This window comes from Palaemon carinicauda, chromosome 19 (assembly GCF_036898095.1).
Source record: "Palaemon carinicauda isolate YSFRI2023 chromosome 19, ASM3689809v2, whole genome shotgun sequence".
Taxonomy (NCBI): Eukaryota; Metazoa; Arthropoda; class Malacostraca; order Decapoda; family Palaemonidae; genus Palaemon; species Palaemon carinicauda.
The window spans coordinates 16,972,381-17,094,286 of record NC_090743.1 but is presented as its reverse complement, the minus strand read 5'-3'; the positions used below and the strand labels follow the sequence as shown (position 1 = coordinate 17,094,286).

The window sequence follows — 121,906 nt, the reverse complement described above, 5'->3', positions numbered from 1 at the left end:
CCCATAACTCTCCAGGGAATATCTTAATAGTAAGAATCCAATGTAGTAGTACTGTCTGACCAGTCAAAGGACCCCATAACTCTCCAGGGAATATCTTAATAGTAAGAATCCAATGTAGTAGTACTGTCTGACCAGTCAAAGGACCCCATAACTCTCCAGGGAATATCTTAATAGTAAGAATCCAATGTAGTAGTACTGTCTGACCAGTCAAAGGACCCCATAACTCTCCAGGGAATATCTTAATAGTAAGAATCCAATGTAGTAGTACTGTCTGACCAGTCAAAGGACCCCATAACTCTCCAGGGAATATCTTAATAGTAAGAATCCAATGTAGTAGTACTGTCTGACCAGTCAAAGGACCCCATAACTCTCTAGGGAATATCTTAATAGTTATGTTTATAAACTTTACGTATATTTGTTGTTGGTTTCTTTCGTCTTGGTCGTTGTTGCGACCTACAACAATCACGCCAACGATTTTGGGTCACCATCGGATTTGATTTAAAAAAAAAGAAAAGAAAAGGGCGATAGTAATCAGGCTCATTCATTCATCGTATTTGATGTCTTTCTTGTGTATGTGTGTGTTTATATACATTTTGTTTATACATGACTTTATTTTAAAGCTGGTACTGATTTTGAAATATTTTAGATCTTTTATTCATTACTTTATATTTATATACAATATATATATTTATATATATATGTTATGTATATATATATATATATATATATCTTATACACACATGTATATAAATGTATATATACAGTATCATATATATGTATGTATATATACACTATCATATATATACATATATATATATATATATATATCTGTATATATGTGTATTTATATGTATGTGTATGTGTTTATATATGTGTATATATACATGTATATATATGTGTATATTGTATATTTATATATATATATATATATATGTGTGTGTGTGTGTGTGTATGTATGTATATACATATGTATATCTGTATGTATATGTATATCTATATATATATATATATATATGTGTGTATATATACATATATATATATATATACACAGTATATATAGGCATATATTTATTTGCTATTTCCTCTCTTCTCTGGGGTGATTTTTCTGCTGGAGCCATTAGGCTTGTAGTATTTGCGTTTTCATCCAGGGTTTTAGCTCGGATTGAAAATATATATATTCACCCTTAAATATATTTTAATTGTTTTTGTGTTTTTTATGTATGTTTAAAAATAAGAGACCATAATGCCGTTAATTGAACAATCCAATGCCATTGCAGCAGTTCTGTGTTACCTGTTTGTGCTGGTGATCACGTGAGAATTACCTTCCCCGTCGTGATGTTCGCTTGTTTCACTTGGTGATTCTGGGGGAAATGCTTAGAAGGCGATGGGATGTTCGCTTGTTTCACTTGGTGATTCTGGGGGAAATGCTTCGAAGGCGATGGGATGTTCGCTTGTTTCACTTGGTGATTCTGGGGGAAATGCTTCGAAGGCGATGGGATGTTCGCTTGTTTCACTTGGTGATTCTGGGGGAAATGCTTCGAAGGCGATGGGATGTTCGCTTGTTTCACTTGGTGATTCTGGGGGAAATGCTTCGAAGGCGATGGGATGTTCGCTTGTTTCACTTGGTGATTCTGGGGGAAATGCTTCGAAGGCGATGGGATGTTCGCTTGTTTCACTTGGTGATTCTGGGGGAAATGCTTCGAAGGCGATGGGATGTTCGCTTGTTTCACTTGGTGATTCTGGGGGAAATGCTTCGAAGGCGATGGGATGTTCGCTTGTTTCACTTGGTGATTCTGGGGGAAATGCTTCGAAGGCGATGGGATGTTCGCTTGTTTCACTTGGTGATTCTGGGGGAAATGCTTAGAAGGCGATGGGATGTTCGCTTGTTTCACTTGGTGATTCTGGGGGAAATGCTTAGAAGGCGATGGGATGTTCGCTTGTTTCACTTGGTGATTCTGGGGGAAATGCTTAGAAGGCGATGGGATGTTCGCTTGTTTCACTTGGTGATTCTGGGGGAAATGCTTAGAAGGCGATGGGATGTTCGCTTGTTTCACTTGGTGATTCTGGGGGAAAAGCTTAGAAGGCGATGGGATGTTCGCTTGTTTCACTTGGTGATTCTGGGGGAAATGCTTCGAAGGCGATGGGATGTTCGCTTGTTTCACTTGGTGATTCTGGGGGAAATGCTTCGAAGGCGATGGGATGTTCGCTTGTTTCACTTGGTGATTCTGGGGGAAATGCTTCGAAGGCGATGGGATGTTCGCTTGTTTCACTTGGTGATTCTGGGGGAAATGCTTCGAAGGCGATGGGATGTTCGCTTGTTTCACTTGGTGATTCTGGGGGAAATGCTTCGAAGGCGATGGGATGTTCGCTTGTTTCACTTGGTGATTCTGGGGGAAATGCTTCGAAGGCGATGGGATGTTCGCTTGTTTCACTTGGTGATTCTGGGGGAAATGCTTCGAAGGCGATGGGATGTTCGCTTGTTTCACTTGGTGATTCTGGGGGAAATGCTTCGAAGGCGATGGGATGTTCGCTTGTTTCACTTGGTGATTCTGGGGGAAATGCTTCGAAGGCGATGGGATGTTCGCTTGTTTCACTTGGTGATTCTGGGGGAAATGCTTAGAAGGCGATGGGATGTTCGCTTGTTTCACTTGGTGATTCTGGGGGAAATGCTTCGAAGGCGATGGGATGTTCGCTTCTTCACCAAGTTTGTTATTTGATGAAACTACCTTTTGGTTTATTTCATCGTCTGATTTCCATAAAGGGGCGTTTCCCTACAGAGAAAGAAGACGTCGTCATTTTTCGTTTAATTACTAAATTTGTATATTGTTCGTTTTCCTGGATGTTAGATGTGACGCACGAACGACAAAAGATTGAAGTAGTTTAGAGAAAATGCACAGTATACCAATCCAAAAATGTGAAAATAGATAGAGGGGGTTAAAAGGTTATGTAAGTGTAAGGAATGATCAAAATATGTTTGAGTTTTTTGGTCATGTGGAGAGAATGGTGACAATAGGCTAAAAAAAGAGGCACGATTCGAAGGTGCTAGGCAGTAGTATGATAGGTAGAACTACACTAGAAGAGGTTTGATAGGTAATATCTTCTTGATATTCAGGAAGCGCAGAAGGGCTTTAAAGACGAATGAATGATGCTGTTTTTTATTAATAGGTGAGATTGGCCAGGGCTCCACCCACCCGTTGAGATACTACCGCTAGAAAGTTACTGGGTCCTTCGACTGGCCATACAGTTCTACATAGGATAATTCTCTCTGATTACGGCTCATTTTCATTTTGCGTACACATACATCGAATAGTCTGGCCTATTTTTTACATATTCATCTCTGTCTTGCACCTGACAACACTGAGAATACCAAACAATTCTTCGTTCAAGGGGTTACTACTTCACTGTAATTGTTCAATAGTTAGTAAGGGTAGAAGAGACTCTTTAGCTATGGTAAGCAGAGCTTATAGGAGGACACATCAAAATCAAACCATTGTTCTCTATTATTGGATATTGCCTTAGCCTCTGTACCATGGTCTTCCACTGTCTCGGGTTAGAGTTCTCTTGTTGGAGGGTACACTCGGGCACAATATTCTATCTTATTTCACTTCCTCTTTTTTAACGGTTTTATAGTTTATATAGGAAAGACTTACTTCTAATGTTATTGTACTTGAAATATTTTATTTATTTCGTAATTTCTTTTCTTCACTGGGTTATTTTCCCTGTTGGAGCCAAGGTTGTAGCTGAGCAAGTAATAATAATAATAATAATAATAATAATAATAATAATAATAATAATAATAATAATAATAATAATAATAATTATTATTATTATTATAATTTAGTTAATTTTGCTTATAAGGAGACAGGGCCGCATGTCACACCGGCTTAAATACAGGAGGTTGAGTTAACACAGAAAGCTACCTCCTGGGAGATGTTGTGTATAGGGTGTCGAAAACGAAAAGGAGACAATGGAAGAGATTTATTCGAGTTTTTTTCCTGTCCTACCGAGCTGGGCGAAGTAAAAGATTATCCTTAATGCTATAGATTTCCTTCTTCTTCTTCGTCTTCTTCTTCTTCTTCTTCTTCTTCTTCTTCTTCTTCTTCTTCTTCTTCTTCTTCTTTGTTGTTATTATTATTATTATTATTATTATTATTATTATTATTATTATTATTATTAAATAAAGGTACTTATACCATCCAGATATGCTTTATTAATAAAAAAGAAGTAATATAAATTCAAGTATTGGCTCATTGCAGTTTTGTTTTGTTGAAATAACAAAAACATGGTTTTGTCTCTCTTTCTCTTTTGCTTCAATGGAAAGTGTTGCATTGGAACTTATTGCCACATATCTTGATAAGGGAAAAGGTCCAGTTTGTAGTGTCTATTATGCACTTTCTCCGTAAGTCATTTTATCCCCTACAGAATAATACTGAATACTGAGTTAGCGAACGATTATTTTTGCGTAACATATTTGAAGTATGAATAAATCTTTTGTTTTCCTATTTTATTGGGTAAATTAGTGAGAGAGAGAGAGAGAGAGAGAGAGAGAGAGAGAGAGAGAGAGAGAGAGAGAGAGAGAGAGAATCACATTTTATTTTAACATTGATGTTATGACAGGTTTTATTTTTAAGACGAAGAATCATATTTTATGGTATATAAACTTAAGTCTGGTAGAAGAGCCAATCTTGTAAGAGCTGCTATTTACATATATAAATCTCCCCTCCCTCGCCCCCTTCTCCATCCTTTCCCCTCCTCCCTCCCTCCCCCCCTTCTCCATCCTTTCCCCTCCTCCCTCTCTCTCTCCCTCTAAATAATGCAGTTCAGAAGGGAAAGGAGGAACCTGTGTCTTGAATTTCAGGTTCTATGGTGCCAAGAGGTCGGCAGGTAGACACACTCCACTCTCTCTCTCTCTCTCTCTCTCTCTCTCTCTCTCTCTCTCTGTTTTTCCTATATACAATGCAATTGTTCCTTTTCTGACCCTGAGCCTTGGTGTTGTCTTTATTTTCTCTTATAATTAAAATTTGTCTTCCCTGAAGTATTCTCTACAAGAGTCTTCTCTTCTTATGCTGCAGCAATCTTACCCTATTTTTCTCTCTCTCTCTCTCTCTCTCTCTCTCTCTCTCTCTCTCATCTATTCTAAGAAATTATACGATTAAAATATAATCCCTAAGACAGAGTAAATGGCTTCTTTCATGAATTTTAAGTTTATTTTTAAGGTAATTCGTGTATATTTTAAGGTTACTACTACTACTACTACTACTACTACTACTACTTTTAATGCATTGAAACTCCAATTGGTTCTAACCATTTTTATGGAGATATCTTCGTTTGAATTTATTTTGAAGATAATTCGTGTATAATATTTTTAATGTTACTACTACTACTACTACTACTACTACTACTACTACTACTACTACTACTACTTTTAATCCATTGAAACTCCAATTGGCTCTAACCATTTTTATGGAAATATCCACGTTTAAATTTATTTTTAAGGTAATCCGTGTATATTATTTTCTACTACTACTACTACTACTACTACTACTACTACTACTACTACTACTTCTACTTTTAATCCATCGAAACTCCAATTGGCCTTAACCGTTTTGATGGAAATATCCTCTTTTTATTTGAGAACGTTATCTTCATCCATGATGTTGAGCCTCTTTCATCACCACCACCTTAAACTCCGGGGGTCAGAATACATGTCACGTTCGGGAACCGGGTCCTGTTGTTGTTGAGAGCATCATAATTATAACTTTTTAATGCAGATGATGGGTTACGAAGATAACCCCCCCCCCCTCCATCCACCACCCCACCCATCTTGCCCCTCCCCCCCCCCTCATTTCTTTGTGGAGAATGATGGTTATTCGTAAATATATTCCCTTGATAAATCTTTCATGTTTGACGTAACAGTTCATTTTTTGGTCATGGAAATTAATAAAACGAAAGTCTTCGATGTTTAGAAGATTTAAGTTTTGTAAGAATATTACGTCATTTAATACTCAATTAAAAATGATTGATTTTATAATCATTTGAGATTGATAGATAATTCAAGTGATTTGAAATTATTTAAATGTGCAGAAAAACATCTTGTTCCTCAGTTTTCGTAAAAAATCATTTGTTTATAAAATTTAAATTTAGTAAGAATATTACTTCATTATTTATAAAATTTAAATTTAGTAAGAATATTACTTCATTTAATTAAGAATATGAATTTATTTTATATTTTAACATTAATAGATCACACAAGTAATTTAAAAAAATATAAATCATAATAAATATCTTTTTCTTCTGTTTTCGTGATTTCCTCCATTGCTGTCATATATATGCATCGTGACAGACACCCAAAAATAGATTAATGCACGAGACCTATCATGAGTTCTATTAATTCGCGAGACATAAACATTTTACATTTATCATTGCTAATAAGAAAACATTTTGTGATGTCATGAATTAATCTAGAACAGTCTATTGAATGACGTCATGATCAATCCAGAATGGTATATTGAATGACGTAGTATTTTTATAAAAGTATATTAAATGACGTCAGGATAAATGGGAGAGGTATTTTGAATGACGTCACAATCAGATTTAAAGGTACTTTAAATGACGTCATGGTCAATTAGAAATGTACTTTGAATGACGTCATGAACAGTCCGGAGTGGAAAAAATTGAGCATCGCGATCAATTCCGAATAGTATATTAAATTGCGTCATGAGTATTTGGATAAAAGCATATTAAATGACGTCATGATTAATTGGCAATGTGCTTTGAATGACGTCATGATAAATTAGAAAGGTGCTTTGAATGACGTCATGATCAATTAGAAAGGTGCTTTGAATGACGTCATGATAAATTAGAAAGGTACTTTGAATGACGACATGATAAATTAGAAAGGTACTTTGAATGACGTCTTGATAAATTAGAAAGGTACTTTGAATGACGACATGATAAATTAGAAAGGTACTTTGAATGACGTCATGATCAATCAGAAAGGTACTTTGAATGACGTCATGATCAATTAGAAAGGTACTTTGAATGACGTCTTGATAAATTAGAAAGGTACTTTGAATGACGACATGATAAATTAGAAAGGTACTTTGAATGACGTCATGATCAATCAGAAAGGTACTTTGAATGACGTCATGATCAATTAGAAAGGTACTTTGAATGACGTCATGATCAATCCAGAATGGAAAAATTTAGCATCACGATCAGTCATGAAAGGTGAAATTGAACTATTGACCTTTTCTTTCTTTACAAAAGTGCCTATGGATCTAGCATGGAATCGTCCCAAAAAGATTACTCAATGTGATATAATACAATCAGTTAAATTAGGGAACTAACTAAATTTATATATATGCATACATATACCAAAGGCACTTCCCCCAATTTTGGGGGGTAGCCGACATCAACAAGAAACAAAACAAAAAAGGGGACCTCTACTCTCTACGTTCCCCCCCCCCTCTCTCTCTCTCTCTCTCTCTCTCTCTCTCTCTCTCTCTCTCTCTCTCTCTCTCTCTCTCTCTCTCTCTCTCTCTCTCTCATCTATTCTAAGAAATTATACGATTAGAATATAATCCCTAAGACAGAGTAAATGGCTACTTTGCTTTAATTTAACGTCATTCCTAAATTATACATTATTTTTATGACATTACGATAAGAATATACATTTGCTTCTCAGCCATCCTTTCAGCATTAAGCATTGTCATTCAATAACGAATTTCATGACGAGGAAAATAGGTATAGAATTGCTCGTGATCTAGTTTGTGTTTTGATAGATATTACCACAAAGCTTTAGAGGTTCACGTTAATAGAAATATTAAAAAGAAAAAATGACCTGAGGGTATGAAAATAAAAAATAGGCTTATAAAGAAATTTCCCCCAGTCGAATAGTAATTTATTAAATCTCAGTTATAGACTGTGATTCAAATCACAATTTAAGTTGGGCAAGACAAGCGTTGACGTAAAGTTTAGAATAAAAGAGGAATAATGTTTTTTTTTTTTTTTTTTTTTTAAAGGTTTCAAAGGATATGTTGACATTTAGAATCTACCTTTGTCGTTAACTAATAGTTTTTCTATTATATTGTTTATCTTATTTATGCAATTTACTTGAGGGTACTTTTAAGTGAAGACGAAAAATCTTTCCTTCCCTTGATTGTCTCCTCTGTTATTCATAAGCTCAGGTTATATCAACGTTTAATTTCCTAACTAGAAGCTCCATCAAATGTGACTAGTGTTGAAACACAGAAAGGACAGAAAGCAGTACGCTCGTCCCTATACCTGTGTGTGTTGTAGGTATTATGTGTCCTCATTATCGTTGTTGGGTATTTAAAGGTAACTGCCAGCGAAGGTAGTAATTGCATCACCCACAGGACCTCTTGGGTAGCGTGAGATACGAACCTTCTTTGGGCGTGACGAGCTCTGCTAAAAATATTTTATCTTACCCTGAGATAAAATAGAATATTTTATCTTACCCAGAGAAAAAATAAAATATTTTATCTTACCCAGAGAAAAAATAAAATATTTTATCTTACCCAGAGAAAAAATGAAATATTTTATCTTACCCAGAGAAAAAATAAAATATTTTATCTTGCCCAGAAAAAAAAATAAAATATTTTATCTTACCCAGAGAAAAAATGAAATATTTTATCTTACCCAGAGAAAAAATGAAATATTTTATCTTACCCAGAGAAAAAATAAAATATTTTATCTTGCCCAGAGAAAAAAATAAAATATTTTATCTTACCCAGAGAAAAAATAAAATATTTTATCTTACCCAGAGAAAAAATAAAATATTTTATCTTACCCAGAGAAAAAATAAAATATTTTATCTTACCCAGAGAAAAAATGAAATATTTTATCTTACCCAGAGAAGAAATAAAATATTTTATCTTACCCAGAGAAAAAATAAAATATTTTATCTTGCCCAGAGCAAAAAATAAAATATTTTATCTTACCCAGAGAAAAAATAAAATATTTTATCTTACCCAGAGAAAAAATAAAATATTTTATCTTACCCAGAGAAAAAAATAAAATATTTTATCTTACCCAGAGAAAAAAAATAAAATATTTTATCTTACCCAGAGAAAAAAATAAAATATTTTATCTTACCCAGAGAAAAAAATAAAATATTTTATCTTACCCAGAGAAAAAATAGAATATTTTATCTTACCCAGAGAAAAAATAAAATATTTTATCTTACCCAGAGAAAAAATAAAATATTTTATCTTACCCAGAGAAAAAATAAAATATTTTATCTTACCCAGAGAAAAAATAAAATATTTTATCTTACCCAGAGAAAAAATAAAATATTTTATCTTACCCAGAGCAAAAATAAAATATTTTATCTTACCCAGAGAAAAAATAAAATATTTTATCTTACCCAGAGAAAAAATAAAATATTTTTATCTTACCCAGAGAATAAATAAAATATTTTATCTTACCCAGAGAAAAAATAAAATATTTTATCTTACCCTGAGAAAAAATAAAATATTTTATCTTGCCCAGAGAAAAAATAAAATATTTTATCTTGCCCAGAGAAAAAATAAAATATTTTATCTTACCCTGAGAAAAAATAAAATATTTTATCTTACCCAGAGAAAAAATAAAATATTTTATCTTACCCAGAGAAAAAAATGAAATATTTTATCTTACCCAGAGAAAAAATAAAATATTTTATCTTACCCAGAGAAAAAATAAAATATTTTATCTTACCCAGAGAAAAAAATAAAATATTTTATCTTACCCAGAGAAAAAATAAAATATTTTATCTTACCCAGAGAAAAAAATAAAATATTTTATCTTACCCAGAGAAAAAATAAAATATTTTATCTTACCCAGAGAAAAAAATAAAATATTTTATCTTACCCAGAGAAAAAAATAAAATATTTTATCTTACCCAGAGAAAAAATAAAATATTTTATCTTACCCAGAGAAAAAATAAAATATTTTATCTTACCCAGAGAAAAAATAAAATATTTTATCTTACCCTGAGATTAATTAGATTGCAATACAACGCGTAGGTATAGATTATTACTAATACCCAGACAGTGAATGCGAAGCCATATATACAAGATGCTGATTATATATAGTTTTAAATAAGTGTTGACCTTTAAAGATGTAACGCCGATTTCAAGTGGAAGTAAGTGGATAGTTGCACTGTTTCGCACGAACTTGCAAAAGTTGCAAGATTTATGTGACGTGCCAATGCAAACTTGTACCAAATTGCAGTGAACATGTCTGGTTGTTCCAGATGGGGTGTTGTTATTTTAAATTGTAAATGGGAGGTTTTCTTCGTAGTGTTATTATTGTTACAAAGTATTAAACCAGTCATCGTTTGCTTTAAGTTGAGCGGCGACATTTAGTTACGCAAAACCGAGTAAAATGGTTTACTGGTGTGTGCGCACTTGTATGTGTATGTGTGTGTGTGTGTGTGTGTGTGTGTGTGTGTGTATATATATATACATATATATATATATATATATATATATATATATATATATATATATATATATATATATATATATATATATATATATATATATATATATATATATATATATATATATATATATATATATATATATATATATATATATATATATATATATATATATATTAGAAGGTGCTAGCGTTCGATCCCAAGTATGAAGTAGAAATTTATTTCTATTTGAACACGATGTTGTGTTGATATTTATCCATATTGACTCATTAGGGGTAATTTGAATGAATTACTACCAGTTGTGTCACGTGGTGGGCCGGGATATCGGGTAAAACTCGCTGGTAAGAGACTGATGTCTGGCCAGGTAAATCCTCGGACAACTAGGTAGCGTCAGGTTCCGATATCTTTTATGGCCTCTCGTGGCATGGTTGGTTTCGACTTGGCCTTTCATTAGAAGGGGCTAGCGTTCGATCCCAAGTATGAGGTAGAAATTTATTTCTATTTGAACACGATGTTGTGTTGATATTTATCTATATATATATATATATATATATATATATATATATATATATATATATATATATATATATATATATTATAGGTACTTGGTTGGCCAAGGCACCAACCACCCGTTGAGATACTACCCCTAGAGAAATGTTGGGTTCTTTGACTGGCCAGACAGTACTACATTGGATCACTTCCTCTGGTTGCGGCTCTTAACATCTTTGTCGACGCATACACAAAATAGTCTGGCCTATTCTTTACACGTTCTTCTCTTTCCTTATACACTGGACAACACTGAAATTACCAAACAATTCTTCTTCTCTGAAGAGGTTTACTACTGTACTGTGATTGCTTAGTGGCTACTTTCCTCTTGGCTAGGGTAGAAGAGACTTTCGCTGTGGTAAGCAGCTCTTCTAGAAGGACACTCCAAAAAACAAATCATTGTTCTCTAGTCTTGGGTAGTGCCATAGCCTGTGTACCATGGTCTTCCACTGTCCGGGGTTAGAGATCTCTTGCGTGAGGGTACACTCGGGTACACTATTCTATCTTGTTTCTTTTCCTCTTGTTATTTTGAAGTTTTTATAGTTTATATATGAAAGATTTATTTTAATGTTGTTATTGTTCTAAAACTTCTCTTCTAGTTTTTACTTATTTCCTTTTCTCACTGGGCTATTTTCGCTGTTGGAGCCCTTGGGCTTATAGCATCCTGCTTTTCCAACTAGGGTTATAGCTTAGCAAATAATATATATGCATATATACAGTATATATATATATATATATATATATATATATATATATATAATGTATATATATAAATATAATTATATATATATATATATATATATATATATATATATAAATATAATTATATATATATTATATTATATATATAATATATATATATATATATATATATATATATATATATATATATATATATATATATTATATTATATTATATTATATTATATATATACACACACACATATATATATATATATATATATATATATATATATATATATATATATATATATATATATATATATATATATATATATATATAATGTATGTGTGTTTAATTTACTTGCTATTTCAACTTATGTCTTTTCGCAAGAGAGGTGTTTGGCCTCAGAATGTTTAAAGCCTTCCGTTCCCATAAAGCCTTTTTAGGAAGAGGTTGCAAGTTCGTGGTCTCTGACAGAGTATAATTGGCGAACTATTGGGTAGATCAGATTTATTAGTCCGCCGACACTCGCTGCCATTATTATTATTATTATTATTATTATTATTATTATTATTATTATTATTATTATTATTATTATTATTATTATTAATTGCTAAGCTACAACCCGAGTTGGAAAAGCAGGATGCTATAAGGTCAGGGGCTCCAATAGGGAAAATAGCCCAGTGAGGAAAGGAAGCAAGGAAAAAATAAATATTTTAAGAATAATATTGAAATAAATATCTCCTATATAAACTTTAAAAACTTTAACAACACACGAGGAAGAGAAATTAGATAAAATAGTGTGCCCGAGTGTACCCTCAAGCAAGAGAACCCCTTCCAAGATAGTGGAAGACCATGGTACAGATGCTATGGCACTACCCAAGACTAGAGAACAATGGTTTGATATCGGAGTGTCCTTCTCCTAGAAGAGCTGCTTACCATAGCTAAAGTCTCTCTTCTACCCTTACCAATAGGAAAGTTCAGCTACGACAGTGTGAGTCGACACACTATTGAATATGACTGTAATTTAGACATAAATAGAACCTACGTAGCATGCCTGGCTCACTGGACAAATTATCTGTTATAGACTTTATATCGAGGAGGCCAACATAGATAAAATGGCCATTTAAATGAAAGGAGAAATGGGGGGAGGGGTTACACTAAACAGAAATTTACAGTAACCTTTTTTTATAGAATGCACAAAGAGAATGATTTCTTAGCAACCTTTCTTTATAGAATGCCCAAAGAGAATGATTTCTTAGCAACCTTTCTTTATAGAATGCCCAAAGAGAATGATTTCTTAGCAACCACTCTTTATAGAATGCCCAAAGAGAATGATTTCTTAGCAACCTCTCTTTATAGAATGCCCAAAGAGAATGATTTCTTAGCAACCTCTCTTTATAGAATGCCCAAAGAGAATGATTTCTTAGCAACCACTCTTTATAGAATGCCCAAAGAGAATGATTTCTTAGCAACCTCTCTTTATAGAATGCCCAAAGAGAATGATTTCTTAGCAACCTTTCTTTATAGAATGTCCAAAGAGAATGATTTCTTAGCAACCTTTCTTTTATAGAATGCCCAAAGAGAATGATTTCTTGGCAACCTTTCTTTATAGAATGCCCAAAGAGAATGATTTCTTAGCAACCTTTCTTTTATAGAATGCCCAAAGAGAATGATTTCTTGGCAACCTTTCTTTATAGAATGCCCAAAGAGAATGATTTCTTGGCAACCTTTCTTTTATAGAATGCCCAAAGAGAATGATTTCTTGGCAACCTTTCTTTATAGAATGCCCAAAGAGAATGATTTCTTGGCAACCTTTCTTTTATAGAATGCCCAAAGAGAATGATTTCTTAGCAACCTCTCTTTATAGAATGCCCAAAGAGAATGATTTCTTAGCAACCTTTCTTTATAGAATGCCCAAAGAGAATGATTTCTTAGCAACCTTTCTTTTATAGAATGCCCAAAGAGAATGATTTCTTAGCAACCACTCTTTATAGAATGCCCAAAGAGAATGATTTCTTAGCAACCTTTCTTTTATAGAATGCCCAAAGAGAATGATTTCTTAGCAACCTTTCTTTATAGAATGCCCAAAGAGAATGATTTCTTAGCAACCTTTCTTTATAAAAGGCCCAAAGAGAATTTCTTAGCAACCTTTCTTTATAGAATGTCCAAAGAGAATGATTTCTTAGCAACCTTTCTTTATAGAATGCCCAAAGAGAATGATTTTTTTAGCAACCTTGGAAGCATTGCATAGTGGCATCGTGTCAAGCTCTGCCTTTCATGTGAGGTCACTTTGATTGTGTAAATACGTACACTTGCAAGTTCCTGTGAGCTTGTTAATTCGTTAAAGTCCCGTTGCTTTAGTCTTTCATGCTTTCTATTAGATCTGTTACTAGTTGTGCCTTTCATTATTTGCCATGCATTTCTTTCTTTGTCTTGTAGAGGTTATGCTGGTTGTCCTGGCATTTCTTTGGAAAGGTTTATTATTACTATTTTATTCCTTTAACACTTCAACGTTTCGTTCCATTATACTGCTTGAAGTGTTTGTTGAATTGGTGCGTCTGCTATTCATTTTGGAAATCACTCTGGTTGTTTTGACATAACGGTATCTCTTAAAATGTCGTTTTTAGTCCTACTTTTAATTCATGTTTTTCCGTTTTGATAATTAAAATACATACTTTTATTTTTGCCGTAATATTTTCAAAATTCAAGCTGGAATATATTTAGCTTGAAATTTCATGCTTGATACATTATGTATTTTTGTTCAATTTTGTACCCTTCTTGCTGTTCGATTTCTTGGTTGTATAGTTAATCCCCGATTTTTAGGTCTGTACTGCTCTAATCCCCAGGTTTCGTACATGTTGCCATGCTAATTTTTGGTATTCGTGCTACCACCATTTCATCATGCGAATTTCATACTTGTGGTACCGTACTGGAAATGTCCCTGTCTTGCGTTCTGCTGGAAGGGAGATGAAGTCACGCTCAAGCTCGATAGTTTTTTGTAGTGTCTGCATCCTTACCATCCTTGTGAGCTAAGGATGGGTGGTTTTTGGGAGCCTATAGGTCTACCTGCTGAGTCATCAGCAACCACTGCCTGGCCCTCCCTGGTCCTAGCTTGTGTGGAGAGGGGCCTTGGACGCTGATCATATGAATATATGGTCAGTCTTCAAGGCATTGTCCTGCTAGGACATTGTCACTATCCCTTGCCTGCGTCATTCATGTCCTCTAAATTTTCTGCTATTTGTTACTCTTATAGTTAAATGTGTCGCTTTTTGTCATGGTAACCTTTTGAAGGAGTGTCCTTACGTAGCTGTCATTGCATTGAGTTTTGCTTCTTGCCGTGCCATTCCTTAAAACCCGTGTCTGTCGCCGTGCTTTTCCCTTGCTGTGCTTATTTCAATTAGGCTCGTGTGTGCTGCACGATCTCTTCGAACGTGTTCCTTCAATTGTTTAGTCGGCAGACCTCATTCCGCCTTAGTTGATATATCGGGTCAGAGGTCACCGGATCATTATCTCATTACGATCGTTTCTGTTTCCCTTTTCCTATTTCCATCCCTTCTTGAGGGTGGGGAGGGGATGGAGGCTATGAAATGGATGAGATAGAGAAAAATGTTTACACATTAGTCTCGTTTTATTTACTTGTTTTATACATATTTATTACTCTGTAATATTTCAATGGTGGTGCGGGGTCTTTTACTATTCAGGCAGTACTAGATTGGATCCCTCCTTGTGATTATGATGAATTTTTCCTTTGCCTACACATATGCCGAATAGTCTAGTTCTTTCCTCTATCTAGTATTGCTCTTGGCAAGGGTGGAAGAGAATCTTTAGCTATTGTAAGCAGCTCTTCTGGGAGAAGGAAACTCTAAAATCAAACCATTGTGTCCTGGTCTTCCACTGTCTTGGGTTAGAGTTCTCCTGCTTAAGGATAAACACTATTTTATATTATTTCTCTTCCTCTTGTTTTGTTAAAGGTTTTATAGTTTATATAGGAAACATTTATTTTAATGTTATTGCTGTTCTTAAAATATTTTATTTTTCCGTCGTTTCCTTTCTTCACCGGGCTATTTTCCCTGTTGGGGCTTCTGTACTTATAGCATCCTCCTTTCCCAACTATGGTTGTAGCTTGATAATAATAATAATAATAATAATAATAGTAGTAGTAGTAGTAGTAGTAGTAATAATAATGTGTGGAGAGGGGCTGGGCTGCTGATCATATGTATATATAGTCAGTCTCTAGGGCATTGTCCTGATTGATAGGGCAATGGTAATGTCACTGTCCCTTGCCTTTGCCGTTCATGAACGGCCTTGAAACCTTAAAATCCGGCCATTTTAAGAACTGATAATTCCCACTCAGGTCGGTTTAAGAACTAATAATTCCCACTCGGGTCAGTTAAAAACTGGTAATTCCCACTCGGGTCAGTTTAAAAACAGATAAATACCACTTGGCAGTTTAAGAACATAATTACCACTCGGGTCAGTTCAAAAGCTGATAATTCCCACCGTGATTAGTTGATAATTCCCACTCGGGTCAGTTAAAAAATTGATAATTCCTACTCCGGTCAGTTAAAAGACTAATAATTCCCACTCATGTCAGTTTAAGAACTGATAATTTCCTCTCGGGTCAGTTTAAGAACTGAAAATTCTCCTTCGGTTCATTTTATTAACTGAATCCCCACTCGGGTCAGTTTAGGAACTGATAATTCCCACTCGTGTCAGTTTAAGAACTGACAATTCCCTCTTGTGTCAGTTTAAGAACTGACAATTCCCTCTTGTGTCAGTTTAAGAACTGACAATTCCTTCTTGTGTCAGTTTAAGAACTAACAATTCCTTCTTGTGTCAGTTTAAGAACTAACAATTCCCACTCGTGTCAGTTTAAGAACTAACAATTCCTACTCGGGTCGATTTAAGAACTGACAATTACCAATTGGGTCAGTTTAAGAACTGACAATTCCCAATTGGGTCAGTTTTTAGAACAGACAATTCCCACTCGGATCAGTTTTTAGATCTGGCAAATCCTACTAAGGTTAGTTTAAGAAATGACAGTTCCCACTCAGGTCAGTTTAAAAACTGACAAATTCCAGGTCAGTTTAAGGACTGACAATTCCCATTTGGGTCAGTTTAAGGATGGACAATTCCCACTTGGGTCAGTTTAAGGACGGACAATTACCACTCCGGTCAGTTTGAGCTGACAATTCCCACTCGGTTTAGTTTAAGAGCTGACAATTCCCACTTTGGTTAGTTTAAGGACTGAGAATTACCTCTCAGATCAGTTTAAGAGCTGACAATTCCAACTCGAGTCAGTTTAAGAGATTACAATTCCCCCTGGAGTCAGTTTAAGAGCTGACAATTCCCACTTGGGTCAGTTTAAGAGCTGACAATTCCCACTCCAGTCAGTTTAAGAGCTGACTATTCCCCCTGGAGTCAGTTTAAGAGCTGACTATTCCCCCTGGAGTCAGTTTAAGAGCTGACAATTCCCACTCCAGTCAGTTTGAGCTGACAATTCCTACTCGGTTTAGTTTAAGAGCTGACAATTCCCACTTCGGTTGGTTTAAGGACTGAGAATTACCTCTCAGATCAGTTTAAGAGCTGACAATTCCAACTTGAGTCAGTTTAAGAGTTTACAATTCCCCCTGGAGTCAGTTTAAGAGCTGACAATTCCCACTTGGGTCAGTTTAAGAGCTGACAATTCCCACCCGGGTCAGTTTAAAAGCTGTCAATTACCACTCGTCAGTTTAAGAGCTGACAATTCCCACTCCGGTCAGTTTAAGAGCTGACAATTCCCCCTCGGGTCAGTTTAAGAGCTGACAATTCCCCCTCGGGTCAGTTTAAGAACTGACAATTCCCCCTCGGGTCAGTTTAAGAACTGACAATTCCCACTCGGGTCAGTTTAAGAGCTGACAAATTCCCACTCGGGTCAGTTTAAGAGCTGACAAATTCCCACTCGGGTCAGTTTAAGAGCTGACAATACCCACTCGGGTCAGTTTAAGAGCTGACAATTCCCACTCCGGTCAGTTTAAGAGCTGACAATTCCCCCTCGGGTCAGTTTAAGAGCTGACAATTCCCCCTCGGGTCAGTTTAAGAACTGACAATTCCCACTCGGGTCAGTTTAAGAGCTGACAAATTCCCACTCGGGTCAGTTTAAGAGCTGACAAATTCCCACTCGGGTCAGTTTAAGAGCTGACAATACCCACTCGGGTCAGTTTAAGAGCTGACAATACCCACTCGGGTCAGTTTAAGAGCTGACAATTCCCACTCGGGTCAGTTTAAGAGCTGACAATTCCCACTCGGGTCAGTTTAAGAGCTGACAATTCCCACTCGGGTCACTTTAAGAGCTGACAATTCCCACTCGGGTCAGTTTAAGAGCTGACAATTCCCACTCGGGTCAGTTTAAGAGCTGACAATTACCACTCGGGTCAGTTTAAGAGCTGACAATTCCCACTCAGATCAGTTTAAGAGCGGACAATTCCCACTCAGGCCAGTTTAAGAATTGATAAAAAACTATTTGGATAATTTTATGAATGGTTATTCCATGATTCGTTCCAGAAATAGTTGACTCTCTCTCTCTCTCTCTCTCTCTCTCTCTCTCTCTCTCTCTCTCTCTCTCTCTCTCTCTCTCTCTCTCTCTCTCTCATGACTTTTTAATGTATTTGTTGATGAGCATGTCAAGGCTTTTTTTTCACTGTGCCGTTATATTTGCTTGTGTTAATATCCCCAGTGGTTATACTATAGAGTTGATAGAACAAGATTTAAACAGAAAAAATAGAAAAAAAGAAAGAAAATATAGTCATATGTTAAAATCTAGGGACACTTCTACCCACGTTTCGCACAGTTCGTTGACCTCCAGACTGGCAGACGTTCACCCCACCTGTTGTTTGGTACGAGAAGCAGCTTGTTTTCGGCATGATAATGAGTATGGCGATTCTCATACGTCTTTTTGCTTTTGGATGGATGCTGATAATCTTTTTCTATTTGCGTAGATGTTAGTAACCTTCTTTTTCTGTTTGCCTAGATGTTAGTAACCTTCTTTTTCTGTTTGCGTAGATGTTAGTAACCTTCTTTTTCTGTTTGCGTAGATGCTGGTAACCTTTTCCTGCTGCGGAGATGCTCAATGTTTGTGCGTTTTGCGCACTTATATCAGAACAAGAATTTGTCGAGCAAAAAAGATTTTATTCCTACGAGTGTTTGACGGAGCGTAAACAACCGAAGGTCGCGATGCTGTTTGTTATTATCTTTCATGATTTTTTTAATGATGCCACAATTATCTATGGAATGCAGAAACATGTTTTCTGATCTTTCGCAAGTGTTGTTGGTTTGTAATGTGATCCAGTAATAATTATTAGATAATTTCTTTTAATGTATGATTTTTGCAAGTTTCTGTCTGGATGTTTTTTAAATGATGCCACAATTATCAATTGATTTATATATAAAAAGTACATTATTTTATCCTTTGTCAATGAAGTAGGCTTTTATTTTTTTTTCTATCCAGAAATGATTATTAAATCTTATTATTTATTTTTCTCTTTTCAGTTCGGCGTTACGATAATGCGACGACTTGTGGGCTAGTTTGGACTGCCAATTTCGTCGCCTACAGATGTCGCACTTGCGGCATCTCCCCGTGCATGAGTTTGTGCGCACAGTGCTTTCAGGTATGTGTTTATGTTGATCACGTGTGATAAACACTTACTGACACATTGGTATGTTCAAGGTAAACGCCTTTGGTTATCATAACACTTTTTTTACGTTCGTTTTTAGTTACATCTGTTTTTTTCCAGAGTTGAGTACATCTATAGTCTGTTTTTTTAATGAGGCGCATTTGCACCGACTCGGTAGCGGTGTCCTTTTAATTCGGAAACGTTTCCTGCTCGCTGATTGGTTGGACAAGATCATTCTAACCAATCAGGTAGCAGGAAACTTTTCCGAGCTAAAGGGGCAATGCTGCGACTCTGTGCAAATGCGTCTCATTAAAAAAAAATGACTATAGTTACATTGCAAACTTTTCTTACAACCATATTTGTTGAGATAAAGTCTCCTTTTTTTCATATGTTTGCTAATGAAATACTAATTGCTACATTCGTATTTCCTAATGCCAAGATTTTTTGTCATATCCGTATTTACTAAACAAACACTTCATGTTACATCCGTATTTAACATGACCAACACTTTTTGTTATAACCGTATTTGTTCAGACCAACTTTTCTTGTTACACACGTATTTGCTAAGACTAAAACTAATTATTACATCCGTATTTACTAATCAAACAATCTCTTTTAATTAATTTAACATTCCATTTTATATTCGTCTTGTAACATCTGTATATACGGTCTGTTCCTAACCGGTTTGGTAACATTTATTTTACATCCTTGTCAAGATAAATGCATCTACGTAATAATAATAATAATAATAATAATAATAATAATAATAATGTTTATTGGACAAAAACATATATACATACAAAATATTTACAAAAAAGATTCGGTCCAAGCCCATGTGGAGCAGAGCTCTTCGGGCAATAATACAAATAAAATAATATCTTCAATTAAAAAAAATTATAAAAAGTAAATATTTATATAGATAAACTAAATGTACACATATATATATATATATACATAAGTATATACATATGCATACATATACAAATACATACACACACATGTACATATACATACACATATACACATAGACACACATAAAGGAGATTTTTAGCCTAAAAATAAATGGAAATGTATATTCGTATAATAAAGTATAATAAAGAAGGGCGGAATAATAAATAGTGCAAATTTTGAATTTAAACATTGATATGGTAGAAATGCTAGAATTACAAATGTATACAAGCAATAAACAATATAAGAATTAAGAACATTATTGCATTAATGGTTAGGTCATGAAGAAATGTCTACTAAGACATTTGTTCATGGGAATACTTCTTGGTCATTTCGAATCTGCGAAGACAGATAAATACTACTCGTTACAGCGGAATTTACGAAGATAAATACTATGAACCAAAATATCTAAAAGAATGCCTGAATAAACTAGATCTAGAAACAAATGTTAACACAAGACACATGAGTGACAAACATAGGCTATCTGAACCAAGAACAAATAGTAAATTTGGTGAAAGGGCTTTTAGCTATTGTGCGCCTAGACATCATAATAAACTGCCAACTGAAATGAAGGACCTAAAGGGAGCAATTGAATTTAAGAAGAAACTAAAGACATTACTTTTCACAAGATCATATGATTTGGAAGATGCTACAATCAAAGAATTGTATAAGTTATAATGAAAATGTTTCGTTAGATGATTAATATGGACCCGCCCGAGAAGTAGTTCACTCGACTTCAGTGGAGGGTTGGATTTAAACCCAAAACAAGTAAACAAGTATTACATCCTCTCATACACATTTTCTAAGGGAAACACTTCCGCATTCACATTTTGTTAAGGTAAACACGTTCACATGGACTAAGGTAGATAATTTTACATTCACATTTGTAAACGTAAGATTTTCTTAATATTCTTATTCCACATTTATATTGACAAAGCTGGAAACTTGAGTGTTTGTAAAAAGACTAAGTCAGTTCATTGTTAAGATATATCTCTGTGGCAAATGATTCAATCAGTGAATGTACAGTTATAATGACCCTAGTTTGGATTTTGAGCGGAGAAAAAGTCTACACAAAATGAATGATATTAAAGTGCTGCTAGTGTTCAATGGGGGTTCTTAGGATATGTACGCATGAGTAACTATAGTCCATTTCTTTTAGCGAGGCATATTTGCACCGACTCGCAGCGGTGCCCTTTTAGCTTGGAAAAGTTTCCTGATCGCTGATTGGTTGGACAAGATAATTCTGACCAATCAGCGATCAGGAAACTTTTCCGAGTTAAAAGGGCACCGTTGCGAGTCGGTGCAAATATGCATCGCTAAAAGAAATGGACTATAGAGACAAAATCCTTTCCTTGGTCTGATCTTTTATAGTTTTATATCTGCCAACCACGTCCTGAAAGAAACATATTCTGCAAGTTGTTAAGGAGGCTGATATCCAGATATGTGTAACAACCAGGGTTTAAAATTGAGCATGTGGCCATCACCTTAGATGCTGCTATTTTTTTCACCTTAGATTACCTTAAAACTTTTCCAATTTCCTTAATTTTGATGCTTGTAAAATACCTTAGAAATTACCTTAAAACTAAGCAAATTACCTCAAACTAAGGTAATTACCTTAAAATTACCTTGAAACTAAGCAAATTACCTCAAACTAAGGTAATTCCCTTAAAAGTTCAAATCCTGGTAACAACTCCTACACAAGATCACTAAACCCTTACGCCTATGAATCAGAATGGCCAAGTCGTTGTCAGAAATCAAGCAGGTGTTTTGTATGGTAAATTTTGATTTGGTTTCAATTCCTCTGTTGGTGATGACAACAGTACTAGCAAAGCTTATGTCTTTGCCGTGTATTATTACCATTACTGTTTATCAGGGTTTAGTACATTTGGAAATATATCATTCATGTTTATTGCCATTTATTATTTGTTGTATTACTTATACATAGAATTATTTAATTGTATCATCAGACCCTTTTTGAGTTGGAATACCTTGACGTTTAAAAACGTTTGTGTATCGTCACGATCAGCATACTAGGTTGGTTTGCTGTGATCAATCAGACAAAAATCTACGATCACCAGTGACCAGTGGCCAGCATTGTGATGACAATGGCCAAACCAATAAACATGAATAAGGACATGTCTGAGCCCTTTGTCCTACAGAGGACTAGGGACGGCTGCATCTCTTGTTTTTGAGAATTGAAATGATTGTAACTGGTATAATATTCAATTTTTCAGGAGGGTGATCACGAGGGTCATGATTTCAATATGTTTCGTTCGCAAGCGGGAGGAGCCTGTGACTGTGGGAATTCAGCCGTCATGAAGGAAACGGGGTGAGTTCAGTCGTCTTATATACATTAGGTCTATACACAAAATAAATGAAAATAAATTCTCTCTCTCTCTCTCTCTCTCTCTCTCTCTCTCTCTCTCTCTCTCTCTCTCTCTCTCTCTCTCTCTCTGCTTAAGAAGAGCCACATGTGTATAGTGATGTCATTTAAAGTACTCAAAGGAAAGACCCCATTCTATTGATATTCAAGTAATCAAGGTCACATTTTATTGACATTAAAGTAATTAAGGTCACATTTTATTGACATCCAGGCAATTAAGGTCACATTTTATTGACATTAATGTAATTAAGGTCACATTTTATTGACATTAAAGTAATTAAGGTCACATTTTATTGACATCCAGGCAATTAAGGTCACATTTTATTGACATTAAAGTAATTAAGGTCACATTTTATTGACATTAAAGTAATTAAGGTCACATTTTATTGACATTAAAGTAATTAAGGTCACATTTTATTGACATTAAAGTAATTAAGGTCACATTTTATTCATTTCAAGTAAATAAATTCACATATTGATATTCAATTAAGACCCCATTATAATAATATTCAAGTAATTAAGGTCACATTTATATTAATATTAAACTAAGTAAGGTAGAATTTTATTGATGTGCAAGTAATTAATGTTGCATATTGATATTCAAGTAATTAAGGTCATATTTTATTGATATTCAAGTTGTTAAGGTCCAATTTTATTGATATCCAAGTATTTAAGGTCACATTGATATACAATTAATCAAGGTCACATTTTATTGATATTCAAGTTGTTAAGGTCCAATTTTATTGATATCCAAGTATTTAAGGTCACATTGATATTCATTTAAGGACACATTTTGTTGTTATTTAAGTAAGGTCACATTTTATTGATATTCAAGTTGTTAAGGTCCAATTTTATTGATATCCAAGTATTTAAGGTCACATTGATATTCATTTAAGGACACATTTTGTTGTTATTTAAGTAAGGTCACATTTTATTGATATTCAAGTGATTTAGCTTCATTATATTAATGATTTCTTTGCCACTGTGTATGGTAAAGTACAGTCCTTGTATGACTATACAGTTTTTGTCATAACCATAATATGCACTTTCTTCTGCAGGTTCTGTCATAGACATGGGTCGCAGGCACAACTCAATAAACCTGAAGTACCTCCGGACCTATTAGCTATCGCAGACGCGATGATGCCTAGAATATTCTTAAGATTTATTCAACATTGTAGAGAAAGCAGGTAAGATTTTTGTTTTGACTCTAGCTAGTACAGAGTGAATCGCATATATCCTCACATATGTAATCTATCTATGACTGGAGCCACCTCTCCTCCCTTCACATTTGTCCGCTAATACAGCACTTGAATGACCTTCCTCATCATTTAGTAATACCTGACAGTACTTATCAAGTAGGTCAGGTCAGGCTAGGCTAGGTTACGTTATGTTAGCTAGCACTGAAAACTTCCTCACTTGCTAGCCTCAGGGAATCAATCCCCATCCACTCAGTCACTCACTGTTGCTGAATAGCCTTTTCATCGGCTAATTCTTTATAAACCTCCCTCACGCTGACTAGATAGTATTCATATCGCATCTCTAACTTTGTGGTTGTTATGTAATGAGAAATGGTTGACCCTTTCATATGTTTGAGAATCTATGTTGCCTATAATCTGTTGCAACTATCCATCTTTACCATCTTCTCGTATGGTGACTTTGCAGTGCTGCAAAAGTAGATGATGGTTCCTTGTTTAATCTTGAGCTTTCAATATTTACAGAGCATTTTAAAGCAAGATTAAGTGTACTTATTAATAACGTAACTATTGTGATATCTTTCTTTGCAGTTCGTTACCATCCAAACAGGTACAAGAGGCTATGGAAGATTCGTCGTTATATTTAGATTTATTACAAGATCTTAGTCGTCTTGGTGCTGCCATGAGAAGAACAATGACAAAATCGTTATGTAATCCCAAAGTAAGTTGACATAATTTACTGTTGTTTCCTAATTTCTTTATGAACAATGTTTAGACCATTTTAGATTTCTAATGAACATTTTACCCTAAGGTATCATTTTTTGATAAATTTTTGGCAAATGCTTAGATGATCAATATAATCTACCTTGACGTCATGTGCTAATTATGTTACACTGTTTATTTACAGGTTTACTCCGAACTAACTCAACCCTCGTCTCATCACGTAAATAACGAATATCTTAGCCAAAGTAAAGTATATTACGAAGAAGCTATCAATAGTATACCTTTTGGTGATGTCCCACCAGGTTATGAAGGTGAGTCTTGTATTTTTCTGGGTGATCTTGTTTTTATTATTATTGTTATCACATCATCATCATCATCATCATCATTATTATTATTACTTGCTAAGCTACTACCCTAGTTGGAGAAACAGGAAGCTATAAGCCCAGCGACTCCAAAAGGAAAAATAACACAGGGAGGAAAGGAAATAAGGAAAAATTAAATATTCTAAGAACAGTGACAATATTAACATAAATATCTCTTATATAAACTATAAAAAACTTTAACAAAAAAAGGAAAAGAAATTACAGAATAGTGTTCCTGAGTTTACCCTCAGGCAAGAGAACTCTAACCCAAGACAGTGAAAGACCATGATACAGAGGCTATGACTCTACCCAAGACTAGAGAACAATGGTTTAATTTTGTAGTGTCGATCTCCTAGAAGAGCTGCTTACCATAGCTAAAGTCTCTCTTCTACCCTTGCCTAGAGGAGAGTGGCCACTGAACAATGAAAGTGCAGTAGCCCCTTGGGTGAAGAAGAATTGTTTGGTAATGTGAGTGTTGTCAGGTGTATGAGGACTGAGGAGAATCTGTAAAGAATAGACCAGACTATTCTGTATATATACATATAGGCAAAGGGAAAATTAACCGTACCCAGAGAGAAGGACCCTATGTAGTACTGTCTGGCCAGTCAAAGGACCCCATAATAACTCTAGCGGTAGTATCTCAATGGGTGACTTGTGTCTTGGCCAACCCACTACCTACTACTTAGGTAAATAGGTAATGGTTAAATTAATGAGGCATTTTTTTTCCCGGATTCTCTTTTCTGTAAATCAAATAATCTTGGTCTCTCTCTTGGAGGAATTGAAGAGAAAAGGAAGGTTAGACTTTTGAGTACTTCTTTATTTTTAGTACTTTGCTGTATCTATTACTTGTATGTATTAAAGAAGCGTGAGTAGTAGCAGAAACAGTGTCGGAGAATGACACATGTTGTCTTAGCTAGATATCCAAGAAGCACATGCAGCCTAACAAGGAAGGGTGAAAGTAATATTAGAAGAGGCGACAGATACCTCAATTAATGAGTTTGAAACCTTACTAACAATAGCGTTTATGGTTTCATGAATTGGAATGAAAAAGGTTATCATGCTTCATCAAGATAATTTTACCATACAGTACAGTAATGATCTTATGTTGATTTAACGTTTAGGCTTGATTCTGAGCAATACAAATAGTGTGTCAATCTGTAGTGATATTTTTCAGGAGTAACTGTTGAAATTAAAATAATTGTTTTTCATTACTGTAATAAAGTATTAAACTGTTTTAAAAGTGTTGCCATTTTATCTTGGTGAAATAGGGCTGAGGTTTTCAAGAGTTTTATAGAAAGATATCTTGTTGATGAAGCTCTGAATTGTAAACACTTTTAGAAAGATTGCAATCAGGTATTAGTTTTATTTGTAATGCAATGCTTTGCAATGAACCATACACAATCACTTGATGCAGTTAAAACTCCCCCCCCCCCATGATCATAAAAGACTAAGTACATTTTAACCTATGGAAGTCACAAACCATATTAGGCTAACACTGGCCAGATTGCCTGCTTTTGCCTCCTACATAGTAGGTATTGGAGAGTCTTTGTTTTGCTCCTTTGTCTGTCAGAGATATAAATTACTTCTTTTTGTTGTTTTGTTTTCTATCCTTGCTCTGCTCCTTGCAGGTGATTTTTGTTATCAGTATGCATTGAGCAGACCACTGTAGGCTTTACTAAAGAGTTGGTTGGTAGAGTGCTTTGCTTCCTAGCAGATACCACTTTTTATCCTTTTACACGAGAGACAGAGAATTTTTATTTTAAGAATAAACATTGAAATTAGAGAGAAAGAGGCTGCATCTTTTAATTTTCAAGTTTTTGAAGCAATAATAAATCTATTAGTTTGAAGGTCTGAAATGATGTTTTCTTCTCTTCCAGACATTGCAACGTTAAATGGTCCACTCATACACAAGACTTTTTTAGATGAAATTGTGTTTTGGACTGTAAAATTCGAATTTCCCCAAAAACTAGTTTGTTTACTGTTGAATATGTTACCAGATACCGAATACGAGGTAGGTGCAGAAATTTAACCTCTATAATAGATGATTGTTTTAATACTTTTAAGTGAATTACAATGAATAGACCTGTGCTTTTTACTTTTCTATACTGAAATGTTATTTGACTTGCCATAGAGCACTACAGGAATGAGTTTTTATCTAATGAACATGTAATCTTTCCAGGATGCATTTGCAAGGGCGTTTGTTCAACACTATAGTCGTATTTCAGTTATGCTTGTACAAAGTAGAGACTCTGAAACTCTTAGCAATCGTGTAGTGCATGTTTCAGTACAGCTTTTTTCCGACCAAGATCTAGCGTATCGGATGACGGATTCCTTTCATCTCCTTCACATCATGATTGTTAGTCTCAAGAATATGATGAAAAATATCTGCATTCCATCAACTCTACATGGTGAGAACCTTTATTTACTTTGTGTTATGTAATGACTGATTTTGTGGGTTCACAGTCCAGTCTGAGTTTATAGCAATTAACTTGAAAATACAATATCATGGTACTGTACTTTTGTATGGTATGTAACCATACTATTATTTTATGTTGATTTTTATAAATCGTGAAGAAGTTGTAGGTTGTAAATCAAGCTTGTAATTTTCAGATAATGAATAGTAATTCTTAGTATTGCTTGCAGAAATGCTAGTTGCACTTGGTTCCCTGTAGCCTTCTTATTTAATGATGCCTATATCTTTGATTACATAGAATACAGGAAGAATCATATTTTAATAAGTGTAAGAAATACTGATTAAGCACCTTAAATGTAATTTGGGGTATTAACTCAGATTTTAATGCACCTATATATATATATATAATATATATATATATATATATATATATATATATATACACACACCTATTCAGTATGTTGAAGACCTGAAGGTTCCTAGATAACCCTATCTGAAGATTATCCCCAAATCTGGATTTTGATTGATGAAATGTTTTTATTTCAGATAAAAGAAGAAATACTCACAAAGTTGTCAAATGCGAGGATCATGTAATGAAGAACCATTGCTATTGGCCTTTGGTATCCGATTTGAATAACGTCCTCTCTCACAAACCCATTGCCGTTAAATTTATGAGTGACCCAATTTTGATACAGGAGTGGTTCTCATTTCTTTCAATGTTTCAAGGTAATTATATTGCTGGTGTCTGGTGGGAATTTTTACTTGTTTTGAATTATCTAACTGAATTTTAGAGAAAGAAGCCGTTTTCTGTGTAACTGTTGCATTTTTTATATTCTGTTATCATTACAATATGAAGGGGGTTTATGCATTTGCTGATGTTTGTCAAAATCTGCTACAATGATGAAATTCTGATTTGGGAAAATAATAGTTCAAAATCTTTTATTAGGGAAAGGGTTTCAAAATTAACAACCAAAGTGGCCTGTCAGTCTGGATCTTGAGCAGGTCATAGCTAGTCTTCCTTGTACTAATAGACTTGTCATAAATAAATAAATTGATAACTTTTAACACAAACCTTTTACTGTACGTACACAATATATTTGGAGGGGAAAAATATACTGTAAAGGCTGTTGTAGTGACAAATTATGGGAAATCAAACTAGACGCTATTAGGAAGTTAAAAATACTTATAATCATTGTTTTAGTCTATACTTTCTTTTTTTATTGCCAGGAATGAATGTTAACGTTCGAGAACTAACTCATCACGTCGAATTTGAACCTCAGACATACTACGCTGCGTTTAGTGCCGAACTTGAAGCGTCTGCCTCCCCTATGTGGGCGTTGGTTTCTCATTTAAAGGACTCTGAAACCAAACACTACACTTTTTCAGTCCTCAGGCAGTGCCTTCATGCCTTAAGCAACTGGTTCAATGCCGTGGGATTTGCTCGTTCTGATATGGTTAGTATAATTGGAAATTATTTAATTTGTTACTCCTTTGGAATAACTCTTCTAAGGTTTTTAAGGAATACTCTGCTCAAAGTAGATTTGTTATTCCTAGTGTCTCTGTCTTATTTTTTCAGGGTGACCCGTACCAAGTATCCTTTCACCTACCCTTGCATCGATATTATTCGGTTTTCATGTGTCAGGCAGTTAAAGCACAAGGGGCACAGTTAGCAGATGTTTTGCCACCCCAAGATCTGTTACATCTTATTATGGTACACCCTCTAAGATTACAGGTAAGTGAAAAATATTCTACAGGTTACTATAAATAATGAGTTTGTTATACTGTATTGTTTTTGGCTTTTGCCTTTACACACTTGTAAAGAATGAATTATTCATGTATCCTGTGCATGACGTGAATATTTAATGACCAATTTTGATAAAACTTTCTATTGTCCAGGCTGCATTCTATGAAATTCTCAGTGGTATGTGGGTCCGCAACGGCCTTCAGATCAAAGGTCAGGCTATGACCTATATACAATGCCATTTTTGCAATTCCATGGTTGATGCCGATCTTTACCTTTTGCAAATCTGCGCCGGAGAGCTCCCTCCCGACAATTTTATCATGACTGTCTTAGATAGGTATGTATTTAGCAATTATTGTGAAAGTATGCCTATTTTAAACATAAGTTATTTGCTGTCTACCCCTTAAATATTCAATGAATTTTATTGGCAGGATACTAAATTTTGAAAACGAAGATTATGCTAAAGAATAAGATAGACTAATTAACCCATAGCTAAATCTCATTGTGTGAGATACTGTACATGTATGAAAGAGACTTTAACTTTGTTATTGTTTCAGGTTTCATGTACTAGAGTCGCTAAGCTTGTCTCCTAGAGCATCTAATAGTTTTTTAGATTCGGAACATGAGGTGGGAATCTTGGAATCCTGCCTTACCTTTTTAGCCACACTGATGACTGTACGAACAAATATAGGTGAGCCTTTATCCTGTATTTCATGTGATATGAAGAAGTTTTTATTAGGTTTTTTTCAGTCTCAGTCAACTAAATATTCCCTTATGTATTGAGAAGATATGATCCTAATTGATTATATTGTTCATATCAAGATTGATAAATTAATGTTGAAGATATGATCTTGATACATTATATTGTACATATCAAGAGTAAGATAATGTAAGATTGGATAAAGGCCATGTATGTTTTCAGGACTGAGTGAAAGTGAACTAGCACAACTAGAAATGGTGACCTTACTTTGTATGGGTGACAAAACCCATTCACAGCTTATGGAGTACATGCCTGAGAAATGTGGGAGCGCAGCACAAAGTAGGGATTTTGAAGCCGTTCTCAGCAGAGTAAGAGTTCCTTGTAATGTACCGTTTATTGATGATTATTTTATTTGCCAACTAAAAATACTGCTGTTATTTTATGGGTGGGGCATATTTCAGGAAAATAACAATCATGAATAATGTACAGTAGTGTAAACATTTTATGCTGATCCTCGCAGCGCTTCCTACTGTGTGTTATTTCAAGTTTTTTAAATTTCTACTGTTAATGGTAAAATCAAATTTAAGTATTACAAATGTAGATGTGGATATAATTATCAACATTCAATACAACTAAGTTTGGCTTTACAGTACTCTACTTTTTAATATGCCTACTGAATTTCCTGTCAATTATACTTCAGATGTATTTATATTTGCAAAGATTACAGATTTCTTAACTTTAAAACTATAGATCACTTGACCTGTATTTCTAGATTCTCTTGTGATTTTTTTTTTTTTGACAGGTATCGTCTTATAGAGCACCCAACTTTGAGGCTTCAGGAACCATGCAACAAGGCATGTACATCCCTAGAAACCATGTGTGGGAGAATTTATATGATCCTGTATATGTACTGTTGAGGGCTGTCCAGCGAAAAGATTTCCAAGCTTCATTAGATAGGTTTAAATTATTGTAAGTAATAGAATTGAACATCATTTTTCTCAGTTGTATGCTTCTTGTGTGCTCTGCGAGGCCATCACTTATATCATTGGTTATTTTCAAAATCTTAGTAGGACCTAGTCCCTTGTAATTGTTGGTATTGTATATCTCTTTTTTTAAATGAGTCCCATATAATAATCAGAGTTAAGAAAACTGAACATAGTTCTTTATTACATTTAAACCAAAACTAATGTGCTGCAGGTCACTGAATCTTTGACAATTTTATCCTTTTCAGTTGCAAACAGTCCGGCAACATTAGCAATTCGGGTAACCTGTGGCCTCCATTTCGTCTTCCATCTAGTGTTAGAAGTCCGTATACAGACCCTCAAAGAATTATTGGTTGTCGAAGTTTCCATGCTGTGATCTTAGTTTTACTCTATAACGCCCTCAATGAAATTACGACGAATGACCATCTTCTGTCGTTAACTATTTATTTATTAGAGTTAACTGTAGAATATCAAGCCAAACATCAGGCACAAGGTGAGTTGATAAACTCTTGTTATACATTTTCATTTAAGTACAGTAAAAGGTGGAACTTAGTTTCTCTCTCCTTTTGAAGAACTTAGTTTCTCTCTCCTTTTGAAGAGTTATGAATTTTGATAAACAAACTTGCTTATATATTTATTTAGCTATTTTGAACAGATATAAACCCTCGTCTTCTCTTAATACGAAGAGGTTTTCATCTATCTGAAACTCTGCTATTAAGATTTTCAGTACAACAAGGTGTCTGTAGTTACTGCAGGTGGCCGAGACGCCCTGACCCCCTGCCAGCACACTAAGTAACCACTTTGATTTCAGATGCTGTAGATTACAGACGTACTTCCGGCGCTGTCAACTGGCTGTTTTAATCTTTTGCTTTTTTTTGTTGATAATTGTTGGCAATTCCTTGCATGGGAGAGTATTCCCTCATTAGTGGGAAGGAGCATCTGCATCCGCTGAGTTGAAGTGGTGGGACACTGCCCATCTTCATGTTGGTGTCTACCCATGTATGGAAAGTTGCTAGGATCACTTTCCTTGGAGTGTCGGTTCCGTCAGCCTAGAATAGAATGTAGAAGAACTTCAGGTTTCTCCTCCCCATTGGCCTCGCCTTTGTCTCTTCACACAATGCTGTATGGAAGCTTTAGAAGACTGATTGATAGGAGTTGTGTATATTTTACTCCTACCCTTTCTCTCCTTGTGTTAGAGACAGTGCTTAACTATGAGTCCTTGTGACTTCCTTCAATGATGAAGAGTTCTTTCCGTTGCATGTGGGTGTTATACAGTAGCTTGGAATCCTATGGGACTACGCTCTCCTATGTGCGTTCACTACTGTGGGAACACGCCATCATCTGCTCATCCACGAGTTTTCTGCTGTGTATGCTCTCCCAGGAGTGCTTCCTTACATGTTTGCCCTCTCCCACATGTTTTTTACTCTGTATGTTCTTTAGAGCACTCTCCTACAGGGGCGTGCCCTCAACTGCTCGCTCGTGTTCCTACACTGATTTCTGGATTGACAAGGACAATGCCTTTAGAGACTTCCTTTATAAACAAAAAGGCTAGTTCCTCTCGGCACATCCCAAGCTATTACTCTTCTAGTCCCTGAAGCTTTAACATTTAACAACTAGTGTTCCTCGTACTTTCAGGATGGTGGGAACAGGAAAACTGGATGATGTACCTGGGTAGCTACAAGACGAACTTTGTCGTGAGTACTCCTCTCCTCCAAAAATATACCCTTCACAAGTGTAGTGGAGGAAGGAGGAAGCACACACGGGGATTTCCTCTCATCAAAAGGAATACCCGTGCTTTTCAACATACCAGCAATTGTTGCATTGCTACTACTTAGCAAGCTTTTCCAAAGTTACAGTTACAAACTCTTCTCAAGCAGGTGCACTCTTAGGAGAAGAAGGTGCAATAGAGCTGTGCAAAGTTCTTTCTGGCAAGAGCTCTGTTCAAACAAAACACACTCAATCAACAGAGTCCTGTTGTAGAGATTCATCAAATGTAGTTTCACATGACATAATTTGTTTCAATTTTTGTATGTACTGAATGTACTGTATTTGAGGAGCCAGTTAATTAAGTCTCCCCAACGGTTTATTGTGGGTATTTCAATCTTACTTGCATTTCAGTTTACTAATATATTTTTTCTGTCTGTTCAGTTTTGTGTTTCGTGTTGGGGATAGGTGATGCTACGTGTTTAGATTTGATCGATTATGTTATTTATTTTCCATAATCATTTCTATGTGATAGTAGTCTATGGTCTTGAGATCAGTAACCTGCTTATTTAACCCTTTTACCCCCAAAGGACGTACTGGTACGTTTCACAAAAGCCATCACTTTACCCCCATGGACGTACCGGTACGTCCTTGCAAAAAAATGCTATAAAAATAATTTTTTTCATATTTTTGATAATTTTTTGAGAAAATTCAGACATTTTCCAAGAGAATGAGACCAACCTGACCTCTCTATGACAAAAATTAAGGCTGTTAGAGCAATTTAAAAGAAATATACACCAAAATTTGCTGGGAAAAAAAGTAACCCCTTGGGGGTTAAGGGTTGGAAATTTCCAAAAAGCCTGGGGGTAAAAGGGTTAACTGATAATTCCTCAACTTTTGTGAGATGTGCATTGAATGGGTTGTGTATCAGTAATAATTTTTAGCCGAGAAGAGACCTTATAAATTATGTACACAAAAATCTTAAGGTGATTGTTTCTATTGGAGTACCCATTTAAGAAATGGATAACGTTGAAGGTCTCCTTTCATGCCATGCCTCTTCCTTTGATGAAGCCCTCTCCATATTTGGAGAGGTGGAAGCAGCTAGCTTTCCATATGTAACTGCCTTAACTGCTCCGCACTTTGGCATGTTCTGTCTGTCTTTTTCTTGTCTTAGTTCCTTAGTCTCTGCTCCTGTGCCTCTGCCTTCAAATTTTGAATGATGCACCTTTTGTGATATTTTGATGTAATTTGCAGTAAAAAAACTTTTGAATATTATATTGGATTTAATACAGAAAGAAAGGAAAATTTTTGGATAGAGCTGTGATAAAATATGCATTAAAATCTGACAGAGTAGGTGCTGATATTGGGGTAGGTAGATATAGTGTCATCCTGGGATAGATTTGGATTTTTAAAATGTATCCTGGCACTGTTAAATAGAAAATAAGAGCAAAAGTTTTATTACATAGCATTTTATCTCTACCAAATCTTTTAGGACATCATCCTTTACATTAGTAGATGTGTCAGCCATTAATGTATTCTCTCATTTGTCAGTTTGGGTTATTTACTGATACTATTTACTGTACAACAATGATATATATACTGTATACACATTACATATGCATTCCAAACTTGGTGGACTTCATCAGGCAAAGAGAAATGCTGACATAATAATCCCCTTTTGTTTCTTTATTGATGTGCGCTACTTTCCAAAATTATGGGAAGTGCCATGGTTAGATAGATAGATAGATATGTTACATACATTTTTATTTATATGATTAATCATGGACTAATGTTACAGGGGGTGAGGTGATGGCGGCTCCATTTTATGAAGGCATAACGGAACCAGATGATGACAAGCCAGATGGACAGTTTAGCAAATGGTTTGCTTCAGACGACATATTCACCAATGCCAATACGGTAGTTTCAAAGGTTCATCTAAACCCAACCCCATCAATCAGTTCTTGTTCGGACGGTGAGTGTGAATTGCTTAACACTTAAATTGTTTTGAATAATTTTCACCTTTTTATCCTGTTATGATATTAATATAAGATTGGAGGATGTAGAAATATTGGGTATTAGATTCATGTAGAAGGTACAGTTCTCCGTTGAAATTAATGTAACCCCAGCTTACATGTACATTATTGGCTTTGTTTCATAAATTCTAGTTATATTAAAGTTAAATAAGAGGTGGAGATAGAGAAGTAACTTGAGTAATGGCTGTACTGTATCATTACAGTTCTTTTGATTATTAGTGAAATTTAATGCTATTTTTTAAGAGATGTTTCTAGCCATGAAGAAGCAGGCAAATTTAATATATATACCTATATTCTGTAAATATATATATATATATATATATATATATATATATATATATATATATATATATATAATATATATATATCTATATATTTGTATATGTATTTATTTGTTTATTTATTTATTTATATAGATAGATAGATAGATAGAGTCAGACCCCTTTTTTCGTGAGGGTTTGGTAACGGAGACAGGCACGAAAAGCAAAAATTCGCGAATGCTAGTTGCCCTAGAGTGGGATAACTCCTAACTTAACAAGGCACTGACTGTCCCTTGCCTACAGTATAGTATTTTACTACAGTAAACTATAATTTTACTGAGTAGTCATCTTACCCTTATTGTACTGTATAGTACAGCTCAACTGTACTGTAAGTATTAGGTGTTTTCGTTCAGACGACTCAACATTTGACAACATACCGCACACGTGGCATACATACGTTTAAAGTAAATAAGTAATACGTAGTTAATAAAAAAAGCATATAGTATAATACCCTTTACTGTTCCGTACAATATTTAACAATTTAAGATTAACTAAGTGTCCATATTTTATGTAACGACCTCTAACCACTTTCGTAAAAAGTTCTACACAATTTTTTTTGAAGCATGGCACAACTCTTGTGAGTCGTCTCTTGCACAGTCCATCTACAGTACAGTAACTCGGTAATAATATTTATCCCATCTTCTACTTCAATGGGTTAGGAAATGAAAATATAGTGATCAAAGTATTGATAGAAACGTTACAGTATAATCATTGCGTAAACGCATGCAGTAATAATAACAACCGAACAAAAACACACCTGTTTTGTTTATATTTCGACCATCATACAATTTGTTCGACTTACGTTTAGTAGTTTGGGAGGATTGACAACATATATGCTCAGTATAATAATATACGTACTGTAGTTGTGTTCAAGTAAAATAAATATAAGTAATTTTATCTTTACTGTAAAACCATTCGTTTACGTTTAGGTCAACTAGGATTGTTTGTATTTTTGTCGAGCACTAGATGGTATTTTTACATATTGTCAATGACGAATACGTTAAGGTGAAATATTGTTTTAATCTTTCATAAACATACTGTAAATACAGCTTATTTTATAAACTAAAACCATAAATATCTTAGTAATAATTGTTTCTTTTAATGAAACTGAAAAACACTGCATTTGATTACGGTACACCAGCTGAACACACGTGCGTGCTCTCTCTCTCTCTCTCTCTCTCTCTCTCTCTCTCTCTCTCTCTCTCTCTCTCTCTCTCTCTCTCTCTCTCTCTCTCAATGCAATTTATGTAGATTTTTACTGAATTTAGATCGAAGGTGAAAATCTGTTACATACTTTAAGAAATGTAAAAAAAAATGCAAATGTAATTCATTTGGCAAGTTTTATATGCCCCTCTCACTACTATTCAACCTTTCTTCAGGAGACCCTTCAGATTTAGAGGATATGGATGAGATTGAGGCTGGAGTCCCGAGGTTAGCTCTGCCTGGTGCCCCTCAACCACGTCCTCTCCCTTTGGGGTCAGAAGTAGTTGTTTACCAGCAAAATGTGTCCGCAATTGTTCCTTCGGGAGAAGTACCCACCACTCCAGATACTCCAACTCAAGACCAGGTGTCTCCTCCCTTGGCTCTGCCCCCTCCCATTGGATCGCCTGCTTCTCCGGTGTCATCTCCTGTTAATATGTTAGTTCCTCTTGTCGAGTCCTCTTCAGGTGAGTGTGTATTTTGTTGTAGATTTGTTATTCATTAGCCAACGTTTGCAATGTAAGAGCAGTATGTTTGATGCCAATCATGGGTTATAAATTTCTCCTAATTTTTCTTCAGAGCTAATTTGATTAAAAGCAAATGGAATAAATTTCAGTCCACTGTGTTAATAATATTAAATTGGGAAGAAATCTTGGTTGAAATTTTAATTTTTTTTATTCCTACGCAGATATAAACTTGAGTTATGTTTTCGAAGACCGGTCAATCAAAGAAAAATTGGTTTAATTGCACCATGCGCATTATTATTATCATTATTATTACAAGCAAGGCTATAACCCTAGTTGGAAAAGCAAGATGCTATAAGCCCAAGGGCTCCAGCATGGAAAAATAGCAAGTGAGGAAAGAAACAAGAAAATAAATAAACTTCAGTAATACCATAAGATACGAGCTTAATGCGTTCTGGGACCCGAGCTCATACGTCAATTCGCTCGTATCTCGGATCAATTCCCCCCCCCCCCAAATAGCTAAAAAAAATTAATCCGTTCCCACCCTCTGAAAAAAAACACCTAAAAACAGTATATTACAGTGGAAAAACATGTTTTTAATTGTTCTGATTCACAACTTGCGCTCACAAAATAACAAATACCTATGTACTGGTTATGATCTGCAATAAAATGTGACATTAATACGGAGTTCTCACCTTCGAGACAGACGGTAGCGGCTAACGGCGGTGTGTGCGGAGGAAGAGGGAGAGAGAAAGGGGAGGATAGAGACTTGACGGGAACATGTTCGGTACGCTACACTTTTGTAACACTACGTAAAATAACTTAATCTTTAAATTTAACTTAAATGAAATTAGCTTACTGTACACTTACTTAAAAATAAATGTTAATCTTACGTTACACTAAACTTAATTCTAATTTTATTTTCATTTTAATTTTATTACTTTGCTTCTTCCGGCTTGGCTCTCTTTGCCTTGCTTTTTGACTTGCTTTCACCTTCACTAGAAAGGATGGTTAGTCCTTTGGAAGGCTTGGTGCTCTTTATAGCATCCTTTTGCTTGAGGATGGTACATATTGTTGATGTACAGTACTCCTCTCATATTGGCAAGCCAGCTCAGTCACTCGTACACCACTCTCATGTTTTTTTATTATTTCATGCATTGTCTTGATTGTCATCGTATGCTTTTTCTTTTCACTACGCTTGCTCTCGCTTGCTTTGGACCCATTGCTTATTCACTTAATTCTGTACTGATTAACGCAAGAAACATGTAAAAAAATGCAAACACTACGTCCGATGCTCAGAGATAACTTTACGCGATTGAGATCCTATGGGAAAGAGCGAGCGATGCTTTCCTCGTGAGCAGCCTTTCGCACACGCGGCCGCATAGGGAACCGTCTCGTATCCTCGTATCTCAAATTTTCTCGTATTTCAGGGCAAAAATTTATTGTATGTTGGGACACTCGTGTGTCGAGCTATTACTGTACATGAGAAGAATAAACAATCCAAATAAAATATTTCAAGAACAATAACATTAAATTAGATCCTTCACATAAAAACTATAAAAAACTTGAAAAAAAAAAAAACAAGAGGAAGAGAAATAAGATAGAACAGCATGCCCGAGTATACCCCCAAGCAAGAGAACTCTAATCCAAGCCAGTGGAAGGCCATGGTAAAGAGTCTATGGCAGTACATAAGACCAGAGAACAATGGCTTGATTTTGGAGCTGCTTCTCCTAGAAGAGCTGCATACCATAGCTAAAGTGCCTCCTCTACCCTTACCAAGAGGAAAGAAACTAATGAACAATTAAAGTGCAGTAGTTATCCCCTAGAGTGAAAAAAAATTGTTAGGTAATTTCAATGCTATGAGGTGTATAAAGACAGAGGAGAATGTGGAGAGAATAGGCCATACTATTCAGTGTATGTGCAGGCAAAGGGAAAATAAGCCATAACCAGTGAGAGGTATCCAATGTAGTACAGTCTGGCCAGTCAAAGGACCCAATAATTACTCTCAAGCAGTAGTACTGTATCTCGATATTGCTGGTCGTGAAGTGAAGAAGTTGTGCTCTCACTTGATCTCTACGATCGAGCGTTTGCATTCATCTCGCTTACAATTTTAGTGCTTATGCTCTTGACTTGTGTTTTTTCCTTATTCACGGTCACTTAATTTACTGTTCAATATCTGAGAGTTACGAGTGAGAGCTCTATGTCCAGTAAATCTTGGTACTCTATTTATGTTCTTGCCCAGGATGGGATAGCAACTATTTTGGAATCCTTATGAGCCGGGCAGATGTAGATACATCCTTTTTGGCCCTCCTACCTAGACAAGAGATGTTAAGGTAATCACCATGTAAGTACTGTATGGAGTGGACTTCTTCCCAATGGGAGAGAGGAAGGTTAACGAGATTTTTACTTTACTATGTCTCCTCCCAACAGGGATTAGGGACGAATCTCCTATGTGGCGAGGACCTCCCTTTTGTTCTTCGTGCTGTGATTTTCCTGAAACTTTAATTACAATAGGGAACACCCATAATATTCAGAATAGTGTTGACTATGCGCAACGAAACTTTGAGCCTGCACTTGTTAAAGATTTTTGCCTCAAGGCAGGTCCCAGTACATCAACCATGGTTGTGGAGAATGAATATGCTTATCCTGAGACACAATCCCATTGGAGGGACTCTTAAGAGTTTGGACACCCTCCTCCCTGAGTCATGAAGCAACCGTGTTGGAAGATTAAAGTCTGTATTCTCCAAAATGTTTTCACAAACTAGGTTTGCCTAATAACTGGGAATCCTTAGCTTAGGTCTCCTCTACAGTTCCTCAAAAACTCTATAGAGGTTTATGGGAAGGGTTTCCGGACCGAGTCAGCTGCGTCCACACCCCAAAGCTTCCTACAACTATGCATTCCTTTTAAATTACCCTCTCCTTCTTTGTCTATTAGAATAGGGAAGTCGAGTAGGAAAAAAACGGAAACTACTGCTTTCCATGATACCTTAAGGATCATTGTTCAGCCAGATGAAGCTTTACACTCCGCCTTTTCTGAACATCATGATGTCACCATGCGCCAAATTTTCTGCGCAAGGAAATTTCTTCATGCGTAGGACAAATTTACAACTCATCCCAGGTTATTATGTCCCCATGGACATGAATGATAATCAGTAGGTACCTGATGTTTCTAGTGAAGTGCACTCTTTGGAGCATAGAATGATTTTCTTTTTGGGTTACCCCTCACACAGCTTGGGAGGTAAGGAATTACAAGAAACCTCCAACCCTACTTCAATAACGGAACCCCAGTTTGACTTGGGAGTCAATCTTACTAAGAAGTGTAGACGAGAAATTTATTTGTGCCCTCTGGGGCCTTTCAAAGTCCACTACTGATCCCAGAGAACTTGACTAGTCTAGTTATGTCCGCCCAGACAGAGGACGTATCTGCACTCCTCTCCGATCTTTTGGGCTCAGAAATGATAAACCTGGAAATAGCAGATAAGTCTCCGATCCAAACCTGCTCATGACTCAACCATTGGTCTAAAGCAATATCCCGCTATTCAACAACGGAAGATTTTAAGGATCATAATGTCCTATGTCGATTTGAAGAATTATCACGAATAGGGACAAAAGCACTAGAATATCAAATGCATCAGACCATACCTCTATGGGGGAACTATCTTAAAAAGACACAATGCAATCTTGGCCCGATGCTCGGAGCAACTGCGCCCTGGAGATGCGTTAAGTCTGAGAAACTCTGATTTGGTGAATTCCCCTATCTGTTCTCCCAGACGAGTCAGCAATAGTAAAGATCGCAAGACTGAAACAATTGCCTCGGGTAGGAGAGAGACGGCGACTGAAATGCCTGTCTCTCACTATCAACAGAGAGATTCGCATAAAGATCAGACTCCCCAGAAGAGATGAAGTCGGCCTCTAGCACAGACACACCTTGTAGATCAAACTCCTCAGACCAGGTTAGAGGCCCCCCCTCCTTAAGTTGATGACTGTAAGTTCAATGGCCTTACTAATAAAGGGTGCTTACCCAGACTTGTCACAATAGAAGTAACTTATTTCCCTCCTTCCCAAAGACGATTAGTCTAGATACGTTTCCACTAACTATTTTGATTAGGTCGACAAACTAATGCTATTAGCCCCGGTTTTAGACCTCCTCTTTCTGAGGAGCATCCTAATACTGGCTGCAGGCAGTGAAGGAACCCAATTCAAGTCTCTATTTCCCTCAGCATTACAGTGGGAATTGGGAATTCTTTTGGATCCCTCCACTCTCTTGATTTTAATTGGAATGGCAAATATTGAATAGTTTTTTAGGCTGTTACCCAATGCTTTTAGTGAGGTTCAAATCTCGAGGCCATGCCAAGTGTACCGCAATGAAGATCTTTAAAATACTACATTTCGTGAAGAAGAATACTGTTTCAAACTTATACCTCTGAAGATTGTGACAGGAAAATTAGGTGATGTCACCGCTAGATACGATAGTATCCTTGGTGCTAGTGGTGTTTAGCTGCAGAATACTATGAATATGCAGACGCCTTCCCCTGTTAACCCTTTTACCCCCATGCTATTTGGAACTTTCCAATCCTTAACCTCCAGGGGCTATTTTTTTTTCAAGCACATTTTGTAGTATATTTTTTTTAAATTGCTCTCTTGGAAAATGCCTGAAGTTTCTCAAAAAATTATCAAAAATATGCAAAAAATAAAGTAAATAGCAGTTTTTTGCAAGGACGTAACAGTACGTCCATGGGGGTAAAGGGATGAGTTTTGTGAAACGTACCAGTGCGTCCTTTGGGGGTAAAAGGGTTAAAGGAACCTTTTACTTCCTGTAAATACTTGTGGGACATGATGACTCAGGAATAATGCTCAGCTTTGTAATCGAATGTTTAACCTGTCTTTCCTGTTCATAAGTTAAATAGGACTTTGATACTTCCTCTCTGATTCTAGGGAGTCTAGGAAGCCTCTGAGAAAGTTAAAGGAGAAGTCACTTCTTGGCAATGGAGGTTTATTAGTAGGCCTAGACCAGATGTCCCCCATCTCAGAGTCAAGTCATCACAGAGTAGAGAGCGATATGGCTGTGAAAGTTATGTCCTCCATACCTCTAACAAGAAAAGCTTGGCCTGAAATGATTTTCTCTTACTAATCATTTAATTATGCCAGATATTTTGTTGGCCACCTTTTTCACCAATACAGTGGTAATGGTCGGTGTCATCCTCTGTTGACTCCTTGGTATAAGACCATGAAATCCAATGGAGTCAAATTTTCACCTCCAATTCTTATGTATTAGAAACAGTCCTTCAGTTCTGGAACTTCACATGATAAACCTGAGAAGACCGGCGGACTAAATAAAAGTGCTGTAAGCAATCACTCGTAAACCAAGTCGCAATAAGTTTGCTCAACATGTGACATTAGAATTTAACTGATGTCTTCCTGGGAAGAGTTAGTCAACAGAACGAGAACTATTCAGAATTCTTATAGCAGGGGGTTATTCTAGAGTCGGGAGCTTTACCAAGACCTCTCCTTAAGTACTGACTGTTTGGCAATTTTTAGAAACATCCTGTATCAGTCTTTGAAGTTTAGATCTAATTCTGAGATAGCTAGAACTCTCCTCCCCGGAAGAACTATCGATGCTCACGTTACCAAAGTTTCTAGAGGCAAACTTGTCTCCTAAGCGAATATCACCTCCTCTCATCTTATTGAGTTATGAGAGGGAAGGAACTTAACATCATGATCCTAGTCAGGGGGGTTTAAGTCAAGAATCTGACCCTTTTTTTTTCCTTTGGCTTTACTTTATTACCAGCCAAGGAAAATTAGAGAAACCCAATTCAGAAAATACTATATTTTCTGGGGATACCTTATTCTCACTTTGATAAGGAGAAACCACATTCCAGTAAATTTCAGTTGGACTTTTTCATGATCTTGTCTCTCAAGAAGTCCATTGATGAACATTACTTCAACCCCTCTTTCCAGGGATGCTATGTATCCCCCTGTATTCGGCGTCCACAGATCATAAGTGAAGTTCATCCTGAACATGATCACCCTATTGTGTTGCCAAGGAACACCTCCCTCCCTCCCCCCTTCCCAACAATCACTTGACATCAGTGGACCTGTTACTTTATACCTGTTTCTGGTTGTGAACTAAAACCAGACTCTGGTTTGAAATTATCTCAGATTTACCTTTTTCATGATCTTGTCTCTCAAAGAGGTTTCTAATGACTCGAACAATAGTTACTCTATCCCGTAGAGCAGTACGAAATTTCTGATGGAACAAAATATATTGGATATATTATCCCAAGTTTGTTCAAGCTCTGGCCGCTCCGAAAGGAAGTACAGTATTCAGAAACACTTTCTCTCTCTGATTAAGGGAAATTATCATGAGAACCTATACTGTACATCCTTAAGGGAAGCGTCGCTAGGGACTCCCATCAAGCACATGATACATATGGCCTTGCAGCAACCTTAGCGTTCTGCAAAACCACTCTGGTACTAGGCCTCAAAGCTGGTGGGTGGAAGAAAAAAACCTGTCTTTACAAACAATTATCTTAAAAGATGGCTCATGCAGGTTTTTGTATACACTTTCAGTAGTTACTATGGTTGCTTTGCAATAAGAAATCTAACTGTCAGCTCTCACGGGTCATGTCACGGTTCTAGCCTCAAGCCTAATTATTGTCTATCTTGACCCTTTTACCTCCAGGCTATTTGGAACTTTCCAACCCTTAACCCCCAGGGGTTATTTTTTTTCAAGCACATTTTGCAGTATATTTTTCTAAATTGCTCTAACAGCCTTAATTTTCATCATAGAGAGGTCAGGTTGGTCTCATTCTCTTGGAAAATGCCTGAAGTTTCTCAAAAAATTATCGAAAATATGCAAAAAAATGTAAATAGCAGTAAAGGGATGGATTTTGTGAAACGTACCAGTACGTCCTTTGGGGGTTAAAGGGTTAAATTGTATAGTGGACACTAAAGCAGATGATCTTGATTGGACTTGAAGGCTTCCATTGGTTTTCACCTTAATGAAAGTAAGAATGCCTAAAATTTCTTTAATATTTAATGATATTCTTAAATTGCATTTTTATTATGTAACACTTTATGTTCATACCACTTCACCTCTGGCGAAGATATTCTTCTTGGATTTGAACGTTTAGCCTTGCGTCTTTATGAGCTGGCTACTCTGTTCACTGGTGGCTCTCTCTGGTCTCTTGTTATTGCTAATAGTAATTGTATCAGAGAGGAGGGTTATACCTCTCAACTTCACAGAGGCTTCACTCCTGGAAAGAATTTTATTCTTAGAATCGAAAGTATGCCTTTGCCTCTTTACAAACCGGCTACACTTCACTAATGATTCACCTTCTCTTGCTATTACTTATAGTAATTGTATCTTTCAGAGAGGAAGGGTATACCTCCTAACTTCACAGAGACTTCCTCCCTCCTAAGAAAGACTCGTATGGGAATAAACTACAAATTTTAATACAATTTTTATTTTTCCTAGCTATACAATCCTGAGTCGTTTATTAATGTTCCCACCTCAACTGCCCCGCAAGTCTTTAATCAGTTTGAGTGTTGTGAGGATGTTTGCCGTTTGTAGAAAACATGATGAGCTGTTTGCATAGCTAGGAAAAATACAAATTGTATTAAAATTTGTAGTACAGTATTTAGATATCTCACTAAATGTACCTTTACTGCCAAACATAATAGAAATAAATGCTCTGTTTAAGTTTAAATATCATTAGGCTGTTAGTGGAAAGGTAATTTATTCTGATTTTTTTTGTTACTGTACTACAATCTTCTAAATTTTGAAATAAAATTTACAGAAAGGAATAAAGGTGTCTTGTATTGTTTAAGATTATGAAGTACCCTTTGCGTCAATGGGGGTAGATGATGATGATGATATTACTTCATTTTCAAGGAACACCAAAATAAATATGCAAACTGACTATCGTACTTTTAGACTAATGGAAGGAAAATTAAATAGTTTTCAATAAAGTAAACAAGTAATCTGGAATTAACAGATATTTGTAGGTGGAGTTAAGGAAGTATATGAAAAATAAATATTAAGAATACACAGTATAGAAAAGGAAATGAACAATTGGTATTATTTAGGTTAAAATATATAGGGAGTTTTTTTTCTTTGTGTTCAAAGAATGAATAGCTTGGCTATTTTTAAAAAGAAAACCAGGTTTTAATTATTGCCATGTCCTTTGTTCATGAAGGTAAAAGAAGCTATGTAGACTATACAAAAATCATTTCCTCATACCTTAGCGACCCTTTTTATCTCGCTGTTACTATAAATATGAAATAATCAAAGTGACTATATCGGTTTAAGCATACAACAACAGGCAACTATTTGACAAGATATCATGAAAGAGACTGTTTTTGCTGTTAGCAAAAATTGATGTTCAAAAGATTCACCATACATTCAAAGGGGGTTTTTCAGTTTTCTTATATGTAAATTAGAACTCCACCTTATCCTGTCCATATTCTAGTGAAGGATAAAACACAGATTGCAGTCTTAGAAGTACAGGGTAGTTCTAGAAGAGTTTGGAGATGTATGAAACAGATTATTACAGTTACGCAGATGTGGAATGTGATGAGGTTATATGGAATTGGTGAAAAGTTGTTGCAAGCAATGAAGAGTTTCTACATAAGTAGTAAAGTGTGTGTTAGGATAGGAAATTGAGTGAGCGAGTGGTTTCCAGTGAGTGGGGCTGAGACAGGGATGTGTAATGTCGCCATGGTTGTTCCATATGTTTGTTGATGGAGTGGTAAGAGAGGTGAATGCTTGTGTGCTTAGTCGAGGAATGAAGCTGATAGACGAGTGTGATCATGAATGGGAGGTAAATTGGTTGTTGTTTGCCAATGATACCGTACTGATTGCAGACTAGGAAGAGAAGCTGGGTCGATTAGTGACAGTTTATAAGGGTTTTTGAGAGAAGGAAGTCGAGAGTTATTGTGGGTAAGAGTAAGGTTATGAGATGCATGAGAAGGGAGTATGGTGTGAGGTTGAATGTCATGGTTGAATGGAGAGTTACATGAGGAAATAGATCAGTTTAAGTACTTGGGGTCCGTTGTTGCAGCAAATGGTAGAGGGAAAGCAGATGGATGTCATAGAGTGAATGAAGGATGCAAAATGTTGGGATCAGTGAATGAGTGGTAAAGAATAGAGGATTAGGCATAAATGTAAAGAGTCCTGTATGAGAAAGTGATTGTACCGACTGTGATGTGTGGATCGGAGTTGTGGTTAATGAAGGTGATGGAGAGAGAAATTGAATGTGTTTGAGATGAAGTGTATGAGGAGTACATCTGGTGTATCTCGATTAGACAGGGTTAGGAACAAAGTAGTGATGGTGAGAACCGGTGTAAGAAAGGATTTAGCAGCTAGAGTTGATATGAATGTGTTGAGGTTGTTTGCCTATGTTGAGAGATTGGAAAGTGGCTGTCTGCTAAAGAATGTGATGAATGCAAGAGTTGATGGGAGAAGTACAAGAGGAAGGCCAAGGTTTGGGTGGATGGATGGAGTGAAGGAAGCTCTGGGTGGTAGGAGGATAGATGTTAGAGAGGCAAGGGAGCATGCTAGAAATAGGAGTGAATGGCGAGTGATTGTGATGCAGTTCCTGTAGGCCCTGCTGCTTCCTCCGGTAGCCTTGGTGACCGCAGAGGTAGCAGCAGTAGGGGATTCACTGTATGAAACTTCATTTGTGGTGGATAAAGGGGGAGGGTGGGTTCTGGCACCCTAGCAGTACCAGCCAAACTCAGCTAAATGCTTCATCAGACTGGGTGGAGCAGAGAGAGGAAAGGTCCCCTTTTGTTCCTTTTGTTTGATGTCGGCTACCCCCCAAAAAGGGGGGAAGTACCTTGGTAAATAGAATAGAAATTAGAACTTCAGGGTTTATGACTTTATAATAAATGGATAATTGCTGCTATAAGCTATGTGTATCTTATTGTTGGGTTCCTTCCTTATTTGTTAATCTTGATGATATATCGAGTTCTTAATTTCTCTCATGGCATACAGATGGTATATCTTCTCAAGCATCCCTGCCAGCTCCAACTCAGTATCCATCACTCTTAGCAGGAACAGAAGTCGGTAGGCGAGGCAATGGAAGAAGCGGAAGTTCTCGTAACAGAAGTCGTCTCAATCCGTCTTTTGCCTTGAAGCCGCATTTCAATCGTTCTCGGCGTCCAGCTGGACCATCGAAAGCGCTTTTACCTCCTGGCAGTACATCTCCGGTTAGTGCTAACATTCTTACATTACCTTTCTGTACGCAGCTTAATTTAGTTGCAGCTTTGTAAAGTTTTGATTTACTTGAAAGCTACAGTTAAACCTAAAAGGATGATGGGTATAACATCCAAAGAGCTGTACACCCTAATAGTTTTGATAAATATTTTTGCTATTACATTATAATTCAGTAAAATTAATTCTTAAAAAGAAGCATTGAAACTTTGGCGACAACTTCATCTTTTATGTTGATTTCTTTCATTATTTTTTTACATGGAGTAATATTTTTCTATCAGTTTGTTTCCCTCATGTACAATTTTACAATTTTAGAATTAATCATCGATAATTATTATCATTACTCTTACTTAAGTATTTTTATAGAAAAACATTTGAATGTCCATTTGCCTTTTAGGACACAGTGCTTTAATTGTTCTTCATTGTTCAATGAGTACTACCTATGGTATTTCAAAATTTTATGAAAATATTTTTATATATCAGAATTATATTCATATAATAAATTAATGGTAAATGTCTCTTTTGATAATATTCTTTTCAGTACTGTAATGTTAGAAATCATTTGGGGAAATTACCTGATTGCAGCAGGAAGTATTTTAGAAACCAGCTCCTTGACCGTTGGACTTTCTTTTTTTCTAGCCGCAACTTCATGCTGGGGATCAGTATGTGGCTATTGAGGACTCCATTATTTCCCTTCTCATCAAACTGCATTCGAAATTAACAGGAAAGCCAAATTCATACCGTCCAAACTTTGAAGAAATGTCTGACTCTAGGATAGGAGATGGACCTTTCTTCATTGCTAAGTTGCTCAATAAATTAGGTCGCCACGATCTCTCGGCTAAGAAGTGCATTTTGGATACTATATCAAGACTTTATTGCAAACGGGAAGAAGACTCGTCAGCATCCTCGGAGGAAGAAGCACGAGCTAGGGAGGAGAAACGGAAGAGAGCGAAGGAAAGACAAAAGAGGGTAATGGCGGAATTTGCGAATCGTCAGCGTCAGTTCATGGAGCAAAATAAAGCGGAAGCAGCCGAAGCGGAAGCAGGTGGAAATGATGCCATGGAAGTTGAGGAGCAAGAGCCTGAGCGGCACAAAGAGTACGACTGTGTTATATGTAATCAGTCCATACCATCGACTCCAGAGAGACCTGTAGGATTAGTAGTATTGCTGCAGGTTTGTTATTGTGTAGTATTTACTTTTTATTATATTAATTGGTTTCTTAATATAATCTGATGAATGGAAATATGTATTTTTGTTTATCAAGGGTTGGATTGTATTATGAAGCGTTGAAATCTTTTGTAATATCTTCTCAAAAATTTTACTTACCTCATTTGCAGGCCACTAGTGTTCTAGGTCATAGAACATCATCACAAAAGCCTCTCAGTGTTCCTACCAGTGATAGTGAAAGAATAAGGTTGAAGCAACGGAGATATACACTTGGCCAGTACATGGAGGAAAGAGCAGATACCCTAAATAGGCATTTTGATATTGTAAGTACTATATGTACTTGAATTGTAAAATTATCGTGCAGTTGCGTGATGAAACTCATACTCTCAGCAGTGTACGTGATGGTTTAGTATTTAGTTACAGCATTATCATTGCTTGCAGAATTCCTGGTTGGCGTCTATGAATATTGGTTGGGAGGGTGGTGTCCATGTGCAGACTTGTGGTCATCATTTACATCTAGATTGCCACCAGTCCTATCTTCTTGCTCTTCGCTCTCAGCATCGACCAAATAACACCCTTAATGTGGATAAGTAAGTTATGATTCATTACCATCATCTCTTCTAATCTGAGAGGCTATCAAAATCAGGTCTGTATGGAATTGTTGATGGTAAGAATGAAGGATTTTTGGTATTTAATTAGGACAGAAGCATTGCCAGTTTTTTTGGAAGAATAAAGAGAAGGATCCAGTTAGTTTTATCATATGGTTGATTCAAGGCGGTTTCTTGAAATAGATTGTGGCTCACACTATAGACAGTGCCGTTTTTCTTGGAGTTTTTCTTTGCTCATTACTCATGTGCATCTATCATCTACTTTATTTCATTTGTTCTCTTCTATCTCTTTCCACTTACCTGTCAAATTCTTGAGATTTACATTTTCCAGTTAATAAATATCAATGAAAATGAAAACTCGTATTTAGCCATGCGAGTCTAGCATTGTGGCTGATGTTTTTAAATCAACATTTTAGTGATACTGTAATCTGTCATAATAGTCCGTATATGAAGATACTGTACTGTAATAAGCTAGAATTCAGGTAGATTTTAGAAGGAAAACCTAGTTTCTCATAGGAGGAATGTTTTTACAGGCTACATTTCCTGATTTATATTTTTCTTGTCACATCTTGATAGATATATATTTTGTAATTTTCTTCTTAGTTTGGTCAGCTATATATTCCATCAACACGCACAAAAAGATAATGAATGAAGGCACACACATCTGTTGCAGAATAAAGTGAAATTTTGATATCTTAGGAAGAATGAATGATGAAAATAAAGAACAATAACCAATGCATATTTGTGCTAGGGGTTTCCTAACTAAAGAAAAACCAGTTAATAACTGACATATCCGCTAAGAACTATAAAAAGAAGTTTGATAGTTTACCTGCATGGAAATTTTATTGCAAATTTCATGAGAAATAAACATTTGTTTTATGGATCAGCTTTGCTATATTATTAAAGACCCATCTAGTAAGTTTTTACTTGAATAGTTTTATAAGTTTTTTAATATAAAAATTTTATGAGTGCTAACTGCTTGCCTGTGTTTTATTTCAGAGGAGAGTATTGGTGCCCGTTATGTCGACAGCTAGGAAACTCCGTGCTTCCTATATCTCCAGAGATAGGTGATCTCTCTGCTTTAGTTAAGCATCCCTCCACCTGTGATAGCGATTTATTTGAGGAGGTTGATAGATTACTCAATGACCTTACTGTCCCGGTAGGTTTGGTCTTTATTGAGTACTGTATTGGTGCACTTTGAATTTCTTTTTTCCTTTGTAGTTGATGATATTCTTACATTATAAAATGTTATGTTAGAGCTTGTAGGTGCTGTAATATACTTTCAATAACTTTGAAGTCATAAAAAGAGGATAATCTAACTTATTACATCTCTCTCTCTCTCTCTCTCTCTCTCTCTCTCTCTCTCTCTCTCTCTCTCTCTCTCTCTCTCTCTCTCTTATATATTTTACAAATTATGTTCAAGTCTTTTATAATCTTGCATTTGTAATTTCCAGACTTTCAGTACTTCTCTAACTAATGCCATGGCACACATGATGGAAGATATGACTGTCACAACGTATGCCAAATATCGTAACGTCTCCACGAATCCTTCTACTCCGTCCTTGTTCATGTTTGTTTCTTCAATATTGAGGACTAACTTGGAGGTTGAGTTAGTGCAGCGTGGTGGTTCTCTAGTGTATCAAGCTCAAGATGCCAAAATGGATGTCAAGAGATCGTGTCTTAGTAAGTGCCACTTTGGCCTCTATTTTTCTAACAGTATTTTTACTTTTTATTGCGCCCTTTTTGTTTCTTTTTGTTTTTGTTTCCTTTTTGTTTTTGTTTCTTTTGTTGATGTCGGCTACCCCCCAAAATTGGGGGAAGTGCCTTGGTATATGTATGTATGTATGTATTGTGCAATTGTTTAAATAATATTCCTCATATTTTGTTTTATAGTTTAAGAACTTATAATAAATGAATATTTCATTTTATTTTTTTATCTTTCAGTGCCTCTATTACATGTGCTTGGATTCCATTCTAAGATTTTAAATGGTGGAGGAGGGGATTTTAATGCTGGAGGAATTGGTGGAGGATTGCATTGGATTAGACAGACTTGGGCTTCCATCTCGCAGCGTCCTGTAACGGGAAGTGAAGGGGCAGTCACACCAAGGGAGAGGGAGGTTCCTCTCCTCCTCCGGGACCCTGTGACTTTGCTGTTACAGTTGGTTCTGCTGCTGCCATCGAGAATTGATCAAGGTATGCTTGTTTTGCTTTTAAATATTTAATTTTTGTGAAAGTTACTGTTTTCTTGGCACAAAAGTTACTTCAGAGTAATATTTATTGGTTTTTGAGCAAGCCATTAATTCAATTTTTTTGTTTTGTAGAATTCAGAAGTTGATTAGTTATTTTATTGAATTAAAGAATATTGAGCATTTTGTAATTCTTCCACAATGTGCATATTTTTTAAATGCCTTGTAATGTATTTTACAAGCTTTTAATTGTTGATGTACTTCTACATCATTCTTGAGATTGTGATCCTAGATTTCATGTTGCATTGTAAGAACTCTTATTATTCTGGATATGAAAAAGGCTTATATGATGCATCATTATCATCATAAGCCTTTTTTTTAAATTCTTAGACTGGAGTTTAGGACTTTCCACTCCCATCTGTCCTATACTCAGTTTAAATCTCTCTCTTTATATACCAGATATCCGATTAATTGTTGTCATTCTTTTTCATCACGTCCTATTTGATTCTTGAGATCTTTGTCTATTTAATAGTAACATTTTGCAATTGAAAACTGCAAATAATGAAATTGTCTGTAGTATGGCTAAGGAAATTGATGATAGTCTAACACACTCCCTTGAATTTACTGTAATGTGATTTTAAGAAATAACTACCCCATTATGGTTTATTTTTCATTTCAATTCCTTACCACTGTATTAGAGATTTTCCGGAGCTGTAGAACATGGTCCAATTGCTTTAGTAATTGTTATTTAAAAGTTCCCAAAAGTGTTCACTTGTGTAGTCCTAACATTCAGATTTATTGTTATTATTATTAGCTTTGTGACAACCCTAGTTTGAATAGCAGGATTCAATAAACTCAAGGGCTTCAACAGGGAAAATAGCCCAGTAAGGAAAGGAAACAAAAAAATAGAGAAGTAAGGAATGATTAATATAAAATATGATAAGATCAGTAACATTAAGATAGATCTGGCAAGAAAATAAATGATGTAATGACCTTCCATAGGTTACCTGCGCTGTGTTGTTGCCAATGTCTATCGCGTGGCTGTGGTTGGTGCTGCAGTATCTGCACTTCGAGCGTTAAACGAGAGTCAGCGTGACCAAGCCACCAACACGGGCCCTCTGGCGCCTCTCTTGGCGCTCGCACATAACACGTTACGTGATAGTCCATTTTTTTGTGATGATCAAGTAAGCTTGCCAGACCAGCCTCAGGATTCTTGGACTGTAAATGATGTTACGTGTCAGGTAAGGATACGTAAGGACTGAACTGCTTACAGTATTCCTGGTAACACTCTGTACTATACATATTTGAGTTTTGGCTTTTTTTGGGGGGGGTGAATAGTATATTTGCATCTATGAAGACTGAAAACATTATTTTTCTTTAATGTGGATGCTTTACAATAAGAGTTTCCTGAATAGGGTAGATTTAATTGATTTATAGAGGTACAGCATTCAAGAAACCAGTTAAAGTTCTTTTGCTCTGTGGAAATTAATAGAATATTCATAGTATAAAAACATTTCGGGCAAAACCGCCTTATCTGAGTACTGACTATTACAGCTAATGATCATTTTTGGCCAGCTCTGTAAGAGTCAAGCTTTACTCATTGGGCTGGTTAATCTCTTCCTTTTTTATAATAATAATAACAGCTAATGATCATAATATTGTTGTACTTTTATCTCATTTCATATTGGGTATTACATTTTTATTTTTCATTTTATATTTTACAAAAGAAAAAGAGAGAAATTCCAACGGTGAAAGGTTTAAATAACTAAACATTATTTCCAGGTCCGTGAAACTTGCCTCCAGTTTTTGAGGATAGCTGCCCTTTTGAAAGCTCATTTAGCGGAGGAAAATTCTCCCGTAATAGCTGATCCTATTGCCGAGTGTGGTGCCCTTGAGCAGTACCTTGGTGTGTGGGATACTTGCTCTGTAGTAAACTCGACAATTATGGGTGAGTAATATGAGAACACAGTAGATTTCAAACTTTACCATCACTATGGTAACGCTTACTTGTTCCTGCGTAAATACAACCCTTCGTTTTTTTAAATAGCGGTATGCTTTCATCAAAGCTAGGTAAGACTTAAAACTTAATGAGATGGGGGTAGTTAACTGAAGGTTGGTAGCTAAGACCTGATCACCCGACTTTCCACTGAGCTCTTGAATTGTTTTCAGTTGCTTAATAATAGAGGTAGAGATATAATTCCGGCATCCTCATCTGGCTGTTTTAATCTTTTGCTTCTTCTTTTAGATGAATTTGTTGGCAGATTGTCGTGCACAAGGGATATTAAGGAAGAAGCAAAGGATATGCAGTTGTTGCCCTATAACTAGCTGTGAGAAAGTTGTTTTGTAACTGGAATACAATTCTACGCTATTTATTAGGGGTATTACTTTTGGCGAAGCTGAAAGGACGAGCATTAAATTTTAGTGAGGGTCAACTACCCATTCCTCTAGTTAGAAGTGGGGGATAGCTTGCTACCACTCCCACTCACACATCTGTGATTTAGCTCACTTTGCTTTTGGCTCGGATGGTGAACGGTCGTTGCCGCTCGTCATCCTCACCAAGTTATTTTGGACTGCCATTAATTACTTTTGTTTTGTGCTTTCTCTTTAGTGTGTGTGTGTATTGACTTCTACCGACCATGCGTACCTGCCATGGACTTGAAGGTCGGCCCTGCAGAACCTTCATGTCAGCCGTGGACACTGATCTTCACACCCTTTGTCCCACTTGCAGAGGTCAACGGTGAGGTAGTGATAACAAGTGTAGCGAGTGTCAGGAGTGGTCTGCCTCTCGGTGTGAAAGGTTTGAGTGACGGCGGAAGTAGTAGTCAAAGCGGAATATTTCTTTTTCGAAGATATCTTCAAAAGGGTAAAAAACCCAAGGCCTCTTCCTCCGCTTCCTGACCTTCCTCCGAAGTTCCTGCTCATTCGGTCTCTTCCGAGAGACCGTCGAGTAGTAACATAGACCCTTTAATTTATGGCCAACCCCGGTCCTCGAGAGATGGTGTTGCTTCCCCCTAGTGAAGCGGCCCTACTTCTCTCCCTGGGGTAAGGCCTTGTCTTTGTCTCCCTTTTTACAGGTGTGGTCGTCCTTGGGACTTCTGAATCCTCCCTCCAAGGACTCCTTGCTGCACTTCATCATCCGTGGTGTTATTGTGCAGCCTTCATCGACTTCGGACTTGGATCCTCTGCCGTGCATCGACGTTGTGGTGTCTGAGGCATCTTCTGTGGCCGCTGCTGATGCCCCTGCACCTGCATCGACGTTGTGGTGTCTGAGGCGTCTTCTGTGGCCGCTGCTGACGCCCCTGCACCTGCATCGACGTTGTGGTGTCTGAGGCGTCTTCTGTGGCCGCTGCTGACGCCCCTGCACCTTCAGACACTCTAGCTGTTGCTGCCGACTGTTTCCCCCGTTCCTGTTCCCTTTGAGGGGGAAACTAAGTCCTTCGTCTGTCTCTCCTGCGAGTGTTTCTCCTTGGAGGAGGAGTTCACTCAGAGACTCCTCTGCAGAGGACTGCAGCTTCTAAAGGTCAGCTTGCTGATCCCCCTGCCCCTAGAGGGCGTCTTTGATCTCGCAGAGCTCGCCCTCCGCTTCGCCTTAGAGAGGTTGCCCTTAACCATTGGTGAAAAGTAGCCTCTTCAGTTCTTCAGCCTTTTCTTTGCAGCCGTCCCCCGCAGAGGAGTCTCTGCTTCAGTCGTCTTTCAGCCCTCGACCTTCGCCCATTCCTGGACCTTCTCTTGACGACGCTGCAGCTAGTCCTTGGACTTCGGCCCTGGACTCTTCTGTGGATCGTTCGCGATCCCCGTCGAAGTATGCTCGCCCTTCCAGACTTTCCTTCATGCCTTTACTGTATTTCATTTATTTTGAATTTCTAAGAATAAAGTAAGTAAAATAATATTAGTAATTACTTCCTCATTTAGAATTATTTATTGTTAACTTGTTCTCATCATTTATTTATTTCCTTATTTTATTTCCTATTGCGCTATTTTTTCCTATGGGAGCCCTTGGGCTTATAGCATCTTGCTTTTCCAACTAGAGTTGTCGCTTGGCTAGTAATGATGATAGTAATAATAACCAATGTTTGTTAAGATATTTGTTGCTGCAAAAGCTAGCCTATACACAGATGGTTATGTAATTTAGAAGTCGTCTTATACAACAGATATGACAATTCATTAGAATTTAGCCAATTTTTTCAACTCAAGATTATCTAAAGGTATTATTCGTGGAAATAAACAGTAGGTCTTTAGAAGTAAGTATCATGGATGATGATCTATCTACCTACCAAGGCACTTCCCCAATTTTGGGGAGTAGCAATCATGAAAAATATAAGAACAAAAGGGGACTTTACTTTTTTGCTCTTCACAGCCTGACAAGGGATTAAGCCAAGTTTGATGGGTTCTGCTAGGGTGCCACAGCTCACCGTCCCCTGTTATCCAACACAAATAAAGCTTCAGATGCTGAATCCCCAACTGCTGCTACCTCAGTGGTCACCAAGGCAACTGGAGGAAGTAGCAGGGCCTATCGGAACTGTGTCACAATCAGTCGCCATTCATTCCCATTTCTAGCATGCTCTTTTGCCTCCCTCACATCTATCCTCCCATCACCTAGAGCTTCTTCACTCCATCCATCCATTCACCCAAACCTTGGCCTTCCAGTTATACTTCTCCCATCAACTCTTCCATTCATTACCTTCTTCAGCAGACAGCTATTTTCCATTCTCTACATGGCCAAACCACTTTTTCTCACCCTCACTACTTCATTTTTAACTTGCCTAATCGAGATACACCAGCCATACTCAACAGACACTTCATCTCGAACACATTCCAATCTCTCTCTCTCTCCGTCACTTTCATTCCCCACATCTCTGATCCATACGTTAGAGTTGGTACAATCACTTTCTTATACAGAACTCTCTTTACATTCATTCCTAACCTTCTATTGTTTACCACTCCCTTCACTGCCCCACCACTACATCCTTCATTCACTCCCTGACATACATATGCTTTCATTCTACCATTTTCAGCAACAAGAGACCTCTATTACTTGACCCTTTTACCCCCAGGCTGTTTGGAACTTTCCAACCCTTAACCCCCAGGCATTATTTTTTTTCAAGCACATTTGCAATATATATTCTTTAAATTGCTCTAACAGCCTTAATTTTCGTCATAGAGAGGTCAGGTTGGGGCTCATTCTTTTGGAAAATGCCTGAAGTTTCTCATAAAGTTATCAAAAATATGCAAAAAATAATGTAAATAGCAGTTTTTTACAAGCACGTACCAGTACATCCGGGGGGGGGGGGGTATAGGAATAAGTTTTGTGAAACGTACCAGTATGTCCATTGGGGGTAAAAGGGTTATACTGATCAACTTCCTCAAGTAACTCTCCATTCAACATGACATTTAATCTAGCACCACCCTCCCTTTTCATGCTTCTCATAGTTTTGCTTTTATCCACATTAACTCTCAACTTCCTTTTTTCACACACCCTTCGCAATCAATACAATATCATCCACAAACAACAACTGATTCACCTCCCACTCATGATCACTCTCGTCTATCAGTTTCAACCGTCAACCAAAACTTGAGCATTCACCTCTCTACAACTCCATCAACAAACTAATTGAACAACAATGGCAACATCACACATCCCTGCCTCACACCCCACTCTCACTGGAAATCACTCTCATTTTATTTCCTATCCTAATACATGCTTTACTGCCTAAGTAGAAAGTCTTCACTGCTTGCAGTATCCTTTTATCAATTCCATATAATCCTATCCTAATACATGCTTTAGTGCCTATGTAGAAAGTCTTCACTGCTTGCAGTAACCTTTTATCAATTCCATATAATCCTATCCTAATACATGCTTTAGTGCCTATGTAGAAAGTCTTCACTGCTTGCAGTAACCTTTTATCAATTCCATATAATCCTATCCTAATACATGCTTTAGTGCCTATGTAGAAAGTCTTCACTGCTTGCAGTAACCTTTTATCAATTCCATATAATCCTATCCAAATACATGCTTTACTGCTTGCAGTAACCTTTTATCAATTCCATATAACCTCATCACATCCCACATTGCCTCCCTATCAACCCTATATTATTATTATTATCATTATTATTATTGTTATTATTATTATTATTATTATTATTATTATTATTATTATTATTATTATTATTATTATTATTATTATTATTATTATTAAAGCTAAGCTACAACCCTTGTTGGAAAAGCAGGCTGCTATAAGGCCAAATGTCTCCCTATCAACCCTATATTATTATTATTATTATCATTATTATTATTGTTATTATTATTATTATTATTATTATTATTATTATTATTATTATTATTATTATTATTAATAAAGCTAAGCTACAACCCTTGTTGGAAAAGCAGGCTGCTATAAGGCCAAATGTTCCAAGAGGGAAGAATAGCCCAGTGAGGAAAGGAAACAAAGGAAATGAATAAACTGCAGAAGTAATGAACAATCAAATTGAAATATTTTAAGAACAGTAACAATATTAAATTAGACCCCTCATATAAACTATTAAAAGTTAAGAATCAGAGGAAGAAACATAAGATAGAATAATGTGCCTAAGTGTACCCTCAAGCAAGAGAACTCTACCCCAAGACAGTGAAAGGCCATGGTATAGAGGCTATGGCACTACCCAAGACTAGAGAACAATGGTTTGAATTTTGAGTGTCCTTCTCCTAGAAGAGCTGCCTACCATAGCTCGAGATGTTCTATCCTTACCTAAAAGAAAATTGCTAATTACAATTCAGTAGTTTAACCCCTTGAGTGAAGAAGAATTGTTTGGTAAAATCAGTGTTTTCAGGTGTATGTGGGGCAAGGAGAAAGTGGAAAGAATAGGCGAGACTATTTGGTGTATGTGTAAGCAAAGGAAAAATGGGGCGTAACAAGAGAGGGGGATTCAGTGTAGAATTGTCTGGCGAGTCAAAAGACCCAATAACTATAGCAGTAGTATCTTAACGAACGTGTGACTTTCTCTAGATCCATAAATGCAAGATACACCACCTTGCCTTTTGCTAAATATTTCTTGCATATTTGCCTAACTAAAAATCTGATCCATACTGTACATCCCCTACCTCTTCTAAACCACCCTATACTTCTAAGATTGCATCCTCTGTTTTACCCTCAGTCCTATTAATTAGCACTCAACCTTACACTTTCCAACCACACTCAACAGAGTAATACCCCTTGAATTATAACACTCGTGCACATCTCCCTTACCTATGTATAGCGGAACAATACACACACCCAGTCCACTGGTACCATTAACAAAAAACATTATTGAACAATCTCCCCAACCATTCAAGTAGTCACACCCCCATCCTTTAACATATCAGCACTCACAACATCCATACCATGTGCTTTTCCTGCTCTCGTTTCATCTAGTGCTCTTTTCACTTCCTCTCTTGTAATCCCTCATTTTCATCACTGGTACCTTAACACCTGTAACAGCAATTATATCTGCCTCCCTATTATATTCATTATTAAGGAACCTTTCAAAATATTCAGCCCGGTTTTTCCTTCCATTTTCATCTTTCACTGTCTCTTCAATTCTCGATCCACCCTTCTTCACTCTCTTCAATTCTTTCCAAAACTTCTTATTCTCTACATATGAACGACGCAATCCCTGGCCCCACATCCAGTCAGCTACCTTATGTTTTACTTCTACATTTTTCTCTATATCTTTTATACTTCTCTACACTATTACTCTGCTGCTATTCTTCAAATGCCCACTTTTCTTTTCCACTTTCAACTTCACTCCCTCATTCTACCATTCACTACCCTTCCTCATGCTGCCTCCAATAATCCTCTTGCTGCACACATCACTTGCAATCCCAACATTTGCTCTTCCTTTAGATAACCAGTTGCTCTCAATTTCACCCTGCCATGTCACTTCCAACCTTTATTGATATTCGCTTTTTACCTCTGGTTTTTTCAACTCTTCAACCTTCACTACCTCCCTTTTACATCCCCTACTCTATTTCCTTACTCTTTTGCTACAGTTAATTTTCCTTCAACCAAAAAATGATCAGACATACTTTTAGCCATACCCTTAAACATGTGGACATCTTTCAAGCTTCCAAACATCCTAATTGTTATCAACACAATCCATTAATGCCCTTTTCTACCCCTCTTCTATTTGCCACTCTTACCCATGTATACTTATCTTTCTTTTTTAAAAAAACTACAACTTGAGACCAGTTCTTGTTCAACATACATTTTCACCTGGTATGCCATACTTCCTAATGACACCTATTTCTCTAGCACCCAATCTGGCATTTGTCACCCATCACAAGTATATACTTCCTTCTACCCAGTCCTTCCACACACCTTGTTAATTCATTCCAGAATTCCTTCAGCTCATCACTTTTTTCACAACCTGGCCCATAAACGCTAACAAAAGCCCAACATTCCCTACCCAACCTAACCCTTACCCACATTAACCTAGAGGATAACTCCTTCCATTCCACTACTTTACCTGTCATTCATTTACTTAGCAAGAGACACACCCTCTCTTGCTCTTCCCCTTTCAATCCCAGACACACTACCAGTCACTTCACCAAATTTCACTTCACCCTTCCCTTTTATCTTTGTCTTGCACAAAGCCAATGCATCCATCCTTCTGTTCCAAAACATACTTCCAATTTCACATCTTGTACTCTATTGTACTTCATCCACGCACATTCAGACACCCTAAAAGTAGAGTGCGGGGTACAGTTTTTTTTCCCCCGGCTCCTATTCTTTGATATTTTTGGAAATAAAATTACAAGAGAGGGAGTTCCAGTCCCCTAGTCCCGTCCCTTTTAGTCACCTCTTACAACACACAGGGATACGTTGGTGATTTTCTACTTGTTGTTATGCCCCCTCAGCCACAGGGGCATGATGATATGGTGATAAAATACTTGAAGTAAAGAAAGTACCCCAATCTTTTAAAATTTCTTAAGAGAAAAGTAGTCTCTAAAAGCAAAAGTCATACAGTATAAAGAGATTGTTCCAGCCAATTTCCCTTCATGGAAGTGGAGTAGAGATTTTGAAGGCAAATAAGAAAACGGGAGAACTTTGAATGAAAGAATTTGAGCAGAAATTTTTGCATCATATGTGATGTTTCAAGGGTTGGAAGAGTGAAAGTTGTAAAGATATGAATAGGATGGTGTGAAAGGCAATAATTCAATGCAAGTTGGATCTCCTTTCCTAACCTACACTTGGGAATAAGATTCAATTGGAGATAGATATCAAACTTTTCATTATGCTACAAAGATAAATGTATTCCTCATTCTACATGCAATTACACCCTATTAACTGTTTATAGGTAATATGTGTGGCACGTACCGGGCAAGTGAGGTTTCAAGTCCAGTAGAGACACGGTTGGGTGACCTTGCAGGAGGTACGAGAGTTTGGTGTAGTGAAGTGGCAGCATTTGCATCACAAGCTCAGGTAGCTGCTTCGACACTTCTTACTTCAGTTCACTTCTCACAGCCCCGACTACTAAAACTGCCTCATTCCTATGATGCCATATTTCAGGTAACTTTTTATATTTTGAAATTGATTAAAACCATAGTGTTATTTGTACTCTAATAAAATTACTGAATCACAATTGATAATTTTCAATATTAAACTTACCCGATAATCATGTAGCTGTCAACTCTGTTGCCCGACAGAATTCTATGGAGGGATACGCCAGCTATCACAATACTAGAAGGGGGTGTTCTTACCAGCGCCACCTGTGGCCAGGTACTCAAGTACTTCTTGTTGACACCTCCTCAATTATTCCTCTGTCGTGCTTCTGACAAGACGTTCTGGGATACGCTTATGTTCTTGGAGTATTTTCACGACTTTGGTGAAGTATTTCTCTTTGATTTCGGCTGTCGCTTTACTGGAAACTTCTATTTTAGCTTAGTTAGCTTTTGGAATTAATTTGATTAATTTTGGTGACGAAGAGAGTATGAACTCTCTTTCACCTTTAAATGGCCGACCCTTCCCTTAGACGGAAGTGTTGGTGTCTAAGAGAGTATAGACTCTCTTTCTTAATTTTGCTTAACAAAAGTTATAGATTTATTTTATATCTCTCCGCCTCTTATAGGCCTCTTCGATTAACTTCCTTTTATTATAAACTTATTAAAATTAATTTTTATATTTGTTTATATTCGACCTTCCTAATAGTAGGCGGTCTTTTCTTGGTACCGAAGTTAATTATCGTGAGCCCGTCATTTCGGTTTTACCTGTTAACATATTATGCTATTTTAAGGTCTTTGAAAGAATTTCTTTGATAGTCTCGTACTTTTTCAAAGTTGAACTAACGTTTTGTTTGTCTCGGCAGTTGTTGACGTTCAGAACGTTTCAACTTGCACTCTATCGTTACGATAGAGAAAGAATGTTCACGGTTTCACATTGCAGTAAGAGTAACCGTTTCTAGCGTTTTGTTCATTCTTTCTTAACTTAATGGTTTTGATCCTAATAAGGAACTTTTCTTTTTGGGAAATATTTCAGTTTTTTCCTTTAACAATAATATGTTTTAACGATATATATGATTGGGCTCTTCTCTCAGGTTCTAAGTCAAGAGAGAGAGAGAGAGAGAGAGAGAGAGAGATGGAGACGGAGGGAGAAAGAGGATAAACGTTTCCCTCAAGCCTGCCAGGCGTACGAGTAACGTCGTTATCGTTTTGCTCTTATCCCTAGTCTCTTTAGGGGAAGAAACTAAACGTTTCTAGAGTGATCTAGTGTTTAGTCTCTTTCCAGCCACTGAATTTTCTTTCATTAGATTTTTCTGTTACATTGTAATTCTGTTTTCGCAATTACTAACTTTTGAGAAAGGATAGAATTGCGTGTTTCAGGTACAAACCACTTAAAGTTTCGAGTTCAGTGAAATAAGTGCAAACAGAAAATCAAAGTGATAAGTGATTAGCGCAAAGTGTGTCAGTGTTGTGCGTGAGGGTACTTCTGTGCGTGTCAGTCGTCCTCCCAGTCCGGGACCTCTTGCAAGCTCCCAAGCCCAGGGGAGAAGCAATGTCGAAGGGCATAAGGGTTCGGCAGGCCTTGATCGGCGCACAGAAGTATCCTCGGTGGTTGTGGGCGTGTCTTATCGAGACCGTCACTCCCACCCGCAGACGATTGAGCCCTTATTTTGCTCGTCTGCAGAAGAGATTTAGAGGAGAAAATAAAGGCAGAGTTACGCTGGTCTCAGGTCTCAAGACCTCTTAAACGTAAAGTCCAGACCTATGCCAGACGTACGAAGTAAAGTTCAACAACCCGGATGCAGTCATTGGGTTAGCTCTGTCTCTCCTCAGTCATCAGTTTGTCGGGCTGAGAGTGCGCCTACACTCCCCCCCCCCCCCCCCCCTATGCTCGCTCCGCCTGATCGCAGTACCACCTGCCAGGCGTACGATGTTGTGGATTCTACTACAGTCCATGCAAGCACAGCTTTCGGACCTGATGCGTGAGTGTCGTGCTGAGAGTGTTGCACCTCCTCCTCCTCCTGCACCGGTGGTGCACCAACCGCCTGCACCCGTTCAGCCTGTGCTGCACCCGCCTGCACCGGTGGTGCACCAACCGGCTGCACCCGTTCAGCCTGTGCTGCACCCGCCTGCACTCGCTGCACCCAGTCGCAGCACCATCTGCCAGGCGTACGATGTTGTAGAGCAGCACCATCTGCCAGGCGTACGATGTTGTAGACTCTACTACAGTCCATGCAAGCACAGCTTTCGGACCTGTTGTGTGAGTGTCGGGCTGAGAGTGTTGCACCTCCCCTGCACCCTTTCAGCCTGTGCTCAACCCGCCTGCACTCGCTGCACCCAGTCGCAGCACCATCTGCCAGGCGTACGATGTTGAACCTCTTTCTGTGTTCGCTGTTCCCAGTGTTGTTCAGCCTCAGCCTTCTTTAAGGCAACCTTCGGGTTGGGATCAGGAGGATTACCCCACTCTTCCTCCTCCTCCCCTGGCTGCTCCACCGGTGGTGCAACTCTCGGTGGAGGTACAACCTCTTCCACCTGTGAGTCAGTCTCCTCAGCTGCTACACCGAGCTCAACCCGTGCACCCTGATCCTGCGCCTCAGACACCTCTGCTTGCGGGAACTTTACCTTGTTCTGCGCAACCTCGGTCTCTTCACGCTCCACTCATACCACAGGAACAGGAACTTTCTGCACCTTCCACTGTTGTTGTTCCAGCTCGTTCTGACTCTGCTGTTCAGCATGCCTTACCTCCATTTTCTAACCATGGCAAAAATATGAATCATGAGTTATGAATGTAAGGTAAACATTATGTTGATTTTTAAACCCCATGCAAGCATGCATAAAGCACTCTAGCACTGGTCATGGAATTTCTGAGAAATGTTAAACGCCATGCACACGCTCTGCTTTCCTTACAGCAGGCTCTGCTTACAGCAGGCTCTGCTTACTACATGCTCAGCATTCAGCATGCTCTGCATTCAGCATGCTCTGCATTCAACATGCTCTGCATACAGCATGCTCTGCTTTCAGCATGCTATGCATACAACATGCTCTACATACAGCATGCTCTGCATACAACATGCTTTACATACAGCATGCTCTGCATACAGCATACTCTGCATTCATCATGCTCTGCATACCTTACCGCATGCTTCTCAACATATCTTGGGTTGTTGCCAACTCACTAGACTGTCAAGCAGTTTCATAACGTTGCCTTCTAGTCTGCTGCTTTTGCACCAGTGAACCCTCACTCAGAGAACTTAGCTTTTCTAGGATAAGGTCCCTGTAGATGAGAAAGTTCTTTTCTCCCTCCTTCTGATATTCCCTTGAGGACTCTGTCATTTGGAGGGAGCCTTTAGCTGCATAACCTCTTATGGACTTTTATTTAAGCATAACATGCTTACAGGGAAGGTAATGGTTCCACTTCAGCCGCTAATCCCGTCTGTTACCACACCTGCTCCCATAGACCTTGAGCTGTGTTGCATGACATGCAGTCCAAGCTTAGTCCTTGTTAGAGGATTTTTGTTTACGGAGTCAATGTGTCACGGGGAAGACGTTCAACAACCAACAGAAGGGACTTGTTGTGACGCAGTGCGGCAACCTCAGCAACCCGTTAAGGAGTTGTCTGTACGACCCAGATAGTCTAGACAGATTCGGGTTGTCACTGTACTTCCTCGCTTGCCCATGATTGTCAGTTTACAGACTGTGCAGCAGTATCATGATCTTGTGTCCGGCTCCGTCAGACGACTGGCTTTTAAGAGCTCCCACAAGTCGTCGCTGTCTGGAGATTTTCAAATGGACTATGGATCTGACCAAGGAACTGGGCCTCCTGGTCAATTTCGAGGAGTCTCAGCTCGTTCCATCCCAGACCATTGTTTCCTTGGGTATGGATCTTCAGAGTCGAGCTTTTTGGACTTGTCCGTCGGCCCCAAGGATCTTCCAAGCCCTAGAATGCATCCAGAGCATGCTGAGAAGGAACCGATGCTTAGTCAGGCAGGGGATGAGTCTAACAGGGACACTTTCATCGCTGGCCCTGTTCATCGAGTTAGGGAGACTCCACCTCCGCCCCCTTCAGTATCATCTAGCTGCTCACTGGATAAAGGACATGACGCTAGAGACGGGCTCAGTTCCTGTTTCCGAAGAGATGAGGTCTACTCTAACGTGGTGGAAGAACAGCATTCTTCTCAAGGAAGGTCTACCTTTGGCTGTTCAGACCCCCGACCACCGTCTCTTCTCGGACGCATCGGACACGGGCTGGGGTGCGACACTGGACGGACAGGAATGCTCGGGAACATGGAATCAGGAGCAAAGGACACTTCACATCTATTGCAAGGAGTTGTTGGCAGTTCATCTGGCCTTGATAAACTTCAAGTCCCTCCAGCTTACAAGGTGGTGGAGGTGAACTCCGACTACACCACAGCCTTGGCTTACATCTCCAAGCAGAGAGGGACTCATTCGAGGAAGTTGTTCAAGATCGCAAGGGACCTCCTCATTTGGTCAAAGATCGAAAGCTCACGCTGGTAACGAGGCTCATTCAGGGCGATATGAATGTCATGGCAGATCGCCTCAGCCGTAAGGGTCAGGTCTTCCCCACAGAGTGGACCCTTCACAAGAATGTTTGCAGCAGACTTTGGGCCCTGTGGGGTCTGCCAACCATAGTTCTATTCGCTACCTCGATGACCAAGAAGCTCCTCTTGTATTGTTCTCCGATTCCAGACCCAACAGCAGTTCGCGTGGATGCCTTTCTGCTGGATTGGTCCCATCTCAACCTGTATGCATTCCCGCCGTTCAAGATTGTCAACAGGGTACTTCAGAAGTTCGCCTCTCACAAAGGGACACGGTTGACGTTGGTTGCTCCCCTCTGACCCGCGAGAGAAGGGTTCACCGAGGTACTGCAATGGCTGGTCGACGTTTCCCAGGACTCTTCCTCCTAGAGTGGACCTTCTGCGTCAACCTCACGTAAAGAAGGTACACCCAAACCTCCACGCTCTTCGTCTGACTGCCTTCAGACTATCGAAAGTCTCTCAAGAACTGGAGGCTTTTCGAAGGAGGCAGCCAGAAGGATTGCCAGAGCAAGGACGACATCCACTCTCAGAGTCTATCAGTCTTAATGGGAAGTCTTCCGAAGCTGGTGCAAGGCCAATGCAGTTTTCCTCAACCAGTACCACTGTAACCCAGATTGCTGACTTCCTGTTACATCTAAGGAACGTAAAATCCCTATCAGCTCCTACGATCAAGGGTTACAGAAGTATGTTGGCAGCGGTTTTCCGCCACAGAGGCTTGGATCTTTCCTCCAACAAAGATCTACAGGACCTCCTTAGGTCTTTTGAGACCTCAAAGGAACGTCGGTTGTCCACTCCAGGCTGGAATCTAGACGTGGTCCTAAGGTTCCTTATGTCATCAGGATTTGAACCGTTCCAATCAGCCTCTTTTAAGGACCTCACATTAGAAACTCTTTTCCTCGTGTGCTTAGCAACAGGTAAAAGAGTAAGTGAGATCCACGCCTTCAGCAGGAACATAGGTTTCACATCTGAAACGGCTACATGTTCCTTGCGGCTCGGTTTTTTTGGCTAAAACGAGCTTCCTTCCCGTCCTTGCCCTAAGTCGTTCGAGATCCCAAGCCTGTCCAACATGGTGGGGAACGAACTAGAGAGAGTACTTTGCCCTGTTAGAGCTCTTAAGTACTATTTAAGAAGGTCAAAACCATTACGAGGACAATCAGAAGCCTTATGGTGTGCTATCAAGAAGCCTTCTCTACCAATGTCTAAGAACTCAGTTTCTTACTACATCAGGCTTCTGATTAGAGAAGCAAATTCTCATCTGAAGGAAGAAGACCTTGCTTTGCTGAAGGTAAGGACACATGAAGTGAGAGCTGTGGCTACTTCAGTGGCCTTCAAACAGAACCGTTCTCTGCAGAGTGTTATGGATGCAACCTATTGGAGAAGCAAGTCAGTGTTCGCATCATTTTATCTCAAAGATGTCCAGTCTCTTTACGAGTACTGCTACACCCTGGGTCCATTCGTAGCAACGAATGCAGTAGTAGGCGAGGGCTCAGCCACTACATTCCCATAATTCCATAACTTTTTAACCTTTCTCTTGAATACTTTTTATGGGTTGTTCGGTCGGCTAAGAAACCTTCCACATCCTTGTTGATTTGGCGGGTGGTCAATTCTTTCTTGAGAAGCGCCGAGGTTAAAGGTTGTGATGAGGTCCTTTAGTATGGGTTGCAGCCCTGTATACTTTAGCACCTTTGGGTTGATTCAGCCTCCAAGAGGAACGCTGCGCTCAGTAAGGAAGACGAACTTAAAAAAGAGACAGAGTAACGGTTCAATTCGACTTCCTTACCAGGTACTTATTATTTCATTGTTATTTGAGATAACTGTTATATGAAATATGGGATACTTAGCTATCCTTTAATCTTGTACACTGGTTTTCACCCACCCCCCTGGGTGTGAATCAGCTACATGATTATCGGGTAAGTTTAATATTGAAAAATGTTATTTTCATTAGTAAAATAAATTTTTGAATATACTTACCCGATAATCATGATTTAATTGACCCTCCCTTCCTCCCCATAGAGAACCAGTGGGACCGAGGAATAATTGAGGAGGTGTCAACAAGAAGTACTTGAGTACCTGGCCACAGGTGGCGCTGGTAAGAACACCCCCTTCTAGTATTGTGATAGCTGGCGTATCCCTCCATAGAATTCTGTCGGGCAACAGAGTTGACAGCTACATGATTATCGGGTAAGTATATTCAAAAATTTATTTTACTAATGAAAATAACATTTTTCAACATATGGGTAATTGAACTGTCCTGTCCCCTCTGACAACTGAAGCCAGTTACATATTATTCGGTACTGAGCCTTATAATTATTGAGTCTATATGATGTGAGTTTTTCATATTTCACATCGTATAGACGACTGGCGAAATCTAACCGAGGCCCTTTGCATCAGTAGGCGTAGGAGGAGATGGCGATATGTGAAGTTTTATATATGTAATAATGGGGAAAATATATTGAAGGATACCTACGGTTAGATCTTTGATTGTGATTAGATAAGAAGAATTTCACAGTACATGGAAGCTTTTTAAATTGGCATTGCTACTTGATTTTCCCAAGATTAAATAATGGATCACTTACTGGAATAATTTTTTTCCATTATTTTTAAAGACATCTAGATTCTGTTAGAGAGGCTGTTTAAGTGTTGCAGCTTATAATTCTTTTGATTATATAAAGTAAAATTATAGATTTACAATATCTGTTTTTATTTTTTTATGCAGTACTACCATAGGAGGCAGTGTTCTCAATGCAACAGTATTCCCAAGGACCCTAGTGTATGTCTCTTATGTGGCACCATTGTTTGTCTACGGGAAACTTGCTGCAAGCAACAGGAAGTTTGTGAGTGCGTTCAACATGCCATTGACTGTGGGGCTGGTACAGCAATCTTCTTAGTCATTAACTCATCTACTGTGATAGTAATTAGAGGCCCAAGAGTCTGTCTGTGGGGTTGTGTTCATCTAGATTCCTTTGGAGAAGAAGATAGAGAACTCAAGTGAGTACTGTACTGTCTGTTGTATATACATGAAATATTTGTTATAAAAGTAACAGCCCTTGAAAATTTTTTCAAATGTAAGTTTACAACAATAAGTAGCCTTTCTAGTTATCAAAATGTAGCCGTTCCGAAATATTCTAATACAATACTCTGTTTTTTTTAATTAATTTGTTTTTGTAACCAATAAATCATTTATGCCTTACATATGTGTCCTAAAAGTTCCCAGGATTAAAAGCCTTTGTGTCTGAAAGACAGAAGTAATATAGTTCCCCAAATTATGCTCTTTTGACCCCCATGATGCCTAATTTTTCATCTACAGTAATTCGTTCTTACATGAATACAAACCTTTTGCCTTTAATGGGAGTATGCTTTCAGTGAAGCCGGGTGTTAAAACTTAACTAGGTGGCAGTAGTTAGCTAGAGGGTGGTGGACAAGCCCAGCTAACCCGTCAGGCCAGTGAGCTCCCACTATTTTCAACCTCTGAATAGTACAGACGTATATCCTGCATGCTCATCTGACTGTTTTGATCTTTTGCATTTTCTTTTAGATTAAAGTGTTGTCATTTGGTTGTGTGCAAGGGATATTTGGGAATGAAGGATTTGCAGTAGTTTCCCAATAACTGTAGCTGTATGACAGTTTTCTGTGAAAACCTCTCTTTTAGCCATATTATTGTCCCTGTTCGACTACATTCGAGTTTTTCGTTTATTCCCTTGTTGTTGTGTCCCTGTGACGACGACAACAACAAGCTCCTAAGCTTAAGGAGGTTGCCATTCTGTAGACATCAGTGTAGACTACAGTTATCTCCCCCTCGTCGCAGTGGTTAAGTAACAGACGCACCTATGATAAGCGAGAAACTCTTTAAATTTGTGCCTTTGGTTGAGTCAACTCATAACCTCCCAAAGCAGATGACCACTAACACCCTAAATAAGGTTTTGTACTCTTCTACATTGTTTTAATGTGGTTGCTATCATGATAATGTAATCTATATTACTATACTTTACTAATACAGCTTCAGTACATGGTAAAGATAATTCATAACGTGCAAGTGCCGCCCTCTCTCACAACACTCACAGATTTTGTAGTGTATATTACTGTAATTTATATATAGTATTATCACTACGGTACAGCTTAATTAGCTAAGGTGAGATGATACATCACTTGCAAAGGATTCCTATCTTGGTTGCCTCACAACCGTACCAGCTTTTTACCTAAATCTTAACCTGTATCTATGTACGGTACAATATTTTGTATACAGTACTTGAATATACTGTATGGAGTTATTTTTCAATGAATGTAAGAATGTTTATTCTAAAACAATTGCAGTACTTTAACAGTAAAAATATGATAAAAATCTGTACTTTTCACATATAATGCCACTTGCCATATATGAAGTTGTGTACAGCAAATTTTCATGATGCATATGCTATCCTTAAGTTGAAGTAGTAGCGCTCAATGGTGAAAATGAGGTGTACAAGTACACATTCTCCTACATACACAGATACATAACTTAACGCTAGTTGCTTGACAGACGCTCGTGAGAGATGCTTTTGTGACAAAGGATGCTAGGAGAATGAGGCAGAGTTAGTCAGAGAAGTGGTGTTGTGCAGGGATGGCAACTGCTCAAAGGCCGGGTACAAAGATGCTCTGGTGGTTTAAGGAGACCCTCCGCCATGCCATGAATGTTTTTTTTTTCTAATTATTCAAAATGCACAATTTCTAAATATGTTTTAGACATATATGATACCTTCATCATATAAAACTTTTCAAGTAATTTAATCAAAAACTTTTTGTTATATTAGCAAAAATCATGATTTTAAAAGAAATTTTAGGTAAATTTTTCCACTAATATGACACCAATTGTTTTGAAATTTGTACCATCAAAACTTCTTTATAAATCGATAATTCTGTGTGAGAGATTTTTTATTTCCCCTTTTCTTTTTTTAATGAATTTTTTCTTACTTTTCTTTGTTAAGACGTAAAATGTTCATGAAAAAAGAGAAAAAGGAAAATCAAAATTCTGGTACACAGAATTGTGGGATTTCTATTCTTCTCTTCAATGATATCTTTCTCTCTAAAATCAAACAATAAATAGGTGAGAAAAATTTACCCAAGTGTAAATAATCATGTTTTTGAGTTATCAACTCCCAAAGATTTGCAACAAATTTTTGCTTCTTTTCTTAAAGAAAAATCAAGATATTATGATAACCTTATTTTGTACTTTTATTGTTTATTGAAAAATCAAGATATTATTATGATAACCTTATTTTGTACTTTTATTGTTTATTCCTACATAAACACACCCAAAACAAGGTATTTAAACCCTAAGAACATAAGTAGTAGACTACCCTTAAATCTGCACTTTTTAGTGTAGATGCAACTGTTCCTCTTTTACACTACTTGAACCAGATGACTCTGTCACTCACTGTCCAAAGGAAAAGGCAACCCTTTTGGCTGATGTGGTTGACAGTAAGCAAAGTTATGAGAAACGCAAACTTCCTCATTCCTGTTTTCCCAAGGCTAAACTAACTAGTTTAGCATTTCGACTTTGGGAAATCAAAGTTATCTTGATGGACCTTGATGCTTATGGAGTTGTAGACTCGTATGGTATTTTTCCTTTGTTTTTTTATAAAGACTGCAGATTTCTTAGCTCCAAAGTTATCTGTTATTTTGCGCAAGTTAGCAAGAAGAGAAGCTATTAGCACTTGTTGGAAAATGGGTAATGTTACTCTACTATGTAAATGTGTTTGTGGTAGCTCAAGTCCAACTGATTACCGCCCAATTTCCATAACTCCCATATTATCTCAAGTTTTTGAACGTCTTTTGATAACGTCTTGATAGGTTTGCTGAAGGTAATCATCTGTTCCCTAGTTTGCAATTTGGTTTTTGTAAAGGCCTGCAAGCATGTGATGTCCTTCTTACCATCTCCAATACTGTACATAAATCCCTTGATTGTGGTCAGGAAGTTTATGTAATTGGCCTTGATTTTAGTGCTGCCTTTGACCGTGTTAATCATGAGGCCCTTGTTTTCAAACTCAAACAGTTGGGAGTGGGTGGGTCTTTTTTCTTTGCATCATTATTGAATTTTTAAATAATAGGTCGCAAAGAGTTGTTGTTGATTGGCTCCATGGTGAGTATAGGAATGTGATATCTGATGTTCCACAGGGTAGTGTTCTTGGCCATTACTTTTCATACTATATACACATGACATGTGGTGTGACCTAGAAAACAAGCTTGTTGCATATGCAGATGATGCTACTCTCATAGCATCAATTCCATCTCCTGATTATAAATCTGGGGTTGCTGAATCCCTAAAATTAGTGCATGGGGCTAATTATGGGGTATGAAGTTGAATCATAACAATGCTCAAAGTATGATTGTAAATAGGTCAAGGACAGTGGCTCCTCAACATTTGGATCTCGGCATTGATAATGTTTCTTCAACTTTGTATGAAGAAATTTTGGGTGTGATTCTCGACAGCAAATTTACTTTTAAGAAACTTGTTAGGTCTGTCTTCTATAATTGCACAAAAGATTGGCGTTTTGAGAAAGTCTTTTAAGAATTTTGGTGATCAATCTATTCTGAAAAGTTGTTTTAATTCTTTCATTCTACCTTGTTTCGAGTACAGTATTGTTCTCCTGTCTTGTCTAAAGCTGCTGATTATCATCTTAATTTGTTGGACAGGAACGTACGGTCTATTAAATTTCTTATTCCTAATCTAGATATTAATCTCTGGCACCGTCGCTCAATTAGTTCATTATGCATGTTGCATAAGATTTTCTATAATTCTGACCACCCTTTACATTCAGATCCTCCCGGACAGTTCCATCCTGTTCATAATACTAGGCATACAGTTAATTTTAAGTCATGCCTTCTCCATCATGAGGCTCAATACAACACAGTATTCTAGAAGTTTTATTCCAGCTGTGACCAAGTTGTGGAATGATCTTCATAAGTCTTTTTATAGTTTATTTATGAAATTTCTTTTAATGTTAATATTTAAAAAGATATTTTATTTTAATTGTTCATTATGTCATATCTTTTATTTCCTTATTTCCTTTCCTCACTGGGCTATTTTTCCCTGTTGGAGCCGGGGGTTTATAGTATCATGCTTTTCCAACTAGGTTTGTAGCTTAGCTAGTAATAATAATAATAATGATAATGATAATATTAATATATGCTAAGTCTCTAGGTCATTGTCTTGTTCCTTGCGTCTGCCATTCATAAGCAACCTTTGAACTTTGAAAAGAAAGTCTTCTAGCAAAGTTATTGGAGTGAGAGGCCAATGAGGTTTGATAGGTTTATTTATGAAAATTCTAAAGTTTCACCGAAGAACCCATTTTGAGCTCATAAAGGTCAAATGTAGTACTGCAAAATGGTCAATCTGTATCCTTATTTGGCGGACAAACAACTTTTTGCATATTCAGTGATTAAAGGGATAGCAAAATCAGCTACACCTACGCTCGGCTACAGAACGCATAGTTCTTTGCATGTAAATATATGCTGGTCAAAGTTCAATTCCTGATTGTGACAAGTTAGTGTGGGTGCAATTTTTCATCAGAAATGAGTCCTTATGAAAAGTAGGTTTGTTCAAAAGTACATGGTTTGTATAGAAAGTATTTTAAAAAAGTCTTCATTGAAAGGATCCTGAATGTATCTGTTCATTTACATATTTTCAACTGCAAGCTTTTTACAATTTTATATGATCAGGTTGTAACAATTTGTTTTATTGTCAAATATTACCACTGTTATGTACAGTACTGTTGTTAGGTCACCTCAGTTTTGTATTATGAAAAAATTATGGGAAGATATTTGGTGTTCAAAATCTGGTGTATTATATACATATAATTAACTGAAGATGATATTGCTTCTGATTTTTTCAATTTTTATTTATCACTTTTGTGGGAGGAACGTAGAGAGTAGAGGTCCCCTTTTTGTTTTGTTTCATTTGTTGATGTCGGCTACCCCCCAAAATTGGGGGAAGTGCCTTTGTGTATGTATGTACTTTTGTGAATTAAATTGAAACTGGTAATTTGATTAAAAAACTTTTTTGAAGACAGCAGTTGGCTTTGATTTATTTTTTTTCTTTATAAAAGATGTAGGTCATTAAAAGATGTTATGCTTAAGGTAATAGGTCGTATTAACTTTTCACAGGAGGGGAAAGCCTTTGTACCTGAGTGAAGACCGATACCACTTACTTGAACAGCAATGGCTCTCTCATGGCTTTGATCATACCAACAAGAGGTGGATTTGGCACAGGGACATCCTTTGAGGCTCATGATATTTACATGAGGCATCCTATCTTTTATTTGAGTTGGCATTAAACAAATTTAAACCAGGTTTTATGGTCAGTGGTAAGAGAATGATTGTCATAAGTTATCCTCTATATTAAGGAAATTCAGCGAATAAGCACAACTCAATCGGGATTATCATAAACGCATTTCACATGTTGCAGCTACAGTACTAAGTGCATGGATAGTAAATATACTACACTTTCCTTTTAATGAGGAGTGGCTGATGACATATTTTTACTGATGCTATAGTATATTTTTAATTGGTTTTGTTACTGTATTGCAGTTGTGCAGTATCATTCGAGCTCCCTGTTTTACAGCTACTGTACGATGGAAAGTTTTGTGGTCAGTCATTTTATAGATTCTGCTTTAATTTTTTGCAGATGTACCGATTATTAACTAATTGCCAATACACACCATTATGGGTGTGGTCACCCTATAATTAGGGTTAGTGTTTATATTTTTGGTTTATTGAAAGAATGCATAATTCTATTTATTTATCTTTCATGTCAAATGTGATATTACATGTAGCTATTTTAAATGAAGTCTGTGAGCGGTCTACGTTATAGTGTAGCAGTGTTGATGGTTTTGTACTCTTTCATTTTAGTCTGGATGATAATTTATGATTTCACTTCGATAAATCTGTTCTGTCGGTTCTTTTTTTATGCCTCGTAATTTTTTTCCTAGTCCAACCTCTTGTCTTATAAAAGTCCTTTTTTGGTCTTTATTTTTTCATTTCAAATTCTAATGTCTTCATAGTTTTTTATCTAAAAAATTGTATATTCTACTCAGTTTTTTCATCCTGGTCTCTTCACTAATTTTCTTTTTGGATGAACAGTGAAGCCTTTGCTTTAATTGCCTTTAGGTAAATACGTTGATATTTTTTTCACCGGTAGGTTGTAAGTTGTTGGGTATTAATTGCAGATGTATTTTGAATTGCAAGTTAGCCAAATGTAGAGTCTAATGGTGTCTTTATTTTTATTTTTTATATACATATGAATCTAGACCTTGATGAATTTTGGTTATTTGCAAAGGGACTTGCACTTTCATATTTTTTCTTGTCCAGGTTTACTAAGTGTGAAGTAAAAAGCGCTCAAGTAACGTTAAGTAATGTTATTGTTGTAAATTGTATATAATTTACTGTACACTTTGTATATTCTTGTATCTTACTGTAAATAAAAAGCATATCTTAAGTATAGTAAAATCCTATGGTTTAAAGCATGATTATGGCTCAGCAATATTGTATGCACAAATGCTTTAATTAATGACATAGGTTATTTATGCCACTCCTGAAATATGTTTTTAAGAGGAACATAGTACCCAGTACTGTATGTCAAGAATCTTGTTTTGATAATACTCTGCTTGCCCTGTTACAATCCTTAAAACTTTTTAAACCTTTTAGACCTTTACTGCAGAAAAATATTTCCAGCCTGGTTTGCCTGAAAACAAGCCAGTTGAATACCATGTTCTTTTAGATTAGGTTTATATTGAAATATCTTGGAAAATCAATGTCGCTTGTAACCGAAAAAGGGATGCACTGGTAATCGTGTTTCCAGTTTCTTACTAAAGACAGCCTACTTGCATTTAAAAATGATTAAAGGTATAATTCCTTTAGAAAGAAATTTCCTTGATGGTTTTATCCTTTGTTTGTATTTCTGCTTTTATCATCCAGATATTTTGGGGTAATTATTTATTTTTGTACTTTAGAAGAAAGAAAATTTATTTTAATTCTCATATGAGAAAGGTACAATGTGAGGAGGGTTCACTGTTTCATTGGGAAGGGAACTTTCAAGGAAATATTGTTGGAAGAATGAAAAGTAAAATCAAGGTTCCTCAAGAATTTTTCTACCAAGAAGAATAGTTAGATTTTGTTAAGAAATCCTTGATGGTATACAGTTATTTTTTTTTGTATATGAACAATTCACATACACAACTTTCTTGTATTGCGATGGTGTTGCTTTCTTATTAAGCTTTATGTAAACGGGCAAAACATGAATTTGTAGATTATGATGATTGCCAAATCACTCAATATATTACTTACAAACTGAGCATCATCTGTCTTGGCTCAAATTGAAGTATTCGTTCTTGAGATATATTTTTATAATGAAGTACATTAGAACCTCAGGTTATGACTAACTTTGAAGATGAGCATAAATTTGAAATAGAATTAGTTTGGGGTTACAAGTGTTGCATCGGCCTCTTGGCAAAAATCTTGCACCATACAGACATTTTTTAGGGACAAGTACAAACAAAGACTATCACGTGATGAGCAGAAATAAAAAATGCGGTGCCCACACCCCATTCATGCAGTGTTCGCCCACATAGAGCTTCAGCATGGCATGCAGCAAGTGTATTTACAGTACTGACAAAATAATGTCACTTCTACTGTATGCAATTTTTGTGGATGAGTATTAATGGGACTAGCACGAGATCAGTCAGGCAATACTCATGCACCGCCCATGCTGTGTTGACACTGTTTACATGATTTTTACCCGATTTTCAAGCCATTTTGAAGAGAAGGCAAAAAAGCTCCCTCCTCGCTATGTAAGTTCCTTGTCAAAATTGAAATTAAGTTTAAAAAAATATTACTAAGTGTTTAGAAAGCTTGTATTGAATAGTGATTCAATTAGTGATATAGAGAGAGAGAGGAGTCACGAAATTTTGCCAGAATTCTCATGTAGGGAGATTCTCCCTCCAATTAGCAACACCACCACCCTCCTCCTCCTCCTCCTCCTCCTCCTCCTCCTCCTCCTCCTCCTCCTCCTCCTCCTCCTCCTCCTCCTCCTCTCTCGTCTCGTTCACACCAGACACAACTCTCCTCAAAGGTAATGTGAGAGTTCACTTGTCACCAATTTCTATTTTCCATCGTGAGTTATTTATTTTATTCTTCTAATTGTAAGGGTTATAGTTTGTACTATACAGCAATTCACAATTATGAAACCTTTGAAATTATAGTACTCTATATGTATTTGTGGTTAGGTTGAACTCACCAAAGGTATTAACTTTATTTCTTATGGGGAAAAATTATTTTAGGATATGAGCATTTTATGTTGCGAGCTTGTTCCGAGGGTGAGTTACTTGCAACCTGAGGTACCACTGTACTGTATTATAATCAAAACCATTCTTAAAATGAGTAATCATGAACGATCATGGTGGAAAGACTTCTTGCTTAACCTTTTGAGATTCGTGCTTGGGTCCAAAATTTACTCGCTGTAAAACACATTTTATTACTTTGGAGTGTTGGGTAATTTTCTTATTAAACCTAATATATATGGTTATTGTGTAATGCTGATTTTGGTCTTAGTTTGAAGCACAATTACTATTTTTTTTACTGTGAGGTTAAAAAGATTTAAACCAAAATTATGAATTCAGGATATGGTGAAGTTTGTGTAATTTAACTAGATCTTATTTGCAATTCTTGTTTTTCTTAAAATGTCATGGACAATTGGGTAATCCTAAATTACAATAGTGAAGCAATTAAACCAAACAAAGAATTTGAAGAGAAAAAAAAGCTATGATCCTGAAATTGAAATAGCGCTACTGTACTAAACAAAGAATATAAAACTTCTCTTAGTTGGTAGGTTGCTTAATAGATATCTACAGCAGGGTTTTTTTTTTCTTTTTCTTTTTTTTTAAATTCTTCAATCTTTAGCCGCCTGCCTAGCACAGTGCTAACGTGTTTGCCTAGCATTCGCATGGCAGCAGATCGATTCCCACCCAGGACCATGAGTTTAAGCTGTTTTCTGGAGAGGCCACTGCTGTGTTTTACACCAAAATTTCAGTTTGGGCTTGCCTGGCTGACATTCTGGTGAGCATCTATTCTGATGAAACTGGAACCAGATACCTTTAATCTTTAAAGGACCTAGAAACTAACAGATAAAAGTTTTATTCTATCTATGAAGGTCTCATTCTAGTGAAATTGTACTGTTTTCTCATGCTTCATGAATGAACTATCTTTTTATTTGCATAGAGAATTTTTAATATGAGCATATGGCTATTCTTTAGAATTTCTATCATACTCGATGGCTGATATCCATTATCTTAAACTGGGTTCCCAAGAATTTTTACATGATCTTGCCTCCTGTCAGAAATTTCTTGCTGTAAAGTTTTATTTAAGTGCTCATTTAGAAGCAAGCTCAGTTGTCTCAGTGATATTTGGTTTCTTAGCAAGTCAATAATCATCTACAATTTATATTCTGTATGGGAATATAATACTGTATACTGTGTATAGCATTCTCAAGAGCCTCAACATCGTCAAAACGGTTTACCAATAATCCACTAATGATAACTTTTGGGTCATTACTGTACTAGCCTTAGTTCCATGCAGTGTGTATTTGCAATGTCAAATGGCCATTTGGGTTGTATCATAATGGAAATAAAAACAAAGAAATGTCAGGCTTTTTATTAAAGATAAAAAACTAGTTTATGCACTTATAAATAAAACAAGCGTAAATAAAGTTATGAAATATGTCAACAAAAAGAAGAACATGGTTATTAATCCCCTGAGCCCCAACTCCTTACCAAATGATTTGGACCTCAAACCCCAGGCCATATTTTTGGACATTTTACTTTACTCACCTTATCACCAAAATTATAAAAAGTAGAAATTCTCAACATTTATAATTGTATAGCGGATTAGATTTCCTTCTCATTGATATAATAAATATTTTGTAAATTTTTCATTTGCGTAAATAATAGAAGAAAAAAAATAGTTGGTAATTACTGGATATAGATTACGTCATGTGGTGCCTGGGAGTAGTTTCACCCTACATAAATTACGTCTTATAGCACTCAGCCGGCTAATTACAGCATATTTAGTTTAAAGAACTAAAGGGAATACAAGATATCCGTGCATAAATAAGATAAGTTGAAATATCTGTACCTAACCAAATGACCCTAGCTTTAGTTAATAAAGCAACCAAATATATTTCAATGAAGATTATCTCATACTAGGTTAGGATGTCAGAAGCTATTTTAGACCCCCTACTTGACATCACTTATATTTCCCCTGAAGCATGCTAGAAGCTACCAATTAGTGATTATGAACAGTATGGTATAAAGCTTGAAATCATACATGTGTTCATGATGATCTTGACAGAACAGTGTATGTGTTGCCCTTAACAACTAACCCAAGTCTAGTGTAAAAGTTGCATTGGATATTTCATTCTTAAACCTTGTTTTGTGGCACGTCCTTGCTTGTAGTTTCAGCATTAATGACAACATTACAGTTCTTGAGTATCACTGCAATATATTTATACAGGGCATGATATTTGTATAAATACTAACGGCATTGTTAAATCTTGGTGATTTTGCACCTGGTTAACTTTTTTTGAGTGATTTTTCTCACTTGCACCAATTGGCCTCCATGGCCACATTTCTGGTCATATATCCCAAATTCCATAAATTCAATCCATATGCTTGACTAAATGGTTGCTAATTGAAGGGAAAATCATACTGTACTGCTTTAGCAGAAATTGAAAACTGAGCCTTCATGCCCAATGCCATGGCCAGTTAGAAAGGCAATTTTGAATTTTAATTGTAATACAGTCGTCGTCGTCGGCGCCCACTCGTGTCCGAGTATTGGGTTCTGTCGTTAGCCATCAGCCTCCTATCTGTGGGGTGAGTGCTTATGCCTGATGTGGCTGTTAAGTCCTAGTCTGTGGTGGAAGAGTCGCGGACAGTGTTCACAAGGGAGGGTAGGTGGTGGGCGGGGCTGTTCTAATCAGTGTTGTAATTTATATGCACATATTGTACAGTCCTTGTATGACAATGGAAGGTAATAGTGAATGGATTTATTCAGTGCATACTCATGTGATATACAGTTTAAGTATTGTATGGTATGGAAAGTTTAGATTCTCATAAATGGTATTTGAATGGCAACATTATCACTCAACATTATACAGTAAAGTAATTTGATAGGATCATATCTCCAGATTCTCCAAGAGTTTCCCAAGAAGGATTTATTTCTTAGACATGAAAATTGGAGCAAGGTAATATTCAAGATATTTATCGGAAGGCTAGATTATAAAGGGGATCATTATCTCCTTACGCCTATAGACACAAAGGGCCTAGATGAGTAAAAAGAAAAAAGCAATTAAATCTTGTTAAATTAATTAATTCATGTTTAGTTTCTCTCAGTGTTCGATTACAATATTTTTTGAGTGATACTTTTATCTTTAATCATTGCATTAATGTGGTAAATGTAAACACTAACGTCCTGGCTTTCCATGCATCATTTTTCTCTGGTATATTTAGCAGTATTTATGCCATAGAAATGGTGCCGTAAGGAGCATTTCACGGAGCGACACAGGTCGAGCCAGTAAAGTATTTATAACGTTATATCCATATATGATTTTGGACTAACATTTGTATTCTTTATTGCCAAAATTCAAAATCTCTCTAATTTTGTAGGTGTTCAATATTTGTTATTAGACCAAGTGCGGAATTCAAGAACTACAGTATTGGAATTTAAAATTTCCACGGTTAATTGATTTTCATGTTTAATTTGCAATACCTTGCATATAGTGGGTACTAAATAAACAGAAATTGTACTGTGTATGCAGAACTACATTATGCATGAATAAAAGTTTGTTTCTTGAGATTTAACGTAAAGTTTTGCAACTTGCCAAACTGTTAACCTTTAAACTTTAATAGACTGGTCTTCCAGGAATTTGTTCTTTAAAATGGAAATTTACCTTTTTTTATTTCTATATGGCCAAGTTGATGCATTAACACAATTTAAATTTTTTACTAGTTTTTAGCTAAAAAATACAATATATACCTATGAGAAATATATATATGAATTATGGAAATCTGGTTGCCACATTAAAAGTTGACAAATATTTTAAGTGCTTGAAAATTAAACAATAGAGAAGTGCATGTTGTACGTAGAGTATGGTAACTTCTTTCTCTACCTATGATGTTTCTGTGAATTTTTTCCGTTTGGGAAATCATGGCCAAATCTATTACGCTAAGTTCAGTACATGACAAAAGAATTAGAAATTTCTGTTTTATGTTGAAATAGTTGAAGGTTGCCACAATATGAAACCAGTTTTGGAAAGGCAAGATTGATGGTTGAGTACCGTGATTATACTATTTTTATGACGACTACCAGTGTATGATCCCCTGAATAAGAACATTTTGCAGAAGTGTATGATATCAATCAATATTGATAACTAATTTAAGACCAATTAATTGACGTTAGAAGTCATTCATAACCATTTTTAAGTTATAGAAAAATATTACTGTATTATCATCCTCAATTTTTTTTTAAAGTGACATTTTTCAAAAACGGTAATTGCAAACAAACTATGCCTTGTTACTATAGAGCATAGTTATCCAAATGTTAGATTCATAAAGAAATATCTTCGCAGGTGATAAGCTACAGTTCCTTGATAATTACTGTACAGTATTGTTTCTTTATAGGTCCTTGAAAATAATGAATAGGTGGCGCTTGAGTTTTATGCCACTTTTTTTCTCTTATAAATATTACCTGAATTTAATATATTAGATGGTACTTTTTGTGTTCAAACAGGGTTTCTGCATTTCTATGCTGTGCATTGTCTTGCAAATAGTCAAAATATTTGTTGTTTTTGCAGAGGACACTTTTTAGTGTTAGGAGGCTGTCTTTGTAGCAGAGGAGCTTTTTGAGAATTTCCATATTCACAATACAGTAAATTAAAATAACCAGTGAATTATCCTGTCAGGAGAGGATTGCAAGTAGAAGCATTCAGTATTATTAATTGATGTGCAATACACTATACCTCGGGAAGGGTGGGGATGATCTATGTATATAATGTTTATATATATTTTAATATATATGTATCAACATATACAGTGTCACATCTCCAATTTAGTGGATTCCCATAGTTGAGTTTCATACGGCCTGGTTGTTATTGTTGCCCACAACTTTTAGGTGATATGCTCATGTTTTCCAGCATTTATTAAGACCAGCAAAGAGTTCTTGTTAGTTATACAATACTTCATGTCTAAGGCAACTTTACATTTTTAACTCTAATGTCCCATGTTTCCTACCAAGTAAATACCTTTTCCTTTCGTCTCAATTAAAATATTTTCCAACCACTCTTGTCTTTTTATTTTGTAAAAGTTTGAATAACATCCTTCTTGTAGAATTGACTTAGCCATCTGAGTTTAATATGCATTGCCTATGTTATTTCTGCAGTGCGTGGTAAGTTTATCCTATCATTAGCATATTGGAATATATTGATATGTCTTATCATGATACCATATGTTAGACTGCTTAGTTTTCATTGGTTCCAATAGTATAGGATTTATAGTACATTGGACTAGGTCACCCATAGTTTGAGGGTTCAATTGCCATTTGGGTAGGACGGAAAAGTTGATATAGGGTGTAAAATAGAAAGGGGATGTGGTGCTGTATGTATTGTATATACAGGACACATACACACATGCATATACATACAAGAATTGATGTTCGTTTATGTATGTGCTTGGAGGCATGCAAGTGTATGTGTAGTACATATATGTGTGGGTATGTATATATACAGAACAGGAATTTTTTTACTTTGTTGCTTGACATCAGTCTCATAACTGTATGTATAGAATGTATATATACGTAAGTGTGTGGGTATTCATGATTTTTTTTTTTTTTATGACATTGAAGTTTCTCTTTCTCCCTTCACTGTATAATCCTATGAAATTTTATATGAACTATATATATTATATATGTATATATATATATATATATATATATATATATATATATATATATATATATATATATATATATATATGTATATATATATATATATATATATATATATATATATATATATATATATATATATATATATATATATATATATATTTACACAAACATACAGGTGTTTTATGTAAATTGCATAGTATATGTATTTATTAAGGAAGTTTGATGTTTTAAGGAATTTTAGTTCCAGATTCTAGGAGAAAATGAGGTTGCAGTTCTTTATTTATCAGCCTGTTACCATTATATATATATATTTATATTTTGTGAATTTTGTTGTAGATACCGTAATTTGAATATTCTTGAGTTTCCAGTCAATGTTTATTTAATTTTTTTTTTTCATAAAATGCATTGAATTGTACTAGGGAACTGATTGTACAGTACACTGTTAAAATATACTTGTATGTTAAGAATATTATATGAGGAAGGGCACATAAAAGTGTTTTTTATTGATCCAATCAAAATGTAAGCCTTGCATTATTGTATAAAATGTACTAAAATTCATAAGGAATAAAGTTATAGGGCCATGAATGTTTGTAGTAAGCTTTCATGTAATATATATCTCTTTCATCAAAAAGAAACTAAGCCAAGTTGTTCTTTGTGGAGTAAAGGTACATAAACACGTAGTCCACTGCAAGATAAAGACATAAGACATGTCCTTAGTCATGGTTGGGGTTTGGCCCTTTTCATCACCACACTGGCCACTGCAGATTCGTATTGGTGGAGACTAGTCTGATCCCTTACAGCCAACCAACCCCAGTATGAGTGGCGCTGACTAAGAACAGCTTTGCCGATCATGGCGATACACAAGCCCTTTCACCACGTTTAGGTATCTCACTCAGAAAGGGGAAGTATAACAATACAGTTTCTTGAGCCCCCCTCTTGTGTTTTTATAGATATTTAAATGGATTGCTTGTTAACCTTTTTGATTTGATGTCCAAACCTTAAATGTCATAGTTTCCAGCCAATGAACATCACTGGCTCATTTGTGAAGCAAACTCTTACACCACATTTCGTTCTTGAATCCTAATATTTTGCGATGGATATACAGTAGGCTACTTGGAAGAGATGGGGAAGGATAGATGAGGGAGTTGTTTAAATTATAAAGATTTTTAAGCAGAGGGGAAAAAAGTATAAAGTCTTTTGATTATAGATGAATCAAACATGCAAAATTTCAGTCAAAAAGTTTAGAAAATATAATTTCCGAGAAATTGCTCGCTTTTGTGAAAATAAGCGAGCCGTAGTATACTGTAGTGTAGTTTCCTCAGAAGATAAAGCTAGAAAAAGCATTTTAGAAACTCAAGAAATGTGTTGATGTTTAAATAAGAGGAAATTGCCAGAATGTTCGTTAGATTGGTTAATATTGTGTATAATACAACAGTGACAGCAGTAATTGCAGCCTGTCGGACGACAGGAATGTTGTTTAGTAATTTACATTAAAAATTGACTCTGTCTCCTTCTGTTTGCTTTGGTTATGGGTGTACTGAGTGAAGGGATTAGCAATAAAAATATATGGGAACTGTTACTGTATTAGCATATGAGCTGGTGGTTATTTTAGAGGCTGAAGAAATAGCAAATAAGGGCAAAAGAAGAGACAAGAACTATTTGAATAGGGTGGGATGAAGCTAAATGGTAAAACTAAGGTTACGATGTTCAACAACCAAGAAGTGATAGGGTGTTTATACAAAATGAAATACTCCTAGATTTAAAACTAGCAGAGATTATCAAGTACTTGGGATCAATATTAACCCTATAGGGAAACTAAAGTTAAGGTTGTAAGTAGAGAAAGAGGGAGGGACAGTAGTGTGTTACAAAAGAATGCTAAAAAATCAAACACAAAATCTATTGTAAATCTATTGATGTATGATTCAGAAACATGAGTCTTTAGAAGGAAGGAAGAACAGAAGATTGAGCAATCATAAAATTTGTGACAGGCTGGCAAATGAAAGTAGGAGAAGCAATGAGATAATAAAGATTACTGATTAGATAAGTGTGTCAAGATATAGGAGGATGTGTGGTCAGCTTTGGGTGAGGGATAGGGGGGAGTGAGTGAAGGAGGAACTTTATAATGATTTATTGGAGGAAAATAATTATAGAAATGGTCGGAGAAACCATATACAGTACTGTAATGACAACAGACTCATTGGTATAGGGATAAGGAAAGGTTTTAGAAGTAAAATACTATGTATCTTGGAAAAAAGGGAAAAATTTTTCACAATTGAATGGGCTGAAGATCTCAATCATTATTATGAATAACACCCAGCTTTCTGGTAGCTTTTAAGATATTTAAAAAAAGTAATATTAATCAAGAAGTCAGGTTTGTTGAGTACTTTACTGTATACCATGGAACTTAGAGCAGTGAAGAGGGAGTGCTGTAACAAGATCAGCTAATTGTTAGTATTTCATGCATTCACTCTTGTACAGTACTTTTATAACTGCTGCACATAATGGCCTGTAACAACTTTGTTGCCTCCCCTACTTACTATGTGGTTCAAACCCATATCTTCATTCATTAAAAATTGTAGCACTTTTTTTGTTTACATTTGGGATAGAACCTTAGACAGAATTTTGAGAGATTGTCATAGGATGGGATATGCCAAAATCTGTTACAGTGGTTCACATTCTTGTATTCTTGTTTGGATAAGAATTTTCTTGCATTACTACAATACTGTACTTAAATAGACTTGGATATACTCACAGGTTGTCCCAGAGCTGGACCAGGGAAATTGGAAATTGGTGGACTGCCACTATGGAAGAGAATCAAAGAGACAACACTTGAAATGGTTGACATTTGTTGAAAACCACATAGACAAAAGGGGTCAAACCATAAGCTTCTTGAGAGTAAAGAATATGTCCAGAATTTTAACTAAAGATTAACTACTGTACATAAACATGTACAAATTTTACTTTAGATGATTTTGGGAAGTCAGTTTGAATAATATTCATTGTCAATTTGTTTTTATTTTAGCTATTAGTTTATCAAAGACTGGGAACGCCATTTAATACCGGTAATTCCAATATAAACCAAATAGCATTGAAGTTTGTATGAGAAAAGCCATATATAACCCAATAAAGCAATACTTTATTAACTGATACGGCTTGAAATAAACTTTCACCAAAAAAGAAAAAAAAATACTTTTCATAAAGTAATGACGGTGAATTATAGCGGTGGAAATATTCAAGAAATATTGAGATTCACTACCAAGGAAAAAATTAAGTCATCAACGCTCTGAGAGGGCTTACAGGAAAAGAAAGTATAAACTCAAATTTAATGACCATGGATTTCTAGGTCCATGTGGTTTTATGAGAGCTAGAGGGAGAGAAATGCAATTCTTATTTTGAGAATGTTCATGGAGGGAGCAATAAAAGTGAAAAAGGATATATATGTTTTTTTTTTTTATTTATTATTTTTTTTTACATGAAAAGGCTTATAGATTGGAAAGATCTGAGATTGGAATCAGGAGGCATCAGTGAAAGTAGAAAATGATGAATCAGAGACTCGGCACATCAAGAGAGGTGTAAGGTAGGGCTGTGTGTTATCACCTGATCTCATCAATATATATATATATATATATATATATATATATATATATATATATATATATATATATATATATATCTATATCTATATCTATATCTATATATTATATATATATATATATATATATATATATATATATATATATATATATATATATATATATATATATACACACATATATATATACACACACACACACACACACACACACACATATATATATATATATATATATATATATATATATATATATATATATATATATATACATATATATATATATATATATATATATATATATATATATATATATATGTATATATATATATATATATATATATATATATATATATATATATATATATATACACATATATATACACACACACACACACACACATATATATATATATATATATATATATATAAATATATATACATATATATATATATATATATATATATATATATATATATATATATATACATATATATATATATATATATATATATATATATATATATATATATATATATATATATATGTATATATATATATATATATATATATATATATATATATATATATATATATATATATATATATATATATATATATATATAGTGACATGATAATGAGAGATCTTGGATATATAGAAGGAATTAATGTTGGAAGAGTCAATATTGATATCAGATATGCTGATGATACAGTACTTGCAGACTCAAAGTATAAACTACAAGCTTTAATCAGTAATTTAGACCAATCAAGCAAAGAGGTTTCTCAATAAATATTAAGAAAATAAAAGTTATGTTTTGCACAAAACATGAACCCCCCCCCCCGAACAAATATAGAAATCACCACTGAAACAGTAAAGCAAACCGATAGTTTTATTTAATTAATATGCACTCTCACAGGTGATGGAAAAAAATAGATTAAGAAGAGGATATGTGTCAAAAGATGCATTTGGAAAAATCCAGAAATTAGTCACCAGAAAATATCCATAAATGAATCTAGAAGGTTTGTGAAATATTTTATTTGGTCTGTAATATTGTATGGCTATGAAACTTGGACCTTGGGGAGAGGTTATAGGCTGCAAAAATGGGATTTTGGCGAAGAATGCTGAAAATATCATGGACTGAGAGGAAACCTTATGAGGAAATATTGGAGAAGGTCGGAGCTGAGAGAGAGCTTCAACCTTCAGCGAGAGGTAGGGTAATGTGGTTTGTGGATCACACAAGAATAAGAACATCTCGCTGGTGAAATCTATGGAAGGGGCCTGAGAGGAAGGCTTAGACTAAAATATGTGGATAGATTGGTGAGAATGACTGGAAAGGTAATATCTGCAGTTCAATTGCTGTAGAGAGACAGAAACGGGGAATGGTACCGTGCATTGAAATTGATTATGGATCTTGTTGCCTTGTTCTGAGTTGTAATACCAAATTACGGGTAAATTTATGTAATTTAGTAGAGATAAAAAGTATGATTGTCTTCATGGAAACAAATCCACGTAAGCTTTACATAAATATTAACATATATGAAAAGAGACAAAACTTTGATTTATCTGACCATAGGTTAGTAAACTTCAATATTCAAGTTAACAAGAGTGAAAAGAATAGAAAGGGGAAAAAAGTGGGCAGCCGTTACATAGGACATGTCCTCTAACTATACTGGACTGGTACGAATCAGGAACCGAACTGGTTTGATGGCGATGGCCATAATAAAATGCCATTGGCCTACAGAGATATGAAAGATCTGGAAAACTTCAATATGGGATAGTAAGAGATGTGTATGAACAGCCAGCAAATATTCCATATTTGGGGCATCCTCGTGGAAACAGGAATATGACCAGTGTCTTGCAGAATGAAATATAAAAAAATGAATGTTCTTCCCTAACATCATAAACTTTGAGAAAAGAGACAAGTCAGAGATCATTGAGGATCAGTTGAAGAACCCCTAAGGTAAGCTCTGGAGTTGCAGCATTGAAGAATTTTTTGTAAATATGGAAGGGGGAAAGAGAAGAAATTTAATAAGAAGTTAGGGGACAATGACCCTGAAAGAGGAAATTAATAAAAAAGATTATGGAGAGGATGGAGGAAGCTATTGAAGAAAGAAGAAAGGGATGAAGAATTGATATTCATAGAAGGAAATGGCCTACACCCTAGCATCAGAAAAATGTATATGGATAAAGCAATCCTTTTAATGAAGGCAAGGTTAAATATGCTCAAGCTAAAACCAAATTTCAGGGAAATACAGATATGTGTCACCTATGGAAAGAAGATAATACAGAACATTTATTTTCATGCCCATAACCAAGACAGTTAATGAAACAAGATATGAACGTAGGTATGCTGCAAAATCTTAGCAGGGATCTAGTTGTATACATAAGTAGGATAATGCTTACTTAAGAAGACTTTAACAAGTCCAAACTGTCCACAGTAGGTTGCCAAAACTGATGATCCTAACCGATTTCAAGGTAGAATGGGATGAAATTAAAGATTAAGATTTTCATTATTAATATTGTATATGGTACGAGTAAAATAAGCTTAATTACAATAATAAGTGTAAGCTTAGAAGCTTTACACTTATCTATTATGCTATAGAGTGTATATGGATAAGACGATCTTGATAATGAAAGCAAGTTTAAGTGTGAAGGAGAAACTACATAGATAATGTATGACCTATGTGAATGAGACGATAATACAGATCATGTACCCTTATGCCCAAAATATGGCAAGTTAGGAGAACATGAAATAACAGGGGATACGATGTCAAATCGTAGAAGAGATATTGTGGTATGATATTGGCCCATGAATCTGAAAGAAAATTTAGAAATACCACAGTGGGTTGTCAAACCTGATAAAAATGTATTATCCAAACAGATTTTAAGGTAGAATGGGATAAAATTAAAACCTATGATTTGCAGTGACGCGTATGGTCACAGGAAAACTCAGTAATTTACAATACTGACTATAAGCTCAAATACTTTGCAAAATTACACCTATCTATTAATAGAAAGAGTGGCTGTTAACTTATTTTGGCAAATAAGCAGTTGGGAACCAGGACTATAAATTAATAAAGCAAAAAGCAACATTATATATAATAGTTAATTCCCACAAACAAAATTGATTGCATCAAAGTGCACATATGGCTCAATGAAATATATAGGAACAATTTCAAATAAGAGAAACAGCATATATGAGCATAAAGGATAAAGTCTAAACCTACATTGGAAAAAGGGTTTAGGTCCAGGTAGCCATAACAGACTATCCATCACAATGAACAAAATTTTGATAAAATGGAGTAAAACGGAGATTCAAGAATTTTTTTTTATTAAAACTGTTGTTTATGGTTACAGGGAAAATCTCAATATTGAGTTTAATGAAGCTTAGACGATTTATGTTATCTATTTTGATAGAATGTCCGCAAACTTATTTTGAGGAGTGAGCAGTTAGGAACCGGGAACTAAGAATCTTCAACATTAGCTGTATAATTAAACTTACTATGGTTTTACTTTACTGTTTAGTTTTATGCATTAGGTTTAGTTCCCTGCTTTGCTTGTGGCTTCATATACCTCTTTTTATTTCCATATCCAAAACTTTACAACTAACCGGATTTATGTGTTCACTCTCATGTGTTTTTGTCTCACAGGTTTGAAGTCTGAAATGCATTCCTTTCGTTGTATTATTGCTGGAACATTATTATTATTATTATTATTATTATATGCTAAGCTACAACCCTAGTTGGAAAAGCAGGATGCTATAAGCCCAGGGGCCCCAACAGGGAAAATAGCCTAGTGAGGAAAGGAAATAAGGAAAAATAAAATATTTTAGGAATAGTAACATTATTAAAATAAATATATCATCCAATCGTCTCTGATTTTATCATACTTCTCAATATGATAGTATATTCGCTTTGTTTGTATATTATGTGTATGTTTACATATTATTTGTACATAGCCAAAGTTTCCTTGTGGGAGCCGTGCAGGAGGTCCACATATTTCTCTTCATTTATTTATTTCCTTATTTCCTTTCCTTACTGGGCTATTTTTCCCTGTTGGAGCCCCTGGGCTTATAGCATCTTGCTTTTCCAACTAGGGTTGTAGCTTGGATAATAATAATAATAATAATAATAATAATAATAATAATAATAATAATAATATATAGCCAAAGTCTCTAGTAAAATAAAAGAAGAAGAGTCTAGTGGGCTCCTCGCGGCAGGGTTGCCAGGTTGGCCTTTTTCCCAGGCCCAAAGACCTCAAGTTTGGCCTTTTGAAATTGGTTGGGCTTTAATAACATAATGAAAAAACTGGGTATTAAATACTCTATTTTTGCCCTTTTTCTAATAACAGGTTGGCCTTTTAAAGCTGTGGATGATTAGAAGTTGGCCTGTTCTTGTTTATAAAACCTGGCAACTCTGCCTCGTGGCCGCCGCTACGCAGCCCTGCCGCACCAGGGGTGCCATGCGTACGATAATTATCGTACATGTATGATTATTTTAGGTCCAGTACGATGTACGATACATACCTTAGGTATATATATGTGTGTTTAATTAAAATTTATATTAAAATATTTTGAAATAAGTCAATCATGTAACTCCCTAATGATTATATTGAAACTGTGTACGATAATTTTGGTTGAAAAACGACAATTTTAAGGCTCGTGTACGATAATCCTTTCGAAATAATCTGGCAACCCTGAGCCGCACCTTCAATCGTTCACTTCGCCGCGACCATTTGTGAAGTGAAGACGTTCTGCTCTTCTCTTAAGTCTTTAAGCTGGTAAATATTTATGGTAACTTGTCAAGTTCCCATATTATCCATACAGCAAAGTGGTTATGTATTGCCCAAAGAATGACAATATATACCATTGACTGAAGATTTTTGTTGAATTCAAAAAATGCAATGCGACCTTTATGTGAAACCTACAATGAGGTTTCACGTAACCTTGGTCTTCTCTTTTGCAAACACCATATTTCCCTAGTATGCTAGGCCTGCATATTAGATTTATTTGCAGTACACGCCGTTTTGATAACGGTTTTGTGGTATTGTACCATTCATGCAATCGAAATCGTTGGGTTGATGGTCGGTTACAACGTGGTCCCAACCGGCTTCCTTGGTATTTAAATCCTCGTCGGTTAGCAGTTAATCCTGATCCAAGTATATACGACTGTATGAAATTAGGCCAGTAATATATATATTGCCAGCCATCTTCTGGGATGCTGTAATTTAAAGTAAAGTAACAGTGTACCTACGTGATCGTGGTGTTTGAGTCTCATTAGCCGTACGCCGCTAATATGGATTTACTGGTTAGACACGTGGTTGTATTAAATAACTTCATAGATACCGTTAATTCTAATAATTATTATTATCAATATGGAGTTACTGGTTAGACACGTGGTTGTATTAAATACCTTCATAGATACCGTTAATTCTAATAATTATTATTAATATGGAGCTACTGGTTAGACACGTGGTTGTATTAAATACCTTCATGGATACCGTTAATTCTATTGTTGAATAGTATATTATTACCTCAGCTCTTGGTAGGGTCTCAACAGGCAACCTTCCCCTTAATATAGGAATGTTGAAATATCCATTATTAATTGGGACTTTGGAATAGATTTAGTTGATAACTAGTATCACCAAGGTGGTGGTGTCCTAATTTAGTAGGTCTTTACCAATACTCTAGAATTTCATATATGACTGAATCACATACAGGATACCACCCTTTGGTATATATCTTGGAATGCGTGCGAGTCTTTGGGAGGCTTTGAACATCAGCGGCCAGTTCCTTGCTTCATTAAAAATGGACATCAACTAACCTAAACTCTTCCCCTTAACCTAAGAGCTGTCCTTACTCTACCTTATTTTGAATTAGACAGTACAAGTGGTCGCTATCATATATACCCCAATCTATGCATATTGCGTAGTTAAAAGTCTGAAGTCTATGAATCGTACCATTGGGTGAAGGGTTGGATTTATTATAGAATAGTCCATTATTAGTTAGGACCTTGGACTTGAACGTTAGTTGATCAGGAGCCTTTGGAGGGTGACGGCCAGATCCCGTAGAAAATGGGAATATTCTAAACTGGCTGTCGTTCTAAAATCTATTTTGGCGGGAGAAGCTAACTTAAAAAACCCACCTAACCTATGCTAAAAGCTGTGTCCTTACCCAGGGGGGCTATGCCCCCCGGACCCCCCCCTACACAACATATTTAAGATCCGTAGACCATTTCCAAACGTTTTTATTCTATACAAGATAACAGTCGGAGCGATAATAAGCAAATTAGGACGCTTGGCCGTAGCGCTACAAACTACCCATTGATCCTTTGCAAATACACAAGATAGGGGCTTAAATTTTTCAGCTGGAAATCACTATTATTGTCTTAATTTCTAAAAGTAAACCAGCTTATGTAGTACGTTTCGATGCCTGACCTTATTTTTGGAAATTATCTAAGCCCCTTTTCCTACCCTACAAGGTTGGGGGTCCCATTTTGGGTGGGGAAATTCTGAACACTATAAAAATTAAAGCATACTGTTATTCACTTCATTTCCTGCACTCGGTAATTAAACATTGCATCACTACCACTATGTTCTGGCAAGTGGTAAATATGTGCTTTGCGCACAATCCTGTGGTTCATTATTTCTGGGAATTACTTTCACCTTAGCAAAGTAGCTATATACTGAATGAAGTGTTTTCAACATAATTACTTTAACCCTTTTACCCCCACCATAAGGTTAAATTTTGAGCGCATTTTGCTATATTTTTTTTTTAAATTGTTCTAACAGGCTTAATTTTTGTCCTAGAGAGGTCAGGTTGGTCTCATTCTTTTGGAAAATGGCTGAAGTTTCTCATAAAATTATCAAAAATATAAAAATATGTAATTAACTGTGTTTTGCAAGAACGTACCGGTGTAGCAGGAAATTTTTTTCCCCCTGACTGAAATTCCCCCCGGGAAAAATAGCCTAGGATCGATTTCCCCCCCGGGAAAAGCAGCCCGGGCTGTTATTCCCCCGGGGGAAATTTCAGCCCTAGGATATTTTTCCCCCCCCCCCTAGGCCATTTCTCCCCCCACCCTCCCTTACAGAGAAACTATTTTCATGAATTAAATAATCAACGGTAAGTTTGACAAAATATTAGGATATATATATATATATATATATATATATATATATATATATATATATATATATATATATATATATATATATATTGTGAAAACCTTACTCTTCTTTCGTACTGTCCAGCACGAAATAAAAAGTACACTTGATGCTAAGAAGCACTATAGATGAGAAAGGAGATGATACCAATTCAGTTGTGTTACCAGAGATTATGGGGGAACTGAGTGGGAAACCGGGGAATTTAAGTTGGGGAAATGTCATAAACGAGTGATTTACAGCAATAATAATGGTCAGAAATGCTAAATAAGAACAAGATAACCAGTTGGTAAAACATATGGATCATATAAGTGGCTGAACATAGGCCAATCATGATCATTTAACACATTTGAGATTTGTAAAAGGGTACAGAACCTAACAAACCCACCTAACCTAACCTAGTAGTCCCCAGGTCACAACCCCTAGCGGGGGGCAAGCCCCCGGACCCCCTTCCCAGGTCACAGCCCCTAGCCGGGGGCAAGCCCCCGGACCCCCTTCCCAGGTCACAACCTCTTGGACCATCCCAATATCAGCCTTCATCATAAGTTCTTTAAACAAACAGGCATTTTTTTTTCGTTGCATTTGGAGATTTAAAGTTACGTCTGCACAAATTTCTCGAATTGAGGATATAATATATACTAAAGAATTTGATTGTTCCCTTACATCCTTCGAAATCAGCAAGCTTGTTTTCTAAGCAACATTGCATGGGGTTTGATACGGATTCACCAAGAAACTGAGCAGCACGTTTAAAATTCAATGTACTTTTTTATCCAAGCAATATGTTGTGACCTCAATTTATTGCCTAAATGTAACCTTTCATTGTCTTGCAATTTGTGCAGCTTTTCTATGAAATCCCATTGAATTTGATTTCCATGGCAAAAAAAAAAAATAATGGTTACTTCCACCAAGCAGAGGGGGAATCTTGGCCCAGAGGGGGGAATATTATCCTGGGACAAAGTTCCCCCGTGGGGATATATATCCTGGGCTATATTTCCCCCGGGGGGAATTTCGGACGGGGGGAAAACCAGACCGTTACACCGGTACGTCCTTTGGGGGTGAAAGGGATAACAAACTGTTCCTCAAATTACAAGTTATGCTTGAGTCCTTCCGTCACTACAAAGCTTACAGCCCTCGTTGCAATTTTTTTTAATAATTAGATTAGTCTGAACATATTCCACCTAGTTCAATACCACTACTAGACAATGATAAAATGTTGTAACCAACAGTGCACTGTAAACAATCCATAACAGTTGTGGATCTTCCATGCCATAGTTAATAAAATGAAATGCCAGTTCGTGAAGAAAGAGATAAACGGCTCGTTAAAAGTAAACATTACTGTACAGGAAACTTCTGACTTTGCTCATTTAATTCTCCCTTTTTCAACTATAATGACTACTTGTATAGCTTTTCACATGCTCTCTCCATGTCGGTGATAATTTATTTTTTATGTATAGAATGCTGCATGCTTCTGTTTTACCTAGATGAGGTTAGGTTTTATTATAGAATTGCAAATTATCAGTCACGAAGTTGGTGCTTCCATAATTGAGTAGATCTTAGCAAATACAGTGTTTAGAATCCCATATATTACTGATGAAAATCATGATAGTTAAATATTTGAGCGATTCCCCCTTTTCTCATGTTATCACCTGATATGGGAGCACCACCTAACCTATACATCCTCTTGTTGCCTACAATCAGCGTCCTTACTTAATGGGGGCTAACACCCCTGCAACCCTCCTTAGACTACTGTTGGTTTTAAAATAAGGGAATTGTTAGGCATGGCTGTCATACGCTTGAAATTCCAGCCAAATACATGACCCCCATTTTTCCCACAACCTTGGGTTATGGATTTCTGAGAATGATTTTTGGACAACCACCTGTTTGAGGTTTTGGACCCCCCTATATAAAGACAGTTATTGGGGCCCCAAGTGGGAAAGCAGGTTTTTCAGGTTGTAGAAATAGCCAAGAACAAAAATAATGGTCTGAAATGTTTAATAGAAACAAGACAGGGTGGAAAAATACATAACTACCCATATTCTGGCAAGTTCAGTTTAGTTGTTGGGCGGAGGGATTTGCCTTTCTATCGACACATCCTTGGTTTTCTTCTTAATTCTAATTCTTTTATTTTCCTTTTTTTCCACATTTGATATATTCTTTTCTCTATTCCTTCTTTCTTGAACAGCACGTTTCTTATCTTTTCTTTTCTTCTTCATACTGCTGTTGCAATTCCACTATTTTTATTATTATTATTGCTCATGCTGGTGGGTCATTATTTTGTGGATATATTTTTAAACAGGAATTTGCTCTTGCTGTGGCATTTTTCTGGCAAGTGGTACAAATTGAACTGTGTGGGTTCTGGGGTGAGGCATAGCTTTTGCAAGGGGTCCTCCAAAGTTTCTTATGCTGTTTTGTGTTTTCCTCCACATCAGGTTTAATACTTATTTCTTTTCTATATTACACTTAGAATAATCCTGTGAAAAAACTGCGTTGATCAAACCAATTTACAAAGGGAAAGGTGATGTAAACGAGCTAAATTCATATAGGCCCATTTCAAATTTATCCTACATGTCAAAGCTTATTGAAAAAGTCACAAGTGAGCAATTATGGGCGCATATTGAAGAGTTAGAGGTATTCCCGGAAAATCAATCGGCCTACAGAGCTAATTCTACGGAAACTACTTTGTGCTCAATAATGAATGATATGATAGGTCTTCTTGATGGGGGAAAGTGTGGAATTTTAACTGTGTTAGATCTTAGTGCTGCTTTTGACACTTGTGCACGAGTACTTACTTGACGACTTAAAGTCTATTGGAGTGACTCAGGAAGCACTGAAATTTTTGCGAAGTTACTTAGTGAACAGGAAGACTATTGTAGAAGTTTCTGGAAACCGATCCAATGAGAGAATTCTTATGAAGGGTGTACCACAGGGTAGTGTCCTGGGCCCTATCTTGTTTAACATATATACTATCGAGCTATCACACATCTTGAAAAAACAAAAAGTGGGTTTTAAACTATATAATAATAATGTTTATTGGACAAAAGATATTTACATTCAAAGATTTACAAAAAGAAAAACTCAGTCCAAGCCCATGTGGAGTAGAGCTCTTCGGGCAATAATACAACAAGATAATATCAATTAAGTAAAAATAAAAAATAAAGTAAATATGGATAGAGATATACAAAATGTACGCATACATATACATAATCATATGTATACAAATAGATACATATAAATGAGAATCTTAGCCTAAAAACAAATGGAAATGCATATTTATATGATAAGGAAAGATGGTATATGAAAGCTAATGGTATATACATTGAAAAAATTGTAGATATTAAGCAAAAAACTCAGTAAAAGAACTAGTTTTACAAATAAACAAATATTCTAAACAATGAAACACTTACGTTGTGGTTAGGTAGGCAAGTATAAATATTTATTAATAAAGCTTAATACCCAGATAACAGGAGATTTGTATATGATTTCTTAAAAGACCGAACGCTAAGCAGTGCCTTTAGATAAGCGGGCAGAGTATTCCAAAGTTTAATACCTTGGTATAGATACGATTGCTCGCATCTATTAATACGTATGAAAGGAAGAGTTAAGTTTGAATTTCTTGTTCCGTATGGATGAACTGATTGTTCCTGAATTATTTTTCGTCTTAAATCTGGAAATTTGTTCAAAATAAGTGTTTGGAACATCATATTCATTAAGGAGAGCTTATAATTGTCTTCCAGCTTCAATATCGAGAGAGACTGGAAAAGTGGCGATGTATGAGCTAAGTAATCACTGGAGCTTATGATTCTTACCAGTCTTTTTTGAATTACAATTAATGGTTTTTTGAATTACAATTAATGGTTGCAAGACATTTCTACTACTACTCCCCCACGCCGTATTGCAGTAATTTAGGTGAGGAGATACTAACAAGTGATACAATTGTTTTATAATATATAAGGGGAAATACTCTTTTAATCTATATATGATACCCATTACTTTGGCAATTTTATTAACTGTCATATTTACATGCTCACAGAAAGTTAGTTTATTATCAAGAATTATCCCTAAAAATTTACCACTGGACTTCTGATCCAGAGTGTGATTTCCTATAGCAACCCTTATGTTAACAGGAACTCTTCGTAGAGAAAAGATAATGAAGTATGTCTTTTTTTCATTTATGCAGATATGCAGATGATACTCAGTTTTACCTCTCAATTTCAACAACACAAGATACAGGGAAGAAAATTGATGAGATAATGACTGAAATAAAAACATGGATGCAGAGGAAAAAGCTCAAATTAAATGATGATAAAACAGAATGTATGTTCTTTGGCACAAGGGTGGCTTTGAAGAATTAACAGTTAATTCAAAGTATAAAAATTGGTGATGCTGATGTTGGGATTGTGTCTGTTGTGAAAAATTTGGGTGTACTGATAGACTGTAATTTGTCAATGAAGGACCAAATTGTGAACACAGTGAAAGTGTGTAACTATCACCTGAGAAACATAGCATTTATTAGAAAATATTTAAGAGGGCAGTACAAAAATTTTAGTGATGAGTCATGTAATATCAAGGCTTGATTATGGCAATTCTCTGTACTACAAATTGCCCAATACACTACTAAGAAAGCTTCAAAATGTGCAAAACCGGGCGGCTAGACTGATAAAAGGCATTAAATTTCGGGAGAGAATAACTCCTGCACTGATCGATCTACATTGGTTATCTGTTAAAGCTAGAATTGAATTTAAAATTTGCTTGTTGACTCTCAAAGCACTTACAAGTGATAAGCCTAAATATCTTCGTGATTGTTTGGTCCCCTACCCTGAAGCTACCAGCGCCGCTGTAAGTAATGGGTATCATATATAGATTAAAAGAGTATTTCCCCTTATATATTATAAAATAATTGTATCACTCGTTAGTATCTCCTCACCTAAATTACTGCAATACGGCGTGGGGGAGTAGTAGTAGAAATGTCTTGCAACCATTAATTGTAATTCAAAAATAGTCTAGTTGGTAGAGGGGGTCTGCGTGCACCCCCCGGAAATCAATTTCTAATTAATAATAATAATAATAATGTTTATTGGACAAAAAATATTTACATTCAAAGATTTACAAAAAGAAAAAAAGACTCAGTCCAAGCCCATGTGGAGCAGAGCTCTTCGGGCAATAATACAACAAAATAATATCATCAATTAAGTAAAAATAAAAAATAAAGTAAATATGGATATAGATATACAAAATGTACGCATACATATACATAATCATATGTATACAAATAGATACATATAAATGAGAATCTTAGCCTAAAAACAAATGGAAATGCATATTTATATGATAAGGAAAGATGGTATATGAAAGCTAATGGTATATACATTGAAAAAATTGTAGATATTAAGCAAAAAACTCAGTAAAAGAACTAGTTTTACAAATAAAAAAATATTCTAAACAATGAAACATACTTGCGTTGTGGTTAGGTAGGCAAGTATAAATATTTATTAATAAAGCTTAATACCCAGATAACAGGAGATTTGTATATGATTTCTTAAAAGACCGAACGCTAAGCAGTGCCTTTAGATAAGCGGGCAGAGTATTCCAAAGTTTAATACCTTGGTATAGATACGATTGCTCGCATCTATTAATACGTATGAAAGGAGAGTTAAGTTTGAATTTCTTGTTCCATATGGATGAACTGATTGTTCCTGAATTATTTTTCGTCTTAAATCTGGAAATTTGTTCAAAATAAGTGTTTGGAACATCATATTCATTAAGGAGAGCTTATAATTGTCTTCCAGCTTCAATATCGAGAGAGACCGGAAAAGTGGCGATGTATGAGCTAAGTAATTGATGTCTTCCTATGGGGAAAAATGTGTAGAAAACAGTTTGCTATGTTAAATATTTGAAATATTGTCCCACGTGCCTATTTTATGCAAATTAAGCCGCCATTACATGAAAATACTAAAATCGCTATAACTCCGCCAATGCAACAGATAACTGCAAAAATAAGGTGTCTAGACCCAGGTTTTGAGGGTCTAGCATCAATATAAGACCAGTCTCATAGTGACCACATGTGTTCCTGACATGTAAGATATGCAAATTAGTGCCGCCATTACTGAAAAACCTATTTTTACCATATCTTTGCAAATGTTATAGCAATCGTGAAGAACGTGTTGTCTGTACCCTTGTTTTATGGGTTGATGTTTATTATTAGACTATATTTGAATGTGCCTTTTGCTTATTTGTTTTATTATAATGAGATATAGTCAGGTAATGAGAGATTCTGAGGGTACTTACCAATTAGTGTTTATTAAGCAGTGAAATATTTTTTATCATTTCATCATAGGTGGCAACACTTTACTGAATAGGAGAGGATGTGATTCATTGAATCCGTGTCATTTATATTGGATGAAGCAGTGTGTTTTTCAGCAATTTATGAATCATTCTAGGTTTATCTTTTCTAGGTTTATCATAATTTAGTCTGCTATAGTCAGATAGGTAAAAGGTGTTTATATAATCTCTCAAGCTCTATTTGGTAAGACAATTAATGCAATTACTTGCATGACTTAGTGTCATTGGTAGTAATATTTCAAAACACTTCATCATGTTGGTTATAGGCCTATACTTCTCATTTCAGAGTAATAGTTTTGGTATAAGTTCGCCATCATGCCAAAGCGAAGGAATGCTGAATCTGCCAGCACTGAACGCACCAGCCTGAGCAAAAAGCCTGCTTCACCTGCACCTGTATGCATGCTTCATGTGTTATCCATCTCTGATCATGGGCCTTTTACCCCACTCAGTAGAATCAAAGGAACTGCATTTGATAAACTAAAGCACCTTCATGAAATCCGGGACCTGCGGCTCTGTCAGCCACATGCATCTCCCTATCGTATGCAGTCTGTATGCGACCAGATTCCTGAGACTGTCCCCGAGGACCTTGAAAATAATGGGTATCACCGTCAGTGTTATCAGCGGTTCTCTGGCAATCTGCATCTTATAGAAAATAAGACAACTGAGGAACCACAGGCATCCACCTCGCTATTGCATTCACCTCGTAGACATTCAACTGGACCTGTCTTTTCAGAGGAGTGCATTTTTTGTGAGAAAGTAGAGATCAAAGGTGCTGATCGAAAAACTGTACGATCTGTCCATTTCTCATCTTGGAGAAACAAGGAAAATGCATGGGAACAAATTGAATCGAGAGCTGAAAAAATGGGCATGTTTCGGCTTCATAGACGTGTGAAAAATGTAGACCTCTTTGCTGTAGAAGCAAAACATCACCCATCATGTTTGAGATCATTCCACACCGCATTTGCTAACTTTGAACGCGGGGTTAACAGAGCAAATGACCCAAAGCGTACTGAACACGCGAAGATTTCGGCCGCTTATGAGAAGGCACTGAATTTTGTACGGGAGCACATTCGAACTCATGTCATCCAACGGAATGAAGTCCTGCGTCTAACATCATTGCGCTTGCTCTATATTGAAGAACTGAAACGCAATGGGCAGGAGAATGAAAACTACCGCTCAGAGAAACTCCTGAAACGTCTACAAAATGATTCAATCAAGGAGCATGTGTCCTTTCTGAAGGTTGATCATGACAAACTTGATGCAATTTCATTTTGGCTTGTGTACAATTCCAATATTTCGGTTAACGATGCTTTAGCACAAGCTTACACGCTTGGTAGCAAAGACAAATACCAAAACGCTGCTCTGCTTCTTCGCAGTAATATTCTACACGCTTACAAAGACTCCAAAGTCCTCCCATGGCCGCCAACATTAGATGATATGGACCTCAGCTGTGATGATCTACTACCATCTGATCTCATTCGTTTTCTAAGCATGGTGATGTCAGGAAAAGAAGACATAGATACAAGTGAAAAGATGAAGCGACTGGTATTCTCCATTGGGCAAGACATTTGCCGTGCAGTGTCAGATGGAAAATGGAAATTACCCGAGATTCCACAAGGTGTTCAGAGAACTTGGGAATGACTGGAGCATAAATGGCCTAATGTTGAACCAGTTAGAACAATTCACTTGCTTGATGTACAGCCAAAGTCTTGATTTGTCTGTGGATGCCGTCCGATCTAAGATGCTTCGAAAGATGGTAGGAGAAAATGAAAAATTAACATTGAAATCTAAGGTGGACTTTGCTCGCCTCCCTCCATGTCTTTCAGCATTGAAGCCCCATGTCCAGCGTGTGAACCACCGGGTTTGTTTGTACAAACGAGCTAACGAACCCATTTGTGAAAAGCCAAACCCCTACGACGAGGGCCAGGGATGGATAAAGACAGAAGAAGGCATGCTGGAACCATTGTGGTCCTGTGGTCCAGTACTACCTACCTCACTAGTTGATCTCCTTGAAACTATTGATGATCAGGAGGAAGCAGAAGATAATTGCGAAGACGAAGAAACAGATTCATTTGACTTCGACAGCGATGAAAGCGATGACGATTGAAGCTTGTGATGACAGGGAACGTTTAGATGATTTCCAGAAGCATCTATATCTTAATTTTTTTTTCTTCTTAATGTGCAAATGACACTTGTGATGAAAAAACGACTGGTCTTATGATGTTCTTTCACCCTTAAAATACGAGTACAGGCAACACGTTCTTCACGATTGCTATAACATTTGCAAAGATATGGTAAAAATAGGTTTTTCAGTAATGGCGGCACTAATTTGCATATCTTACATGTCAGGAACACATGTGGTCACTATGAGACTGGTCTTATATTGATGCTAGACCCTCAAAACCTGGGTCTAGACACCTTATTTTTGCAGTTATCTGTTGCATTGGCGGAGTTATAGCGATTTTAGTATATTCATGTAATGGCGGCTTAATTTGCATAAAAAAGGCACGTGGGACAATATTTCAAATTTTTAACATAGCAAACCGTTTTCTACACATTTTTCCCCATAGGAAGACACCAATTAGAAATTGATTTCCGGGGGGTGCACGCAGACCCCCTCTACCAACTGTACTAAAAAGACTGGTAAGAATCATAAGCTCCAGTGATTACTTAGCTCATACATCGCCACTTTTCCGGTCTCTCTCGATATTGAAGCTGGAAGACAATTATAAGCTCTCCTTAATGAATATGATGTTCCAAACACTTATTTTGAACAAATTTCCAGATTTAAGACGAAAAATAATTCAGGAACAATCAGTTCATCCATATGGAACAAGAAATTCAAACTTAACTCTTCCTTTCATACGTATTAATAGATGCGAGCAATCGTATCTATACCAAGGTATTAAACTTTGGAATACTCTGCCCGCTTATCTAAAGGCACTGCTTAGCGTTCGGTCTTTTAAGAAATCATATACAAATCTCCTGTTATCTGGGTATTAAGCTTTATTAATAAATATTTATACTTGCCTACCTAACCACAACGCAAGTATGTTTCATTGTTTAGAATATTTTTTTATTTGTAAAACTAGTTCTTTTACTGAGTTTTTTGCTTAATATCTACAATTTTTTCAATGTATATACCATTAGCTTTCATATACCATCTTTCCTTATCATATAAATATGCATTTCCATTTGTTTTTAGGCTAAGATTCTCATTTATATGTATCTATTTGTATACATATGATTATGTATATGTATGCGTACATTTTGTATATCTATATCCATATTTACTTTATTTTTTATTTTTACTTAATTGATGATGATATTTTGTTGTATTATTGCCCGAAGAGCTCTGCTCCCCATGGGCTTGGACTGAGTCTTTTTTTCTTTTTGTAAATCTTTGCATGTAAATATTTTTTTGTCCAATAAACATTATTATTATTATTATTATTATTATTATTATTATTATTATTATTATTATTATTACTCGATGTCAAGAATAGCACAAATGTGGCAGCCTTCAAGAAAAACCTGAAGACTTATCTTTTTAGAAAGTGTTATAATAGTGACCTGAAAACTATTAAGCCTGAATACAAATGCTAGCGAAATAACTGATAACGATACAGAGAAAAATATTAACTGGAAAGGAAATAATTTTTCACACACCAAGGCCCGCCTGAACTGACCTTTAGTGTTTGATGGAGGGCGAGAAATAAACCCCTAAAAGTAAGTAGCCTCATATGGTTGTTGTAGCTCAATTACTTTATCCTTGCAAATCAACAAAAAATATAAAATCTTCCTCATTTTCACAAAGATTACGGTTTACATTCCCCCCTTTGTGTCTGCTTACAATATTTAGTTTTAACGTATTAGTTCTTGCTCTTAAAGAATATCTCTGAAGCAAATGTATTGTCATAAATTAACTTTTAATTTTTCATCCACGTTCTATATATTTCTAAGCTCAATTTACTTTTTATTTCTTTCCACTTTTCTGTATCCCACTTTCTACTACTATGAATTCAATCTTGTTATCTGGCTTTTCATGTTGTAAATCATATTACTCTTTTTATTGATTTCTAACCCACATTTTTTACCAGTTTCTACTAATATGTGGATGTTACGCGTTGCATTATGTATATCCTCTGCAATTATTAAGGCATCATCAGCGAAAAATAATGATTATCTTTATTAATTGGTTTCTGAAAGTTTCCTTCTTTCTTCATGACAATCTACGTAATTAGTTTAAAAAGTAAAGTTGATCCTGTGCAGCCCTGTTCTATACCTTTTTCTAAAGTCAATGCCTGTAGTATCTCCTTGATAAATATTTGCAATTGCACATAAGATTTTGGTGTTAATTCTATATTATTTTAAGACATATTAATACCTCCATTTTTTACAGTCAAATGCTTTACTAAAGTATCACAATTACTATTAGGTGTTTCTTGTTTCTATAGCTCTTCCACATAATACTGTAATATAAAAATATTGTCCTCTATCCTGCCTCCACCTGTAAATCCTGCTTGACATTCATTTTCTTCATATATTCTATGTAATTTTCTATTTCCTCTTTCACCATCATCATAATAATAATAATAATAATGTTTATTGGACAAAAAATATTTACATTCAAAGATTTACAAAAAGAAAAAAAAGACTCAGTCCAAGCCCATGTGGAGCAGAGCTCTTCGGGCAATAATACAACAAAATAATATCATCAATTAAGTAAAAATAAAAAATAAAGTAAATATGGATATAGGTATACAAAATGTACGCATACATATACATAATCATATGTATACAAATAGATACATATAAATGAGAATCTTAGCCTAAAAACAAATGGAAATGCATATTTATATGATAAGGAAAGATGGTATATGAAAGCTAATGGTATATACATTGAAAAAATTGTAGATATTAAGCAAAAAACTCAGTAAAAGACTCAGTAAAAGAACTAGTTGAATATTTATACAAAATATTCCAGGTTGTTATGAGTCTAAGGTCTTTTGCCATTGGCCTTTTGTGATGTCTTCCTGGTGTGCTATTTCATTTCATATTCTACCAGTTTTTCTTCACTCCAAACTGATTCTATTTCATTTTCATGCTTACATTATATGGTTTTCCAGTTTGACTAATTCCCCTTGTTTTTTTTCCTTATTTATCTTAGTTCCTTGTTCTCATTAAAGTTGTATTACCTTGCCATGGGCTTTCTGTCTGTTACTTATTCTCTCAATATTTTCCCATTTTTTTATTATCCAATTTTATTTCTTCTGTTATCTTTTTTTCAAATATAGTAATTTCCTTCTTTATCATTGCTCGCACTTCCCTCTTCCTTTGCCAAGCCCCAAGGGTTGTTATTTTGAAGAATTTTTTACTTTTAACATGAGCAACAAATGGTATAAATTGAGTGGAGTGCATTTTCATCATTATCAGTTACAAACATGAAAATTTTGAAAGATTGTACTTGCCTCATGTGATAGTGGTGAAACTGAAACTAAAGGGAAGTGGAAGAAAAGTCTTGTATAACATCCTGGAATTTGTATACTGTTTAAATCTTTGGAAGCTTGTAATTGGTTATAAATGCCAGGTAATGAATGTCATACAACACGGTTGTGCAGGTAACACATGCGCAATAGGTCGCTATCACACTAGATGTTCAACTGTAGTTATTGAGGTATAGACATCACATTTCTAATTGACTGATGCTTTATTTATTATGACCCAGCTCCCATTAAACATAGAAATGCCAGACTAGCCAGCATTCGTCCACCACTTAAAGCAGATAAGAGTCGTGCGATCCTCTGTCCAACCGGTAATTCAGAAAATCATTTAGATGGTGTTTGTCGTAGTAAGCTACATGTTCAAACAGAATAAAAGGCTTTTATAGTATTTATTCATGTTGTAATGCCTAGGACCAGTGACAATGTTAAATCGTTAGCCAAGGGTAAATAAAAACCAGGTTTAGCCAACTTTAATAGATAGATTAAAATGCGATAACCCTCCCCAGTGTGGATGACATGCGCACCACATCCAGAACAGCAGCAGGAAAATGGTAAATCTAAGGCCGAGCAAAATTAATTTTAAAATGTTATCAAAATATTAGTCCACGTTGCTCTGCTCCACATGGGCTTGGACTGAGTCTTTTTTTTCTTTTTGTAAATCTTTGAATGTAAATATCTTTTGTCCAATAAACTTTATTATTATTATTACCACGTGCACCAAATATTATCCACCAGGCGTGCTGCCTGGATGATTAAAGTTAATTGGGATACCAACATGCAGGTAGATAGTGCTTAGCCTACTATAGCAAATTTTATAACATACAATCTGGATTTCTGCCGGAAATCATCAATAACATTCAAAACTTCCCAAAATACATTAAATGTGCCTTCTATAAACTATATTGCACTATTAAATAATTTTACTTATGTTTTTATTATTGCTACTGCCACAACTAGCTCAACTACAACCCTTTTGACAAAGTCGCTCTTTGTCCATATTCGCTGTAGCAGCCGCCATGTTTTCGCTTTGTATGCCCTCCAGCATGGCCGCCAGCGATTCCCAGTGACGTCATTGAAAGCACTCTATAAAGCCTTGAGGATTTCAGTGATCAGTCTATTCTGAAGTTTTAATTCTTACATTCACCCTTGTTCGAATTTTGTAAAGAAACTTGAGATGTCTTTCTATATGCCGTAGAGCGAAGAGATTGGAGTAAACTGGAGACCTGCATCAAGCATAACATTCTACCATTAATCATTTAACAGTAAATCACAGTGAAAACTTTGACAAATGTGAATTTATTTGGCATCGCCAGCATGAGGGACAAGACTTATTCAAGGTGGTACTAGAAAATATTTAAAAATTCTAAAGATTTGTTTTAATGATTTTTGTGAAGGGAAATGAACACCTTTAAACGGCCAAAAGTTTTTAGACTTGTTATTTTTAATTTCTCTACAATAAAAATAATTACATTTTTGGAAAGAGCATAAAAAATTGCTTTAGGAAAGTATATTTTGGTTTCATAATTTTTGCAGCAGTCAAACTGAAAAGGCCCCACATACATATTAGATTTGTCCTTTTAGTGAACTATAAGTTGTTAAATTAGGCCACAAACAATGGTAAATATCAGGTTGTTAATTTTTTTTTATTTACATAAATACAAAAAGTGATGATTGATTCCATGTCTGTGTTTCACCTGAGCATTAAGATGAGAATTTTTTCTGATATTAACCCTTTAACCCCCAGCCTATTTGGTAATTTCCAACCCTTAACCCCCAGGGGGTTATTTTTTTCCCAGCACATTTTGCAGTATATTTTTTTTTAAATTGCTCTAACAGCCTTAATTTTTGTCATAGAGAGGTCAGGTTGGTCTCATTCTCTTGGAAAATGCCTGAATTTTCTCAAAAAATTATCAAATATATGAAAAAAATAATTTTTATAGCACTTTTTTTGCAAGGACGTACCGGTACATCCTTTGGGGGTAAAATGGTTAAAAATATTGTTTATTTCAATTAATGTTAGCATTTTTATTTTCAGTGAAATTGGACAATTCCCATAAGATGGTGACAATAAATCCTGAACTCCAGGGTTGAAGAGCTATGTGCAGGTAATGGCCTATTTTTTTTTTAATTGGTAATCCAGTGTGTGTTTTTATGATGTGATATGTCTGTGTTTCACCTGATCAAAAAAGATGTGAATTCCTTCTGATAATTAAAGTAGGTAATTTTGTTCAAGTGTCATTGTACTTAGTTTAATTTTAGTTTTATATTTTCAGCGAGATTGAAAGGACTCCCAAGCTGTATTGTCTGGAATAAGGTATAAACTACATGTAGTAATTAGTCTAATAGTCATGTAAGGTTTTGTAGGATATATATGAAATATTTATTCTAATATTACTGCTCTTAAAATATTTTATCGTAAATACTTTTCTTGCTTCCTTTTTTCATTTCTTCACGGCTATTTTCCATGTTGGAGCTCTCAGGCTAATAGCATTCTGCTTTTACAACTAGGGTTGTAGCATATCGAGTAATAATAGTGGGCAATGCAATTTATATTGAACACCTCTGCTAATGAAATAACCCAGTGTCTCAATTGTGTGCTGTTTGTTAATCAGTTTTCTATTTTTCAGGATGGTAGAACAAACCTGCAGTGTTCAGAGTAATTAAGGTAAGTCATGAATTAATTCTGTGTTCAACAATGTTATCATGATGACTTAGGGACTTAAATATGAAAAGTAATGAAAGAACTTTTCATACTGATAGGTTTTTAGTTCACCCTGTTTTGATAGGTAATTATAAGTTTGTATATGTAAATGCCATTCTATTGGCAAAGTAATGATGATACTTGGTCCGTGTTTCAGACCCATGAAGATGAATACCTTATCTGATTGATATATAAATTCTGTCATGTGAAGTTTGTTACCTTGGTGTTCATATGATTGTTATTTACAGTGTGAGCAAAGACCTGAGACAACTGAGGACTTTGTTGTGGATAGACGCTTGTAGTTCACCTTGGGGGTGTTCATAGGTAATTATGAGTTTGTATATGTACATGGCATTTCTATTGTCAAAGTAATGATGATACTTGGTCCGTGTTTCAGACCCATGAAGATGAATACCTTATCTGATTGATTTATAAATTCTGTCATGTGAAGTTTGTTACCTTAGTGTTCATATGATTGTTATTTACAGGATGAACGAAGACCTGAGACAACTGAGGACTTTGTTGTGGATAGACGCTTGTAGTTCACCTTGGGGGTGTTCATAGGTAATTATGAGTTTGTATATGTACATGGCATTTCTATTGTCAAAGTAATGATGATACTTGGTCCGTGTTTCAGACTCATGAAGATGAATACCTTATCTGATTGATTTATAAATTCTGTCATGTGAAGGTTGTTACGTTGGTGTTCATATGATTGTTATTTACAGGGTGAGCAAAGACCTGAGACAACTGAGGACTTTGTTGTGGATAACTCTGGTAGTTCAACTTGGGTTGTTGATAGGTAATTATGAGTTTGTATATGTACATGGCATTTCTATTGTCAAAGTAATGATGATACTTGGTCCGTGTTTCAGACCCATGAAGATGAATACCTTATCTGATTGATATATAAATTCTGTCATGTGAAGTTTGTTACCTTGGTGTTCATATGATTGTTATTTACAGTGTGAGCAAAGACCTGAGACAACTGAGGACTTTGTTGTGGATAGACGCTTGTAGTTCACCTTGGGGGTGTTCATAGGTAATTATGAGTTTGTATATGTACATGGCATTTCTATTGTCAAAGTAATGATGATACTTGGTCCGTGTTTCAGACCCATGAAGATGAATACCTTATCTGATTGATATATAAATTCTGTCATGTGAAGTTTGTTACCTTGGTGTTCATATGATTGTTATTTACAGTGTGAGCAAAGACCTGAGACAACTGAGGACTTTGTTGTGGATAGACGCTTGTAGTTCACCTTGGGGGTGTTCATAGGTAATTATGAGTTAGTATATGTACATGGCATTTCTATTGTCAAAGTAATGATGATACTTGGTCCGTGTTTCAGACCCATGAAGATGAATACCTTATCTGATTGATATATAAATTCTGTCATGTGAAGTTTGTTACTTTGGTGTTTATATGATTGTTATTTACAGGATGAGCGAAGACCTGAGACAACTGAGGACTTTGTGGATAACTCTGGTAGTTCACCTTGGGTGGTTGATAGGTAATTATGAGTTTGTATTTGTACATGGCATTTCTATTGTCAAAGTAATGATGATACTTGGTCCGTGTTTCAGACCCATGAAGATGAATACCTTATCTGATTGATTTATAAATTCTGTCATGTGAAGTTTGTTACCTTGGTGTTTATATGATTGTTATTTACAGGATGAGCGAAGACCTGAGACAACTGAGGACTTTGTGGATAACTCTGGTAGTTCACCTTGGGGGTGTTGATAGGTAATTATGAGGTTGTATATGTACATGGCATTTCTATTGTCAAAGTAATGATGATACTTGGTCCGTGTTTCAGACCCATGAAGATGAATACCTTATCTGATTGATTTATAAATTCTTGTCATGTGAAGTTTGTTACCTTGGTGTTCATATGATTGTTATTTACAGGATGAGCGAAGACCTGAGACAACTGAGGACTTTGTGGATAACTCTGGTAGTTCACCTTGGGTGGTTGATAGGTAATTATGAGTTTGTATATGTAAATGCCATTCTATTGGCAAAGTAATGATGATACTTGGTCCGTGTTTCAGACCCATGAAGATGAATACCTTATCTGATTGATTTATAAATTCTGTCATGTGAAGTTTGTTACCTTGGTGTTTATATGATTGTTATTTACAGGATGAACGAAGACCTGAGACAACTGAGGACTGTGGATAACTCTTGTAGTTCACCTTGGGTGGTTGATAGGTAATTATGAGTTAGTATATGTACATGGCATTTCTATTGTCAAAGTAATGATGATACTTGGTCCGTGTTTCAGACCCATGAAGATGAATACCTTATCTGATTGATTTATAAATTCTGTCATGTGAAGTTTGTTACCTTGGTGTTCATATGATTGTTATTTACAGGATGAACGAAGACCTGAGACAACTGAGGACTTTGTTGTGGATAACTCTGGTAGTTCACCTTGGGTGGTTGATAGGTAATTATGAGTTAGTATATGTACATGGCATTTCTATTGTCAAAGTAATGATGATACTTGGTCCGTGTTTCAGACCCATGAAGATGAATACCTTATCTGATTGATTTATAAATTCTGTCATGTGAAGTTTGTTACCTTGGTGTTCATATGATTGTTATTTACAGGATGAACGAAGACCTGAGACAACTGAGGACTTTGTTGTGGATAACTCTGGTAGTTCACCTTGGGTGGTTGATAGGTAATTATGAGTTAGTATATGTACATGGCATTTCTATTGTCAAAGTAATGATGATACTTGGTCCGTGTTTCAGACCCATGAAGATGAATACCTTATCTGATTGATTTATAAATTCTGTCATGTGAAGTTTGTTACCTTGGTGTTTATATGATTGTTATTTACAGGATGAACGAAGACCTGAGACAACTGAGGACTGGATAACTCTTGTAGTTCACCTTGGGTTGTTGATAGGTAATTATGAGTTTGTATATGTACTTGGGGCATTTCTATTGTCAAAGTAATGATGATACTTGGTCCGTGTTTCAGGCCCATGAAGATGAATACCTTATCTGATTGATTTATAAATTCTGTCATGTGAAGTTTGTTACCTTGGTGTTCATATGATTGTTATTTACAGGATGAACGAAGACCTGAGACAACTGAGGACTTTGTTGTGGATAGACGCTTGTAGTTCACCTTGGGGGTGTTCATAGGTAATTATGAGTTTGTATATGTACATGGCATTTCTATTGTCAAAGTAATGATGATACTTGGTCCGTGTTTCAGACCCATGAAGATGAATACCTTATCTGATTGATTTATAAATTCTGTCATGTGAAGTTTGTTACCTTGGTGTTCATATGATTGTTATTTACAGGATGAACGAAGACCTGAGACAACTGAGGACTTTGTTGTGGATAACTCTGGTAGTTCACCTTGGGTGGTTGATAGGTAATTATGAGTTAGTATATGTACATGGCATTTCTATTGTCAAAGTAATGATGATACTTGGTCCGTGTTTCAGGCCCATGAAGATGAATACCTTATCTGATTGATTTATAAATTCTGTCATGTGAAGTTTGTTACCTTGGTGTTCATATGATTGTTATTTACAGGGTGAGCAAAGACCTGAGACAACCTTTATCCAATTTATTTGATTCCAAGATAGAAAAAAGTTTTTTGAAAACTGAAATAAGTCAGTCACTTATTTTTTTTTATAAATTTAAATTGTATTTTTCTATATGATGAACTTACAAGAAATGTTTAATATTGGTATTTATTATTGGTTAAATTGATATCTTTAAGTTTGAATTCTTTTTAGCAAATTATAAACCTAGTTACAAATGCAGAAATGATTATCTTAGGATAGTGTAATGAGGCTCAAATGGAGAAGGCATTATGGATAAAGTTGACTATATCTAAATTTAGTATCGCGAGCATGATTGTACTGTGGGGGAAAGGCTGAATGCCAGAGGTTAATATCTGAATCAGGAATAAGAAATTTAATGGGCTGCTATTATGTAATAGCAGTAGTCTGAGTATGAATTGTTTCAACTTTGAATAAACTAGGAGTCATTTTGCAGGTCACAGCAAGCCCACCTTTAATATTGTGGGCTCTCCTGATCTCTGCTAGATTAAGGAGACTTCATTCGAAATGGCAGGAGCCATATCCTGCTATTGTAGACTAGTCTCAACAAGTTTTTAATATATTGTGGGTAATTCATATCTAGTTGGGGATTAAAGTATAGCTTGCATTGCGTGGTAGAATATTTTAAATTTGGTCTAACTGATGGGAGTCTACAGCATTGCTTTAGAAGACTAATAATTGAAACGTTTATAGGTGTCATCTGCCACTTTTCATCCAGAACCATTTCCATTTCAGTTGATGTTTGTGAGAGGGATTACTTAAATCGCAGATTGTCCATTGCCACTGGAAACATTCTTTTAGTTAATACCATTGTGGTCTATAGGATACATGTGCAAGGTGAGTATTAATTGTTCAAAAGAAATATTGCAAACATGTTTTGTTTTATTACCAGCTCAACATAGCATGGCAAGTAGGGGAAGAGTTGAGGGAATATGAGTGGTCATCAAATAGTTCATATTCAGTGATTTTTAAGCTTTTGTTTTTTGATGAAATTAAATGGGAGGTCATAAGCAGTGGAATCTTCAGATGCTTTTTACTTTTTTTTTTTTTTCAAATTTTTTTTTCTCTTATTGAACTAACAGTGTGTTTTATTTTTGTTTCAGACTAGATGAAGAATTTGCCAAGTGTTAGGAGATGACGACATTGCAACAGTAGCAACAGAACTGGTGTTCAGCATCCAATTTGTAAGTTGAAATTTCTGGATCTCGTTAATAGGAAATAGGTTATGAGCAGACCATGGCATATTGGTTTCATTGATATCTTAGAATTTAGGGGTTTTTTCACGTTGTCCCATTTAAAGAAATTGGTTATAGGTGTCCCAACGATATCTGAAACTCCGGGAACTAGATACAAAATTTTAGGGCTTGTTATTCATTTTAAATTTTCCACTATTTTATTAAAGCGAAGCTCTTATGAACACACTGCTTGGCCAGGCTATGCCATTGGCTAAACTAAATCTCTATTTACTATACTAAGGCATTACAGCTGTGTTTAAAATGCTTGACAAATCTGCTAATTAGGGCAAACTACAAAGTTATTTTTTTTTCTTAGACAAATTTTTATAGGTGAAAATTTGGAGTCTACAATATGCAACATAGCAAGTGTTACACGAGTGGAGTGTGCTGTATTTAATTTCATATATTTATAAACCCACGATTTATTGAAGAGGTGGTGGGTTAACTGCAAGTAATTAAAGTAGTCCTTTGTCCTAATTTTATGTTATAGAAAGTAACTGTCTTTAAATGTGGACAATAAATTGGCACCCCCGCTATTAAAATGATGAGAATTTCTTTCCCCGTCCTAAGGACTTTGAGGATATTTTGCTGTTACCACTGAAAACTAATTTAATTGCATTGGATAAATTATTTTCAAGGTCATGTTATAATGGATTTTATGATGAATAGGTGTGAGGAGGCAATGGGTAGAAGGATGAAGTGCTGCGACTACAAGTTTCCTGAATCTATAGAGCATATCCTGTTAAGGTATGTGTTTTGGAATTCTTAATGAATTATTGGTAATTTTGTGTAATACGGTAGTTTTTGGTGGTTTGATGCTTAAAATTATTTGCTTTATAAATGTGTGCAGATGCATTGTCATTTTCAAGCTTGAAAGCCGATTGTTACAAAATAGACTCGGACAAATAATGATTTGTAAAACCACACTGGGAAAACAGGTTTATCTGTGGCGCGACCATGTTAAGGCTATTTTTTCTTTATACTGCACATTAACGTAAGCCACCAAAATTTGATCTAAATTGCTAATTCTTACCTACGTTTGGTTAACTGTAGATTAGGCCGGGCCAATAGTACTGAGAGTACTCGTTAACTTTGAAAAACCATTTTACCTTTCATTAGTTGGTAAACAATACTTGATGATAGCATGTGTCAGATCATGCAAATATTAATCCTGAACTAAATTGGCAGTAATTTTTCTTGTGTAATGGGGGCTTAAACACCAAAGAGGAACTTTGATTAATAACTTTACTTTGTAGTAGGGGTAAAAATATGTAATCTATAAAGATATTACCAATTTACACTGAACTTTGATCTGACCATAAAACATACTTCCCAAAGGGTGCTATTATAGTATGCTATCTACCATCGAATTTCTACTATAGTATGGTATCTACCACAAAGTATGTTATCTACCGTGGATGTTAATCCTCCTGTTTGATGAGGATTATCAAACAAGATTACTTACCACCAGTATGTTATCCTCATTGGACTTTAATGATAGTTTAATAATATTTATTGGAAGGATAACATGGATGCATATTTATAAACAGTTTGTAGGTTAGGTTAGGTTGGCTTAGACTATGTTAGGACATGGGTGCATAATTATAAGCAGTTTGTAAGTTAGGTTAGGTGGGGTTGAGTAAGGTTAGGTTAGGTTGGGTTATCAAGTCGGTAGTGATCCTCCTTATTAGAGGCGGATTAGCAAGTAGACCGTATCCTTAGGGACTGATGGTAGGTATAATACTATAGTGAGGGAGGGGTGGTAGATAGCAAAATCGGCGGTAGATAGCATACTATAATAGCACCTCCCAAAGTATAATAGTAAGACGTAAGGCCTACACAATGCTTACAGGATTTGAGCGAGCAGTGTTTTCTTTTGTCTTTGGTATGTAAATTGCTTCCAAGAAAGGTGTTTACTGTTACACCCATGTGCCCCAGCTTGACAAAATATTTAGAATGCTGTTAATGTGTGAATTATAATTGATAAACATTAATTTTTTAATTATGTAGTTTGGCTGTAAAGTTGGTTTTGCTTCCATTGAGGAGTGTGTATGTTTTGGTATGGTTGTGAATTTATATGGTCCTTTTTTGGTGTGCAATCTCAAGGTCGTGCTTCCTTTGGTATGAGATCTCTCCTGATAGTAATTTTGCTTCATGGCGAAGCAAGAACCATTATATTTTTTAAAATAAATGTATACCGGGAATAATTATCTAAGAATAATTAATAATTTTTAGCGTGCGCAGCTCAACATTACCGCTTGCCAGTACATATGGAGCTTGTTTTTATTTTTCACTTGCGCATGGTGAAGCAAGAACCATTAATTTTTTTTATCTATACCTATTAAAAATATTTAGATCTTATACCAAAGCTTAAGAATCATTTTTGAGATCACATACCAAACCAGTACCACTTACACTTTTAAATGAATAGAAATTTTCTTAAGTTTATAACTTTTCAAAATTATTACTGTTATTCTTACCACTTTCAATTCAAGTTATTAAATGATGCTTTGCATAGTTCACCTGAAATTTTTTGTTGAAAATATTACAACTGATCACTCATGTAGAATAATTTAATTGTATGATTTAATATAGCGTCTGAAAATAATTTCTTATATTTCAGTGTCAAGTGTGAAGGAGTTTTATGTAAGTGTTCTAAAGTTTCCCTTCTGTTATTTACTTTTTACATGATGGTACATTAGCATCATAGAGCTACTGAAATGTATGTGGATAGTTTATAATACTGATAAAAAAAATGCCTGATTTATTCGCTATAGGAATTACCTATTCCTCATGAAAGGTTTTTCCCTACAGGTCTTGATGCAGCAACTGTCCATTGATTGGTCAACTAGTAAGAGAACCGCATTGAAATAGGTAAGGTGTATATGGCACTGTACGGGTTTTAATGCAGCGCTCTTTTATCTTTCTTTAAATATGGTTTGAAGTTTTATTTCTGGTCCTATTATCCTTTAATGGTTCTTCTTAAGTAGTCTGTTGTGCATTCCATTAAATTTACTGAATGAGGAACTTTTTTGGAATCAATTAGAAATAAGGAAACTTTCCTTTGAGCAAGTTTAGTTAGGAGTAGAGGTACCTAAAACAATTTTGTGATTTTCATTGTGTAACTTTCAGTCAAAAGGCATGCTTTTTGAGTCACCTTAGTAATTAAGAATTTATAGTAAGTTTCATTTCTTTGGGTGCCCTTTGGTTTTAGGCAACTGCACTTATCAATTTAGCAACTTTTGGGCAAATGTGGAAGTCTTATTCTTGTGCAAATGTGGGCGTCGTCTTACTCTTGTGCAAATGTGGGCGTCGTCTTACTCTTGTGCAAATGTGGGCGTCGTCTTACTCTTGTGCAAATGTGGGCGTCGTCTTACTCTTGTGCAAATGTGGGCGTCGTCTTACTCTTGTGCAAATGTGGGCGTCGTCTTACTCTTGTGCAAATGTGGGCGTCGTCTTACTCTTGTGCAAATGTGGGCGTCGTCTTACTCTTGTGCAAATGTGGGCGTCGTCTTACTCTTGTGCAAATGTGGGCGTCGTCTTACTCTTGTGCAAATGTGGGCGTCGTCTTACTCTTGTGCAAATGTGGGCGTGGTCTTACTCTTGTGCAAATGTGGGCGTGGTCTTACTCTTGGCCCAGGTGTAGGGATCTGCTTATCCATGGGAGCAGTGATCATCTGCCTGGTCTTGGTGGAGGGGCTAAAATAATTTTGGCCAACCAACTGGATGGCCGCTTAATTTCAGTTACCTACTTGTTGAAACAAATGGTTAAATTTAGTAAAGTTTAAACAAGTGTTCTTGCAGATCACAGCAAGCCCACTTTTAAAGTATTGTGGGCTTTCCTGAAATCTGCTAAATTGATGAGGCTATTTGAGGTGGTAGGTAATAGTAGTCCTATCATTTTAGGTGAGTCTCAACAGTTTTAAAATACATTGTTTGAAAGCAAGTTATTTGGGAAGCTAAGAGGTATGTGACATAATTTGTTAGGTGTGATTCAGAAGATTAATAAAAGTTGAGGATTTATTTCTATGAATTACCCATATTACATGGACTTCTTCATTAAAGTACAGCATACAGTTGTAATTTAGATATACTGGAGTAATATAGTCATAGGGTATTTGTTTCTAGGAAGGGAAATTGAAACTGCTGGAATAAACAAAAGAGGTACTAAATTGGGATTAAATGATCATAAAAGTGACCATTTAATTAGTATTTTGGAGGGGGCTGAAGTCTGATAAACATCATTTACAGAATGCTAAATCTTCAATAGATGGAATAGGAAGGTAGATTGTCTATTTGGTTGATTGATTGATTTGAGGTTTTCTGGCATTGTGACGTGATGTTAGTTTGTTTTGAGTAATTAGTATCTGATGTTTGTGGAGTTGGTTTTGAATAAATAGTATTCTTGCTCTTGTATACTGGATGTTATTTTGATCTGTATATATCACATTTCAGATCACGTGGAAAGCTGTGTAAAGAGTAAGACCACAAAAGAGGATTCTTCCCTTATAAATTTACAAAGTAAGCATCTGGTAATATTGGATGTATTCTGTTAGTGCATTGATTAAAACTACCAGTTCTGCTACTGAGAACTTTGATGTCAATATTTTACTATGAGTTTATATTATAAATGCCTTGATAGGAAACTACTGTAGTAAACCTCTCAATATAATTTCTTTATTGCAGTGTGGTTATTGGTTCCTGCTGTCGAGGCTGTGTACCTACTGTCCACTGGCTCTTATGGTTGGTAATTGAGTTCATTACTGATTATACATTTGATTCTAGTATTCTAGTTTGACCAACCAAAGGTTAATACCATTGCTGTACGATGTATTAAAAGTATTAGTTCATATATATCTGGAAATTTCTCCAATGTATAACAAAAAATACATGCAATATTGTGTGCATTTTGTCTAAGATTTACTTTTTTTTTTTTCTGTTTCAATGAGTTGTAAATGCACAGGTTAATTTTAACGATGATACCAACCTAAATTCATTTGCAGTGAAAACCAGACAGCTTTTGCTTGTTTTAAGGCAAAGTTTTAATGCATTCTTTCTTTGAACAGGTGTGAGCAGCCAGTTTATCGAGAGTATATTAAGTTAACCTTGTTGGTTGCGTAGTGAATAACTAATGAGATAGCCGTATGAAAAGGAGTAAGTATGTCAGGTGCTTTACTTGGTTTGATGGAATATTTGATATACAGTATACTATGATGTACCATCTTTCGGGTCTGATTTAGATTGAGGATAACCTATCACTGATTGAATTTGAATTTATATCTAATTTCTTTGCAAACTTCATATTATTGACAATATTTTTTATAAATTTTCAGTGTCTAGTGCAAGGTCATAGTCCGGAGATAGCTAAAGAAATTGTTGTGTTGCAAGTAAGTTCTTTCTTTTTTGGGATTTGTTTTGAAATTTTTATTCAATGATGTATCATCTTTCGGGTCCAATGTAGAATGAGGAGAACTTTACCCTGATTTATCAAGACTAGTATTAGGTAAGCTCACATTAAATGTGTTTTACTAACTTTGTGGTTTTCCCCAGGTTGGAGAATGGAATGCATCCCCTGTAACTCTACTTCTAATATTGGGTAAGTTTTTTGCCAATTAGTAATTTGACATTTGATGTAAAAAAAGACTCATGGTATTTGCATAGTATTATTTCATATAAGTGCATCAGAGGTTAGGCTGGTATTAGATTGCCCCACCTTATGTGGAACCTGGGCTCTAATCTTTTATATTAAAAAAAAATTGGCATGATGAAAAATTTCGCCCCTATCATACTTTCTTATGGTGACGAGGTTAGTCTTCCTGAAGTAAATCTAGATGTGAGGTTTTTTGTATCAATACTTTATAGTTAAAGTTTTTTTTTTTCCCTTTTTTTCAGATGTATTTTTTGGCTTGTCTATCCATGGGACGAAGGTAGGATTTCTATTTTTTTGAATTTTTTCCTGTGGAACAAACATGTAGTACTGTATATATTATTTAAAATTTTCTTCCTAAAGTTTTGAATGTTTTTAAATTTTTTTCTTGTTTTTAATTAGCTGCAATATGCTTAGGTTATTTAGTGATGATACCAAGCTTAATTTCATTCGCGGTGAAAACCAGACAGCTTTTGCTTGTGGTGGCCTTTTTGTCTGATTTGATACCAAATCTGTTTGATTGAAGTTTAGTTTTCTTTATGTTGATTCTCTATATCTTCTCTGCAGGATGTCGCAGTTGTTCTTGCGGTACTGAGTACAGAACATGGCTGACCTGGCCATTGACCCAAAGTCTTGTGCAATCTCATCATAAGTAAGTATCTTGGAGAGGTTCAAAGAGGTCATTCAAATAGGAGTGATGGGTGAGGGGTCATTGATAATGATTCCCCCCCCATCCTCCCTCCCCACTATCAACATTAGGGTGTATGATTTCGGCCATCCAGTACGTCATGAAGATTATTAATGTTTTTCCTCCCCATTTTTGTGTTGAATGAGAGGCCTTTTCCTAACTTAACAATAATCACCCAGGTGTCTAGTTCTCATTTGAGTGGGATGTATTATGACTCAGTCTAACTAAACTGAATCCTGTTAGCCCCACCACTACTATTACTTCCGTAATCTGGAAGTATAATTAAATAAATCTTATTCTAAAAGAAATTTATACAGTTTACATGATGATAAACCTGACACCTCAAATGAAACTGAAGATTAGAATGCTTTATATATCTGAAATTGATGGTACTGTACTTAGTTTGAGCCTTCAATTCAGTTCTCATTAACGGGCGTATTCTTTTTGTTTCAGGTTTTGGTGTTATGAAAGTGCGATCTATTGAAACGCTGTAAGTTTTCTAATTTGGTTTTGTTAATCTGCGTTAAAATGCTTAAGGAAGTTGTAGGATTTTTTTTTTTTTTTTTTTTTTTGTGGGGAAGGGGGTGGTACCAGACTGCTTCCAAGTGTTGGGATTTCGTTTTTGCATTCTTGCTTTAGATAATGTAAGGAAAATTGATTTTATAATTACAGGTTTAGTGACATGGTTTAGCTAATGCAAGGGAAATTGGTCTTTGTATTGTCCATTTAAAGGTTGTGACATCATGGACTAGTTTTAGTGCAAGCGAAATGGGTTTTGGTATGGCCATTGAAGTGTTGACGCACTCATATCCTATGTTGAATATTAGGTACTAAACTGATGAATATATTATCTTAATTATAATGTGGACACAATTCCTCGTTTCTGAAGGCATTTTTTTCTCCTACAGTATTGGAAATTGGAGAATTAAACTAATCTGTATCAAACTTCGTGTTTCAGATCCAGTTGTTGGATTAAGGGTACACAGCTGTAATGTAAGTATTTTGAACACATTGCTTTGTTTGTCTAACCTTAGTATCAAAATGCCAGATGAATGCATTATTCATTGTTAATGTGAAATGATGATATATAAAATGTCCAGAAATCTGATGGTCTTTTCAAGCTCAACAGGACTGAAAGATGTATTTACTTAGTTTTGTCGAAATGATTTCTTCTAGTTGTTAAATTCGGAATTCTCTTTTCCCACAAGGTGATGCCCAGTCTGCATTTTTGAGGTTTTTTTTGGAAAACACAGGATACATTTGCTGTCTTCAGAAAAGTTTGTAATGTACGTGTCATCAGTGTAGTGGTTTTTTGTTGGTTTATCACTGCTTAAAAATAATTAGGTTAGCTGTAGTCATTCTTTCAGGCTTCATCGTGTGTGATATGATAACAGTAAAAAGCATTTACTATTCATTTTGCTATTTTTAAATGTCTCCTTAGGTGTAAATTCTTATTGACAGGTAATTGGCTATATGGTAAAGTGACTTTCTCCATAAAAGTAAAGATTATAGGAATTGCTTTACTGTTATTCAATATGAGCAGTTTGAATATTGTTCACTTGGGTGTCATTTGTATTGAAATAGTGTAATTTATACACATGTGCCTTCATTAGGTAACTTTCTTTTCTTCAGGTATGAGTGACATCAAAAGAGAGGAATCCTCCATAATGAATTGGCTTGGTAAGCATTTTCGGTTGGTAAATTTTGATCTGTATCCAATATGCAATGATTAGAACCTTTACCAGTTCTGCTACTGATGTCTTTGATGTTAATGTTTTACTATGAGGATATAATGATATGTCTTATTAGGGAACGAGAAGAACCCTTTCAATATAATTTTTTCTATATTGCAGGATCTTTTAAACTGAGGCAACTGTGGATGTCCTTAGTCTTTTGGAAACCTGACATCTTAGCCAACATAATGAATGGTCAGATGTGCTGGAGAGATGTGAGTATTCCATGGTCTGTATTGTTTACCTTCAATGTAGTTAGAATTTTACAAGCCATATGTTCAATGATGATTTTCAAGGGACTTAATTCTGAAAAAGAATGAAGCATATTTTAAACTGATGTTAATTAGGAAGATATTTTGTTTTTATCAGGTTTATCAGCATTAACAGTTATGTTTTGACTTTCAGGTCTGTTGAGGGTACAATTCTCAGCCAACATAATGAATGGAGAGAAGTGAGTATTCCATGGTCTATTGTTTACCTTCAATGTAGAGGTAGGGTGGGGTTTCCACTAATAGTTTTGAATCACATTTTTTTTATACATTTTATTAATTTCCCCAATGTTTGGTTAGCATTTTACGAATTGCTTGGAGAATCGCATAACTAGATTCATATCAAGTGACATGGTGTTTTCAAAAATATACTTTGATACTCAAGCCTTATGTTCAATGATGATTTTTAAGGGACTTAATTCTGAAAAAGAATGAAGCATATTTTAAACTGATGTTAATTAGGAAGATAAATTGTTTTTATCAGGTTTATCAGCACTAACAGTTATGTTCTGACTTTCAGGTCTGCTGAGGGTACAATTCTCATCCTGAGGAAAGGTAATTTCTTTGTTTAGTTTTGTATGTCCACCAGTGTGTTATTTTTAGTCTGCCCTTGTTTATGGTCATCTACAAATACACCCGTTTGTTGATTGTAAGCAAGGTGTTCTTTGTCAGTTCAGATATGAACCACTAGTTTAGAAATACAGTAGATGTCTTTTTGGATTATATTTACATATTAATAGCCAAGTATAGGACATTTTGAAGTTTGACAACTGGAATTTAGAATGAAGGTTATATGGTTATTGTAGTAACAGGAAAGATGCAATTTGCATGGATTCTTTTGATTTATCAAATTACTGAATTAGTGTTGCTGAGTAAAAGGAACACCTCCCAGAGCTTACCACAGCATTGTTTGAAGACATTGTTGTAAGAAAAAGGGGAGGCAGAGCAACTGGAATGTTCTAAGGCAGTGCTCAGTTTCGAGCATTGCATGTAATGTCCCCTCACACTTGATTTATTAATTTTGTTTGTATCACAATAACTAGCAGTCAATTGGTTATTATATTGAATTTTGATAGTGTAATGGCTAGATTGCACAGCATTTTTTCCAATTAAATTTTTTGTGATTGGTCAAAGAATTTGTATCAACTAAGTAGTTTTAGAATTTTATTTAGGTTTTGAATCTTAATATTTTTTCTTATTAAAGGTGAATATGCAAGATAATCATTTATTTCACAATTTATTCCAGAATAATTCTGTGCCGTTTAGTGGAAAACTTTGTGGGAAGGTAAGTGTTTGAAATGGTTTGATGTTCTACATGCATAAAAAGTTAATGATGATTAGATTCATGTCTGTGTTTCACCTGAGCATAAAGATGAGAATTTCTTCTGATATTAAAAAAACGGTACTTCATTTGATATGCCCTTGTAATTTAATCTAATTTTAGTATGGTCTTTTTTGCAGTGAAATTTCCAATGGTCATAGGAAAAAAGAAAAGACCAGAGATTATGAACTGGATCCTTGCAGCTGTAGAATTGTCTTCAGGTAACAATTAAGTTGTTTCAAAGTTACACATGGATCCTTGCAGCTGTAGAATTGTCTTCAGGTAACAATTAAGTTGTTTCAAAGTTACACAAAGTTATATGTTGGTATGTTGAATATGTTATAAGACTGCAAGGCAATAATTAGAATACTCATATTTGGTTATTTTTTGTAGTTTTATAATTATTAAATTAAGTTATTATGATGTTTATATGTCTGTGT

General features: G+C 35.9%; 2 protein-coding genes across 4 annotated transcripts; one reads left to right on the top strand and one right to left on the bottom strand.

Annotated features, from left to right (window-relative positions):
* Positions 1–1,374: 1,374 nt before the first annotated feature.
* Positions 1,375–3,286, bottom strand: LOC137658916 (uncharacterized). The gene is made up of 3 exons (XM_068394034.1): positions 3,274–3,286; positions 2,109–2,603; positions 1,375–1,847 (listed from the first exon to the last, which is right to left on the bottom strand). Exons 1-3 carry the CDS (start codon positions 3,284–3,286, stop codon positions 1,375–1,377), a joined length of 981 nt encoding a protein of 326 aa, XP_068250135.1.
* Positions 3,287–19,201: 15,915 nt separating this feature from the next.
* Ubr3 (Ubr3 ubiquitin ligase) lies at positions 19,202–76,768 on the top strand. 3 transcript variants are annotated; one of them, XM_068393222.1, is made up of 29 exons: positions 19,202–19,327; positions 22,516–22,610; positions 23,723–23,851; positions 24,449–24,578; positions 24,765–24,891; positions 26,820–26,953; positions 27,122–27,350; positions 27,902–28,081; positions 28,583–28,809; positions 28,932–29,087; positions 29,252–29,433; positions 29,654–29,787; positions 30,019–30,164; positions 30,599–30,765; positions 31,028–31,272; positions 34,282–34,455; positions 36,216–36,503; positions 46,555–46,712; positions 47,356–47,889; positions 48,054–48,206; positions 48,307–48,473; positions 49,491–49,650; positions 49,946–50,174; positions 50,436–50,684; positions 51,680–51,918; positions 52,460–52,625; positions 60,011–60,222; positions 67,425–67,696; positions 72,848–76,768. In XM_068393222.1, exons 1-29 carry the CDS (start codon positions 19,301–19,303, stop codon positions 72,963–72,965), a joined length of 5,427 nt encoding a protein of 1,808 aa, XP_068249323.1. In that variant the 5' UTR covers positions 19,202–19,300; the 3' UTR covers positions 72,966–76,768. The 3 variants fall into 3 exon arrangements, with proteins under 3 accessions (XP_068249323.1, XP_068249322.1, XP_068249321.1); XM_068393221.1 differs by having other exon boundaries at positions 46,498–46,712; positions 48,325–48,473; XM_068393220.1 differs by having other exon boundaries at positions 46,498–46,712.
* The last annotated feature ends 45,138 nt before the right edge of the window (positions 76,769–121,906 follow it).

Coding starts and splice junctions, on each gene's coding strand:
- LOC137658916 (XM_068394034.1), bottom strand. Junction 1,848..2,108: donor ATTTCCCCCAGAATCACCAA/GTGAAACAAGCG, acceptor CATTTCCCCCAG/AATCACCAAGTGAAACAAGC.
- Ubr3 (XM_068393220.1), top strand. CDS start 19,301: ATGAGTTTGTGCGCACAGTGCTTTCAG. Junction 30,165..30,598: donor TTGAAGCCGTTCTCAGCAGA/GTAAGAGTTCCT, acceptor TTTTTTTGACAG/GTATCGTCTTATAGAGCACC. Junction 50,175..50,435: donor TGTCAAGAGATCGTGTCTTA/GTAAGTGCCACT, acceptor TTTATCTTTCAG/TGCCTCTATTACATGTGCTT.